The following is a 144179-nucleotide window of genomic DNA, read 5'->3' as shown; positions in this document are numbered from 1 at the left end:
CGCTTTTTTGTGTTTATTGATATACCTCGATCTCGCCAAATCTTCTCCAAACGGTTCATTGCTTTACTTATCTACATAACATTAAAATCTTAAACGTTTGACATTTTGAAATAAAATATTTAAGTTTGCCTACTAACACAAACGAAATTTGTATGCTTACTTGGTTCACCGACAGCCACCAACACATCAACATAGGGTTATTGAACATTCGATCGCACTATACAATACTAAACATATCCAATACAGCAATCAATGATTGCCATCTGTGCAAACTAATGCAAATGTAGACTTTATTGTTTGCTAGTAAAACAAATGTATTATTCTCTTGTCTTTATCACTTTCATAACGTTTTTTTTCGATTATAAATAAAAATCAAACGATATAAATCTGTCGCTAGGAGAATTTTTGACGCATCTGTGAATCTTTGAAGCGTTTTTTCTAATTTGACTTTTTTTAAATGAATAAATTATAATAATATAATAAATAAAACATCTGTGTTTTTAAACCACTATTTTTTTATTATATTTTTTTTCCACCAACCGGTTTCAAAGTAAACAAGCTTCTCCGTAAGTCGTAAATCCTATTTTATTCTTATCATGTTCACTGAATACTACGCGTGGACCAAATAAATCAAGTCTTTTTTTCCTTTCAAGGGTGGTAATTTGATATCAATATTTTCGAAGCTTGACAGGAGAAGACTAAAAGAAATATTGTTTATTTGGTTATTAATTTTTTTTTTCTTATTATGAATCGCTTTTTTAATTTCTACGATTTCTAAGTTGTCTAATTTTAATATTTTATTTTCAACATGAATTACTTTTAATTATTGAAGTTATGGTTATTTTCTATTAGATGATTTGCGAATTCAGAAAAATTATTATTATTAAGCATCTTAAGTGTTCTTTTACTCTAATATTAAAGTTTCTTTTAGTTTTTCCAGTGTAGATTGAATCGCAATCATTACAATTTAATTGATATATCCCAGATTTATTATATTTGTGGACTTTGTCTTTGAATTTTTTAACAATGCTCCTATATTATTAGTTGTGTAGAAAGCCGGTTTAATGTTTGATGGTAGGGAGTTTGATAATTGTTTTGAAAAAATGTCATTTATAAAAAGAATCCGCCTCCATTGTTTAGGTGGGTTTGCTTTATTTACTGTGAGAGTAGAATATAAATATGTATTTATAAGTTTATAAGTTTTTTAACAAACAAAGCTGTTTTATTTATTTTATTATAATGAATAACCACAAAGTTAGTGCTTCAAATATAAACTTTATATTAGAATAAATAATTATTTATTCATTTAAAGAAAACAACAGCCATAACAGCAAAAAATACATTATAAACAGTTTTTTTCTAGTTTTTTTTTTTATTTATTTAAATTTTGTGAACAAAAAAAACAAAATTTAGGCCAATTACAGTGTAGTTTTCTGTGTATCTCAATACAGTGCCAAAAAAAATCAAAAAACCATTCTTGTGTTGGGTCACTCCGGATCACTCCACTTATAAAAATATATATTAAAATCATAACGAACTTAATATATAATACATAAATAAAAATTAAAATTAACACGGTCGATGGAAAAACCATAGATTAGTTTTTTTTAAACAAGATAAAATAAAAATATATATAATGTAAAAGTACGTAGATAAAAAAATTATACAACATTATTTAAATACAGTTAGGTCAAATTATAACTTTACTATTATTTGCAATGGGGAGCTTCAGTGTTTTTTTAAATTTTATTTCTTAATAGGCCATCAAATAAATACAAGTTTTAAATATATATTTACGGATCGTATAATCAGCGCTATGATTTTTGATACTTTTGTGATTTTAAAATTACTCCTCCTATGACGTCCCAAGTTCTCTACCTTAAATTGTCCAGGTTGGTGGGTTGTCTTCCCGGTAACCGGAAATGTATCACAACACTCTGTTATTAGTCAATATCGGAGAACTAGTGACGTCATTTAAAGTATCAATATGTTTCTTTTTTAGGTGATGCCGTGTGTGTTGAATTGTTCCGACGTTTCGACTACCATTGCACGAGCCATCTTCAGGGTAAACTGTGTCACACTGTGGAACAAATCCAACACACACGGTATCAACCAAAAAAGAAACATATTGATAACAGTGACCGTGAAAACCTTCGCATCTATTCGTTCAAAGTAGATTTTTATCAAAATCATTTTTAATATATTTTTTATGCATTTTCGAGAATTTCCGCGTTACAATTAAATGCTTTCATTTTTACCGCTCGCAAGGTAATATTTTTTATATCCAATTTCCCGTTGCATTGAACTTCCTCATTAAGGCTCTAGTATTTTATTTGCAGTTGTTTAAAGTGAGAAAGAGGTTCGAGCCGTCAGTAGGGTCGCAGTGAGTCACATCTTGCTGGAGGGTGTGATTCTATCGAATGCTGCGAATGCCCAGTTGCATTCTACCGGCAACACTACTGACTAGTCCAACTCGTTAGCGTCCATGTCGTGAACCCTGGAAAATGGGATCACACTCATAACGGTGTGATCACAACAGGTAACAAGAGAATAAAAGGCGAGTTTCTGGCGCCTCCAAACCAGAACCAGCTAGCCGAGGGAAGGAAACCCTGGGAGGAAAATCCACTAGAAAAACAACGGGAAACCACTCTGGTCATCTTTTCTCAGATGGCGAGTACATCTAATAAGCAGTTGTCCTGACTGAAGAATATGGGAGTAGCGCAGGACCAAAATGCTTTCGCTGTAGTGATCGCCAACGTCGAGGGGACCTGACAAGGCACCGCAAGAAGAAGAGTGAGAAAATATATATCAAGATAATAATATCAAGATAATGATTATCTAGTTGGATTTTAAATTTTAATGTGTGGTAAATAATCAAGCCTTCTAAGGGTATCAAAACCTAATTAATATAGACAGGCGTCGTGGCGCAGTTGGTTAGATAGCTGACTGTAAAACTGGCGTCACGTGCCCGATTCCCGCTAAATGCAAGAAAAAAATCCATGAATTTATTTTTTCTCAATTGGTCTGGGTGTTGCGGCATCCATTTTAAAGCCTCTCATAATTTCACAGAAATTATTATTGAGAATAATATTCCGGCGCCCTCCAACACACCCGTCAGAACAGCTGTTCCAATACATGAAGGTGCTGGATATGAGACAACTGTACCTAAAAAAAGCACTTACTCACTTCTGTTCGAAAAATAAGGAGAGGTCTCAGCAAAATGTCCGTACGAGGTTTTTCCAGAGCATGAATTATGTCATACTCAAAACCCGTCCGACTTTTGCTCAGAGACATCTCTTATTTATCGCACCGAGAGTGTTCAATATTTTGGAAGAGCGTATTAAGCTCTCAAGGACAAAAACTTTTTTCAAGAAAGTAGTTAAGGACTGGATTTTCCTTTCCTTAGTGGGAGGGATTTGAGTAGGAAACTCCTTGATGATTTTCCGAATGTTTGAGTTTACCGTTTACCATATTGATGTGCCATCTATGTTTCTGATCCTATATTTGTGGTGATATACTCATGTGTCTGTGACAGCTTATTGCTAGTCCCATCTTAACACAAGACTTTTAGCCCCATGGAGTTGGAAACGGCGTGATGGTTTGTTGTTGTTACTCCGCGTGTGACGTCTCAAATTCTCTTCCATTTCTTCTCGGTGAGTTCTGCTGATTGATCAGTTGACTTACCGCAAACCGGAAATCTATCACATCTCTCTTATCGTTGGTTGATTCGGAAGAACTAGTGATATCATTCAGAATAGTTCGTTATAATTTTATTTGATTTTTTTTAACATACATTTTTAAGAAATTTCGCCATATAATTTAATGCTCTAATTTTTACCGCGCATAAAAATACATTTTTCATATCCAATTTCCCGTATTGCTGAAATTCCTCATTCTCTTTTGAAGTTAAAACTGTTTTTAGTCTGCTCTGAAAAAAACAATTTTGAGATTTACAAATTTTACAAGTATTGATATAATTATTTTGCATTTAGTTAACTAATCCAATGCCCTATTCACGACTGGGTTCAGAAGGAGAAATGAGTAAATACTCGATCCAAAATTATGATCACGTTTACCTAGCTGTGTCAATATCAAACAATGTATTTAGCCTAGATATTTGAAACACTATTCTTATTACAAAACATGATAGGTACTCCACATATTTTTGGTTGATGACTTTGAGGTGCCCTTTAAGAGGACGCTCAGATACCTCGGGGTATATCTCGACGGCAAGCTGCGGTTCACTGACCACGTTCGGCTTCGAGCAGAGCCGCCACTGTCGGCGAACAGCTAGCTAGAATGATGCCAAACATAGGAGGGCCTAAATCTTCAAGAAGAAGGCTCCACAGCGAAGTTGTTCACTCATCTCTCTTGTATGGCACCCCAATGTGGGCGGATGCAATGAGGGTGGAGATAACGCGGCTCATGATGGCTGGAGTGGAGCGTTGGATGGCACTGAGGGTATCCATGGGATACCGGACTGTGTCTGAGGATGCGGCACTCATCGTGGCAGGAATGATCCCCGTGGACCTACTAACCGCCAAAAGGCTGGCCACGTACGCGGGCATGGAGAAGGCGACTGCACGTGCTCAAACGATGACTCTCTGGCAGGAGCGGTGGGACTCGGCGGTGAAGGGAAGGTGGACGCAGAGGCTGATAGGCAACCTCAACGAGTGGACGAAGAGAGACCATGGATGCCTCTGCTACCACCCGACCCAGCTGCTGACGGGACACGGATGTTTCGGAGCCTACCTGAAAAGGATAGGCAAGGAAGAAGCATCCGCATGCCACCACTGTGACTCTGGCGACGACTCGGCAGAGCGCACAATTTTTTAGTGCACCTCCTGAGAATCACTCAAGAGGGAGCTAGAAGAGCCCCTCCCCGGAAGAGATGGTCCCCTCCATGCTCCAAAACGTGTCTTTCTGGCACAGCTAAGAGAAGTATGCGAGAACGCTAATGCTCGCAAAAGAGGAGGCCGAGCGAGAAAGAAGACGCCTCCGCCCTCGCCTTTTCGATGCGTGCCCAACTGAAACCCATCGTTCATGACTTAGGTGAGGCGCATTAGGCGGTCTGAATAGGCGCATGTTTTAATAGCTTTAAAGCTACATGTGTTAGATAGGCGGAAAGGGCGGGTGGACAGTTGTGCCCGCAACGAATGAGGCGAGGAGATTCCTCGCAGACCGGCAACCCAGTGAAAAATATTCACTCTATAGATCCGGTGGGTATGCTACTACGAGAGGGAGGAGTTTTTAGCCAGTATAAATCTGACACTACCTGGACAGCACGGGCTGTCAGGTGTCTTTGAAGATTTTCTCCTCCTTAAAAAAAAAAAGGTTAGGTTAGGTGTTCGCCCAAGAATTATTATACTGATCGTTCTGAATAACTTGTAAATCAAATTCGTATTTTTAAGTCGACGCGCCGTTTTCAGAATTTATTTTCGCCCTCAGTCTTTCGCCCACTTGGTATTTAAGTGCGCGATAATTAGTATTTTTGACACCCTTGGTTTGAATTGATATTCGATCATTTAAATACTACCCACTTTACTAATACTACAAATTTGTCTCCAGTGTAATTGTTCAAGTGGTGAGGTAAGTCATTGTAGTGTTCAAGTCCATTGTATAGTATTTTTGACGGTCGAACATAATATTATATATTTTATTTGAGAATTACCCTCATTGCCGTGTTCGGATTTCAACTTATAGCTCCAAGAGTGTTCAACGTCTTGGATGAGCATATTAAGTTCTCCAAAACAACGTCTATTTTTAAGATGAAGATCCAAGGGTAGATTTTATCGATGGGTAGAGACCACTGTACAAGATTGCTTCGAGAATAAATATACAGGGTGTTCTTTAAACCCTATCACATCCGAAACCACGATGATCAGTATGGGCAAGAAGACATATTAGCATATTTAAAAAAATTGATAAAACTCTGTATTGTGTGCATGAAATAAAATAAATTTAATTTAATTTTTTTAATTTCCCCTTAAATACATTTAAAATAAAAGATCTTAACGTTAGTCGATTTTCGAACCCGTGTTTGCCTACAAACCCTTGTTTGCTCGAAAACTGAGTTTGATAAAAGAAAAATACAGCATGTTTAACATCTGACAGCTGCGACCTGTTACGTTAAGATTTCTATCCAAACAGTATTGATTGCTAAATAATATTTGCAGCCAATACATTAATCATTATTGATAAAACATTATCTGTGATATTATGTCAACGCAGCAAATGGGATATTAATGTGTGGAAAACAAGAATAATGTTTGCTTCTTGGTTATCACGATGCAAATACGATCATTGGTTCGTCTCCAGGTCGTCATTATTTTTTTTTGCAATCAATTTAAAAATTGTAATATTGTCGACTAAACCAAATAGTAAAATAAGTATTTATCAGTTAGTTAATTATACCTTGATAAAGAAGCTTGTGTAGCTTTGAAACCGGTCAGTAGAAAAAAAAATAGTAGTTAAAAACTAGAGTGGTTGTTTTTTATTTATTATTTATTTTATGGAAACATACAGTCAACAATGATTGAGTTACGTATTGAAAATAAGGTAGAAAGACAGACAAGTAAAGTTTCAAAATAATAATAATACAACCATTGAGGAGATGACTCTCCATACAAATCCGAGATAAAAAGTCGTCCCCGAAGGAAAGGGAATAACCAACGGAGGGAGCAAGTGTCGTCACGTCATATTACGTCGGCTTTGATAAGCAAAAAAAGTAGTACAGTAAAAAGCACGGACCGTTAACATCGGTCTACTTTAAGTTCTATTCAGTATGTCGCTCCCTTCCGCGTACGCGTCACCTTTGTTTATCGTTTAACTATACGAACTGGGCAGGACAGAGACAGTAGATAGCTCACGACTAATAAATACTGATAACATATTAATAAAACGTTTTTTAACATTAAAATATCTATTTTAAACAAGTATGAAAATAACAACATTACTTACCGGTGAAAGGTTCTACCATCACTTTTTCTATATTTTCTTGATCGATTTGTGCAGTATCTTAGCGTACCTACGTATAAAGGCATTTTAGTAATTGCGAGGAGACAAAAGTTCAAAAGTAGCCGGAGAATGCTCGCAACAGACTAAAATCCGCTCTATCAAATATATGCCCATTGCCCGCAAGTTGAGGGACCATTTTATTTCGAACGATCATGTTTAAAAATAAAAATAATAATCAAAGTTTATTAACAAAAATAACAATTACCTTATCTACTACATACACACTTAGGTAATACATTTCTCTGGATCATGTCTAGTCTGCCTAACTAGGTACAACCTGTTTTTAGGCAAACATTTGTATGCAAAAAATAATCAATAACATTACTACCTACTCGTTAATTTACTATACAGTCATACAATATTAATTTATTATTTAGGAATGTAAATTTTTCGATTTTTTTGACCTAATCCCAGCAACCAATTTTGTACAAATCTAATTAATTGAATCCGGGTCATGGTTTTGCAATCTTTGGGTAACATATTGAATATTTTGGGGCCCAGAAACCTGAAATTTCTTTGCCCGAATTCAGAGTTTGTGATAGACCCCAAGACCCATCCTCTAGTTTGACTTCTGGTAGTGTGGGAGTGTTCCTTTTGGGATTTGATGGAATAATTTACTTTCACAAATATTATTATTCTAAAAATATTTAATTGCCTTATATCTAAGATCTCAAAGATGTAACTCTTGTTATTTACCTCAATGCATACAACAATGTTTTTAGTATGTCCAAACGTTCTTAGACTGGATGGATTTACTTCCTAGGGAGTTATTAAGATCAATTTTTTTTCAACAGAGAGAGACTTTTATTTAATGCGTATATTTATGATATTCAAATATGTTTAAAAAATGCCAAAAATTAGGTGTAGAGATAATTGTGCAAAATTACAAAAAGACTGGTTGCATTATCAAATTACTGTATTGAAAACAAACTTCATATCAATGTTTCAAAATATATTTTACTCAAAATAAAAATAAAATTAAAAATGACTTTATGGTAAATGAAAATACAATTAGAGAAGCAAACGAAATACGTGACTTAGGAATTATTTTGGACTTAAAATTAAATTACAATAGTCATATAGAAACAATAATTAACAAGGCATACGAAATGACTGGATTTATCATGCGGCTGTGTAAATCTTTTAAAAACTTAGGTACATACGGACGCCCCCATCTTGAATGGTCTATCACTGCTATCTGGTCCCCTGTTTATAAATTGAATATTAATAGAATCGAGAGTGTTCAAATAAAATCCTGAAACAAGTAGAATACAAATTTCATTTACATTTTACAAATTATACAGCTTCTTTAAAATTTCATAACCATGATTCATTAGCACACAAAAGAGATATTTTCGATCAGATCCTGCTTTACAGAATTGTAAATAAATTTGATTCCCCAGAACTAATTCATCTACTTGCTTACCGTGTCCCCTCCAGACCAGCTAGACTGTCTGATATTTTCTATATTCGTAATATTAAAACTAATCATAGGAACCATTCTACCATCCCCCGTTATACATTTAACAAGAATTTTAATAGTCTAGATATATTTAACACTCCATATAATAGGTACAGAAAAGAACTGATATGCTTGATTCAGAATAACAGGTATGGACTTTTTGTCTCTTTTCTTGCTCTAATCATTAAATCAAATGCAATTTTCTACTCCTACTTTCCTTGAATCATCCTTCACCACTTCCTTATCATTTCTTTCCTTCCCACTATCTCCTGTTTTGTCTATATTTCTTGGTATTTTTATTATTTCTATAGTTTAAACCGTCGCGTGTCGTCGCTTTATTGTAGTATAATTTAGCGAATACATATGATTGGATGACAGGCCCTACTATGCATACATTTTTTATGGTTTTTATTTACATTCATTTAACCTGTACATCTTTTTGTATTTGAAATAAATAAAATAAATTATAGGCATTTACAGAGCCCTGTTACCTGTCAACATTCACCCATTATTCTACCTATATTTAAACATTTACATTTCCTCAACTCTTCCATCTGTTGACTTGTAAAAGAGCTGAAACCTTCATTAAAGAGGGTGAGATTCATCCGATTGAACTATTTCACCAACTAGGCAACGCCTGAAAACACTTTTTCAATTTTTATACTTCTTCTCATATAACAACGTTTTGAGTATGTTTAAATATTTGTAGGCAGGCTGGATTTACTCCCTAGAGAGTTATTAAGATCTAAAGACTAAAGATCTAAGCCATAGACAAAATAGTGAATACACAGTGTTTAAAGTGGCCACTTAAACCACGTAATGACAGGTCATGAGCCCTGTAAATGCCTAAACTTCCATATTCTGTTCCGTTTATACATATTAAATTATGGTACATTCTCAATTTTGTGCGTTAAATTATGGTACAAATTGTATGAAAATTAAAAAGTAATTTCAAGCGTTCCCAACTTCCAGGACGAGTAGTATTTTGAGTACCCACCTATGTTACAATCTTTGTAGACAAGGACTCGATTCCATCACCTTAAGGAGCTTATATTTTTGAGAAGACGATTTAGAAAAATTTCCATTTTGTGGGTTTATAATGTGTCATCGGCAGGCTTTAGTGAACACTTTACACACTGTGTAATATTCATCACTCTGCCTACGTTTAATCATCCGTATTTCTTAAAATCGTTATAAGACTGATTATGCCTAGTTAAAATTGACAAAATCGACGTTTCGCTGTCCCGTTTTCCGCATCCCAAAACTGGAGCGATTTAGTCGTTTTTTTTTTAGAGTAATAAGATTTAAATTTTCGGTGTCGGTCCTAGTTGCGTTTTTTAAAAATGAGGAAGTTCGGTGACTTTTTTATATTTTTTATTTGTTAATAGACTATTAAACTAAGCTTAAATTGTTTTATTACTATTTTTATATTTCTTATTATCAGCGCTATGATTTTTTAAAGTTTTGTATTTCTAAAATAACTCCGCGTGTGACGTTAGAGATTCTTCTCTGTTAGTTCTTCCGATTGGATCGTTTACGGTAATCAAACCGGATATTCTTCACAGCTCTCATATCATTGGTTGGTTCATATGAACCAGTGACGTTGTTCAAAGTAGTGCGTTTTTATCAAATATTTTTTTCGTTCATTTTCGAGAAACTTTTCCATACAATTTAATGATCTAATTTTTACTGCGAGCAAGAAAACATTTTTGTATTCAATTTCCCGTAGGGCTGAAGTTCCTCGTTGTTATATTTGTTTACCCTGCGTTCGAAGACAGCAAATATAACTGGGTGCCTTTAAGGGTTTTTGGATGGTCCTAGTTTCCATAATAAATTATTTATACAAAAAAGAAAACAATTGAGAAACGCTAATGATAAATATTTCTATAGTGTTTACAAAAATCACTGTTCCAGTGCCATAATCTAGGGAGAAAATACGAGATTACGCATGTATGAAGAAAATTCAGACCGCGTTTCCTCTATTAAAATGATCAAGATACGCTGCGGTTTGTGTTGTAGTAGAATGCAGTGCCCTATGCTCCATTCAATGCTGAAAGTTAATGACATGATGATGATATATGCTGTTTACGTATCTATGTAACGTAATTCACTTCTATGTAAACGCTATATGGACGAGAAAATTCATTTAAAAATTAATAATAAAAAATCGTATTCTAAATTTGTTCCCACGCATTTTACCGCGATATTTCTAATTAACTCTTACGAGAATAGAAGCAGTCACGTCTCGCATCATGTCAGTAAAGTTATAGCAGGGTGGCCAGACACTCGAAGTAAAAAATGGTGGTGATAGATCACCCTGTAAATAAAGGTTTTTTTTGTTGTTTTTTAATTATTTTTTTTTGTTTTTTACAATATACATAAAAGGTAAAACAGAGTATTCAAAAAATAAAGGATAATTACATAGCAATAGTAAACAAAAAATCCCATAAAGGCATGGCCTGTTCGTGGGTATACAAGAAATGTTCATGAATTAATTAATCATATTCCGTAAAATGTTTACCGTTTTCGAGATAATTAATTATTACTGTTTTTTCCCTTGATTTCGCTAAAGCTATCTAAAATTACATTTTAGTGGATTATTTATCCATATGTGTATATATATAAAGTATTAAATACCTGATCATGATGATGCGGTCATAATTGACGATTCAGTCACGGGTCTTCAGGCCACTGTAGATAGCCTAAATTGCATGCATGAGTTTGAAAATCAATATTGCAAAAACCCACGTACTGCGTAACACTTTATGCCTTGATGCCCAAAATCCCCTGAATCTGTCAAACCAAATCATCGAAAAGATCGAGAGTTTCAAACTAAAACCAAACCAAAAATTTAGAATGCTTTTGTTCTTCGCAACCGAGCTTAAGGGGTCCTCTAGAGAATTGTTACTCTGAGGTCAGTAAAATAACTTTTTTTTATTTTCCCAGCATTACAGCAAAGAAATAGTGTTAGTTCCAAATTGAGACCGCGCCCATACGTCCTAGGGAAAAAAACAATAAAAATTTCAAACAAACAAACCATCTCGCCGTTTCCCCTTACGGATAGGCAAAGAGAATAGAACGCCATACAAACCTGGCTTCCTTTGCATTCAGCCATCTTCTTATGCATGTACCACGATTATTCCAGCATTTAACATGTCCATCTTCAAATATTTGTTAGATTTGGTCGTGCTTTGTCTTTATTATCCATTAACCTTCGCCTCGTAGATCTTTTAAGCCGTTCTTTTACTGTCCATTCGCTCTACATGTCCAAACCAAAGCTGAACTCTTTTCTTGATTTTGTCAAAAATGATTATAGCCCTACGTATTTTTTTATGCTTTGTTAAGTTAATTTAAGAACTAGTATAAACTTTGAATATCATCACAATTTTATATAAAAAACCTCGAGAAGATATTCTTTCGATTTAATTTTTAATAGTTCAAGACATTCTATTTTTTTATTTCTTCAGAAAACTAACTTATTAAACAGCTTCAATCCCTTGAACAATTAGTTTTGAGACTCTGTTTCTCTCCTCATTGGTTTTTTTTTATCCCTAGTTTAGTATGTATACCATTGTTGGTTTAATTTAATTACATTTTTTATATGTTCAAACCAATGCTGCACTCTTTTCCTGATTTTGTCGATAATGGTAGTCTCAGCCTTACATAATGCACGGATCTTGACATTTGTGCACCTGTTGTTAACGAAAAGCGGACTGTATAATGTAAAACGAATATCACTCAATTTTGTACGCAGTTGGAGTATTTAAATCAAGGAAAGGAGCACATGAATGGACCTACTTTTGATGCAATGAGGATGTTTTCAATATTGGCGCACTAGATTATAAAGTTTACTATGAATTCTTGAACAATTTAAGCAACCAATTTTCACAACGATGCGCAACGATTCCAAGAATTCTTTGGCAAAATTTTGTTCAAAATGTTCCAAATCGAAATCTTCTAGTTTTGTATATCCTCTATCTTGATGAAAGGTGGTATCAAGGTAGGATGGGAATGAAAGGTAATCGGCCAGTAATAATTTCGTTAATTTCTGTTTTATATTAAACACCTATCATAAATTGTTTTACGACACATTCACCTGTAACACCATCATTGTTTTTTCAATTCCACACTTCACTCCCGTACAAAAGAGTCGGCACTAGAACTCCACGTTCTGCGACACATATTTGTTTGCCAAAGTAGATTTAAGTGCACCGCTCACCCTGTTCCTGGCACTCACCCCATTTCAATATCTGTCTCAGTATTGGGTGTTCTATCACCACATTTTTCCCCCTCGAGTGTCTGGCCATCCTGTATATCAGATTGTTTTTAATTTCGCATTTCACCTGTCTTTCGTATCTTCCCGTCCTCGGCCGTTCATTCACTCCGAATCTTATCCAACGTGCTTCTTCCACTTCTCCTACCATTGTCTAGCGGCTTCAGGGCCAACGCGAAGATTAAAGTGATGATAAAATGGCAACTTTGAAGACCTTGCTGACATTTGATTTATTGAATGTTTACTTTTAGAAATCGCATCCTTCTATTTGTTTTGACAGTATTTTAAATGGATGCATTGTTTTTAAGAATAATCTTTTGAATTAACCTTCGAAAACTTTTTTTTTTAAATGAGGAAGTTTACTGGTTTTTTAATTATTTGTTTGTTAATAGACTTGTAAACTAAACCAAAAAAAAATTGAAAATTTTTACTATCAGCGCTATGATTTTTTTGAATTTTGTGATTTTGAAATTTTGAGAGTTCTCTTACTTTTCTTTTTGATGCGTTCCTCGGATTCGTCAGTTGACTTACCGTAAGCCGGAAATCTATCACAACTCTCTTGTCTAGTGGCTAGTGATGTCATGCAAAGTAAATTGTTTTTATTAAAATCTTTTTTTTTTATCATTTTCAAGAAACTTTGCCGCATAATTTATTGCTCTAATTTTTACCGCGCGTAAGAATACATTTTTTATATCCAATATCCCGTTGCATTGAACATCCTCATTAAAGTTCTATTATTTTATTTGTAGTTGTTTAGTGATAATATATGTATCGAGATAATATCTTATAAATAATTAAGGGTTTATGTATGGATCTAGCTCCCATAAAAAACAATGTATCAAAAAAACAAAATGACTTGCCAATGGTAGATATCTTTATTGTTTATAAAAAAAACATGGCTCTAGCGCCATAATCCACTACCCCCCATAATTAATAAATTAAAATAGTGCTACTAAAAGTGAACTTACGTTTATTGATAAATACATAATATAAAATAAAATAAAATATCAAATACCTACATTCTAATAACAAACAAAATGATAAATCAAACCTCTCATACATGCATTTGTCTAATATTAATGCAAAAAGAAGAATTAAGCTGAAATGTTGCGTCTCATAAGACGAAACAATGCCGAACAAAATTGACACCAAGACGTTGGAACAATAGGCATCATCTCTCTGTAACTACACATGTGCATCTACATTCTTCCAGGAATTATCAAACCAGTATGCCAGTATGCCACGTGGTGGCGGTATCTACATACAATCTACAAAAGCTGCTCTTCGGATATCGATTTATATTTTGTTAACCATAAAGTTATAACGACGCTTTATTTATTTAGTTTTTTATTGCCTACTTCTTAGCATGAACACTTGACAAATTTACTACTGTGCTCTATGTTTTTGTTTATTTTTTTGATTTGACATTTGATTGAACATTTGTTGATATCATTTTGAATTGCTAGAATTCCACTCGTCGTTTGTAGCTGCACGACGTGTTGTAATCTTACACATTTAAAAAAATAAAAAAACTTCTAAAATAAGAAATCAAACACTGATTTGAGTCTACTGAACACTTTATTTTATTTTTACGAATATAAAAACAAAAAATTCGTGACAATTGTTTCGCCTTGTTAGGGCATTTTCAAATGAATGTGAAGATTAGATGGATTAAATGTCCTTATATAGTTGTATAATTCAAGGTATTTAAGTAAAAAATATAAATAATCTTATGAACTACAGCATGTGCATCAATCACAATCGCGGAGAAAACCAATAGTTAAGGGCAAGGCTAAGTGTTTAATAGGTAATGGGGAATTTAGATATTTATATTTGAATTTCGGAAAAAAGTATTTATAGACATACATAAATGTATTGTAAGATAATTAATGAAGCTTTATAGTTTTATATATTTAGATAACTGGTGTAAAAATTATATCAATAATATTGTAATAGGTTGGTGTTCTTTTTAATTTTAGTACATGATTGAAATATTAAGAAGAAATTAATAAAAACATGAATTTATTTTTATACAATATTAATATTGTTATATTTTAGCGATCTGTTCTGTATAAAACAGAAACAGGTAAGCAGTTAGTATTGGTACTAAGATTAGTGTTATTGTGAGAAAAGTTGGCAGGTGAGAGAGGTCTCTTGCAAAAAATAGTTCCAATGCCACTGTAAGGAAAATAGTGGGTTATTCATATAGCATTCCCTGTAGAAGGAATCCATATTTATATTTTGTTTAAAAATGAAATACAATACAAACGTTTCAAAGTATTGTGAATGTAGTTTGAAATTCACTACGCATTATTATGATTTTAGTTGCATAATATATATAGCGCCGTTTTTGTGAAAATCAACTTGAAGGGCGCTGTACAATAAATAAATATCCCAGGGCTGGTATTCCAAACGCTCTCGCGGCCGTATTAGCTCGTGCAAAATACACGAGAAAAACTGTTTTCTCGTGCCGCGAGAGTGGTTCGGAATAGCAAGCATCCCAGGGCCCCGATTTCAATGGGAAGTTAACAGAGTTATCTTTCAACAAATTTTTGTAGACAAGGACTGGATTCAACTCCCGGGGAGCTGTTTACATTAACATATTACAACATAGATGAATAACATTTTAGAGAAGGTAATTTAGAAGTCTAAGCGTCTACAGGGCTTATGACCTGTCATTGGCTGGTTTAAGTGGCCTTTTCACACACTGTGTAACATGTGTAACGTAGATGCCTAGACTTTTATATTACCTTCTCTAAATTGTTCTTTATCTCTGTTGTAATATGTAAATATTAACAGTTCTTCAAGGAGTTGAATCCAGTCCTAGTCTACAAAAATTTTGGCAAACTCAAAATATTGTTGATAAATCCACTTGGTCCATGAAGAAGTATTAGCAATGGAAAAAAAAAAGTTTTTCAGGCGTTGCCTAGTATGTAGGTGAAATAATTCAATTAGATGAATCTCTCATAAATAAAGGTTTCAGCTCTTTAACTTCACAAACATCAACAGATGAAAGAATTAAAGTAATATAGATTTTCAAATATGGGCAGAATGGTGAATGTTACACAGTGTGTAAAGTGGCCACTTAAACCAGCCAATGACAGGTCATTAGCTCTGTAGATGCCTAGACTTCTATATTACCTTCTCTAAAATGTTATTCGTGTCTGTTGTAATATGTTAGTGTTATCTTTGACTGTCCATAAAGAAAAACACGGTGCCTTACCGAAAGAGATAAAAAAAGACTAGAGGCCTTTGAAATGTGGTGCTACAGAAAAATATTAGGAATTTTCTGGAGAGACCACATCACTAATGACCAGATTCTCAGCAGAATCGAAGAAGGGAAGCACCTCATCAAAACCATCCCAGAGAGGCGAGCCGGATGGATCGGCCACATCATACGCCATGAGGGTCTCCTGCATGACATCATAGTGGGAATGGCTGAGGGGATAAATTACAGAGGGCGCCCCCGATGGGAGTATTTAAACTGCGCCTCATATACCGAGTTGAAAAGGGCTGCAGAGAATAGGGACCAATGGAGGACGAGATGCAGGACTTTGCTGCAGACCAATCCCCAGGATTGAAACTGCTAAGAAAAAAGAAAAACCGATATTTTTGTGTACGATTATGAGTATATTTGCATGAACATTTAAAGTATCTTTGTCGGTAACCTATAATTAAACATGTTTTGAAGAAGAAAATTTATGCGTTTTCTGCTTTTCATGCAAAAACTTAATTTTACTTTGTAATTAAAATTGAAGATAAATGTTAAATTCCTTTTGTAATCGGGGCCCAGGACGTCTTGCAGCCACAAATAAAATGTTATTTATCTCTGTTGTAGTTATGTCATCATTCCTCTATCCGCACTTCGATCGAGGCGCATTTCGATCATCTATAACAGAAGGTAAGGTGATCAGTCCTACGCTTCAGTTTCCAATACAGGAACGAAAAAAAACAATATTTTATTTCCACGCTGCTATAGATCAGACCCAGGACCTCAGGGATGTGACTGACCGTTGTTCTTTTCGGAAAAAAACACAATGTACAAAAATTTAAATAAATATAATCTAATCAAGTCAATCTAATTTTATCAAGATAGATTACGTAGATACCTTTACATTTTATTTTTTTCAACATTTTATTTTCCGTTTTTTATCCCAGTGGAGAGTAAGTTATCCTAAAGAATAGTTTCAAAAAAGGAAAATAATTATTGTGAAGCATCTCATAAGTAAGACAAGACAAATTGAAGACCTTGGCGGAAAAACAACAAATGTCACATACATAAAATTTTACAAAAACTTCTCATTTTCTAATGACACATGATTTTCTTTGCTGTTGATATTGTAAAATGTAGGCAATACAATGAAAACACAAAAAAACGTTCCATTTTTGTCAATATCTCTTTTCAAATTTAAAATACATAAGAAAAAAATTATTGTGACATTTGTTGTTTTTCCAAAAATTAGGCACATTTGTTGTTTTTCCACCAAAGTGGTGGATAAAAAATGCACTAATCTTGTTAAAAAATGAGGAAAATGCTTAATTTATCTAAACATTGATTTGTATTACATGTATGTTTCCTAAATAAAAGAAAATAAAAATAAAATAAAATAAAAATGGACGATAAAAATTTATTAAAGGAACAAAATTATTAAAAAAGGAAAAGCGACAAAAGAAAAATTTTATTACGAAAGATTTAAAAACTAATCGCTAACACCTTCACTGTCCACTTCAATGTTGTCTGGCATATCATTATCACTTATTAAATTTTCATAAAATATTTTATTTTCAGTATTTTGTAAATATTTGGTCAATTTTATCGAATCATTTTTTTTGGCGGCCTTCTTAGGTACCAAGCCAGTGTATGCTGGCTTTAGTGTTATTTGTCGGGGATTTTTTTTTTCGGACTAAAAATGAGTCCCATTGACCCATTAAGTTTTACTTGGCAAGAACTTCGCCCACTCTATCTTTGTCTATTTTGTATTTTCTGATTTTTTTTAACTCAAAGTTTTTTCCAAACGACGGCTTCAAGAATTGTTTCAAGGAATCTTTCATATTATAAAAATCCGATGATTCTGGCTTGACTAATATGCTATGAGTCAATCCTTTTACTTTGCAAATCTTATTTTTTTCTTTTTTACACTTATTAACAACCCTCTTTTTAGGTTTTTGAAATACTTGCACACTCAAAACATCCATTTTAAATAAAATAATTCAGCTTTAGTACAAAATGGCTTTAAATTGAACGTTCACTTTCAAACTGCACACTAAAAATGACAGTTAGAAAGAAAAATACTGTTTTTTAAACAAATCCTGAAAGACATATGTTGTTTTCCACAAACACGATATTTTTATCCAGTGATTTAGTGAATATTGGTTGTTTTGACCTCATTTATAAACTAGTATCGTAAAGAGGGTGGGCACTAGATAATATTAAGGCAATAAAACAATTTGATAGAATTTTGGACATTTATTGTTTTTCTGACAAGGTCTTCAATTATAGTGGTCAAATTATCAGCGCATTTGCCTTAGATGGAAATAATTATTAATCATTTCATTATTTCCGTTTTTATTATTATTATATTCCTTTTATCATGTTTTTTTTCCGGTATACATCGGCAATTTTTTATAAAGAAACGAAACAGTTATCCAACATGGCATATCCTGAAACATGACGTCACCAGTGCAAATTCAATACTATTTATATTTGCTTTCGTTTAATACGTCACAAATCTGTATTTGTTTATATTATTTGATGTGACAACATGTGATTTATATCCGTCCGCTAACCTTATGCTAAAGGCTAAACCTTTCTTTGACAGCGAATAGATGACGTCACAGAGACGTAGACGAATGATCGATTGTTGAATATAACGACGTAAGATAATAAAATTAAATAAACATACAATGCCTGTAGAACACCTATATCTTCTACGTGCGCGAATCGAGCACCTCACTTGTTTACATATCAGGAGATAATTATGATACAGTAATAAATAAGATTACTTATTATGATTCGGGAAATATTTCAAAATGGTTAAAAGTTAATAAATTAAAATAAAATATAGCAAAAACAATATAATATATGAATAATAATATAATGATAATAATAATCATGATTTATTAACAAATATAACAATTACTTGTACTACTACATACACACTTAGGTAATAGATTTCTCTGGATCATATCAAGTCTGTCTAACTAGGTACAACTTGTTTTAAGGTAGACATTTTTTTTGCAAAAAAACAATACATTACTACCTACTAGTTTATTTACTATACAGTTATACAATATTAATTTATACCATTTATTATTTAAGAATGTTTTAGATTAAATTTTCCGATTTTTCTCGACCTAAACCCAGTTACCATTTTTTTTACAAGTTTATTCAATTAAATCCGGGTCACGGTTTTGCAATATTTGGGTAGCAAATTGAATCTCCTTTTTGTTCTGCAAGTTCTAGGACCAACTATCACATGCACTCGCCTATCCCTAGGCTCCATAGATATGGCAATCAGTATAAGGACAAGGCAGATATATTTGGTTCTGGACTTGATAGTTATAAAACGAGTCTGATTTCTTTTTTTCTCTCGCAATATTATTCTTAAACTTTTCTTTATATTTAAAATGTTTATCTTTTTTTTTTGTTTTCATATTTATGTATTTATTTCGTTAATATTTTTGGTTGCTTTTGTGTGTGCAATTTTATAATTTTTTGTTACGTATTTATATTTGTATTTTTTGTCATATTTATGTTCATATATGTTAAAGGCAATTTACGCCGTTTATGTAAAAAATAAATAAATAAAAATAAATAAATATTTTGGGGCCCAGAAACCTGAAATTTCGTTACCCGAATTCAGAGTTTGTGGTAGACCCCATGACTCATCCTCTAGTTTGACATCTGGTAGTGTGGAAGTGTTCCTCTTGGGATTTGGTAGAATAATTTGCTTTCACAAACATTATTTTTAACAACTCATTATTTTGCCTAACCTTTTTAGTTTATTTACAATTCCACATATTCTTTTTAGTTTTTTATTGGCTTTTTCACCTCCCAACTGGGTGTTTTAGCTAGTGTCGAGTTTCGAATTATACTTAGTTAAATATTTACACATGTTTTAGTGCAATTCCACCTATAAATTTATTTGTCACCAAAAGACACGCATTAAATGGTATATTTTTTTTAAATGACAGTGTTTTAAAACATGTTGAGTATTTCATTAATTCATTCCATGTCCGCTCCCTAGTTGGAGCATATGGTAACCACAAAGAGACTCCATGCATCTTTATCAGCTGCCAACTCCTTTGCGTCCTCCCAAGTCAGGTTCTTGTCCCGAAGTTCTGATATAAACTGCTAACGAACAGTCAGCAGTGGACGTCCAGGACGTCGAGAGCCTGTTGCCTTGTAAAGTGGGCAAGCGTGGTTAAGGCTATCAGGAGGCATCCGCAGTACATAGCCAAGCCAACCGTATCGCTTCCGCTTGATGACAGTTGTCACCGGTGTTTGCTGCATCAAACCACCGCACGGCCAAGATTCTTCTGAGACACCTATTCTCAAAACTCGGTATTTTGCATTGAAAGGTGGTTTTCAAATGTGGTGAATGGTTATAAAACCGTTAATATAATTATTATATGAAACAGTAACTTTGTGATTATCTTGTTATATTAATCCGACACGTTCACGTCGAGCGAATCGCTATTGTCATAAGGTCCGTTGTCACAATTATGCAGCTTCAGAGCGCATAGATGGTTGAAATTCTTAACCCTATTTATGAATTTTAAGTTTGAAATTATTCGATAGTTTTTGAAATTTATTTTAAGGAACGTCTTGCAGCTACAAAGCGCACTGACGAATGGCATTCTGGAATCCTAACAATGATTTATAGAAAAAATATACAATGAGCAGAGTAGTAAGTTAGTCGAGTGTTCGTCATAAAAAGTAAACAAATGAAGAAGTATGAATGTTCAAACATAGGCAAAATAGTGAATGTTACACAGTGTGTAAAGTGGCTTCTTAAACCAGCCAACGACCGGTCGTAATCTCTATAAATGCCTAGACTTCCATATTCCTTTCACTAAAATTTTCTCCGTCTCTGTTGTAATTTTTTAATTCAGATTTATTAAAAACTTTTTTCGCACATCTTCGATAAACTTCGCCGCACAATCATTGAGGGTATTCAAAGCGAACTTAGAAATCTCCATGGAAGGCGTAACTGAGATATTTGCAAAAAACTTTGAAAAAATAATGGTGAGATTTCTAATTATGCTTCACCAGCTCAATGGAGAATGCTAAGTTTGCAGTGTCAAGTAGTATGATAAAAATCTGTTTTTGCAAGATTTAGAGACGGTTTTGAATTACGCCATTATTTAAGTAGGCCGGTTTTTATGCATAGTTTATTTTTGCATCAATAACTAATTTTCCGTTTTGGTGGAGATTTCTAAGTTTGCTACTATTACCCTCAATTAAATGCTCTAATTTTTACCACGCGTAAGAAAACACTCATTGCAAATCTTTTGAAAGAAATAAAGCCGGACGTGTGACTGTGTAAGTACATAAAATAAACGTCGGCGGCCGACTAGTGTGTGCGTTGGGCCTCAGTATTTTAAGATTATTCGAACCAAGATTAAAAAGTGATATTCCATTTTTCAACAAATAAAATGAGAAGCACAATTAGTTCAGTAAGACTCAATTAAATTTACAAATGACTGTATGCCAACATGACGTTCTAAACATTTTGCCTACTGCCTACCGCTCGAAAAAAATGCATTATAAATGATGTAGTAATAACAATAAATAAAATAAAGAGGTGAATTTTGTTTTTATGTTGGATCTTTGCCAAGGGTCTTTATTTTGCAAATGAATTCTCATAACAATATTGTGAGACACTTTTTTTCTAAATGACATATTATGTATTTTGCTACCGTGTTGATAAATTGATTACGCGCCAGATTTTAAAAAATATTTTCTCATAATATAAAGTAGGTAAACCTATATTTTTTGTATTATTTACTTAGCCAATGTCATGAGAAATTGTCATCAGTCATCACACAATCTTCGACCTTCCTCTTTAAGTGTTTATTACACTTAAAACATCCATTGGTGTGATATTTTTCATTAAATTATATTTATTACTAGCGGACCCGTCAGACGCTGTCCGCCCGAACGTTGGATTCCCTGCTATTAGCTTGGAAAGGGACTTTTAATTGATAAGCAGGTACCTAACTACTTGTTTGTGATTAAATTCAAAAACTAAAAATTGTTGTCATTAAAAAAATATTATAAATATTAAAAAACTAAAAATTGTTGACATTAAAAAAATATTGAATTTAAGTAGGTACTTGTTTATGGTTTAATTCCAAAACATAAAATAAATATTTTTTCAAATATAGCATTCTTTTTGCAAACGTCAAACTCCGGCCGTCTCACCAACAAAGTGGTGTACTTATGTAGGAATACGATTTTTAAAAATGTATTGAATTTAATATTATTTTAGTTTTACCAAAAATCTAATAAAAAGAAATAAATGGGTAGAAATTATGAGGAATTTAAGGAAAGAATCTGATTGAGATCCACAAAAAACAAATGCTGTTTGTAAACATTCAAAAACAACCTTTTTTTATACACTAAAAAACAACATCTTTCCATTGTTTTGCAAATGCATTCTCGGTATTTTTTATTTGTGTACATTTATTATTTCTTTTTAAATCTGAAATTAGGGCACACATAAACATGTACCTGATTTTTATAATTCAACTCATTTCTATCAAACTTATATGTTATTCTTATTTATTATGTAGGTGCATATAATATGTATTTGTATGTTCGTTTTGAATCAACGTTCGCGTATTGTCAAACGTTGTTTTATGGTTGACATTATATCGTATTTACAGCATTTTGTGGTTACCTATCGTATTGTATGGGACTCGTCACATATTATTCGTTCAGTGTGTATCAGTTAAATTTTAAAATTAAATGCTTTTTTTTTCAGAATACAGTTTTGAAATTTACAATACTTTAAAATAATACAATTTATAACATTTCTTGATTTAAATATTAACAAGAAGGTTTCAAACCTTATACCGAGCTTTTTTTGTACCATTTTTAATATAATTACAAGTTTTAAACTATTTTTTTTATACTTACGCACCCACACACACGCACCCTCTCCCTCATTAATTCCCACACGCACATGTACCTTCTCCCTTATTCGTTCACGCATATACACATTCACTTACACATGAATACAAACGTCACACACATACAATTACGTAAACTCTTTTCTTATATATTATGTGTCATTAGATTTACAGTGGATTTTTTAATTGGCTCTAGTATTTTTAATATTTTTCTACTTATTTTGTTTATTTAATAGCTGTAAAAATCCGAAATAAAATAAAATAAATATTCTTATGTGTGTTCTAATAAAAATACTGTTTATACGTGTATCTAATTTATAAATAATTTTATATCTTTATATATATAATTCTTCTGTACGTGTGATGTCACTGAACTCCTAAACGGCTTGACCGATTTACGTGTGGTTTTCAGCGAAATGTAGATCTTTGCGCTGCGCGTGTTCGTAGATATTAAAATTTTCAATCGAATCTTTAAAAAAAGGTTGAAGCATAAACGTTTCTTTCATCGACCTACCAGGTTGCATTCGACGAGAATGCATGTAGGTCCAGAAAAATGGAAGGATTTTTTTTTTTGTGTTTAAAAAAGTTTGTTTTTGAATGTTTAGAAACATTCACTTTTTATGGATCCCAATCAGATTAAACTAATTGCTCATCTCAACTCAACACAGAACTTTTAGTCCCATGAAGTTGGGACTTATGTCTCTTGACTTATGACTTAGGTAAATAAATAAATCGTATATTTTTTTCATAAAATATTAATTTAACTTTTTTTCTGTGCCAGTTTTTGTTTGGCATGAATTTTTTTGTCTGCATTTTGCATTTAAAATGAATCAGATATACATTTAGTGAAAAAAATTACATAAAACTTTATACTTTCAGCATCTCGTTTTTTGGACCTGTTTTACTAATCTTCTTCTTCTTATGGTTCCTCTCCCCGATGGAGGTTGGAAATCATCATTGCGATTCTTACTTTATTGGCAGCTGGCCTGAACAAGGACTGAGTGCTGCAATGGAACCAGTCGCGCAAGTTCTTAAGCCAAGAGATGCGCCTTCTACCTGCACTGCGTCTCCCTTCAATCCTTCCCTGTAGAATGACTTGTAAATTTTTATATTTTTCGCCTCTCATCACATGCCCAAAGTACTCAAGTTTTCTTTTCTTTATGGTCTTCAGTACCTCTTTATCTTTTTTCATCCGTCGGAAATCATTATCGTTTCGTACTCTATCCACCCAGGAGATTTTTAATATCCTCCTGTAGCACCACATTTCAAAGGCTTCGATCTTTTTTTAAGTGTTTTGGGTGAGTGTCCACGTTTCGACGCCGTAAAAAAGTACTGAGAAGACGTAACATCGAGTAATGCGCATTCGGAGGTCTAAATTAAGTTTTACAATAAACTGAAATATTATATCCTAAGGGGGTTAAATTCCAGTACTAATCTACAAAAAGTTGAACATATTCAAGATAGTGTCTACAATGTACACATTGTGTCACGGAGTTATACATGATGTGAGTACATAGATATCATCAATAGTTAGCGTTTATGATAGTAATAATATTATGACTTATCATATCTTATCGATTTTCATTGAAATGCCCTTACATTATTATCGAGGCTCAATTTTCGCATTAAATTAATACCTAATATAACTACACAAATAATATTTGTTGATTTCCCATCATGTTTTGAACTTAAACTAGGACACAATTCTCACGGTCGGTAAAATAAACGATATGTTAGATATATTTTTTTAAAACAAAGCATTGTTTATAATTAAAATAAAAACATTTTGGTTTTAATATGATAGGCGATATATAAGAATTTTGACGAATGTGCATTTGAACAATGTCTTTCTCTCACTCTCTCACAGATGCCTCCCAGATGCAGTGCGAAAAAGACAACAGCACGACGCCGACGGTGTTCGGACCAACTCTTAACTGAATCTAGATCTACTTATCCGTCTTTCCCATTTCCTAGCGCACTCCACGTAACAATAATTCTACGAGTGAGTGCCGGAAACAGCATGAAATTTTGAGTACTAATCTAACATCAAACAAGTGAAGTGCATCCAATAAATCATTTAACACGCGAACTGTGCCAGCGTCTCACGACCGCCAGCTGCAGCAGTCAGGTTCCATCACACGTCACGGCTCATCATCAGAAGGTTAGTGGAGTTGCGCAACCTTCCCTCCTCAATAATACATTACACTGTTTAAATTTTCCTCCTCCTAGGTATTCTTTACACCTCGTCCACTCCTCAACTCCCTTATTCCCATATTTTTACGTCCCTTGAATAAAATTAAAAAGCCAGACCACCGCACACCAAAAATTCTTCCAGGACACGTCTGGTTCCTAAAAGTCAAGGCGTGTACCTACGTGTACCTACCTACCTACCTAAATTCAACAGAATTCAGAAATAAACGATAAATCTACGGACTGTGCAGGTAGGTAACTAAAAATACAAATGTCGTTTATTAAATTACCTTCCCTCCGGCCTCCGACGTCATTGCTATTCGCAATTTCATCATATGTCATTTTGTCAAGCGAAAATCGTAAATATCTGCATACGAAAAACAGATACGAAACGCGATTCAAGTCATAAATAAAACAAACTCGTCTAACTAAAAACAGATCCGCAGACTCTGAAGACTGGCGAACGAAAAACTTAGACAGCGCGCTTGACAGAATAGTTCGATTTCGTAATTTGGTCCCAAGCCATTTGTGATTTTTGTTTGACATTTTGGGCTCTGGAGTCTGTCTGGAGAAGTACACGATTGTCCAATAATACTCTATTGTCGTATCTGATAGCGTCCACCCTGAGAACACGCGGCGACCACGCGATTCCTGACTCCCGAATTAGCAACATAGCAGCCATGAATCTCCTTATCTAGTGTTTACTCGGGTATTTCATGCCTACAAAGTTTACTCGCTAAACAATTCTCGTTTCGGCCAGTTGCCGACATTAGTTACCAGTTATCATTAGGGGGGCTGTTTGCACCGTCATTAGCGGCGCCACATAAACCAGAGGAATCACGTGCCTTCTTAATACCTGTGTCCACTGGACTTTATGGCTGCTTAAATAACACTCACATTCAGAAGTTGAACTAACGTTTCGTCTCTGTTGACATTAAAATTTTACATTCATCGTTTTATAGTGCTAAAGTTCTGCGAGGTTGTAAATTGACTTCCACGCATGATTGTCTTACTTCTTTGCGATTAGCCCAAGAGGATGCTATTCTGAATCTTCCCGCTGGGGTAGTGGTTAATTTGTGGATTTTTATTTTTTTTATGCGACTACACTTTGCTTCATGTATGGCCACACTGATGATTAAACGTCAAATGACGTAAAATAAACAATTTTATAATTGAAATTTCATAGTTCGACGTTATAAACCGTTTAAAAACCGGAAAAAACTAATACGCTTTGGTCAATTCAACCTAATTAAGTGTTTTGGGTAATGGCTTAAGGTCGCAATAATGTTCTAAATGAAAATCGTCATGTTTATATTTATTTGACGTTTAATCATCGGTGTGCACATAAGTAGGTAGGTACATTAAATTATCAAGACAATACTGACAAAGGCCTAACACAGATCCTAACATGACCCTATCTAACTCACAAAATCCTCACTACAATCACCCAGGTACAATCCTGTGCAAAGACCCTAACCACCCTAATAAACTCTCAGACCTTAGAGCAGATGAAGCGGGTTCTAGAGCACAGTCAGAACGCTGTCATTTTGAGTTAGTCTTCTTTTTTAGTTTTGTACGTTGCCACTTCCCTTCGATGGAGGGACAACAACACAGACAGACGTGAATGGGAACTCAACTTAAATAGAGAATATAATATCGCGGGGTAATTACTACAAGCAGGTCACTTCAAGTTCAGCATTTTTTAGTTATCAACTAAAAACACATATTTGTATCGTCCTCCATGAATGCTACAAATCGACAAGTCGTTAACTTTTGTGAACTTTTACATTCCGTCACAAATAAAGGTATTATACATAGAATTAAGAATAGTCCAGAAACCGCATACGGACATCAAACAGAAGGCGACTAAACTACTCTTAAAGGAGTAGCTTTACGTTTTGACCCATTACTTTCTTTGTAGACGTTACTCAGTACGCAACTCCCGATTTGAATTCAACTATACCGTGTCGTGTCATTTCAAAGTGTAGAAATACTGCTGGGATCTTAAAGAAACAGGATGGGATCACATTTCATGTGTAAGTAGCAAATTCATGTGCAAGTAGCAAATGCATTATTTAAATTGTTTTATTATTTTTCCGTCTGTCAGATTGTCAAAGAAAACAAAATGGACATTTTGTAAGTGTTGCCAGGGTACCGCGAAACCGTCCAATTTTGCCCTGGATGGATATTTTGCCCAAAAAGTCTAATCTATGATCAACCTTTAAAAAAATATATTTCCATTTGATTTTGGTAAATTTGGTACATTAAGGACGAAAGTAGATTTATGACACTAACTTCCCTCAGAAGCTTTAATCACTAACTTTACTCAGTGGCTTGTCAGAACCTGTCAAAGTGCGCGTGTAATTTTTTGCGAGCCAATTACGACTCTGTTTTTTTAATATACTGCTCGACATCAAAGACAAAGGTAAGTTTTTCGTGTTGCATAATATAGACAAAGATTTTCAGATTATTTCCTGTTTATATTATGTGCTGTTAGTAGCTTAAATTAAGAATTATGACGATGGGCAAATTAAAAGGCATAAGTTAAGCCGCGTGGTTGTCAATTTTGCCCAAACGAAAAAATGTATAAGGGTTGTCACTTTCTTATTTAAACAATTAGTTTAAATTAAATTAAAACTATTATGAAGGTTTTGCACACATTAGGTATTTTAGATTTTCAAAAGTATTATCATTATTGTGGATAACTTAATTGAATTGTTCTTTGCCTTTCTTAATTCATTTGATAATGTGTTTTTATTTTTCTTATATTACTTTTTAATAGTTTCTGAAGCATTTTTAATTTCTAAGCATGGTATACAATTTGCTTCTATTTTTGATCATTTCCATTATATCTGGAGTTAACCAGTTATTATCCACCCTCAAATTATATTTTTTCACTTTCGTAGCCATGTACTTAAATTCCGAAATAATTTCTATTAATTTTAAAAATTGATGTCGTCTGATTTTAACCTTTTTAGTTGTTCATTAACTATATTCCTGAAACAGTTTTTATTTCTCACAACATAAGTATTTTTACCATTTCGAAAAATGTGTGTAAAAATGGTCATTTTGGTAATTAAGACTAGGGTCATTAGTATGTGTGGGTACTTAAATAAAACATTTCTATAAATAAAAAAGATTTATTAAATTTTCATAAGTTACCAACCAGATTTTGAAAAATAATGTAATAAAAATATGCTCAAACGACAATTTTGCCCTTGAATTAATAATTCAATAAAGTAGTTCTTAGACAAGAATGTCATATGAGCTACAGTTCAACAAATAATGGTTGCGGGCAAACATGGAGGTATATGTAGGTAATTTTGCCCGCCATCAAAATTTTGAATTGCTTGAAATCGCATTTAAATATGACTGAATTTACAATTGTAACCCAATTCAGTGATTATCAAGGTCATTCTTCCTAATTAAAAAGTAAAGCACAACTTACATTTTTTGGGAGAAAATTAACATAATTGCAAAAAAGTGGGCAAAATTGGACGGTTTCGCGGTAGTCAATTTTTTACGCTACTTTGTTCACTATCCGACATTATTTTTCGCGATATGGCAACATTACGCGGCGACTTCACGCATGCGCGCGGCGAAAGTCGGGGTTTTTTAACACAGTCCGATGTATTCAAATATGCTTCTACGCTCCTTCTGGACTATTCTTAATTCTATGGTATTAATGAATAACTTAGAAAATATTGAAATCCAAAAAAAAAATATTCAGACAAAACTTTAATTAATAATGTTATATTCCAAAATACTTCACCCCTGCATCCTGTCACTAACTTCCTTCCATTTTTTTTGTACATGCATTCTCGTCGAATGCAACCCTGGTAGTTAGATGAAAAAATATTTATGCGTCTAACTTTTTTTTACAGATTCAATTGAAAAATGTTATATCTACAAACACGCGCAGGGCAAAGATCAACATTTCACTTAAAACTGCACGTAAATTGGTTAAGCCGTTTAGGAGAAGTTCACACGTATAGAAGGATTATGTATATAAAGATATATATGTAATTATTTCTACAAATAACGAATAAAAACATGTATTTTCATTTTTCCAATCTATTCAACACTAACAAGGTTCATATGATTATAAATATTCCGAATATAAGTGTACCTGATTTAGAGTACTTTGAATATGTAGCGAGTGAAAACCCCTGATTAAGTTATACTCGTTTACTGTAATAATTGACTAGCAGCTCTAGCTACTTACTCTAAGAGAGACTATCGTGAAATATGATATGTGGGTATGTAGATACTGTAGTTATGTTATTGACGTCAATAAATATACCTATACCTCATAAACAGTAATAACTCGACCATAAATATTACATAATTGAGGCTATTTTAAGGCTTTAAGATGTGTCTGATAAACCACTTATAACTGCTGTCTGTGGAAAGGTATGACCAAACATACAAACATTCGACCAGCCTCATGCAATCCATTAAGGTAATGGATCTCAAATTTATTTTCCACCAGATTCAGAAGTTGTGAATTGGAGAACGAAACAAGAACTGCGTCTAATTTTTCCTCTCAACACTGTAATTGTTTATAGACCAGTGTACGTCAGAGCCTGTTGTTCTGTTACATTTTGTGTGTTTAATATTAAATCTGTGTATAAATTCTATTAGTATTGTGACCAAAATAGAATATGCGGGTAATTTTGTGTCCATTATTTTCTAAATTTCTGTTTATTGATACACCTGACAGACACGCGTCACCAGATTAACATCTCATTGCCCGCTTCAGGTACAGGTCTCTCTACCTCTCTTGATAATATCCTTTAGTGACATACTAATGTCATGTGATTCTATAGTTAGATAGACCAAAGTAATGCAACCTAATGTGTCTAATTTTCTATGCTCAAATTTAAAAAGATAACACAGATCACATATTATGTGCATGATTCTGTAATGTTACATAATATTACACAGTAATATGCGTCTTGCCTTGACTCCTGAGGAATTTTTAACCCACTTATCATCAGAGATTACAAGAAGTCAAACCTGACTTTTGATTCATTTTTTTTAATGCTAAGCTTTAAGAATAATTTTGATAAGAGCATTAGTTCCATCTCTGTTGCAATCAATCTCTTTTTATGTTCCTAACAGTGTCACCAGAAGTTAAAGATTTTTTTAAAAATCAAATCTTCTTGAGGACGTTCTTTCTTAAAACACGACATTCGCTAGAAATGTAATTTTACAGTTATTTTTTTAAATTACAACTTAACCTGAAGGTGATCTGATTGTGAGTTTATAATTTTCTTTTATATTTCATTAGCACCTAATATAAATTATTGAAATTAGGGATAAAATACAATTTTTTTTAAAACATGATATTTTTTCAAGCAAGTTTTTAGCGTGTTTTGGTGAGTTTCTTTTTTTCAGGTAATCAATGCGTCTCAATACTGGCTTTAAATTCAAAATAAACAAAACGCCATGTGGGGGGAATATCATATTTTGAAAAAACGGTACTCAATTCTTTCCACAACTTGGGAGTTCTTTGGGATAGATCTACCAACATTTTGTAGATATTTTCGCTATAAATACAGTGCGAGATGTAGGAGGATTTGTGTGCTTTATGTAAAATATGTTCTTTGAATACAGACCTCTTCTTCCTCTTGGTCGTTGCTGTTTGCGACGGTGGGCTGCCCTAGGATGATGATGTCCAGCTGTCTCATCTTTTCGGCGACCTTCCGTTAATCTCCTGCTTCTAGGGTTTTCAGTCTTTGCCATTTTTGCGAGTCACGTATCTTCCATGCGGTCCACACGGTCCCTCCAGAAGCGCCTTCTGCTTCTTCTCCACCTCATTATGTCTTTAACACCACAGACAAGCCATATCGTCTCATTCCTGATTTAATCTCTAAGAGTTCTGCCTGCCACTCTGAGAAGGATTTTTGTCTTGTTTGTATCGGCTCTCACTTCAGAATATAGACTGTATACCGTTATTTTAGTCCATTACCATTTTAATAGCTGAACATTTGTCTCACACATGGTAGTTTCAGATTTGATTCTCAGTGAGATCAAAATAAACTATGTCAGTATTAACAGAAATCAACATTTAAAAAAAAATGACATTCTTATGATTTACCCATATATTTCAATTTTAAGGCCATTTTCAACGAGTCGAAACTGACTAGACTTGAAAATGGTAACCAAATTGTAGCAGAGGGAGATTTGTAAGTTCTGATTCTCTGGCCACTCATTATAGTTAAACACATCTACATAATATCCAATCCCAGAAAACATGTCTTATCCAACCGAGTCCTAGAAATATAAATACATTTCTACTTATCTTGTTATTTTGTTTATTTTATTTTAAAATGTCAGCAAAATTTGTATATCTTATATTCTAAATACATTTTTTGTCTAACAATGTAAAATAATTCACTTCAAAACTCAGTAATTAAGCCTAAGTAAATATATTCTGAACAAGTCATGATATACATTTATTTTTGGCTTTCTAAGCAAAACCAAATGGAGTCAGAACTGTAATTGAAATATAACGATGTATGTATTACGTGGGTGTTTGTACAAGAACGTATGTGAGTGTGAGACTTCGTGTATAAAATGACTCTCGATGTCAGGCAGTGGCATAGTTATAAAAACTTCGTGCTGAACACATGCCATAAAGAGAAACTCACTCATTTAATATTATCGCTTGATAGTATAAAAAGTTTTAACATATCTTACTATACCGTGTTACACGTGAATCCAAGTTTACTATTTGGTCCGTTGCCAATTGCCAAGTGTTTGTTTTGATCTGTTGTTGAGCATTTTCAATCATTAACTTCAAGATGCCTATTCAGTTAGTTTCCTTCCACAGCCAGGAACGATTCTCAACTATCCCCGAAGAAGATGAAGAAGAAGACATGCTAAGATTCGGCACGCAGGAGAAGAGTGGAGATCTGGTCATGATTGGTTCTGACAGCAGCCAGTGCCGCGTACAGTTGGAAGTTTACCGCACCCGCGCAGAACACTTTGCTGTCGTGTACCCCCAAGCGGAGATTTGCCAACCGCTGGGAGTATTGAACTTGAAGAACACTTCCTGCCACCGTCTACAATCCGGTGCCCGCTTCGGAATACAGCTGCGACGGAACGGATTTGACAGACTGGCTAATGTGACATTCCTATGTGAATCTCCTCGCGATGTCCCTGACTGGATTGTCGCTTTGTCGCCTCCCCCAGTATCATTTCTTCGTCAGTACTCTCTCCCAACACTAGAGGAGGATGAAGAGTATTGAAATTCATTCAACTCTCACTGATGATACTAATTTCGACGGAGTCGTCTAAAATTCCCAGAAGGATCGAGGCGAGCAAACTAGAAGAAACACGCATTTACTGATTTCAAAGCATTTCTAAAACTACTCCAAGCTAATGCTTTAAATTTGAAGAAATAATCATTTATGGTGCATATTATGTTTATTTAGTCAGAGAATAACAAAATCAGATAATTATTCAGATTTTTGGTGTAAAGTTATCCATTAAAAACATTTGTAAGCAATAAATAAATAATATATATTAACATTGTTACAGGGTTTAGTTATTAAAATATATAGAATATAATGAAAATTCTCTATTTATTATTAATTTAAGTTTTACATAGGTATATTAATAAATCATTTTTTAGTCAAAAATTTTATAATTTATTTATTTTTTTATTTGATTTAATAGCATAATTATACATTTTTACAATTTAAAAAAATTTCACTTGTTATATTTTTACTAAAACTAAAATCCCACCAAGCCACTTTTTGTAGCTTGTTGGTGAAGATTATATTTATACTGACTTAATAATATTATTTACATTTATAAAAACAATGAATAACATATAAAAATTAACAGCCGGAAAGATCAGAATAAACATGTTTATACAAATAATAATATATAAATTTATTTTTTAAATACAAGAAAATACATGAAAAAATAAAATATTTACACCTAAGCTACTATTCATATATAAACTCTTGATCGAGTAGCCACTCTCTTATTTTGCTCTTGTTACAATGTGAGTTAAATTTAAGTTCTTTTGGTAATAAATTAAAAATTCTATAAAATTTAAAACACAGTTAAGATGATTTCATTTAACCGTTCTGTAATAATGATTAAAAAGAGAAATAGATATATCTTAGATCAAAGTGAGGAGAAATAAAGTATATGATATTTAAATATAAAAAGAAGGAACACGGTCTTTATTTTTAAAATCATTACAACAAAATAGTAAATAAAATATCAAATGGAGTTTTAGTAGTACCCATGTACATACTTAAAAGAACTAAAATTTTCAGTTATTCTTATTTAAATGATTTTGATAGGAATATCAATAAAATTCCTTAGTTACGTTTTACTTTCTTTTATTTAATCATCAAGAGCTTTTACCAGAGTAGGCATCTTGGATGAAGGACTGGTAAATTGTTTAGACCGTTAAAAAAATACTCACCTGATGTTTTTATCTCCCAAAAACCATGAAATAAAAAAAATAGTATGAAAGTTGGAAATGTTGTGGACAATTTACCAGTCCTGAAGATGCCTTCTTTGGCGAAAACTTTTATCGGTCGAATAAAACAAAGTAAAACTAAACCATGGAATTTTCATTTATAATTTTACCAAAATCTTTAACTTTCATCACAAAACTTAAAATAATTTTAAAGAAATATCTACAAAACATAAATTTTATTCTTTTCTCAAAATTGTAGTGTGTAAATCTGTGGCTTGGATCAAGGGTCAATGTCGTAAATTGTAATATTACAGGTGAGTAATTATTTATCTATTTTGTGGCGTTATAATGAACAAATATCAATAATAAAACATTAGAATACATGTATGTGTGTAGTTAAATAAACATTTTTTTAAATTGATATTGAGCCTCTATAAAATGGTGGCAAGAAAAAAATGGAATCTGACATTGGCAAAATTTTTAGGTGATGCCCACAAATGGTCTATGAGACTATTTTAAAAATAAATCCATTTTATGATTATAATCTAGTTCAATGCTAAAATAATTTGTATTTCAAAGGTGATAAGAATCACAAAAACACAATATGAACAGAAGAATACAGAATCCATTATCTATATTTACATTTGTTCATTGGTGCTCTGCGTAAATAGTACCTGTAAAAATAGATATTCAAATCCCGTATGGGAGATTCGCTATTAAGATTATTTGTTACTTTAGTGCACTTATACATTCAGAGTAATAATTCGCTACCCGCTTATAGAGATGCCTTTTTGCTCTATTGAACGGAAACAAAAGCGTTTTTAACTTTTGGTTTGGTTTTTGGTTTAACAATAAATGTGTAACAGACGATTTCAGTGTGCGCTTGCAATTCTCGACCTGAATACCTACGGCCCGTTCTATTACTGTAAACTGTAACCGACATTGTGATTGATAACCATAAAATTATTTTTATCCATATGGGCGACTCTATAAGCGGGTGATGTAAGTTTTTTCTAACTATGATGCATAAGCATTACATTGAACTTATACATCATAGTTAGAAAAAAAATCTTACTCATCAACAAGTAAATCATGTTTTAAATTTTTTCATTGGAGATTGCATTTTCCTAGTTTTTGTACAAATTTTATATCTGTAAAACTTCTTTATTCATAAATTTATGCATATTATATATGTAAGCATTGATGTTTAGTAGCCAAAATATCTTAACCAACTAATTCAACCACAAACTCTTTTCAGTGTTTCAATAGCTACCTATCTAAAAATGCAATAACATCATAAAGTTGTCACTTTTATAATCCTGTGATTATTATTCAAATAAAAAATAAATGTTCCATGGCAAAAATTACAAAAATATTACCAGCCCTTTCAAAACTCTATTAAATGTCTATAAAAATAAATAAGTATAAAAATAAACATAATAAGTATTTCGTATGTACTAAAGGAGTTATTAGATTTTTTTAAATATTCTTTTTTATACTTTAGGAACTATTTAACACTCATTTTTAAGGAACATTGTATCTCAAACTGATAATTCAACAAAATTTGTGAAACATCTTAGAGTACTTGTATATGTTTATTCAATCAAATTAATGAAATGTATTTAAAACATATGTTAAATATAATTTAAAAGGACGCCAGAATTTGTACAAAAACAAACAAATGAGCCAGCTGTCAAACTAAAAAACGAACATTCAAATATGAACACTGTGTAATGCTGACGACAGGAGTGGATAGGAGCAGATGTGGATTTAAAAAAAAAAAGAAATAAGTTTTTATGGAATTTGAATATATTACAAACAAACATTCTATTACATTCTTTGAAATGGGGACCACTGCTATACAAGCTTCTGACAACACCTGTGAAGATCTATTGTAACAAGCCTCCAGGCCTGGCCACTGTGTGAAGAGCGAGAGTTCTCATTTTGCTAAATCTCTCCCTCCAAGCCCAGATCCATAAATATCGGGCTATTAGGTAGGGAACGTGCTGTTAAACATCCTCGGGTTTAACTAGTGGTCCCCCGAAGATGCAACTTCTTTTATGACATAAAGCATCACATTCACGCAGAATGTGTATAGGTATTTCCTCATCTGCACTGCAGAACCCTACATCTAGTAGTCTCATAAAGGTTCATCAGTCTAGCAATTAAATCTGCAATTTAAGGGGCTTTAGTGATAACCTTCACTTGATTTCGTTCAAGTTTGACTAGGTCGGAAGCAAACCTTTGCGAGTAGCCCCTTCGTTCCTTCGTGTAGTGCTGACCAGGTACCTTTTGCCAGAGTATTATGCTCCGCTCCGAGCCAATGACCGAAATTCATTAAGAGGAGCACATTCGGGCAACCCACAGTAGGGTTTAGGGCTTATTGGGGCTGTCTCAGCTTCCATCCTTGTGCCAATTCGGCAGTTGCCTCGTTACCGTCGATGTTATTAAAGGAGCGAATAGAAGTGGATATGGAAAAAAAAAAACAAATGAAACAAGTTTTTACGGAATTCGAATATATTTTATAATATGGATTATACAAACATACATAGGGTACATGCACTTGTATATGATTTCATTATTCAAAATAACAATATTATGTTCTCCATCGAAGTGACTAAATATTCCGGAAATATTCTGCATATTCCCAACGCTAATTTACTTAAGACTAAACTTTTTACAAATTTAAAGTCAAGATTTAATATAAATAACATACTTATGTACATACATTTTCTACACTTACTCAAAAATACGTTGAAAGTATTATAGAAAATAAATTACCCTGGTACAGGAGCACAATTGTACTAAATACAAACAAGAGGATTATATTCAAAATGGCAGATGGATTAATACAGAAATCCCTTAACATAAAATAAATACACCTAGCAAAGAATTACATTAGTACAGAACGCGACAACCTTTTTTCTAAGCATTACCTACGCTCGAACTATGAGGATTATTATACTTGCTAAAGGGCAAACAAAATGCTACTACTTTGGATTGAAACAAGTAAACTGATCCATTTTTACTTTATTAGGAAATTTCAAAATTAAGAAGTCATTTTTATCGATTAATTATTCAGACGACTTTACAATATTTCGAGCAAATTGGTACATAAATATACCATCAGAAATACGGTCTACATTTCCTTTTATTTTGTCACGAGTAGTAAACATACAAAGTATTTCCAGAAAGTATGTTCCGTTTGTATTTCTTGCTACTGCACCACTGTGATCGCGGTTTCGCGCATGCATGGTTCTTAAGGAGTTGACGCCGTTATGAGTCAGCTGATTGCTGTGTATGCTTCGTGGTGCTTGTTTGAAATACCACATAAATTTGGAAATCCCGCCGCTTATGAGAAGGTCCGAATTAGTTTCCTCGATACGAAGAACATCAAACCAGTCCACATTCATCGACAGATCTGTGAGGTGTACGGAGAACATGTGATAAGTGATTCAATGGTAAGATGGGTGGACAGTTCAATGACGGTCGAGATAATGTGCACGACGACGAATGAAGTGGGCGTCCATCTTTGTTTAGTGATAAACTGGTTCATGCAGTTGAAGAAAAAAGAAAACCGAAAGTTTAGTTTTGCTACACTCTGTGGAATTTTCCTTGAATTGGAATGCAGAGTGACCTCCGTTTACGCCGGGGAGCCTGATTGAAGAACCAGCAATATACGTACTAAAACAAACACCAAACTTCATGTTTACTCTCTAGCCGAATGAAGAGTTATTATTATATTTAATACAAAGAGCAATGGATCAGTTTGTGTTAATAATGCCATAAACAAAACTAATAATAGTTAATATTTTAACTAACAGTTCTTTATAAAAGTACATTTAGCTATTAACAGAAAAGATATGGAAATGGGTAGTTTAATAATAACGCATAACCTGTCCATTTTATATACAATTATCGATAAATAATACAATATATATATTGCACAGTAAAATGCTGCTAAAATTTACACAGTTCAGAAATGCATTGTAAATAATACATATTGTAATACTAAAAATCAAACATAACATGATTTGTTATCTTTTATTTTTTCACAAAGTTAAACTTCGAGTTAAAGTTAGAAAAGAGATTAGGATATTAATTTAATTATTTGTGTAATGAATGGTTGATTTTAAAAGTCAAAATAACTTTACAACCTTGGCTCTATCAGTACACACATTTTTTTAAACATTATTAACATTTAATCGCTCAATATTTTCAGCTAAATGTTGAATTGAATAACACAAATTTTCTATCAAAATATTCAATGATGTTTCAAGTCTGCTTTTGGGTTTAAAATTAATTGGAGTTTGTAAAAGCAACTAGGTCACATTTAGATGGGAGGTTTTTTAAGGCATTGAACAATAAATGAGTGTAGATTTGAGTTAAGTCATTTTGTGCATTTTTTTGTTTATACTTTATATGTATCTGTAGGTAATTTCAACAAGAAAACTTTTGTTAACCATACTAAACTTGTTTTAATTGAAGAATTACTCCAAATTCTATAACTTACACCACTAATATTGATTAAGACCTTGTTATTGAAGAGAGCAATTGACTACATATAAATTTTTTAAAAATCAAAAAGTTTTATTTATATTTGTCAGTAAAAGACTCAATTTCAAAACATGTATTACACTAATCAATCTCGTTTGATAGATCTTTTAGAAATGTTTTAAAATTTGCAATATCACCCTAAAACTCATCGCTACAAACATAAAAAGGTAAGGGACAGTAAAAATTATTGCATATTAAATACATACAAAGTGGGTTTTTAACTAGGTTTTTTTGCTTTTAAATGCCAATGGGGAAGTTTAGTGGTTTTTAAAAAAAAATATTTCTATGCATCAGCTCTACGATTTTTATATTTTTGTAGTTTTGAAATTACTTGAACACTGAACTTCCTCATTTTTCAATCATTGGTAATATGTATTTTATTAAACATTTTTCATTAAAAAAATATTATTACTATTGATTCTAATTTTAAACTATTACTTATGATTTACAAAGACAACTGTGAGTCAGTATCCCATTCTATTATTCTGAAATGTCAAAATAAATATTCAGGTGAGTCACAAACTTGCTACAACTCGTAGGTTTATTACAACCGTCTCGCCGTTTCCCTGTAGGAAGTAGACGGAGGATATAATGCTACACCACTCTGTCTTTACATACAGACCCCGCTTCCTCTACATTCATCTTTCTTTATCGTCTCTTTTGTAACTCAGCGACTCATTTATTATGCTATCAATAAAAAACTTGATAAAAAATATTTATTCATAAAAAAATGGCAGTGTTTTCTTAACACCTGAAAATTTTAGACAAGATATTACAGGTACAACTCAAGTTTTTCAAGTCAGTCGGTATAAAGATTGAATCAAAACCAGATTGACTGATTAAAGGTTATATTTGTTTTTCCATAAATACGTGTTCTTGTAAGAAGTGGAAGATTTTGATTAAAATTACGAATATCCTTTTAATCCCACGGGGATGATCATTTACCTCAATAAGGGTTTGCAAAGATCCGTAAAACAATCAAAGCTTACATTTTTTTATTTGTAATATTAGTTTATTTGAGAATTTCGAGGATATTCAATGACATTTTGAAAACTCATTTCACCAAAACTCAATAGGTATTATTAACTGAGATAAAAAGTCATGTAAACTAATATTTTTTGCCAGAAAATAGCTTGGTATTTTTCACACAATCTATGCAAAATAGGATGTGATGAAGTCTTAAAGATTGTGTGGTGCAATATTGCATATTTTTAGATAACATTATTTTTGGGCCTTCTTCATTGAATCGTTAAATTACATATTCAAAAATGAATATCGTCATCTTGAGGCCACAATCAGGGGATAAGGTTAATGAAACCTTTATGAATTTTTTTTACAGGATGTACGCATAAAACTTCATGGAAAAAAGTGTTATAAAACAAATATTATGCACTATCGAGACGACAAAATGTAATGTCAATTTTAATCACTGAATTTGCGACTCAAAATCACTAGTAGTAGAACAACTTAAATTGATAGACCTTAAGAAAAGGAACAAGCTAATTTCAATGACTCATTTTAGCTAGTTCCACACATCACAGCCCTAATTGTTCTACCCTCCCAGTGTAGAGAGAATCGTCCTACTTCGAGTGGTTCAAGTTGAGCGTGTTTACACCAATACTGTTTACTCTTAAACTTATTCATTAAACTACACAAGAATTTTGTCAATTTTACTAAATTTTTGGTCAGAAATTTTTAACCTAACAAGTCCAGAATTTGGTTCCAAAAATTGCATTGCCAAAATGTCCTTCTTACACTTACAATGTTAATTAGCTAATCATTACACATACACGTACATAGATAATTATATATCACTACTATATACAAAGGATTTCCTACACAAAACGGTGATTCGCTAACAGACATTTGACCATTGAAATACAATAGTCCAGAACATTTTCATTATTATATATGTACATCGCCTTAATATTTGTAAAGAGTTAGATAAATAATTGAATATGAAACATAAATAAATGTTTAATATTCGAGAGAGAAAATAACTGTGGTTAAAAAACAACGTAGAAAAATGGAAGAGAGCCAGTTATGTATTTGTGATGGCTCCAGAAATTTCAAAAACTTTCTTGTTTTCACAAAATTATGCTATGAGAAATCAACAAATCCCACTTTTATTTTTGCAGCTACATCTTTACATCTTTACGCATAGTTCGCACGAGGACAGGACAACACTGTTTTTTACCAGCTCCGGACCTTTTGTCCTAGGGTGAACAGAAATTTCGAGGACAGGACGATAGACCAAGACTTTGTCCTAGATATAGACGGGGAGGCTTTTTCCGCAGGCTTATCCCCACCACCGCGCGCTTCGTTGTGATCCATTTTTGCAAAATTCTACATTCGAACTACAGTTGAATTGTTATATTGTCCCACCGTCTTATCCTCCGCGGTCGAGGCTTTTTACGGAGCTGGAGCAGGGCAGTATTGTCCTGTCTATTGTATTGTCGTCATGTAAACTTTGCTTTAAAAAGAAAAACTGATTTAGTATGAATTGTCAAATAAACACAGGCATTTCTGACAACCAATGAGTTGAATTTCATCATTGAGATTTTTTTATATATTGCATATCTTTGTGATACACTTTAAATACGTCAGTGAAATATAATTATATATTTTCAATTTTTTAAATTTGATAACTAGATATTTTTCTGTATGCTGAAAATGTACAAATCTGATATTTTAACAAGTAAATTTCTTAAGTTTTCATTGTACTTCCTAAATTTATTTATTTCCTTATTACAGATTGATTATTAGCCATGGTAACCCAATTATTGATAAATAATATAATGTGACGTTTGGCAAGTTGTGTGTATGACACACGGCATAATAACCTAAAAATAATATATTTGTTAGTTTTAATTAGTGCTCCTAAATGACATTAATAACTAGCGAATCCAGAAATTATTTGCAATTACTGCACTGTTTATTACAGGGTGTGTTCTTTGGAAGCCCAAAGCGGCCCAATACAATTTGAACCATTTTTTAAAATCACATTTAAAGTACATAAATGGATTTTCTCCGATCTTAGGGATTATTTCCATTATAAAACAAACGCAGTAATTACAGGAGTAAGTATATTTGTTTCCTTGTTAAAAAAATGTCATGTTATAAGGAAAATATATGTTAATGATTTTATTTTTTCAATGGAAGAAATGAATTGCTGTTTCGTAGCTTAAATTAGAAGCAAACATTATATTTTATGTTTTGAATGTAATTAATAAGTGTAAATTTTTAAAAATGTAATGAATTCAATTGATTAGTCTTTTTTAATGTCAATGACACATTACAGAAAAGGATTTTATAAAATCACAGCTACTATGAACACGCCTATGTGAAGGATATTTTTTGTGCCTTATCTGGTACAAATTTTAACTATTCCACTGTACATTTTTTTTTCTCAATGTAACCGTACTTCATATGCTCAACATAATCAAATACCAGTAGACTAATAGTACAAGTTTTGAATTAATAAATGTATCTAATTCTATCGAAATATAATATAATATGTACATGGAAAAAGAGACAAAGAACATTATTATGCATAAATTGTGTAATAAACTCACATAATTTACAAATATAATTTATCGTGTAAAGGGGATTTCTCCAAACATTTATGTGATGCATCGTAAAGAGATGATACACGAAAAATACATTTTTTTTTTTTTCATTTTAAATTGCTTAGTAATACTTTCGCAGCGGTCGTTATTTTGACAACTGCAAAAATTAGTCTCGAGACCAGATTCATAAATCACATTATTCTGTGCCTGAAAAGCTCACAATATGCAAGACCGACCAGCAGAGGGCGCTGTCAAAAACCTGATAAGAGCACAAGAGAGATTGCTCTCTTTTCCACGACGACAGCCTCCGAACTAATATGAGACATTTTGTCACCTTGACGAAATGTCAAGTATTTTTGCCATATAGAGTTTTGTTTTTGTGAAGTTATGAGGTGCGGAGTGAGGAGGGGTTGAAATTTGATCATTTGTATTTCCATTTCTAAAACTTGACGGGAGTGGACTATAGGAAATATAGAATAAAATAGTTTATTGAATATAGAGTATTTTTTTTTTTTGTTATTACTTATATATCACTTTTTGAATTTCCGATATTTCTAATTTTGACTTATTGCCTCCATATGTTTAGATTTTATATTTTTTAGTGGTCAGTATTAAAATTATAAAATAGGATAATATTAATTACTAAATTATACCTAAATAACGCAAAAAGAGCAATATCTCTTGTGTTCTTTCGGCAGCGCCCTCTGTTGGCCGGTCTTGCATATTGTGGGATGTTCAGGCACAATTCTAAAATGTTTTAAATATAATTCTAGTCTAGTTCTAATCTAGTTGATGGTAGAACATTTCTGAAATTATTTTATCTGAAGATGACTGATTTAACTGTTACTTTACCATTACAATAATACACATTATTTATAAAATTAGCCTTGGTCTAATGAGGAAGTTTAATACTACCCAAAATTATGTTTTTAAATAACAATATTGTACCTGAGGAATATAGCCTCCTAAAGATGACTTTCACAGCAAGTACAAAATTGTAAATGTTGAAGAAATGTTCTTGAAAATATTTTCTATCTGCACAATTAACGGCGTAATTCTTACAAAATAATAATGGTCTTAAAAGCAAAACGGACAATGTCGTACTTTTTTTTTATACTCAAATTCAAGAAATAACAGTGGCACAATGATCAAAATTCCATTTTTATTTCTGAAAACAGATGGCACAAGTGAATGAACTTTAAGTTATGCCTTTGTTTTTGCGAATGAATGTTAGTTTATTACTGCTCTCCTGTATATACAAGACTTAGGAGTTGTGCCACTGTTATTAAATAATCGCAAAAAAATAATAAAAGAAATTGAATATTGAACACGTTCTAATACATATAACTTAACTTCCTCATTTTATTAAATCGTTAAGACGTATTTACATTCGGCGAGAGTTTGCTCAATTTTGTGTTTCAAACATAAAAAATGCAACCCTACTCTTACCTAGCATTCTTAGGAAATATAGTGGTAGTATAGATAAATAATTAAATTAAATAGTCAAATTCTCTCAATAATACTATGACGTACGTAAATGCAATATTTGAGTAGATTTGACCTATGTTTAACACGTTCACAGACACTTTTTTTCTCATAGGATTAACTCATATGGACACATACAACTTTCTTAATTTTAAAAAAATAATTCACTTCCGATTGGACCGTGGTTGTGTTGAATGAAGCTAATTGAAATATGACAATAATAAATTTAACTGTGACTTTAAAAATAATAGTAGATATACATAAAACTATGTATTGTAAAAAATATGAAGATAAAATGCAATGATTATGGCAGTAAATCCTATATGGATTAAGCCCTTTTCATTAAATCAGAAAACTTAATTTAAAAAAATTGATCAGAATCTGAACAAGAAAGCAAATTTTCCAAATATTTTCTTGCTTTATTATACCATACAAATTGTCTATTTGGAAATTAGTCTGTGGGGATGTGCAATATGTAATAAATACAGGTTCTGAATCTGAAAATGAAGGAATACTCGAATCAGAAATTGAATTGATTCTTATGAGAAATAGTGTAATGAATAGCCTCAGAGTAATAAGGCACCACAGCTGTAGAGACGGCATTTCGCTCTATTGCACAAAACAAAAGCGTTGCACATTTTTGGTTTAACAACAAACTTGTAATGGACGATTTCGGTTTGAGCTTGCAATAGGGTATTATCACTCGGGAGGAATATCGGATTTAACCTACATACTCTACAAAAAAGATTTTTCAAAGATTCTCCTAGTGTTTATATTAGCCCTTATAATGAATATTTGAATTCATTATTTTCATTTAGAATATAAGGTCTTTCGAAAACGATAGTTTTTTATGTTGGTAATAAATTTTATCACAGAAGTTCACGAGTAATGCATTCATTTTAATGTTGGTAATGCCACAGGCCACAGATAGAAATATAAGGAGAGTTGTCTACGCATATTATCTTAATCCCCCCCCTTACCCACTCCAGTTCCAGGCGCTGACAGATGAAAGTGAAAACGGATTAAATCTTACATCTCGAATTTCTTTTATTATTTTATGGTTTTCAACCTCTTCTAAATATTAATTTATCATGAAAATTATAAATCACAACTCGTAGCGTTTGATAAGTGACAGGATGCCGTAAATGTAAACAAACAACACATAGAAAAGGAAAGCTATCTACAATACTCTATAAAATCCATAGACATTGATGAAAAAAAATCCTATGACATCACAAAACATCCGAAGACGTCACACTTAATGATGTCATGAATTGTTTGTTTTTGGCACCATTCAAATTGCTAGAATTTAATCCTTTATATCTCCCTTATTTCTTAACAGATTTTTATAAGAATAGTACCGATCGGCTTGTGATTTTTTAGATTAATTTATTAGCTAATAAAAAAAAAATTAGTCCCGAAAGTTAAAAAATTTTATCCCGTAGTTTTGGTGTAAACTAAAGCTAGCTTCGTGATTGATAATCCTATAATGATTTTTTTCCATATGGGGGGCTCTACAGCTGCGGCGCCCTATTACTCCAAAGTAATAGTGGACTTTTTTGTGTTTTCACATACCATTTATATGCACAAAGTGAATCAAAGAATTGTACCAAAATTAAGACTTGTTATAAATAAAGCATTCACAAATTTGTGTATTACACGACACAATATTTTCTTGGTCGACGTAAGACGGGGCCACACGAGAGCCGTTTGTCATCTATCAACGATCGATTGATAAAAATCGAATAACTAAGCAGATCGATTTGGTGTAGTAAGAACTGTGGATCGATGTCGGTTAGTCTCATTTTTCTATTGATCGTTGATATCAATCGACGTCGGTCTAGTGAATGTGGTAAACACTCCAATATAGAACAAGTTTAGGAAACAAAAAGTAATGCACTGCCAGTATTTTAAATCAGGAGCCGCCCGAGATTAATATTGACATTTTCAATTTCTTAAAACAGTGAAGCATTTTCATGTTAATTTCAAGCGGTTTCCTCCCTTCCCGGCTAGTTGCTGGCCTCGACAAAAGAGGCGGGGAATAGGCCCGTGCGGCCCGTGCGCTCCAGCGTGCCCTTGTACCAGCCGTCGCCCCACTTGCGGTGCACCAGCACCACATCGTCCACGCGCAGCTCCAGCTCGTACTCCGAGTTGGGAGGGTACGGGGTCACGCAGCGGAAGCGTTCGCGGCCCGCGTCCAGCGACTGCGACTTGCGGTGGCCGCCCCCCGTCCACACCACCTCACCGCCCCTGTAGCCGATACAACAGATATGACAACACTAACAAATGAATTCAATAAAAATTTAAGCGGTATATCCATAAAGCAAGTTCCGTTTGTATTTCTTGCCATCGCACGGAATCGCATAGGAATGTTTGGAAAGTTTTTTATTGGGCCAAAATTGGGACTGACCAATATTTATTATTTTGATAGTGTTATGCAAAAATAAGTCAAGCCACAAAATAGAAAAAAAAAAAAGAATTAATGGATTAGAGGGTTATGTATATGAAAAAAAAAGTACAATGGGTTAAGAAAATGTAATATTCATTTACTAAAATACTTTGTTTAATTATTTTATATTTTTCAAATCATTTTCCAAAATGTTGCATTTTACCAATTATAGTCCTTCAGGGACAAGAGGCAATTTAAATTTGAAAAAATGTATTTTTTTATAGTCTATTACTCTTGAATTAGAATGCGAAGTTGTGTAGATTGTTTTAAGTATACAAATAACAAGATATATTGTTTATCAAGCATGTTTTTTCCGATATAATTTGTACCGTGCATTTTAATTACACTCTATTAATTATTATTATGATGAACACAAAATATTAAATAAAAAAGACGCTTATTCAAATATAAATACTCTTTAAATATATAACATTTTCTTAAGTACCTAATTGTTTTTTTTCACTCTAATCCAAAAGAGATTTTTGAAAACATTTAATATAACAATATATAACACCGAGATTTTTAAAATCAGTATTCTGTACATTAAAAATGTTTTTGTGTAAGTTTTGTGAAAGCGACATCACTACATAATCGACCTTTTCATGATTTGATTAAATGAAAATACCTACATATTTATAAACCAGAGTTTTTAATCCATAACTTAATACTCGTACATATTATTATTTTTACTATTAAGAATCGCAGCAAAATTCAGACGAACACAGAAGCATCCTGTGAATATTGTATTACCATATCATTAGCAACTAATAAAGCAATAGTTGTCTATGTCGCGCTCATAAGCGCGTCTAAGCGCGAGAGAGACAGAGATTCTTTTCATAATGCGTATGCCATGCGATGTCATACCATGGGCTTATTCACGGATACTACACAATGCGTATGTGTAAGTATAGCGCACGCGCCAGCTTTAAAAAATCCACCGGTACGTGACTACGAAAAACTAATCCACTTCCATCATATTTCCATCCATTCCAATCCATCAGTAAATAATTAATCATATTTTTTGTAAAATGGGCGTTGATGCGATACAACGCATTTTTGCATAACACCACCCATTTTAAAGGTGTGGAAAATACAAATTATAACAGACTATAGTATTTCCAAGCGTTTATTTAACTTTTGACACATGGGCGCCTATAAAGTTCCGTAATTATTGACAGGCAACCATAGACCGAAAAATGCAATACTTCATGTTTTTTTCATTACGATAGTGAAGCGACATGTTCTTTTGCTCCGATATTTATCGATATCGATGTTTATTGAGCCTACTTATGCAATGAGGATTATACAAGTTGATTTTTTCATGAAAAAATATAAAATGTGAATTAAATTAAAACCAGAAATTAAAAAAAAAAAAAAACTATCGAAAGCCACAGTATTTTATTCACTTAATAATGAATACGACTAATTTACATGAAATATAAATGTCTAACTGATTCAATATTGTGAAAATATCAAATATTTATCAAAAACTACTTATCGATTTCTGAATACGCAATTGTGATGCACGCCTTAGCGGTCAAAGCTCTACGCAACTCTGGAAAGAGGAGCCAACGCTATCTAGTATTATTTGTCAAAGTACAACAAGATACAAAAAAAACTCACCCCGTTTCAGATGCCCGATTGACTCTGACCAATAATATTGGTCTGTAATGCTGATAGTCGATCCACTACACTATCACATTAAATTTCTGTGTGCATTTCCAAAGAAAACGGCAGTGAAAAATATTGATACTTTCTTGTAGGCTTACAAAAGATGACTTTAAATTAATTTTATTAAGAAAAATCGTCGGATTCTTCCCCATATGAACTGGAATCATCACTTGAATCCTCAGTAACATTAATTGTAAATTCTCCCGTATTAACAATGTCAAACGCAATATCACGATCCCAATCAGAAAATATCTTCTTCTTTGTGCTTTCGACGACATTCGCCCAGTTTTCAGGCGTCACATTAGCACACGCATTTTTAAGAAGATCTATCATTTTCTTAGCGGTAAAAGGAGGAGTTGTGTTGTTTCTAGCGGCGTGTCCTTTGACTTGTGCCCAGATAAGCTCAATAGCATTGTATTGACAGTGGTATGGGGGAATTCTGAGAACGATATGGCCATGTTCTGCTGCCATTTCATCGATCACGTACCGTTTTGGCTGTTTTTTTTTCTTCAGTATATTCAGTAACTCTATTTTTCGTAAGGACTCGTCCACATCCTCCCCATTGTCACGTAGCCAGTTTATGATAACAGCTTTTCTATTGGCCTGCGTTGGCATTTTATGAATTTGACGAGAGTGATAGGGTGCATTATCAATAAATATTATCGATGGCTCTTCGAGTGATGTCAGCATTTCTCTGAACCACTTTTCATACACGTCCGCATTCATCTCCTCATGATAATCTCCTGTTTTCTGGGATTTGAATGCTAATAGAGCGTCTGGCATAAATCCTTTTTCTGCTCCCGCATGGCAAATGATGAGGCGTTCTCCTTTCCCCATTGGCACTGCAGAAGTGGAGGCAGCAGTGTCGTCAGTCCAATTTTTTGACAGCGTATGATTCGCATTGAGCCAAGTTTCGTCTGTGAAAACCACATTCGACCAGTTTTCTATTTTCTTCGCTTGTCTTAAAAATTGACATCGAGACAAAGCAATATCATGGCGCTCCATCAATATTTTTCTTTTGTCACATTTTTTATATAGAAACCCAATCTGTTTTAACACCTTTGCCAAAGAAGATTTTTGACCACGAAACAAGCCACTATTTTTCAGAGATTCTACTAGTTTTTTTAATGTCGGAATCTCTTTTCTAAAGTAATAGTCGTATATATGACGGCGAATAGCATCAGCGTCAAAACTGTCAACTGCAGTCACTTTACGGGGCTGACGTTTTTTCTTAGGCGTAGATAGCGTGTTCTGTTCCATGCCGCTTCTGCCGTAGCTTTCTTTGGTTATTTTTGCCACTGTTGGAGCACTTATTCCCAATGCTGCTGCAACACGGTCTCTAACTTGCGTCACTGGTATAAGAGGTCCGCCATTACGACATTCCTTTTCAAAATATTCACGAAGGCGCAGCACAAGCTCTCTCGATTCTCCTTTAAGCACCATACCTTTCGGCATTATTTTGTAAGTATAAAGCTCACGGGAATAAAAACAATCAATACGGAGGAATATAAATACTCAACTCGACGTATAAAAAATGTGAATGAACTCTCAGCGAAAGGAAATGTAGTTACTATATAGCACGGGCGTCTTGTTGCAAGTGATGGCAAATTAACGCCGCCACTGCGTCATTGGCGACGGATTTTGTCTATGGCCAAAACTAATTTGACAGTTTGTCAGAATATATTGAACTTTAATGGCGCCGTGGTCGCTGTCATTTATTATTGTCGCCGACAAACTGACAGTGTCGCGACACAAAATTTCTCAATTTACATTACGACAATAAAATAGTCCGATGCATATTTGGGTTTTCTGTAGCTCCTGCACCCAATGACAAACTCCAATTAAGGAGTTTATCGAGACTGTATTTAAGGTTTCTTTTGTAAAGAAATGATGTATTTTTTGCAATATTTTTTATTGAATGAAGACTTAAAAAAAAAAAAGTTTTACTACAGCGCTTTCGTAATATAAACTCTGCTTTAAACGTCTGGGTATGTTTATAAGCTACAAAATGTTGAGATTAAAACTTTTTCCTAAATAAAGTCGATTTTTATGAGAAATCGATTCGGTAACGCATTAGGACATCCCTAATCGATACATAATCGAGCTGTCAAAAGTTAAATAAATGGTTGGATAGAGTATAAGTGAACACAATACCCTCATTTTATGATAGGGAAGTTTACATATAAATCAGTGACAAAATATTTTAAGATCTATACATACATAAATATTGCATTTTCGTTTCTGCACGAAGAAATAACTATTTTGAAAATCATTTTTATGCTACTTATATTATACTCCATTGTGCCTGAAAATATTTCAAATATGAAGTTTTATCAAGAAATATCTACAAAAAACACAAAAATTATAAAATGATTATTTCAAACATGCTCGCCATGTCGTGCATTCATTACCTGTCCACCATGGTGAGGGCCGCGATGCTGGGGCGGGGGCGGGCGCGGGGCCCCGCCCCCAGCGTGTGGCGGCCGGGGCCCTGGGCCCGGGGGCCGCGGCTGGGCCCCAGCGTGCCCCCCGGGGGACCGGCCCCCTGCAGCAGCTGGCTGGGGCAGGAGCCGGACCTGCGCACACACCGCACCGGTACACACACAACCGCAAGGCAACACGTGTTATGACAAAATGCAAGGCATATATTATATATAATGCATATATCGATCGCCCAGTTATCTAATCAAATGTAATTTTTTTACTATTTTTTTTGATAGTGAATAATCTTCGTTACGATTTTTTAAAGTATTTTGTTGTCATATTATATTTTTTTATAAAATTAAGGCACAATAAATAGTAAACAAATTAATTTTCTGAAATCCCGAATTGAATTTTAGACTATTAACAAATAATGTTTATTTTAGAAAATGCACGAGGAACGACAGAAAGTGTTATTGTATTTTACCATGTTAGTTTTTGTTCTCGCCACTACGTGACACAATTTTCTTCCACACTGCTAAGTTGTCATCCTGCAAGTACTGCACATGCAGATTATTATTAGTTTTAATAGAGAGCCGGTGTTGCCGCTGGTGGTGAATAGTGAAAGTTATGTGTGTGGCGCCAATATTAAAATATTAGCAACAAGGAAATCTATCCACGTATGCACTATTACTATTTTTTTAAAGTGGGCGCTGAAGGCCTTCAGGGGTCGGTAGAAGGCATAGAAAAAATTGGCGGGCGATGACTAATTTAAAAAGTCGAAAAAATTATGTTTTCCTGATATTTCAAACTAAAACTAATTTTGGTCTTATTCGTACCCTGTTTTAGATTTATTTATCATGGCAATTTAGCCAAAAATTGGCTGCAAGTTTTAATTTTTATTTTTAAGTAAATTTGAGCCTGATATGGACAAACTCGTGAAAGCGCATCATATTCATGCTTCACATTAGATAAGCTTTAAAATGCTTTGTTTTAATATTTTATTTTTTTTTAATATGTGATTTAATTGCTCTTATTGAAAAGGCTCTTTTAAAATGTAAGTTTGAACTCAGAAATAGGATATGGCACGTTTAGAAATAATAATTGCAATAGCTGTTTTTAAGTTGCGCGATGGTGTGTTTTAAAAATTTGTGGGCCAGTAGAAAATTTTTCATTCTCAAAGTGGGCAAAATACATTTGAGAACCTATGAACTTGACGATCGATATGTACATGCAAGCCCAAACGTTCAATAATTTAGTATAAACCGACCTCTTTTGAACTTGTCTTGAACATCCACGTGCCAGTTCCAAAATTCAAAGGCGTTAGTAAAAATGGTTAATTTTATCAAGACAACTGCTCACTATATATAATTCATTTTCGCAGTTTGTCAATTTTGATTGTGCAAGTAATAATAATTATAGTATGTATATATTAGTCAAAAACCAAAAACATTTCAATTAGGGGTGCATCCGATACCGATGTTTCTGGTGTGTTGGAATCGGCAATATTTATATGGCTTGGATCAGAGGGGGGCCAATGTCGTAAATTGTAATATTACAGGAGAAGATTTTTTTTAGCAATTTTGTGGCATTATAATGAACTGTTTGATGTGTTTGAAACGAATATAAAAAAACATTACCACATTACCACATTACGTATGTGTATATAAAATAGAGTAAAACCCCTAAATTACGTTTTTCAGGAGACCGAAAAAAAAATGTAAATATAAATGCAAAAAAAAATGGGTCAGCAAATATTTTATTATTAAAATGTTTTGAAGGGATGTTTATAACTTTTTCTTATTGCAACTTTTTTGAATATCATAATTTATAAATAATAAATGTCTGTTAAACACAATAAACCATCTTTAAAATTACAACTAAAACATGAAAATAAATGTTCATAAAACACAATAAAAATAAACAGATGATTTCTAAGTGTTGTCTATTGATTTGACTTGCCAACAAGTTGGTATAATGATTAAATATTAACTTCCGACTCTTGAACTGTCAAAAACACAAAAATGGCGGCAATAAATATCCAAAAAACACAATAAACTGTCTTTAAAATTACAAATTTCTCTGACAAAAATGTTGGCATAATGATAGAGATTAACTTCAGACTCCTCAGCTATCGTTTTTAGTGCAGATTGCAAACTTCTCTGATGTTAACTGCGGGAAAAAAAACGTAAAACTGGGTTTTAAATATACTAAAAAATTCAAAATCCAATGGGACTTTGAAAATTATGCATAAATGTGAGAAAACACAAATTGCAGGGATGCAATTTGGGGTTTCACCGTTTAAATTTATTTTTAAAAATATCTATGTATCTACATACATATTTTTTTTAATTGACATCGACCCTCTACAAAATGTTGAAAGGAAAAAAAATTGATCTGACATTGGCCCTTTTAGATCCAAGCCACAGATTTATCGGCCGATACACTGGATATGTTTTGAATTCCGCGCTTTAGAAAACCCGTGTGAACACACAGTGGTACTATTGTTTATCTTTTTAGTCAATTAAATTTACGTAAGTTTTAAATTCACTATCCGATTGGTAATGATATGGCTGATGCTTTTCTATAAATATCGGTATCGTGTCGATGCATCCCAAATTACAATACACATTCCCAGGTATCCGAGGAAGTGATGGTTGCAAGTTAGTAGGTATTATAAGCATTTCACAATGAGTATAGATGTGGGTAAATTTTTATGAAAATAGAAAACAAGTGCATAAAGACACACATAGCGTTCTTTTGCTGTGTGAAGCAGACATCATACCGTATACAGAGTTACGGTGTCACACATTTGAATACCACACTCATACACTCCAAAGTATTGAACACGTTAAAGCAAGCGGTACAGAATTATAATATCAAACATTTGAATACCACTCGCACACTTCACTCGATACGTAAAAGTAGGCGACATAGAGTTGCAGTGTCACACACACAATTCCAAGTACCCGATACATAAGAGCAAGCGACGGAGAGAAAGTGTCTTTACCTTATGTGCACGGGATGGGGCGGCGTGTCTTGGAAGGTGGGATTGTCAGCACCCCCGCTGGTGGGTGGGGGGCTCTTGCTCCTCTTCATGGCAGCCAGGCGCTTCATCAGGCTCATGCTGGAGGGGGCCTTCTCGGCTCGGCTTTTCTCTTTGTCTTTCTCCTTTGACTGTAACCAAAAATACTTACTTACTTTCAGATACTTGTGATATTTCTCTGGGGTGTTGAAATATTAGGCTGTTCTAAAAAACCACAGTCACTATGATGATTAAGCTCGAGGAATCGAAATGTAGCGCTACCGAAGAATGCTAAAAATATCCTGGTTATATTAGAAATGAGACGGTTCTTAATATCATAAAAGGAGCTTTTAAATATGGTTAAATGTCGCAAGATGGAGTACCTCGGACATATAATTAGAAACTCAAAGTACAAGGTTCTACAAATATAATAGAGGAAAAAGTTGAAGGAAAACGATGGCTAGGTAGGAAAAAGCTATCCTGACAAAGGAACAAACACAACTAAACCGGGCTTAGCATGGGGGAATTGTTCCACCCAGTAAATAATTGCGACCGATACAGACAGGCTATTGGTTTAATTTGTAGCACATGAAGGAGTCAACACCTAAACACGGACATGACACCAAAAGAAGATAAAACCACCAAGTTCATCTGATAAAAAAAGCCATTTAAATTTACAAGGACTAGATAACGTAAATAGAGATGATGGAATGTGCCATAAAACGTCATGGCACCCGGCATTCAACATAAATAAACTGACATAACACAAACCTACCAACTACTGTACGGTATAAATTCCTCGTACTATTACAAAACACCAACCAAACTACATTGAAATTACATCAACCCAGATAATGAACACTTTAACGCTGTCTGAAATGTTGGCAAGAAAAACAATACACCCCACAGCAACCCAAACAACATTACATGAAAGATGTTTTTAATTTTAATTAGTCTCAGGGTTGTGGCTATTTTAATATGATTGTCAAAGCAAAAAGTTGTATAGTATAAAATACCTTTTCAGCAGACTTAGTGGCAGTAGCTGGAGATATGGGGGATTGAGCGGCCTTGGGGGTTCCAGTGGAGCGAGAGACAGGCGCTGAACAGTCTAAAAATATTGTGTTATTGGAATAAAATTTGTTAGTTCAGTACAAATATATTTTCATTAGTGGTTGGACATGTTCTGATAATTTCGATATTGAATTCACACAAGTATGTAAGTGAACAGATTTTTTTTGTTGTTTTATTTTATGTTTTATTTTATTTTTCAGGTTTCATCTAAAAAGGAAAGCGGTAATGAAAGCGAAGAAGTGGATATTGAACATTTCTAAAACAATTATTTTTTATTATTGATATTTAAAGTATTAACTTTGTTGTCAAACACTCATTATTTTTACAAACAATTATTTTTTAATTATTTTTTCTCCATTTGGAGTTCGGCATCAGAGGATGAAACTGATCTACTACTTCAACATATTTCAAGACAGTGAGTCTTCCCTTAGGAAAGCACTTTCTAACTTATAAAAGAATAAATAAAACAACTTTGTTTTTAACCACTAATTTTTGTCAAGGTTGTTACTAAGTAAACCTTAACAAAGAAGCTTGTTTGCTTTAAAACCGGTCGGTGAAAAATAAAAATTAGTGGTTAAAAACAAAGTTGTTTTATTTATTTTATTATAATGAATAACCACAAAGTTAGTGCTTCAAATATAAACTTTATATAATTTTTCTTTTTACACTTTGTTATATCATTATACTAACATAACTATCTATTATCATTTGTGATATATTATTGTATTTAGAATGAATTGGGTTTTTTTTTCTGTAATGTTCTAAATAACTGAATAAAATAAAAATGAAATGAAAATAAACAAACATTATTCTTAATAAAATATGCAGTGACGGCAAAATTTGACGAGTAGGTATTTGAACATTGTTTTTCTGACACTCTTTCGCAGATGCCTCCCCGATACTGTGTGAAAAAGATAACTATACATCGGACTGATTATGCCTAACTAAAATTGTTAAAGTTTAGACTTACTAAGTATGGGGCTGGCGGATCTCGGAGGCAGATCGGGTGGTGCTCCGCCCTCTCTCGATGGCCCCGCTATGCTGGGACTGCCGGGGCCTACCTGGAAACGAAAAGCGGACTCTATTAGAACTCTCTCTCTCTCTGCGGATATCATAATCAGTCGTCTGAACACATCCTGTGGTCTTGTCCCTTTCCCTCTCTCTGTAATTACCGAAATGGAGCTTCTCGCTACTATCCGTGGCCCTGTTATAGGTCCTGTCGGATATACAGATCTGGTGGCTTCCAAAAAGAATTTCAAGAATTTAAAAAAGTTTTATTATCATTTCGGCAAATTGATCATGTCCGATTAATTTAATCCCAGTCAGTAAAGAATTCACTTCCCCCTTTTCTCAATCCAATGAAGCACATATTATGTACTTCTGGATTACTTTCTTTCGGCACAAAGAAAGTAATCCAGAAGTAATAAAGAGAGCTCCTTCAGCAGCTTTTCTCGTTCGGCAACGAGCTAATTTCTTGTGCATGTTGGCACTGCCAAGGAGACATGTCCTCAGATGCGGTGTGCGGTATGTGGTGGGCAAGCTGTCTCTCTCTCTGGTTTCAAACATATAAAATGAATTGGTTTGCAGCAAAGCTCTGCATCTCATCTGCCACTCTGGTCTGTCCTGTGAGGCCCTCTTTGGCTCTTCATATGACCTGCAGCTCATATATATACTTATATTTTTTTGGTATTCTCAGCGAGGGTGCCCTCTATAGTTTGCCCCCTCAGACATCTCCTTTGTTACCTCATGGAGGAACCCTCGTAATGCACTGTGTCCAATCCATCTAACAGCCTTTTGGAGATGGTCTCAAGCGGGTTCTATCCTCCTTCAATTCTCTACTAGGAGCCTCGTCATAACTAATGAAATACAAGTGTTTTCAACATGCTAAAAAAGATGTTATACCATGGTAGATTAAAAGCACTCAAGACTGATATCATTGAAAGAATGACGGAAGAGAGAGATCTTCATAGAGACGGATGTACAAGATCTTGAATGGTCACTATAATTGCCTTCGGCGAGATTCATAAATTCATTCCAAACACCTATTTGCAGGGTCATTACTAGAAGCTCTGCCGTTCCTAATAAGGAAGTTCAGTGGTTCTTGTTATATTTTATTATTTTTTAACAGACTATCAAACTAAGCCAAATTTAAAAAAACATATTTTTATGTATCGTATTATCAGCGGTATGATTTTAGAAAGTTTTGTAATTTTGAAATTACTCAGTGTGTGACGTCACAAGTTCTCTTCGGTGATTTCTATTCATTGGTGAATTGGCTTCCCGTAAACTGGAAATCTATCACAAAACACTATCATTGGTTGTGTATACAGCAATAAATTTTTACAATTACAAACAGTTCTTACAGCCCGTGTGACGAGTGATATGTGATGTTTTTTTCTCACTTTTTATTAAAACTATTGTGTTATTATATATAATATCCCTTCATACCAGCACTTTTGCTGATTGGGAATATTTCGTACAAATAAAATATGTCATGTAATGTAATATGTAAAGTTTAAAAATCCTTGTTTTTGTCATAAATAAATAAATCTAAATCTAAAATCTTGGTTGATTAGGAAGATGATTTCATTCAAAGTAGTTCGTTTTTATTATATATTATTTTTTCATACATCTTCAAGAAATTTCGTCGTACAATTTAATGCTCTAATTTTTAGTGCACGTCAGAAAATATTTTTTTTATCTAATTTCCCGTAACACTGAACATCCCCATTCCATCTCAACCCTAAGAAAAACTTTGTTAAACACTTGTTAGTCCGATTTTTTCCGACACCTCTCTAGCACGAAGAAAGAGGGTAACAGTGTACGAAAGGCTTACCTTGTGCTCCGCAGTAGAGGGGGTCGGGTGACGGGCCGGAGTCACATAGTTCCCGGGGAACACTCCGCACTTGTTGGTCCGGTTGGAGCAGCCCTTGTACCAGCCGTCCTGGCACCTCTCTAGCACCATGTAAAGACCTAGAAAGGTAACACACGTTAAAAACATCTTATTTATGAACATGGTTTTGATCCCCATTAACCTTACGATCTGATTAAGAATACAGTTCTGTGTGTGTTCAGTTTAGTGGGGTTCAAACTGTCAGTAGGGTCGCAGTGCGTCACATCTTGCTGGAGGATGTGATTCTATAAAATGCTAAAAACGCCTAGTTGCATTCCACCGGCAACACTACTGACTAGTCTAACTCGTTAGCGTCCACGTCGTGAACCCCGGGCAATGAGATCACACTCATAACGGTGTGATCGCAGCAGACAACGAGAGGATAAAAGGCGAGTTTTTGGCGCCTCAAAACCAAAACTAACTAGCTAAGGGAAGGTAACCCCGACAGAAAATCCAACAGAGAAGGCAACGGGAAACCACTCTGGTCATCTTTTCCCAAGAATCACTACGGCGAGTACAACAATAAGCAGTCGTCCTGGCTGCGAAATATAAAATTAGCGCAGGACAGATACATATGCTTTTGCTGTAGTGATCGCCAACGTCGGGGGGACCCGGCAAGGTACTAGAAGAAGTGTGAAATAGAACCAGAATCCTGGATGAGTGCTTACGGCTATTCTTCTCCTAAGTCCTCAATAAGAAAATCAAGTGGAGATAAGTCCGCCTCGTAGTGAAGTGGTTGATATATTCGGCTATCACGCTTGAAGTCCAGGGTTCGGTTCCTGGGAAGGTCGACATGAAATATTGATTAAAAAGGTGGTTCTACACAGCAACATTTCATGTTCCTGGACTGGCACCTTAAGCATAGGGCCGATCACCTTACCTTCATGTATCAAATGATCTGTGTACAGTGCATTAGCACGGGTATGATGAACCTTACATTTGGAATGATTTTTGTCACATTGGTTCAAAACTTCAATATTTTTTTCTGTTTAAATAGAACTTCAATGGTTACCTCCTTTGCGAAGCTCCAGCTCGTCAGTTTTCTGGGGCTTGTAGGGGTAAAGGGCGACATAGGCGGCGGGGAGGGGGCGCTCTGCACTCCTCGCTCTTCGCTTGTCTCGCTCTCTCCGCCTCCCACTCTCGCCCTCCTGGCTCACCACTACGGGCCGGTTTATTTCCGCTGATAGCCTGGAAAATTCCACATGTTAATATACAAACATTCCATGCGCAAACCCCTGCATGTGCTATACACAAAAAAAATGGTTTTTGGTCAATAGACATGTGATGGACGATTTTGTTGCTGTGGTTGCTATTCTTAACCTGAGTACCTACGGCACATTGTTTTATTTATTTACAGACGTATTAAGTCCATTTAACAATGGTAAATACCGTCGTTGCGCTGGCAATATCTGTTAAGTGACATTTTATTTATTTATTTGACGGACTTATGCAGTCCATTAGAACGATGGTAAATACAATTTCTTATAATAAATACAGGCACTAATAAAATAAAATACAACTAAATAAAATTAAAGCTAGGACAAAAAAAAATTAAAAATTACTACCTCAAGACAAGATCCTGTCTATCTTAGTGATTTTTTAAATCTATAAAGACTTACACCAAAAAAGTCCAGATCTTGAATTTTGAATTTTTTTTAAGGAGATAATTTAATCTTTTGATGATAGATTTTATTTTTAAATATATTTTTTGACAAAATGACAAAAAGGAAAAATACATAATTTTATTTTGACAAAATATTTAACTATATTTTGTTGAAACAAAATTATGAAATCTTAATGAGAAGTTAAAAATACTTTTTAAAAAATAAATCACTTCATAATCATAGATATTGCCGGCGCAATGACGATACATTTCTTTATAATATATACAGGTAAACTTGAAATAAAATACAACTAAAAAAAATTAACGCTGGGACAAAGTTCAATTTTAAATTAAGTTTTTACTGCAAGCTGTAGCTAAAATCGTAATTGAAAATCCAAGAGTGGTTTTTGTCCGAATGAGCGGCAAATGCCCTATAAGCGGTAGAGCATTATTGCTCTGAGGGAAAATCTAAGCATACAATACTTTTTTCTTATTCGTCTACCATGCTAAAGATTCTGAGTTCGATTCCTGACAAGGTAAACATGAAATATTGATTTAAGAGGGTGATTTATCAAAATATTTTATACTGTTGCCTGAAATGTATGACCGGTTGTCTTGCCTTCATATCTTTTACAAATAATACGCTGTGATCGACGCTGGGTTGGGGGAAATGAGGCTGATGAATTAATCAATTGATTGAAGATAGAAATAGTGACGTACCATCAGAGTAATAACGCTCGTGCCACGGCTTATACAGGATTATCAAACATGAAATTAGCTACAATTTTCAGCAAAACAATGGTCAGTACACACAGGTTGAGAATTGCCAAATCTATATTAATTTGCATTGCAATAATTTTAAATATACCCATGCATTTATTTTCTTAAAAGTAAGTATTATAAATTTATAATTTCGGGATTATTCCTATTCATAGTTTTATAACTCCCCTATACATATTTTGCATAAATTTTATTTATAGTATTTTTCATATGAAAATTTTCGTAGGGTTATTTTAATTTATATTTTTGCAATTCATTGTAATATTTTACTATCTTAAAATACAATAATCATTAAAGAAAACCTCAAGTAATGGCAAAATAAACTTGTATAGCTTTGAAACCTGTCGGTAGAAAGAATAAAAAATAAGTGGTTAAAAACAAAGTTGTTTTATTTATTTTATATTTTGTTTAAATTTTAATTCAAATTGTCAATTTTTTATTAAGAAAATTTCCACATTATTTGTGAACAATGCCAAGCACAGCGACAAAATAATAATGGCCGCCAGCAGAGTGAAGTAGTTGCTAATAAAAAAATTGCGACACTTTTGTTCTATGAGCAAAATGTCATCTCTACAAGTGGTAGCACGTACATTTTCACTCCGAGGACATACCTGTTCAGCGCAGTGTTCAAAATGACGCCCTGGGTGGTCGTCAGACTGTGTCTCTTCTCCCGGGGATGGGGCGCCTGGCATGAGGACATGAGGGTGTAACCGCTAGAGGAGTACGGGGGGCCTTGAGCCACCAGCTGCCGCCCCGAAACGTTGGGGACGAGAGAAGCCTCGCTCGTCTGGCTGCCCAATGCTACTGGGGTCTGAAACCATTTATAAATATGTTTAGATTTAGATTTTCATTTAATTTTATTAGGGAATAAAAAACCTTGTGCCGCACTATGACAAGTGCCTACGAAATGGTAGGACTTATGTAGAAATATTGTTTAAGATCTGAAGATATTTTTTTAATGTTTTTTTTAACCTGTCAAACAGAACATACTTTCTTATCTAGGTATATCTTACCTCGTATGACTATAATACGTTCGGAGTGTGATTTGTACGAACCTTTTGGTGAGTGACGGGCGGCTGGATCAGGGGAGCATGTTCGGGCTGGGAGGGGCGCAGCGCTACGCTGCAATAGGGGCGTGCCGGGGAGGCAGGGCTACCTGGGGTGGAGCCGCTGGAAGAGGCCGAAACGGAGCTGGGCGAACCAGAACTGTCGGGCGTGGAGCTGGAGGAAGAGTCGGCTACCGCCTGGCGGTACGAGTTATGAATCTGGGAAAATAAGTCCAATCGTTTATTCGATTTTTTAAATTTCTCCTTTTTCCACATCGGCTCCTAAGTGGAGCATGTGGACATCACCAAACGCCTCCAGGAGGCACTGTCACTAGCCAGCACTCTCGCCTCCTCCCACGTCAATCGCATCTCTTAGTTGATCTTCCAGGACGGCAGAAGCCCATGGGTGTGAACGGATTAAGGCTTAGTTAGGTTAAGTTTTTACTTATAATTTTCAAAAACTTCTTAGGGTTACATAAATATATTAAAAGGTCAAGTCATGTGGTTAAATACTTTTTAAGATTGATTTTAAATTTGTCTCCAATATAACTTTTCCTAACTTCCAATATAAGTATTCAGGCAAGTCTTGAAAGTAATTGTATTCAAGTCCATTGTATAGCATTTTGACTGTCCTGCATTCGTCTTTGCTTTTTTAACATGGTAGTGTTGTCACCTGGTATTATATTCAAGAATGTGAGCATTTTTGGTCAATGTTATGTCATCATCTTGTATGTTTCCCAATGTAATTTTATGTACAGCTTTTATGGTCTCAATTTGATTTTTTGTACAGTTCACTCGTAGGGGTCATTGTATGTATATTAGTTAGATTATTTTATTTTATTTTTTTGTCTTTGTATCCTTGTTTACGTCCTTTTTATTGAGAAAACAATACGGAAAATGGAGAAAATTACCTGTTCGGTCCTGTGAGTAGCTGTCGGATCGGTAGGAGTACTTTGTAAACTGGAAAAGAAACAAGATGGCATTATTTTATTAGAATAAACAACAGCTATTAATTAAAATAAATATAAGAGGTCCATTTACAGTTTTCTGCATAGAGAATATAACTCACTTGACAGACAGTTTCATAAGTGCCCGAGCGGGGGCATTCATCTCTACAAAGGCGATGGGGAAAATGCCGATTCTCTCCTGCAAGCGTCCTTCGGCCCAGTTTTCGTCCACTCGTCGTATGACGCTGATCATCGCACCTAATCACACAATATTTTGTACAGGTTTTGCTACAAGATCACAGGCATAAATATTTTTATAACACTGTATTTCAACAGTGACAGTAGAATCACATTTGCAATAAGTAAAGAGAAAATGGCCAATTTGATATTTTATGTAGATGTGTCTATCATTTAAAATGCCTTAAAAGCGTCGACATTAAGTATTCATATGAAACAATTGAGTAGATATACCTTACACACTTTTAGAGTGAAAATCCGGCGTAAAAGATATTTCTACCCTTCGTGCTGATAATAACAATCATTTTTATTCTGGCTTGAATACGATATTTGTCCAAGAATTAAACACCTTTATTAATTTTTGACACCACAGACATTATTTCTCAAAAGATGGCTCCACTAGCGTGTAACGCAGACTTCTCTCTCGAGTTGCTTCCGTGTTCTTACGTCCATTTAAGATGGAGACTCCGCTGTGGAATTGCAAGGAGGATTTAGTCATTCCTGCTCTGGCCCAATCAGGTGCCAAATGATTTCCAACTTCCCCACCTGAAGCCACATTTGGCCGGAAAATGTTTTGGAACCGCTTTTGAGGATGGCAGTCCTGGATTTTTACGACAAGAGAATCAAAGACTTAGTACCATGGCACACCAAGTGCATCTATCGTAATTGGGACTATGTCAAAAATAGTGGAGTTATGTGCCAATGTCATTTCCTTTTTGATATATTTTTTTTATATGTTTTTAAAAATAATAAATAATAGGTCTTTAATAAATAATTGAACCACCATTGTACTTTTCTTTACACCATACTATTTCTTTGATATAAAAATTCTTAAAATGTTATGTATTTAATTAAATACTGTATGTATTTGTAATGTATTTAATTAGACACATTTACATCTAAACAACTAGTAAATTTATATTATTATTGGGATATCTATTTTTAATCTTAGAATGATTCATTTTAAATACTATTAGAATTTTGAAAGGTACAATATCCAGTCTTAATAATTTATTTAATTGTTATACATAATACATTACAATATATATAATTACCTTTTTGAAAAGCCAAGCATCCTTCTTCATCCGGTGGAGCCATGTGGAAGTCATACAAAGCTTTGCACTGAGGACTGCCATTAAATGGTAATGGTACAACGACCTGAAATGCATTAACAATTTGTGAAGACACATCAAAACACATGCTTATTTTTACAATAAGCATAATACATAGAAAACAAAATTTGTATTTGAAGCCATAAATTTGTGATATTCCATGTTAAATCATATAACTATGTATTTGGATTGTGAAAACAAATTTTAGTGATTTTAGACAAATATTCATTTTTTAAATTGGTTAAGGCACCCATCCTAACAAGGATGATTTTTGCTACATAGTGTGCTTTAAATGTTTTTAAAAAATAAAATAAAAATGCAAATACATTTTTACATAACTAACCCATTGCATCACAAAGCCAGTGAATCGCCGGCCAAGGTCAATTTGTCACTGACACACAAAGCCGGCGATTCGCCGGTTTGTCTTTGAAGTGATTTTTTTTTTGCATTAAAACTGAATGACAATAACTTTATTCATAAAAATGACATAAATAAGTATAGTTCGGTTACTGATTTCATAATAAAATAAAATAATCACAATTTATTTCACATTATTTATTACAAAATATTGATTTAGTTTTAATATTAGTGTAGTAAAAAAATGTGTCTAAATTAAATAGTGTGTTGTATGAACAAATTGTATCATCTTCTATTAGTGGTGCAATGGGTTAATATGATACATGTTTTTTTTTCTATTATAATCTACTTTTACATTTATTTACTTATATTAAAGACTAGCTCTTGTGCTTGGAGAGTGGCTTTTACATGAATATAATTAAAGTATTTTTTAATAAAATAAAGTAGTAATAATGCATTATAAAATTATGTAAGTTTGAATAAATAAAAAAAAAATTGAAAGGAATAAACTTACCTTGGCAAATGAAATAGGAAAGACTCCTTGCTTTGAACCACTCTCTCCAAAGTACCAGTAAGCATCAATACGACTCTGCAATATGATGAGATCTCCCGTTTTGAAGGACAAATCCCTAAAAAAAAATGTTTCTGAATATCCCAGTTTGTTATTTTTTTATTTACATTTTTTTGTTTGCATTTTTTTGTTTATATTTTAGTATATTTTTTATTGCATATATCACTATATTTATTCAAACAAAAAATCCCACATGTGCATAGCCTGTGAATGAAACTAAATACATTTATCAAATCAATTATTATTTAAATAAAATAATGTTTTTCCCTGCATATTGTGGCCAAGCTGGACAAGATAACTACGTGACTAAACCACAACAAGTTGTGAGCAGGTAGAGATTATTTTTAATTTACTTCGCAAAAACATGTGGCTTTTGTTAGTTTATTTATTTTTGTTTGATACTGTTCGGTTTATATACTTTGAGAGAGTAAAATTAATTTTCTTTGAAATAGAAAGTAATACCGAATGCAAGCGGTCCATGAGTCCTTCAAAGTGTTGCGATCTTCACTTTATACAAAGAGGTGTCCTTCACACTAGCTGTGATTTTCATAGATTATAAGACCATAAAGCTACGGTTTCCTAGGACAGAGGTGCCATTATTATGAGTAGGTATATTTGGAAGATAATGGGTCATTGAAAGTTGAAAACGAAAGAAAAAGAAAATTAATTTGTTATTTTAATCACACTTGCACTAAACATACAAAAATTAAAACACAAATTATCAAGTCCTACTGAACTGCATAAAATGCAGTTCGTCAACAGGTGGTTATAGTTAAATTCTAATATATATACATATAAACATATTACAACAGAGATGAAGAACATTTAAGAGAAGGTAATATAGAAGTCTAGGCATCTACAGGGCTTATAACCTGTCAATGGCTGGTTTAAGTGGCCACTTTACACACTGTGTAACATTCACCATTCTGTCCATATTTGAACATCGATATTCCTTCAATTCTTCCATCTGTTGATGTTTGTGAAGTTAAAGAGCTGAAACCTTTATTTATGCGCGTGAGATTCATCTAATTGAATTATTTCACCTACATACTAGGCAACGCCTGAAAATGTTATTTTTCAATTATATTTGAACATCTTCAATTCTATATTTACATAATGTTATCTCTAAAATTTTTATAACATATGAAAACTCTAATTACTATGGAAAAAAAAAATGTATTCCCATGTGCATTTAAAATATGTTACACGTAGAAAAATATAAATTTGTGCAAATAAAAAAAAACAAAAAAAAATCAACATAAAAAACCACGTTCTAAAAGCCAGATTTTCCCCGTACATTGCATACTCATTTTCAGAGACAAAAATTTTCACCGCTACATGAGAAAAAACACATTTTAAAACTGTTTGTACCAGCAAAACTGTTTGTGATGGCCATCCTGCAAATGACGGCACTGCTCTATTGGGAAACCAAAGCCCAATTATGGAAAAGGCATATTCATCAAACATTTATAATTCACACATAACAAAATATGTAGGCAACAAGAATCCCCTAAAATGCGCAACACTCAACTAACTCAACTCGCAAACCATTTACTAATCGGTAAACCCCCAAACACTCCTACCACATTCCAGAATATAAGACAGAAAGACGTTTAAAACATATGCAAACTAACCAGATGCCGTGGAACACTTATTTGAAAATATCACCAGATCAATTTGTTTGTAAATAAAATATATTAAATGTTAGTAGAAAAATGAATAAATCAAATGACAAAACTTACCCTGGATGCTTGGAATTGAATTCGTAAAGTGCCCGCGCATGAGGTAGAGCACCAACTTGAATCGGTTGAGAGACTGGCTGGTTTGAAACTGGCTGCTGCGAAGGCGCCTGGTTCGAGGAGTTTTGGTGTGAAGGAGTTTGGTGTGAGGGGTTTTGATGTGACGGAGTCTGATGTGAGGGATTCTGGTGTGACGGAGTCTGGTGTGAGGGATTCTGGTGTGAGGGAATCAGGTGTGGGGGATTCTGGTGTGAGGGATTCTGGGGTGAAGGATTTAGATGTGATTGAGTCTGGTGTGAGGGGTTTTGGTGTGCCAAATTCTGGTGCGATTGAATCTGGAGTGAGAGGTTCTGGTGGGATTGAGTCTGGTGAAGGGGCATCTGGTGTGAGGCAGGATGATGAATTTGGTGATTGTTGGTCTGGAGAAGAGGAGTATTCTGTGGCACCGAAGTTTGGATTAATGGGGCAGGGTTGTGGTGTGAGGGGGTCTGGTGTGAGGGTGTGTGGTGTAAGGGTGTCTGGTGTGATGGGGTGTGATGTGAGGGAGTCTGGTGTGAAGGGGTGTGGTGTGAGGGGGTCTGGTGCGACGGGGTGTGATGCAAGGGGGTCTGGTGTGGGGGATTGGGACGGAAGCGCATACCCTCGAGAATGCGCATGAGCAGCACATTGGGAGGCAGATCCTCCAAGCGAACTTCCACCAGAACTCGGCACTCGGGACATCGCAACTCTTTATGGGACTGTACTATCTCCTGCAACACAAATGTTACAATAAATAAAACAATATATTTTATTAGTATAGAAGAAAAAAAATAATGTTTGAGTGACATGTGAAATATGTACATTTAATTTTCAACGCTGCAGAGTCCTCTTTAGAACAGATTTTCCCAGTGAGGACTTTAAAATTAATTTTGTATTTAAAAAAATCATATTGTATAATAATAAAAAATATATATTAAAAAGAAACACCGTCGAATTGACATTATCAGGTAATTCCCATAAAATGAGATTCTTCAATAACTAACGTCACATAATCAACATCGGCGCCGTTTCCGCAGGGGTATGCAGAGAAGATAGGATGCCAAACAACTGTGAATTTGCATACAGACCTCGCTTTCTCTACATCCATCTTGGAACAGGCTGAGCACGTTAGATAAAGACTAACCTAACCAAAGGACACCCCATATTTACGTTTAAATGCCCTTGTGTTGTATTATAGATTCCCTGGTAATTAATGTGTGTATATTTTGATTTATTTATAGCTATAGCCTAAGCCACAACAGTTATACGAAGAAACATGTACAAGAAACTGAACAAAAAGAACATAAAACTATGTAGCAAAGACAAACAAGAGCAATAAAATAATGCTATACAATATATTTATAAACACCATCAACATATAAGATTTTGAGCTAACCCATGCCAATACATCTTAATCCCACACTGGTTTAGTGGCGAAGAGATCTACGAAAAGCCGGAAGATCTATCCCAAAGAATCCCAAGTCGTGTGACGAATTGACTAATCTACACATTCTGAACATTGAGGCATAAAAACAAAAGTTGATCTTGGAAGATTTAATAAATAGCAGATTTTGACTTCTGGTGAAACGGTTAGGAACATGAAAAGAAATCGATTGCAACAGAGATGGGGCATCACTAATAGCATTAATTATTTTGAAAATGCATGTAAGGTCCATCTCAATTCTACGTTTCCCCAATGAAAACTGAATGAGAGATTCAAATAAATACTTAATTGTTATAATAACCTTGGTACTCGGAGGGATCAATTTTCTAACGCTATTGATTATGGATTTCACATTGTAAATGCTAATTATTCCATCACAATCGGACACCATACAAGGGACACATGGAGACACATTAGGAAGTGGAGGGGGAAATGATTAGCATTACTCATATTGTGTTATTCACAGAACTAGTTAAATATGAATGGACTGATAATAATCACATCATACTGTGTATATACATACGTAACTCCGAATCAAGGTTTGGATTTTTTACATATTCTCATTTCAACGGGAAAATTTTGCAAAAAATTGTTTTGTTTATTTATCACTGTGAAATTTTAATAAGAATAGAAGAGAAGATTTTTGAGAGGAGAATTTATTTATTTTTTTATTTCATGTCTACCTCATGCTCTAATTGTCAGCGCATTTGTCTACCATACAAGAGGTTGACAATGACGCTTAATGATGGCTGTCACCGGAGCTGCTACGTCCGTTGTCTTATTTCCACATTACTAACAAAGTCATACCAACGCACACTAGTAGCAAGCGGTGACTTTTTTTATAGGTAAGCTATAATTTTTTTTTATAATTTGTACCCGTATGGACATAACATACATATAAGTAAAAAAGTATATACACGGCTTCTTTTTCTATGGTTTCGTGTGAAAACCACTTCATCTCTCCGTTTCAACTGATAGAAGACGGAATACCTACTTATTTTTCATGAAAATAATTATTACTAATAATCCACCTATTGAACTTAAACAACAATCAATAACTTCGCAAAATATGTAGATACATATATTCTCCATTATTTTAATCGTCATTCATTCATTATTCCCTTTCCGTATAGGGCACTGCATTGGTACACTAATCTCAGTGTATCTTGATAATTTTATTTTTGTTACATGAAGGTAAGAAGATCAGTGTTACGCTTCAGGTATCAGTCCAGGGGCTATGAAATATTCTAGTGTGAAAACACCCTTTTTAATAAATATTTCATATCAACCATGTCGGGAATTGAACCTGAGACCTTATGAGTAGTAGGCAAACGCGCTGACCATTACACCATGAGGTCATTATTTTAATACAGTACATATATGCAAAAGTTAAAAAAAATAAAATATATTTAAAAACAAATTTAATAAAATAATTATTTTCATAATCCTTTTTTTGTAGCACTGATATTTTAACTGATAAACCACTGTATATTTTATACTGAAAATATTTACTTATTAAAATAAATTAAAAACATTATTGTAAGACGTCACTCCCCATTACGTGGACAAAAATAGTTTTTTCTTTTCTTAATATATTTTTTTCTGAATAAACTAAAAAAAAATTACATTCATTAGCCATATTCGCAATAATATTGCAACAAAAATGTTGCACCTACATGTGACTGTCACCGTCCGCTTCGTTTCCTTCTAAAAATGAACAATGCTAAAAATTGACACGACACCAAGCGGAGCTCCACTACGACGGGCGGATGAAAGAACTGGTGTCATATGTCAACAGTAATACTATCAAAGGAAAATGGTCCTTAGGAAATAATGTTTGAAACGCTATTCTCCGAAATGCTAGAGAAGCTTCAAATAATATCTGTAATCTGCACACTTACTCGAGGAGGAAAAAACACCGACTTGGTTTTGAGATGTTAAAATACAGTATACATTTTGTATGGAGAAATAAGCTGAAGTAATGGGCCAGTTTCTTTCTTCCACTGGGAACAGGCTATGCGTTAGGTGCGTTTATAGATTTTAATTAAATTTTTTTTGAGGAAGATATAACAGATGATGTTAATTTAATTAATACATTTTTTTAAATTTATTTTCCCGTAATTTAAACTACTATAAAACATTATTATTGATAGTAAGCTGAACATAATAATTATTTTTTTATTTAATATAATATAAAGTTAACACATGTTAACAAAAAGAAAGACATGATAAAGCAAAAGTACAGAAACAAAAAACTAAACGAAATACCACACCAAAAAAGAAGCAACGTCTTGTGCTTGCTGTAGACTATTATATAGACGATTTACCCCTGACCCACACCCAGTATTCTCAAAAATCAATAGATTCTGATTCGTAGAAGAGAAAAGGTATGCAGGCATTGATTAGGCGACATTTAGTTTTCACCGAATAAACGTCTGATCTCCAGATAGCTTTTGAATGCGGCGCCTGCTAATCCTATTCAAATTCAACAAAACCACGTAGAACCAAGTGGTGTAAAAATTTTAATATTTAGGTAAATCAGAAGTGATGCAAATATTTATCTCTTTAAAAAAGGGGGGGTGGAAATACTAAGGAAGATATTGAAAGGAGGGTGAGTGCCGGGAACAGGGTGAATGGTGCACAAGAATCAACTTTGGCAATTATAGCGAATGGACGGTGAAAGAACGGCTAAAAAGATTTACAATGCGAATGTTGATAGACGCAGAAAACAAAAAAAAACGAGAAAAACATGGCATGACCAAATCCAACAAATACTTGAAGATGGACATGTCAAAAATCAGAATAATCGGCGCATGTGGATAAGAAGATGTATGAATGTAGAGAAAGCGAGGTTTAAATAGGTGCGAAGGTTTTCACGGTCACTGTTATCAATTTGTTTATTTTTTGGGTGATACAGTGTCGGTTGGATTTATTCCGACGTTTCGGTTACCATTGCAGGAGCCATCTTCAGTCAGTTTACCCTGAAGATGGCTCCTGCAATGGTAGCCGAAACGTGGGAACAAATCCAACAGACATGGTATCACCTAAAAAAGAAACAAGTTGAAAACGAGGTTTGTATGCAAAGACAAACGTTAGCATTCTTTCCTCTCTGCCTACTCCTAAAGAAAACGGCGTAACAGTTTGATTCTTATTTTGTTTGTTAAAAAAAAATTACTTAAAAATGGGCATGTCAAAAGATGAAATAATTGGTAAATTAATGTATTAGGATATTCATGAACGTAGAGGAAGCAAGATCTGTATTTAAAGAGAGTGGTGTTTTATTATCCTTTCTGCCTGTCTTTATGGAGAAACTGTCTGGTGGTCTACTGTTGAGCTTTGCTAACATGGTGCAACAACATATTTATTGTCCGATTCATGCAAAAAAATGCATCTGACATTTTTCCAATAAGGACGACACGAATAATTTACAAAAATGTATTTTTTCGGTGCAAAATTTGGCGGTTTTGATTAATAGAGAGGAATACAAACCTTCAGGCACTTGATGCAGAATGTGTGTTGGCACGGTAATACTCTAGAGGAAGTGTCTAGCCTTTCTAGGCACACAGAACACTCCAAGAGATCGTCCAACAACCCTTCATCCATAGTCACCACCTACAACACAAGATAAGATCATCTTTTGTTGCTCTGCAATAACTTAAATCACCGATAAAACATTGCAACCGGCTGCATCGGAAGATGCAACAATCTTTTTCACATATAACGTAAACAATTGCGCAAATTTCAGGAACTACTACGCTTAAAATAATTCACAGGTGCGATACAATTCAACCGCCGAAAGAACGAAAGCGACCCGAACTTTTTGACACTTACGGACAAAAATATAAGTCGGAAAGGTTAGGCTACTGCTTTGGCGAGTTTTATACTTACAGTGTTTGCTGTATCGAATTCACGAATGAAATTTGGTAGAAAATATACGCATTCTTCGAATCATCGTAACACCATGATCAAATTAAGCCCAAATTGCTCAATAAATGCCCGGAAACGGCGAAGACATCTCGCGTGGTGGAGCACTGTCACATTTCACAATGGGTTCACACAGCCGTCCTGTTATCGCGGATTAACACTGCAGCGAATAATTATTACGATTTTTTCACGATCTACAGAGTTAACTACTTAATTACAAAACAAATAAACAGGAGGAGGCATTACAAATTGCGATCATGCCAATCCCACAAGATCCGACAAGATCCTCTCGGATCATTTCGTACTTTTCCGGATAATTACTTTTGTCCGCTAGGGGCGCTGGCAACAGCGCCGGTGCATCTGTTAAAAACACTTGACCAACTGTGTTGTGTTTTCTCTTTCGCTTGGAGTTGAAAAGAGACAGATATAGGGACGTGTATCAATGAAACACCTGAATAAAAATAGGTTTCAAGAAAGCAGTGCCGGCTCAAGGCGTGGGGCAATTAGCGTATAGGTGTGCCGAACGTATAGTTATATATTAATTTTATTTTATCAAATAACATTTATAAAATCTAAATCTATAAAGTGGGTCATGATTAAACATACTTAATTAATGTTTGCATAATATCTTTAGAATATAATATCAAATACAGTATGTTTATTTTAGTTTTAATCTGTACTTTTTTATAATATAATTTATTTAATTATTGTAATCATCATTACAAATTATTTTTAGAATATTTCATTTTGTTATAGTTGTATATTATGAACTTTTAGGAAAGTGTAAAGGAACTAATTTTTTTGATTGGTATTTTAATTATCCTTTCTTTTTTAATATCTTAGGTATAGTTTTTCTTTAAGGACTTTTTTAAATTCGTAATATTGGTGGTAAAATAAAATTTATAACAAAGTTAAAATAAATAAGTGTTTCGTTTATAATTGAGTGGCCTAGAGCCAAAGGTGCCTATCCAACATTTATTTAGTTTTGAGATAATCAAGGGTAAAGTAATATGAACATTTATAAAGTTATATGAATAGTTTCGTCATGAGATCGCGTATTGCAACCTAAAAAATAGCGTCATTTGTTTTATTGGGTGGTTGGAAAAAATTGCCATTTGGCAATAAGCCTGCTAATGTACAGAAAGTCAAGTAAATAAATTTAAAAAAATGTATGCTCAATCAATATTTTGCATTTTTCGTTTTGCACCACAACAGGCCAGGGGTGATATTCCAAATGCTCGCGGCCGTAGAAAACACTTTTATCTCGTATATTTACTTACAAAATACACGAGATAAAAGTGTTGTTTACGGCCACGAGAGCGGTTCAGAATAGCACCGCATTAGGCCCAATTATAGTGGTGAATTATTACAGCACAGAACACCCAAGCTTAAGAAAAATCCATTTTCAATTTTTGTGTTTTCACCGGGAATCAAACTCGGAACCTTCCGTATGTGAGTCAAGCATCTTAGCCATTACACCACAGAGGCCGCTATATTATGAATAGATTATTTACTGCAACAATCAAAGAAGTTGTGAAGCTGTCTGGTAATATTATTAAAACAATCCGATAAGGGTATTTAATGCCACGCAAAATTGAATTTAAAATAATTACATACGAGGGAAACTGAACTAATAATGTTTGTAATTTTATAAAAAAAACTTTAACCGTCTTTAAAGTACTCTACATTGGAGTAAATAACTTGTCGAATCTTCTATTCCATCGTTGGAAATATTTTTTTAATTCATCTTCTGCGCCTCCATCATTTCTTTCTTCACATCAGTAACATCGGCAAAACACTGATTAAAAGTGTAAATTTTATGATATAAGTGTATACGTAACATACCTATACCTAGTTTACACCTGCTGAAAGTCGGCATACCTACTGATGATAGTCACCGCATGCGCCTGCAAACAACAATCTAAAATACATAGATACACTCTCTGCATCCAAGAGAGTGAATCAACTTGTTTGACATAATCTCTGAGTGAATAATTTTACTGAGTGACACAATATTTTGTGAACTCTAATGAGGTCATTGATTTTTACAAAAAAAAAAATTGTTTTATCGAGCGATTGAAATTTGTTTTTAAATTGTTTTAGCTCAGCCTATCTTTTGTCTGCCTCGTGGTAATAATCCAAGAGGTCTCAGGTTCAATTCCCAGTTGATATAAAATATTTGTCTGTCATCGGCTGGTTAACACACTGCGTAACATTTACCATTCTGCCTATGTTTAAACTTCTTTCTTCTTTTTCTATGTTTAGATCTGATATATTTTATATTTTCACATATTTTAGTTTAGAATAAAGCGTAACACAATGCTATAAAATAAAAAAAAAACATTTTTCACCATTTGTTCAAAATACATTTACAAATTGACAACATTTAAACACTAACTTAATGTTTTTTTAAACAATTTATTATTATAATAATTTTAAGCAAGTAGCTTAAAGCTGATATGCTATTTCAATGAATTTAGAAAATATTTTTTAATTTTAGAGAGAGGAACTATATTACACGCCCAACCTATTTGAAGACACGTAAATGATTAAGCTTTTTTTTAGAGAATTTGACTCAATTCTTTATATTATTTATTTTTATTTACCTGTCCGTGATTTTGAAAATCATCTTTTTTTTGCGCCACAACAGACCAGGAGGCCCGATTAAAATGGCGACTTACAACACAAAACACCCGGGGATGCTATATCTGGCTCTTCCCTAAAATACTTTTAGTGGGTTGTTATATTTGCTAACTTTGAAACTAAAAATGTTGTAAAGCTTAAAAAATAACATATGTAGTCGCGATTGTACAACAGATGTACGAAAAATGCAACATTGACTTTCTTTAATATTTGATCTTGAAAAGGCTTTATATTCCAGGTTTGAAAAAAATTTAATATATATAACTAACGCAAATATCAAAGGATATACTTTTGTACTTATCGAGTTGCGACGTAAAGCGTAAATTTTTTGTTAAGTCGCTCTCATGTAATGTTGAAGAAAATCACATGCGTCATTGTTCTACGATCATGACGATATGTAACTGCATTTTTAACTTGTTTTCTCAAATTTTGTGATTTATTTATTTATTTTATTACCATAAATGGCAAACCTGCCTTTTACAAAAAATTATAATACTAACATATTTGGCTTAAAATTATTATTTTTTAAAAACAAATTTCGTTTTACCTTAGATTTATAAAAAAAATTAAACCTAAAAATTATACAAGATTTATAATTAAAAAAATAACCTAATAATTATACAACATGTTCAGTAAAAAGTTTAAACAATTCAAGAATAAATGTAAAAAAACAAATTGAATAATAAATTTTTTTAAAGTAATATAACAAGAAAATCATAAGAACTGTTTCATACATGGGCAAAGTGAACAAAAAATTGTATATATTATGAAATGCATGAATAAATAAATATAATTACCATTCACCGTCTTTGAAAAAGTTCAAAAGGTTTATTCTATAGGAACAATACCCTACACTTAATATATCAGATAACTGGGAATAACTATTGCCGAGTTCATGAAGTCTGTTTAATACGGCATTACAAGTATACACTGTCCGTGAATTGTTGCTACAAAACGGTGGAACCTGTCTAGTCATTCTTCCAGGCACCCTGAAGCTGATGAGAGATAATCTAGAGGGTTTTATCAGTATGCCGACAATATGTGATATAATAAGATAAGATACATAACTAAATACCTAAAGAAATAAGATTGTGAAGTATGTACATATATATGGTTGATATACATACAATATAAATAAAATAAAACAATGTTGACTACATACGTCTTTTATTTTTCATAAAAAATTATATATAATTTTGTGAAAGAATTGTTTAAAATACATACATAGGTACACTGGAGAGTATTTCAAGTATAACATCATTTAGATAGTATTAAAAAATAATTTAATTTCTTCGGAGTTAATTAAATTAGGTACACATTACACATTTTGGAAATAAAACCATAATATACAACAGAAATGTCACGTAACTATTCAAATGAACAATTTATGTCTACGCCACGCTTTGAAGGTCTATTTTATACATTTCTTTGGAATAATTCTGCCTGTACGGCGCCGTACTGTTGCAGATACAACTTATTGCTTTATACTATCCGACTGTCAGGGGCGTGCACTCCATATAGGCATTAGCAGTGCCCACTGCATACCTCGCGCTTTTCCATCCAATTACACCGAGTACAAATCAAGTGTATGTTGATAAAAATATGTATTTCTATGAAATAAATATTTTTCCTAAGAATTTTATTTAAGAAATCTATGACTTCTTAAATAATCCAATAGACAGCGAGTAAGGTCGGCAGAGGCACTGCTTAAATGTCTATATTTATTATTTTTTAACATTCATAGGGCTTTTACATACACATGATATAATACATAGGAAAATACAGTATAAATAAATAAATTCATATTATCCTTGTTATAATTCATATTGTGTATTCTCTTTTTCTCTCTTTTTCGTTCTCCTTTTATCTAAAACTTGTAATGTTTAAGAACGTTGTATAAATCTTGATGATTAGGTACTAACCTCAAAATCGGTCGACAGCTCAAAAATAAGTGGTTTATAAAAAATTATAAACAAGAAGATGTAAACAAATACAAGAAATAGATTTGAAACTGGTGGATAAAAAATGAATATATTTATATACAACATAAAAAGTTTAAAGAGCCGTTAATTATTATTAATTTCTGCCGACAGGAAGAATACACATTCCTTTTTTAAACTTACAAGGTATATGTTAAAAACATTGATCAGTCGTATCGGTGAATCGGCATTAATTAGACAATGATCGGTCACGGAGAGTGGTACCTATAATACTAAGGGTGAGTCGACCAGGCACTCGCATATTTGCAACAATCGAACATTGATGTTCACATTCAACACAATCCCGGTTATGCCTGGAATAGCTGTCAAAATTATCTCATTTAGAAAATGACGGCTAGAGCCGCCAGTCCAAAAGACATTGATAGTGAAAACTCGGCTATAGCCTACATGAAACTAAGTAATTATACGGTAAGAGATATTGTGTTATACGTTAAATAGAAATAGCAAGTCACCCAATTCACATCTGCTTTATTTGTTTGTATATTTAAACAATCAATGAAGTATGTATAATTTAAGTATTCAACCGGTATTAAATTTATAGTAGGAAATTCAAAAAAGGCTAAAATTTGTGATCAACTTATTCAATGTTCTTAACGTGAACCATGTAATCAATTTTCTTTATTTTAATGGACTCAATATCTTTTATCATCTACAGCAAAATCCCAAACTTCTCCCCATTCATGCTCAATCCAAATTTTTAATCAAACAAGATACCGAGGTCTGGCATATCTACAACTTTTTCCAAGAATTATGAAATAAGTTGCACCTAAAAACTTTGGGGAGCAAATAATTTTTTGTGCACCAATAACTAAGTAAGTTATGTATTCACATTTGATTCGAGAGTTTCACAAATGATGTGTGTTATTTCTTTGTAGACTTTTATATCGACAGCAAAAAGCAAAACTTTGACATTTGGAAAATACTATGTAATATAAAAACAAAATGGGCCCAAAATGACTGCCTTGTGGAAGACCACGAGAGGTGTCAAATTTAGCATTTTTGTTGTTTAGATACGATGACTTATTGGATAGGTAGGCTCGAAACCAATCGAGAACAACTCCACAAAAAAACAGATTGAAAATAATTTTTTTTTTGCTTTCACTTTGGTTAAATTTGTAGTGGTTTTGTTGAGTTTAATTTAGCGGTAAATTACTTAGGGTATTTATTTTTAAGTTGATATACGGAGTGCACACCCCTGCTGACGGTCATGTTCTATATACACAAGGAAATTAATCTCTCCACTAGATTCGTAACCCGCTCAGTTTCTTAGTTACAATTGATGTCCCATAATACATTTTGCAGGTACACTTGATTATGCTTCTATGATATACCACATACCAACTTTCGTAATATTTACAGACACCTAACACATACACTAGCGATGTGAACATTTCACTGTATCGCCATTGTCCATTCTGCTGTATGAACTATTCGCGCACTGTTTAGGAATAGTGCGTTAGTTCGTGTGCGGCGCAGGCTGGTGAATGTCCGCTACAGTCCTCTGTGAACAGAAAACAACATTTAATAAACTAGCAGATCCGAACCATTTTGAGGCCCAATAAAGAAGTCGGGTCCATGAAAAATTTCTAAAATACATTAATTTTTTACTTAATATTCCCGCAGCTTTATTAATTATAATAAATTATTATGCTTGTCAAATCTTTTTAAATCAACTAATTTATTGACTGTCCTGATTTACTGGAGTTGGTGTGGAGCTGGAGTAATCCAGTACTGGGTGACATACCCGCCATAGATCTCCTTTTTATTTCGCAAGTTCTAGCACCATCACATGCCTATTCCCAGACTACATAGATAGATAATGAGATGAATTTATTTATATTTGGTTTTGGACTTGCTAATTATAAATCGAGTTTAATCAATTTTTTTTAATTACTTGCTTATCAAATACCCCTAAAAAATTTTAGTTTAAAAAACATATCAGCTATTGTATTTTTTTTCTTTAAATTACTGAACACACCTATTTTTTAGCAATTCTTATTAAATCACGATGTAAAGTAAGTCAATGAGATGGTTGATATTGCTTAGTTCCGACAATTTGTTAAATATTTGGTGCAGTTTTAGCCAATGTACATCATACGAGTAGATCGTGCTCTAAGTCCAATCGGGTCCTTGTTTTTGTATTCATTGTCACCATTGCTGAAAATCTACTTTCACACCTGTAAGTTGTGGCGAGTGGGATCAGTATTTTTAGAGCTTTTTCGGATAATAATGGATACTAACCATTAATCTTTCGCCGATTGATGGCTAGTAAAATAATGTTGATAGCTGTGTGTTTTGGAAATCTATTTTCAGTGTTTTGTCTTTGCGAAGTCCAAGGAATTGTCTTAAATTTCTGTATCTGGAAATATTCCTTCATCCACTGAAACAGTTTTTAGCACCCGGGTATTAACTTGGCGATTTTGTTAATAATCTTATTTTGTAACAGAATGATGGTCCAATCTTTAAACTATTTAAAAAAATAAATGAATAAAAAGAAATGCGTATTATTAATATACAAAGCATTAACTTTGTGGTCAAACATTTAATAAAAATAAATACTTTTATTCTTACGATTTACCTAAATACTTAATTTTTTCAATTATTTTCAACATCTTGTAAATATAACTCACTATACGAAATAATCAAGCAGTGGTAGAGCAGTGTCAGAACTTCGGACCTCTGATTCGTGAGTCCGAAACACTGGCCAAGGGACCACAACCCTACTCAATAATACCTATTTACCGAGTTGGCGTTTATTTTGGAGAAATCCATATTATAATATTAATATTTAAATCAAACACTGATTTGGACACTTATTAGGACATTTTCAAATAAATGTAATATAATAAAATTACTAGACTCAAATCAGCATTTGGTTTAAATATTAAGATTATTATGAAGTACACTAAAACAGCCCCTTGCTCTTACCTTCAGTGGGTGATGTTATGCCGGTTCGCTCCCCTTGACGGAGGCTGGCTCCGCCAGTGGGAGCAGGCACACCAGAAGAACTGTCATATTATCACAGCCCAGCCCCCCCATGGCGCAATCGGGGGCCAGACACAGGTGCATGAGCCTCTCGCACACCTCGCTGGGCTCCGCTCCCTCTTTAAGCTGCTTTCCACAAAAGTCTACCACATCCTGCAATGACAATTGAAATTATTAGCCGCCCCAGAGTAATAGTAATCATCAATAATATCATGATAGTTATTATCAAATTTTAATTCAGGAGATGTAACACTGCCAATTATTTAGTTCAAATTTGGGGATTGTCTTTAAAGTGTTGAGATCGGGGATTTTTTTGTGCATAAATTTTGCCATATTCTAGCACTTTTTCACTCAGTTAGGCAGGAGACACTTAGACTCATATAAGAGTCACCCGCGCACAGGGCAAGTACACATGGTGACTCAGTGGGTTTTAAATATGTTATATGATTGAGGGTTATAAATATGGTTACAAATATGTTTTAATACCTTGTTTTTTTTTTTAATTCACTAATATTAAAATAACTTGTATTTTATTGAATAAAGACTCTATTATATTTTGTATTTATATTATAATTATTGTGACTGGATTTCTAAAATTTTTTAATTCCAAAAAAAAACATTTTAGGCTTAAATTTTGATGCCAAGACATGTAGAAAAATTGCAAATGTTTCGGCTACCATTGCACGAGCCATCTTCAGGGTAAAGTATGTGTTGTGTAATACCTACTTGCGAATGAACCTACTGTCGACTGCAACACGGTACAAACTACTAGTACATAAACATATCATCATTTTCTACACAACATACTGCAAGGTTAGTCGAAACGTCGAAACAAATTCAACCTTCACGGGATCACCCAAAAAAGACAATACATACCTACTGTTAAGTGATCGTGAAAATCTACGCACCTGGGCATGTTTACAAAGGAGAATAATTTGTTTTCCAATTCATTTATTATATATTTCTTTTACACATTATAGCCACATGTTTTTATTTTTATCTGAACTTTTTGTTGATATTTGAATCAATAAATTCATTCTAGCTGATAAGCAATACTAACAGAAATTGATATAGAGTAAAGAAACATTTATCAACTAAACTTACATAACAATTCATAAATCGAGATTTTTCATCTTTACACCATTTTCAGATATGTATTAACATGTTTGTCAAATAGAATGAATTGACTTGCAGTATGACAAACACAGGGGATACGTCCCACGCAGTACTGTGTAAAGTTTACTAAAAAAGAACAACAATGGATAGGTTTACTCGTATTAAAATGAATTCCGGATTTAAAAAAAAAAGTATTTTTTTATTATTTATTTTTATTACGTATTTTATTATATCAGTAGAGTCGATTTTCTGTTTTGGATATACAAGATTAAATATATTTTTATACCTTCATAAAATTAATGGGTAGAGATTCATTTTGTGCACTTCAAATATCTATGATAAGTATTACTTCAATAAAAAAATACGATTTGAAAATTTCTTTCTCCATTTTTTAAACCAAAACATGCAATTGTACGTTTTTGTATGGTGCGGTGCGTTTCAATGTTAAATATGCCTCTGTTGTTAGTGTGTTAGTGCCTGTAGGTGAACTAAGTAAACATACAAATTTTGTCCGTGTTAGTAGGCAAATAGCAAAGTTAAAGATAAAATGGACTGTACACTGGAAACACTTTTAAAGAATTCTCTAATGTTAAAGTCTGATAAATAATTATTTTTTCATACTCTCATTCTTATTGTTCCTGTTAAAATCCTCAATCCTTGAATGATTCAAAATGGCATCCGGTTCTGCTTTTTTTTTACGTTTAGTATTGTGTTTTTTTTATCAAATTATATTGTAAAAAAGTTTTCAAGTACGAAAAAGCATAAAGTCAAAATTACTAGTTATTAGATATTTGAGGTTAAAAGTTTGATAGACGTTAACAATTAATTTAATAATTAAATGGTATCAGGCCAATTATAATAAATGCTACATTGATTCGACAACTACAATAAAAAAAGTTTTTATAAAAAAAAAAAACATTTCTTCTACATTTTTTTTCCAAATAATAAGAATATTAACAAATTACAAACAGGGATGGAGAATACCTTAAAGTAGGGAATATGGAAGTCATAGGCAAAATGGTGAATGTTACACAGTGTGTAAAGTGGCCACTTAAATCAGCCAATGACAGGTCATAAGCCCTGTAAATGCCTAGACTTCCATATTCCCTACTTTAAGGTATTCTCCATCCCTGTTTGTAATTTGTTAATCTTAATGACTTAAAAACTGGCAGTGCACAACGGAGTTTTAGTCCCAACACTTATGTATGGAAGTGAAACATGGAACTGGCAGAGGAAGGATGAAAGCCGAGTGAACGCGGTTGAAATGCGATCTCTTAGACGAATGTGTGGGAAATCAATGTATGACAGGGTTACGAATGATGAAATCAGGCGAGAGTGTAAATCTGAGACAAGTATAATTGATAAGATTAAGAAAGGGTCTCTGAGATGGTTTGGTCACGTAGAACGAATGGACGACGAGAGAATGGTAAAACAAGTATATATGGCAAAAATGAACGGCAACGTTAGATGAGGACGACCAAGGAAGACGTGGCATGATCAGATAAACCAAAATCTTAAGTCTGGTCATGTCAAAAGCAGACAGAACCGAAGGGCATGTATGACAAGATGTATGAATGTGGAAGAGGCTAGGAGTGTATGCCAGGATAGACGTGTGTGGCGGTCCATTCTCTCTGCCTACCCCTACGGTAAATGGCGTGATGGTAGTAGTAGTAGTAGTAGTTAATGACTCCCGGGGGGGTAAAATCCAGTCTTTTGTCTTCAAATATTTAGACAAACTCAAATATTGTAATAAGAATATTGTTATGCATTTTCTCTGAGGCATAATACCATAGTAAGGTACGATGCTAGTCACATGTTTTATTTTGTTTTATTATTTTTTATATTATAATATATTGCTTTATCAAATGTCGGGTTTGTAATAAATCAGAGTTTTACATAAGTATTTCACTACTCATTTTACCCACGAAATATATAGTATTACTGCTACGCACTATTAAATTAATGTTCCAAAAATAAAACTCTTTTTGCACGGTGTTATTTCGAGACCGTGCAAAACGGGAGTCCGGTGTAATATCTTAAATTAAAATATTGGATAAATCTCACCTGACTGGAGAGGACGTCCCAGATCCCATCACAAGCGATAACAAAGAAGTCCCAATCTTCTGTTATGTTATGGACCACCACATCAGGAAAGGCTTTATGACAAAAAAAGACATTGCAATATATTCAGAAATATATTAAATTAAACACTTTAAGAAATCACATTAATTTATTTTGAAGCACTACTTTAGTTAGGGAAAGACCAGATTTGTACATCTACAGGAGTGGTATTGTGAACGATTTCCCAATTGTAAAGAATGCTTTTTAAGCGCGTATTTAGTACATAAATCTTGTTTGAGGACTGTTCAATGTATGAATATATAATATTAATTATTGAATCGGCATTAACGTTGTAAAATAACATTTTTAAGTATGGGCTTGAATAAGTTCTTGCTTTTTCCTGACAGAAGTGTTATTTAGCTTTTTACATCGGACAATACTACAGATGACTTCATCGTGAAACTCCACCACTATGCTTGAAATGACAGTATATTTTATTCCGCCGAAGTGTAAACAACATATTTTTTCATGGTGTTAAACATGTTGAATTTCATGCCAAAAAAAAATTATTTGTGGGGAATTTTACTGCATTACTTATTTTTAAATCTTCAGCTAAAGTACATAGAATTCTTGTGGAGACTTACGGTGACCATACTTTGTTGAAACATCATCATCATCTCTGCTCTGCACAATGAGATGTTAGATGTAGCGTATTATGAGCACTTCAAACGCAACAAAACCATCATGGGAGATCGCTATCGACTACAATTGATGCGTTTGAGCCAAGCATTGACGGAAAACGTGTGCTGCCATATGATTTAGCAACATGTTCCGTTAGAAATAAAATTATGTTTCTATAGCAAAAGCAGTTTTGATATTTGATCTTGAAAATAAAAAAAACCTGCATATTTGACTTTAAAACAATCTCACTTTGAACGAATAAGTAACCTAATGATTTACAACACAAAACAAGCAAATAGAGGACCTCATCAAGTAGTAAAACTTATTTACTTTAGTATACATAACAAAATAAATTTCACAATATATTATTTTCGGGTTATTGTAATTAGACACACATGCATCAGCTTTAAATCAATAGTGTACTATTATTTTTCATAGTTAATACTCATTTTGATATTTCAACACAATGGAATGGTATCCTGCTCCAATTATATCACACATCTGTGACTCACAGTCGTCTGATTTTGTGAATCATTATTATTCTTCTTCTTCTTTTGCTGCTCCTACCGGAGGCTGGCGAAGATCATTCTGAATTCATCACGATCCTGGGCCAGTCTAATCAGCGCCGCTGCATCCGGCACACCAAACCACTGTCTAAGATTTCTGAGCCATGATGCTCATCTTCTCCCATACCCCGCCTGCCCTCTATCTTTCCTTCCACAGTAAGGTAAAGAGCATACTTCTCATTGCAAAATGTGACAAAAGTATGCTGCTATTCTTATTTGACGGTGGTCAGCAACTCCCTCTCTTTATTTGTGAATTATAAAATAGGTAATATTTTTTTGGTTTTGCTAGTTCAAACAGAAGGTGACTAAACTACTCATAAATGAGTGGGTTTACGTTTAGACCCATTTGTTTCTTTGTAGACGTCGCTCAGTACGCAACTCCTGATTTGAATTCAACTATACCGTGTTGTGTGCTTTTAAAGTGTAGAAATACTGCTAGGATCTTAAAGAAACAGGATGCAATCACATTTCATATGTAATTAGCAAATGAATGTGTATGTAACGAATGCATTACTTAAAAATTGAATTATTTTTCCATCCGTCGATTGTCGAAGAAACAAAATGAACATTTCGTTAGTGTTGCCAGGGTAGTAAATTTTTTTACCCTACTTTGCTCATCTAATGAGAGAACTAATGAAAATTGGATCTCGGATTAAACAACTCTAACGTGGACATTTGACCGACATTATCTTTAAAACATCAAATATTATTTAACATTTAACATGATATAAAAATATCCATTTTATGTAAAATAAAATTTGTTTTATATTTAAAGTTTAAACTTCATTAATTCAATTACTCTTATTAAATGCCCCTTTACTTATCTACTCTGTTGTGTCAATCAATATTTCCGTACGACAATATAATTTCAGAGAAATTAACAGATTGCTTTTTTTTACCTTACGTTTGTGTTATAATTATATTTTTTCGCATCGTGCAACATTACGCGGCGGCATCACGAATGCGCGGGGCGAAAGTAAGGCATAGTGGGGGAATTATTGGACACAGTCCGATGTATTCAAATATGATTCTACGCTCCTTCTGGACTATTCTTAATTCTATGGATATAACTATCAATGTGTAAAAAATGAATTCCAAGACTAGTAGGTAATTTTTATGGTTCAACTGGGCCTTAACAACATCATCATCATCATCATGAAACCCTAATCCACACATGATGGTGCATAGGACGCTGCATTGGAAAAGTACATGCAGAGTATCTCAATCGTGTGTTACAGGAAGATCGGTCTTACGCTCCAAAGAATCGAACCCAGGATCTCGAACACGGCAGGCGAACACGCCAACCACTACCCTACGAGACGGACTTTTCTGCACTCAATTATCCTTTTTTAGAATTTTTACATGAGAGAAGACAGCCAGGTTCTAATTCACACGCAGTCAATTATGGCTCTCTCCGGCCACTGTCATTTTTGAGATTCTTAGTAATACGACTGCTTCTGTTGTTTTACGTAATAATATTCAGTTTAAACATAGCCATCTCCTGTATTTCTGCTAAGAAAACAGTTAGAAACTCGTTTATTATATTCTCCATTTATTATTAAACTATGTACTTACCTTTTATAAATTTTTAAAAAAATAATCTTTTAAATGCAATGTAACCCGCAGACAAGCCTCGGTTTTGAAGGAATGAAAATGCTATTATGTATGTTATTTTATTTGTTAAAATAAACACTTTTTTTGAAAAAAATTAAAAATATGGTTATATTGATTGCTTAAAGACAAAAAGAGGATTTAGTCAGTTTCACTTAAAATAAATATAGTCACGTTTGTTTTTTAGCGTCGCAATTGTAAATAAAAAGGAAAAGTTATTGGTTATGATATGTTCTTAAGACTGTAGGCGCGCTGAAATAATTCTAACAATATGTTAATTTATTTGTGAGTTTAGAGAAATACTTTGAGCTGGATGCACGTCGGTATGAATTGGATATAGGACTGTGCAAATACATAAAATAACTCACCAGTTACAATCTGTTCCTGCGGTGGGAGGTGTGCATTGGCTTTGAATCCGAAATCGCCGAGAGCACGAGACAGGGCAAGGTTCCCGTTGACACGGTTAAATTCCACGTGGCCGCCGCCCGCTACGATGCGGCGCAACTCGCGCTCGTCGTTGGGCTTGTGGTCGGCCGACAGCGGCAGCGCGCGGCCGCGCACGCTGGCCACAGCGCGCGAGTCGCCCACGTTGGCACAGTAAAGCACGCGCTCGCGCACCAGCACCGCCACGGCCGTGCTGCCGGCCAGCTCGCGGCGCAGGCCCTCGTCCGCCTGCATGGCGGCGTCCAACTCCAGGAAGCCCTGGCGCAGCGCTTCGGCGATGTCGCCCAGCCGGTACTCGGCACGCCGGGCCACGTACTTGTGCAGGTGCTTGCCCGCGTACTGCGCCACCGTGGCCCCTAACCGCAAAATGGATTTTATTATTTATTGAATATGTAAACAGATACATTTTAAACAAAGTTAATATTTGAAGCACTAACTTCGTGATTTACCATATTAAATACTGCTATGTACACTGGTACCTCTTTTTACACGAGGGATAAGCAAATGAAAACTTGATGTAATCATAAAAAAATCTTTATAAATAGGAATTATTTAATAAATTTGTAAATCAGTAACGCCTCACTTTTTTGGAACAATTTTTTCATTACTTACAATTCCTACCTAATTCAATCGTATGATGTAAAATTCATTAAAAAATATACCAACATTTTATTTCTGGAACTGAAATTAATGCCACAGTGCACTTATGCACCACCTAATGGTATAATAACATTTTTTGTTCATTGTTATGTACCTAGAGATTATTTTGAATAAATTAGCTTGGGAGAAACCCAACTTAACAATAATAGATAACAACAATATTTTGAGTTTGTCCAAATTTTTGTAGACAAGGACTGGATTCAACTCCGTGGGGAGCTGTTTATATTAACATATCACAACAGAGATGAAGAACATTTAAGAGAAGGTAATATAGAAGTCCAGGCATCTACAGGGCTTATGACCTGTCAATGGCTGGTTTAAGTGGCCACTTTACACACTGTGTAACATATAAAGGTTAAACATATAAAGGTTAACAAATAAAGGTTTCAGCTCTTTAACTTCACACACATCAACAGATGAAAGAATTGAAGGAATATAGATGTTAAAATATAGGCAGAATGGTGAATGTTACACAGTGTGTAAAGTGGCCACTTAAACCAGCAATTGACAGGTCAAAAGCCCTGTAGATGCCTGGACTTCTATATTACCTTCTCTTAAATGTTCTTCATCTCTGTTGTAATATGTTAATTAATAGATAAGGCTAGAGAAAACCAGATTCAACCTAAACCCACGGAAGCAGCAATAGGATGTTTGATGATTGTAATAAGCTGCCACCATAGATTTATTTATTTATTTATGGACTTATTTAGTCCATTTTACAATGGTAAATACATTTCTTTATAATATATACAGGTACAATATCTTGACGTATCTTCACTTAATCCTCTTAATGTCAATGGTACTAATATTCAATACAGGAAAACAAATTTAAGTTAGGACAAAAAATTAAACAATAATTACTATCTCTAGACAAGATCTGGTCTTAGTGATTGTTTAGTCTAGAAAGACTTACACCAAAAAAGTCCAGCTCGAGTTAACAATGCGACACAATGGGGACATTGGTGCATGCAAGTAATAGTTTGTGTTGTGCTGATCAAGGAACAGCACATTTTTATTTCGCAACCGGCAGATCGGAACATTGAATGCCACTTGTTCCAGTAATGATGGTACATCAATTAAGCCATTTAGTAATCATCATCAGTGGCGCTACAGCCCGTTGTGGGCCCTGGCCTCCAGAATTTGTCTCCATTCGTCCCTGCACCCCGCGGCTCTTCTCCAGTTCGTCAGGCCAATCGCTCTTATGTCACTTTCCACATTATCCAGCCATCTTAATTTTGGTCTGCCTCTGCTTCGTCTGCCTTCCGGAGTGGTAAAAATAATATTTTTTCGGGTGCGGTTATCATTCATTCTGTGCACATGGCCCAACCATTGTAATCATCTTATTTTGATGAATTGTGCAATGTTGGGTTCGCCATACAGTGCCTCTAATTCATGATTAAACCGTCTTCTCCACACTCCGTTTTGGTTGACAGCACCAGCACCAAGCCATTTAGTAAATTAAACATTAATATGGATTTAATGTTATTTCTATGATTTAAAACTCTCGCTCGCTCCTCGCGCTGCAGCCCTCTCGCCCGATGTTGCCCTCTCGCCCGATGTTGCCCTCTCGCCCGATGTTGCCCTCTCGCCTGATGTTGCCCTCTCTGCCCACACACTGCTCTACTCACGACGCTCCGCCCTTGTCATTTGTCTTTCTATGCATGTTTAGTATAGCTAATTATATCAACGTCATACGAAGAAATATACATCATTCAAAAATGACGCGTGCGTCTTGTGTGAGCGCTGGATGCATACTGCGACCACACGATTATGTGGCCAGCCACTCGCGCTCATATTGCGGTCCTTTGACTCGCGCTCAAAAACCGACAAAATAGGGAGCGGTGGGCACGACGAGGAGCATGACGAGTAATGTTGCCACACTACGTCTCCGCCTCCTTTTCTCGCTACTTCCCATGCCACTCGCCGAGTGTGTGGCAGGCCCATTAGAGTTAGATGGATATTTGAGGAATGAACGAACTTACGAAAAGAAATTGTGACAGAATAAGCCTACAGCTTTAAGCTGCTCACTTAAAATTAAAATAATTCGATATTACGTTTACTGTATCTATTTTCTGTGGAAAAAAATTTACTGACAATACCATGAAGCGGTATGTAATCCTGCTAAGGCTGTCTCTCATCCTATTTTCTGTATCTGCCATATAAAAACTCACCTCCGTGGCCGTCGTACACCGCGAAGAAGGCCGCCTCCGGGTCATCAGGCAGCGACAAGATGTGAGTGTGGGAGTCTTCCATGGACACTCGCCAGCCCTGCATGCAGGAGGCGCCCACCTTAAACTGCGCATCTTCACACACGGACGACTGCTTGGCCGTCACCGGCTCCGACAGAGTCTGCCCCATCTATCTAGACACACCAACACACGGATCTACAATCTAGAGTATCGTCAGTTTCCCTTCAAAATTACTACGCAAGAATCCAACTACTTACCAGTAACGGTGGAAATCTTCGACAAAACGGACCTCTCTAGGCTCGTAAAATAAAACGGTTCCAAGTTACTTGTACGGCATAAAAAGGAAAACAGTTAAGGCGCGAGGAAATATCGATAATACAACCATATCTTTATTCACGCGACATTTGACACATTGTTGATAAGTACGTACATTACATTACAATAAACTAAATGACCAATAGAGAATGAGCATGAGCAAAATGGCCAATTCGACCAATAGAATCATATTTAAAATTTAACTGTTCTCTGTTCGCTCGGTAAAAGTAGGTAGGTACCATAAAATTCACAAAGTTTTTTAAATAAATATATTTTTACCAATATTCTTTATTTTTTATGAACTATGCGAATCTCTAAAAATTTTTTTTTAAAGTAACCCCTCCTTTTTCTTTTGCCTAACCTTTTTATTTAATTTACAATTCCACGTATTCTTTTTAGTTTTTTTTTAGCTTTTTCACCTCCCAACTGGGTGTTTTAGCTAGTGTCAAGTTTCGAATTATATTTAGTTAAATATTTACACATGTTTTAGTCCAATTTCACCTATCAATTTATTTGTCACCAAAAGACACGCATTAAATCGTACATTTTTTTTTAATGACAGTGTTTCAAAACATGTTGAGTATTTCATTCATTCATTCCATGTCCGCTCCCTAGTTGGAGCATATGGTAACCACAAAGAGCCTCCATGAATCTCTATCAGCTGCCAACTCCTTTGCGTCCTTCCAAGTCCGGTTCTTCTCCCGAAGTTCTGACATAAACTGCTAACAAACAGTCAGCAGTGAACGTCCAGGACGTCGAGAACCTGATGCCTTGTAAAATAGGCAAGCGTGGTTAAGGCTCTCAGGAGGCATTCACAGTATATGGCCTAGCAAACTGTATCGCCTCCGCTTGATGACAGTCGTCAACGGAGTTTGTTGCGTCCGTTCTCTTATTACTTCATTCCTCACATAGCCAAACCATGTTACATGTTGAGTATAAGTAACGAATAATATTTATGCTAGCAAAAACTATTGAAAAGTTATTCTGTTATATGTTTTTTTACTGGAAAACGTTTGAAGAACTTTATTTCTTAAAACAGAGATTAATGTCATTGTGAGTGTAATATTATTAACTATTGTTTTTTTTTTCTATATTTTTTTATTTGGTACCTGTATTCAAAAGTTTTAAATATACGTTTATTCTAATCCCTACTACCATTGGAAAACATATTTAATAAGTGCGTATGAAAGTCGAACAGAGCTTATGGCTTTTATAACTTTTGACCCACCTGTCATTGGTAAGTTAAGTAGGTAGTTACTTTACATGGTTTTTAAAATTCAACATCCTGTCTATTTTCGAACACGTAAATTATTTTTTGTATACTAAAATTTTAATTGTAATATGTATTTGGTGTTGTAAATGATGTTTTTTGCATTTTTAAATACGTTTGCTTCTATACTACCTGCTGACAAGCCTCAAAATAGAGGCTTAGCGGGTTATTCCTTTAAAAAAAAAAAAACTTGCACGCTATTAATGCCTGTTTAATATTCTCTTCATAAATAAACTTGATTAGTCTGCAGTTATTTGAAATTAAATTTCATAAATAAACTTGATTAGTCTGCAGTTGTTTGAAATTAAATTTCATAGATAAAATTAAATAATATTTTGTGAAACAAATAAACGTTTTATAATATTTTTATGGATTTAGGTATCACGGCATAGTTGACGAAAGGGTTAAGATGACCATAAACCACAAATCTCATAGATAAAATTTATGCAAAGCCAGCGCCATATTGAATATATTTTATTTCGGTTAATTCGCCCGTCTGTCGTCTGCTCGTACGCGTTTATTGAAAGTTCTTCGTTGTCGCCTGCGTCTATTTCTTGTGAAGTTTCCACCTATCCCGTTTATTGGAAAAATAAGATATATTTAGCATGTGGGCGTTATGATGGTGAATATAAATATAATGAAATTTGTTATATGTGTTTCGCCACAAGTCTGCGACGCGACGTCGAGGCGTCGCCATTTTGATAGAGCAATCACATCGCAATCTGTTAACTATTAAATATTTTTAATTTATAGAAATTATTTAAAATATATTTGGAATGTTTCGCGTCAGTGATTTGTATTCGATCGCGCGGTAGATGTTTTTTTTTTATTTCTGCCCATTGGTTATTAAGTGAGTTTGCGTGGCCGACTTGCAGTGATAATGATTTTTTGTTCATTTGTTGCAGATGGTAAAGTGGCAGATAACTCGTAGGAATAACATCGTCGTTTACATTTGATTCTTCGTTTTCAAATGGCTTTCGAGAGCGCGAAGAAGCCGGAGGCGAAGATGTCGGCCGTGGTAGGCGACGAGTACTCTTCAAGCCTGGCAGACTTGACGGTGAATAGCAAGCCCCTGATCAACATGCTCACCATCTTGGCCGACGAGAGCATAGAACACGCCGCCGTCATTGTACAGTCCGTGGAGAAACATCTGGACAAGGTGAATCTCTTGTTATATTATAATATCGGTGTTGAGTCACCTCGCCAGTACTGGACTTCATCATGCCCTTAGTATTGTTGGAATTGTAACAAAACTGAGTTCAAATTGTGTCTTCCATTCGAGTGCTTAATGGCAAACACTATCTACAAAAGTTTAACTCGAGGATGCGGTATAAAATATTGAGTTTGTCCTAATTTTTGTAGAAAATACTGGACACCTTGAGAGTTTAGAATGATCGATATATAATAAGCCCTGAAAATGCCGAGACGTCCCTTTTAAAATATGTATAATATACAGTCGAACTTGGTTATTACGGGGAAGACGGGACCGACTGAATTTGCTCGTTATAACCGTTATTCGTTATACCAGAAAAAGATTTGTAAAAAAATGCAATCGCCATTGAACATTAATATGTAATTCATATGGATAACTTCAAAAAACTGTTGAGGAAAATTATAATATATGCATTCAAACATACCCATCACATGAAAATATAAAGTACAACACATAACACTGAAAGTTGTAATCCAAAGAAAAATACACAATTGGAATTTATTTACACATTTTTTTTATCAATTCCTTTTTGTCATAAAATTTTAAAATTTTTCATGTCAGATATTATTTTAAATGCAGATAAATAAACATTCATATTTTTCCACAATGTAGATACTATGGGTGAAAGATAGCGAAAACTTTTTTTAAACTTCCACATTTTTCGCGCTACGTTCTATTTCACTAATAATAATAGCCAATTTTTCACAAATTTCGAGCCACTTACTCTTGTTACTAAACAAGTTTATAATTCAAAGGTTATTTTTTAACAAATCTGATCTAGAACTCCCTCACTCCTAAGGCTTATTATGCATTGGCCATTTAACATTATAAAATTTGAAAACTATTGTAAAAACCCCGAAAAAAGAAACTCATTTATAAACTACAAAAAAAGTTGTAAATTGTAATGAGGTGCCGAGCTGGTACTTACTGAATTCACAAAGCTTGGATTTTTACAAGCAATTTCGACCATATGTCTGATACTTTTTCAATGTCGGTGAAAAAAACAGTTGGGTAGACACTTGCATTGTAATAAACATAATTCGATCCCTTTATGTTAGTCACCCGTTTGTATTTTATTACTTGGGTTCTTATTTTGAAAACTGAAGATTTTTTTACTGTTAATATTTTTGTTCGGTATATCAGAGAAGTAAGCTCGTTGTAAAAGTGAATAAATGTATGGAGAAAACCATGAACTAAAATGCTAAGTGTCTGCACGTTACATCGGAGATCTCGCTATTTCCGTGATCGTTATAACCAAGTTCGGCTGTATTTACAATTTATTATAAATTGTACATTTATTTTGATGTTATGGTGCCAAAAACATTACGCATTAATTAAATTCCTAGAATTCTTAATGAGGTGCTATAATTATTAAATGTGATTTTTCTGAAGCCGGGTGTTCATTCACCACTGTAATTATGGTGCAAAATATAAAAACGGTGGTCTTATTGGTGTAAAGGCTAAGACTCACCGCATGCACTGGATTTTCAGGTTCGATTCCCGATGAAATCACTACAATTCTATTACATCCCTTTTAAAACCTAGGTATTTTTGAGAAAATTGGGCTTGGCAAAAGGTAACTGTTAGTTAAAAGTTCTTTGTAGATATCGCTGTTTGGCATTAAGTATGTAAATGGATCCTTACTGTAGAGTAACCAATTGAAACGGGTTATTACGTAAGTTGAAAAAGTGGAGAAATATTTTATTCATTGCTCGGTGTAGGAATCACTGATACAAAAATAATATTCGCTATTTACAAATTTGCTGTTTCTGAGATATGTTCTTTGGAAATGTTTATATTTTTACCATCAATATCATTTCCGTGTAAAAAAAAAATATTTTGCACAGTAGAACAACAATTAGTACAGTTGATATTCCTTTGTTACAGGTAGATTTATAATTTTTATATCTAAAAAAATGTAAACTGGATTTTATTGAATAAAACACCTAAACTGAATAAATAAAATGATGTCTTGAATTACACACAGAGTTATTCTTTCTATTTGAAAATGAAAAAATGGGTCTTTACTCGAAACCTTAACTAACCATATAACAATATGCTATATTTTGAAAGGGATCATGCCTTTCTTTGCCATGTATCTTTCACATTATTTTGTCGATAATACTGATTTTGTACATCTTGTAAAAATAAAAACGTCCGCATAATTTTAAATAATAACTTTTGATTGACAAACCTCATTAATGCCTACAAACATCCATAGTGACTTCAATATCGCTACATACCATTAACCTATTACAATGTTACATTAACACATTGAACATTAGTGTTTTATTTTTTGGTAAGTCAGCAAATCGTTTAAAAAAAAGTGTATAGTAATTTTTAACTGTTATCCTTGGTAAAATATTTGATTTTGTGCTCTGCATTAAAAAAAATCAATTTGTAGTTTTGAAAGTTCCGGAGTTAACATGTGGAATAAAAAAGATTTTAGTTATTTTGTAAATAACTGACCAATTCCCCGCTAAGGCCCAATTGTTTGATTGTAATAGTTAAAAATGGACAAAGTGGGTTGTTTCATCTATAGTAACTAATAGTAATAATAGATAGTAAAACTCTAACCATTAGTTAAAAATTCAACCTGCCAATTTTGGCTAGTAATATAGTAGAATAATTAAGATGGCGGTTTTTTTTATGTTTACCGGTTGCCTTTATTTGCTCATGTCACTTTTATTTATGAATAAGCAATAGATAGCGCTTATTACGATCAATATAAACCGGAGAGTTCTTCCGATGATGACATTTTTTACTTATTGTCAAGAAAACTAAAACTTTGTTGAAAAGGATTCGTCTTTATTTTTCCACCAAATTTTGTGGCAGTCAAATCTTGTCTTCTTTTTAAAAATAATTAGGTTAAAGTTTAAACATAGAATATAATAAATATTATATAATATTTCGCTCAAATTTCCTAACTTGTTGAATTGACAGTATTTTTTTGTATTTTAATTTTTGTTATCATTCTTGTTTCGAAATAAGATATTAAAATATTGTTATTGTTCCTTGGTTTTTATTATATTAAATTGTCAAATTTTATTATTAACATGAGATTCTGTTTCTGATTCAAATCCCACAGTGTAACCATGCGTAAAAAATTAATAAAACATAACTATTTTTTTTTACTTTAGTGGTTACACTTTACTATAGTAGAAACGATTGTGCAACAATGCATTGATACTAGAACGATAGTAAAACCGAAATCTTTGGTAAATTAAACTATAGTAAAACTCTACTTTTACTAACAATCAAACAACCGAGCCTAAGTTCAGCCCTTTTCTGATAAATATACACATTCACAATTTCAATGCCCCCCCTTCTCTCCCATATAATGTGTTTTTAGTTCTAAATAATATTTTATCTATTATGTTTGTTGAAATCTGGCAAATCTAAAACATAACAGCTAACATGTTTTATTGTTTATGAATATAATTTTCTATAGCTTTTTATTATTAGTTGTTTTTAAAAATCAAGAATAGCTGTACAACACAAAGTTTAGTTGCTGGAATTAATTCAGCAATACTATATTGTGTATAATACAGAATTCTAATAAGTTGGTGAATGAAAATAGATATTATTGATTACCTTGGCCCTATGCCTGAATCTGCATTTGGCACTAATTTTTTAAAACTATAACACCTTCACTGTCAGCCTAAAATATTTAAATCTAAAAAAAATTGAATATTGGCTCGAAAATGAAGCACTAAAAATATTTTTTTTATTTTTGTGGAAAAATTATAACTCCAATTGGCGGAGCCGGCAGTGAACCTGTTAAGGAAAAAAAAGATATAAATAAATACAGCAATATTAATGGAAAACATTTGACTTTAAGTATTAAAAAAAAAAATAGTTGGTAGTTTGTTTGGAAATATCGAAATATACAACCCTAAATTATTTACATACACTGTGGACTTAATTGCAATCAATAAAAATAATAATGCATAAGTGACAACAATGTTTATTGTACACCGGCTTTGGGGTGATTTTCACAAAAATGGCGCTGTATAAATTATCCGGAGTAAATCAATAAAAACAGTAAAATATGCTTCATAAAGCCACGTAAATCAAATCCAGAGAATTATGGGGATATTTTCAATGACAGATTTTCAGAATGATTTTTGCTTTATATTCTTTGTGGTACATGAAAAATGTAACAAAAACATAAAAAAATATCAGTAATTAGTAGACATATTATGACTTTTAGCAATTGAAATTATTCAGCAAAATATTGTGTTAAGAAAAGGCAATGAAAAGAAGTGACCTCTGACAAAATTTAGATAAGTGCATGGGAGGTAAATGTATGAAATTATGCGATCACATATTGTAGTTGTCACCCCAGCTGAATTTAGGTGCTATATTCGAATATTTGTAACAAACTAGGTTATCTAGTGAAGGAGGCCGAATGTCCTACGACCTTTTAATGCATTTAAAAATAAATTGGACCTATATAAAAATTGAAAATTCATATATAGGTATATTTGCTAATAGCAACCTGCCCTTCACCCTTTTACATATTTTAATTTATAATAATGTTCTCTCACTGGGATGACCTATGCCGAGGGAAACATTTTACACCTCTTTTGATACCTTAAAAAAATAATAAATTTTAATCCAAAAAACCTACATCGATCTCTACCTATTTGGCTAGTAATAATATAATTTTTTATAGAGTATATTTTTATGTACTGATGTCTAGTAATGCGAATTCTTCTCATAACATTTTCCAAATTTCAATCAAATTTATGTGTGTTTAGCACCACACTATTTGGAATTTTGTTCTTTTCCTGTTAAATGGAAGAACTCATTTTGGAAAACCATTGTCCTATTAAATATAATTTCTTCACATAAACTAGAATGTTGTAGTAAATGCATTGAAGTATTTCATATTGGTTTGTGTTTTACAAGTGCGTTCCTTGCAGTCATGGTGTATGACGTTGGTTATTATTATGGACTGACGTAAATAAATCAAAGGTTTAGAATAAATGGCTATAGTATTAGACCTTAATGAGACCCACAATTCACAAGTTGGTAAAAATAGTAAGAAGGCACTAAGAAGACGGATTCCTGCTGCGACCATGAAAAGGAAAATTTAGAGAGATAATCTCAGAAGACTTGTGTAGAAGACCAACAACTGAATAGAAACTATTTTCAATGAAGAGAGCCTTTATAAACCAATTTCTAAAACAAACCTTAACTGAAAAGATTGTACTAAAATGTATAATTGAAAACGGTGCTCTAAAATGGCGTGACTAACTAACAAACGATAAATGGTGTGTGACAGTTACAGTTAATAAAAAAAATTGAACTAGTGAATTAAATCGTAGTGATCGTAGAATGATGGATGTGCAAAAAATGCAACGTTGACTTTTATATTTGATCTTTGAAAGGCTTTATTTTCCAGGTTTTAAATAAATAAATATATATATCTAACCCAAGTATTAAAGGATATATGTAAGTTTACCGTAACTAAATGTTGCGCCAATTGAATGAAATAATTTCATAAATACTTAACTATATTTCAGAACAGTACACTGAAAATCAATAATGCATGGTTTTTTTTTATTAGAGATCCTTGATAAAATTGACGTATTTATAATTAGGGTGTTTTGCCAATTGGAGTATTTGACAATGTTTACGAGTTTTAGGATTGGATTAAATATATCAATTTATTTTAAACCTAATGGAAAATTTCATTCATTTGTCAATTCACAATTATTCCAAAACGACTACTTATATCAAAATTTCATTAGTGACTCTATTTTATTTTATTAATAATTTTATTAATTTTATTTTATGTTTTATTTTTATTAATAACATACATTTATATACATACCCTATAATGGTCCATTGTTTTTTTTAAATGCTATTATCTGTTCTAACCAAATGATGTTACGAGACAAATAACGTGTGATCCATAAAATCAATTTCAATCTAATTTAATTGTATTTGTTGATAATAATTTAGTTTAAAGACATGTACTGCCATGCATAAGTTTTTATTTTTTATTATTACCTTTTTCATAATTTGTGATTAATTCATTCATTCATCAAAATAATTTGCCATCAAAATATTCAAACTGCGATTTTTGTATTGCATAAGAAAATAAAAACAAAATATTTGAAAAGTGGTAATGCTGGCCAAAAGATCTTATGGCCAAAGTTACTAATTAACTGGGAATATTGGGAACTTTATCAATAAACAGAAAATACATAAAGAAAATTTATAAAATACAAGTCCCATTGATTTTAATTTTGTGGAATGCATCAGACCTCGAGTGCAAAACTGTAGTATGTGCAAATAGTGTTTTTTTAGAGATATGTGCGTTTGAAGATTTCACATTGCTTGTAAAACTTTTATTTTTTAAAATTATTTTTGCATTTTAACCATAAAATGAGTAATTTTCACTTTTTTTTAGTTTTACACTCGCAGTGCGACATGTATTATTTAGGTACATAATATCGACAGTGCAAAGGCAAAAGTTCCTAAGAGACATGTAACAGCTTTACGGAAGAGCCAATCAAAGTTTTTTGTTTTTTTTTCATTCATTTATTTACATGTTGCTTAAGAACTTTTGCCTTTCCACCCTTGATGTAAAGTAGATTGAACATTTCGTTGTGATCATAGAACGGCGAATGTGCAAAAAATGCGACATTGACTTTCTTTTATATTTGATCTTGGAAAGCTTATAGAAAGGCTTTATATTCCAGGTTTAAAAAAAAAATATCCTATACCAGGGGCGAATCGTCAATATAAGTGATTATGCACAGCTTACCATTATATTTGACTATCCATAATAATGTTTTACGTTTACTTTATGTACAGTTCAACTAACAAATAATTATTATTTCTTATAAATCATTGCCACTGATTGTTTTTTTCTCCAAAAATAAATAAAAATATGAAAAAACGCGCCCAGCGCCAGTAGTGAGCCAAAAATCTAGCCGATTATTCCTACTTATTTCTTCATACAAATAAGTATACTATATTTTGAACATCTTAAACCCAGTCGGGATTTTGTCCTCCTAGAGTGTGCTTACAGATCACATAAATTATTTGAAGATTCTCGATTTGGAAAAGAGTATTTTGTACATTATTTCATAAGGGGTATTTTACTCTGAGATGATACAGTTGACATATGACCATCATTACTATTATGCAGTCATATCGCAGGACATTCAGTGCTCGGTGTGGCTGTTTTTGGCATTATTCATTTGAAGAACGAATCGGCCGGTTGACATTTAAATTGTTATAGGAATAATTATAATTACCGAATTCATTGTGCTATTTTTTATAAACTTTTATATAGTAATGGATAATATAGCTACATAATATTATCACAAAGTTAATAATAATCGTCATTATAGTTGATTTCATGGATGAGAGATGTTGTTGTGTCACACAGAACCACAGAAAAATAGCAATTTATAATATATATTATTTATATTATGTACCATGTAGGTACAAATTTATGATATTTTTTTATAGCTTGTTAACAAAATCACCGTTCGCCACTAATATATAACTAACCTAAGTATCAAAATACATACTTTTGTATTTATCAAGTTGTGACAGTGTCAAAAAATTTTTTTTACCCCTCATGAAGAAAATCACATGCGTCATTGTTCTACGATCATGAAGATTTAGTCCACAATGCTCATATTCCGAATTCCGATAGTGGTTTTCATTTTTACACATTTACGTAGAATATAATTTCAGTCGTCTCCGGTCAAGAGTCTCTTAGTGGTCATTAGTAAGGTTCTAACGATACAATTGGCTTTTGGATCCAGTACTGGGAAGATATGGAGGATAATTTGCTACCGCATACTGCTTGTACAATTTTCTATTGGATGCAGCGCTGTAATGTTATCATTCCATAAGATAATTCCTAATAAAGAATTTTTCAGAAAACTGCAGTACTTATTTTCTTTAATCGAATTAAATCTGATACAGCAAACATGCCTTGTTTATTTTACCTGTGTAACGCCATTCATGGCCACCCCCTGCCTCCCGAGTTCGCCGACTGCGACACTCCCTTCGCTCGAGAAGGAGTGATTTCCGACTAGCATTCTGCTATCCTACTCGATTCCGAGTATAGGCGAAGTGGCAGTCCCAGTCGGTGAAGCCGGGAAATGTTGACTTATGAGTTACTATGAAATAACACGAGACAATCCCGCAACCTCGCCGCGACAGTATGGCACATGGTTTCCCACGCTTCCCGTCCATTTTGAATCCGCAAACTTTCCAAATCAACACAAAAGAAGGCTCGGAGATATGACCCACCTTAACATACCCGACAACTCGAAACAGCGAAATAACATAAGATAATGTAAGGGGGCTGCAATACGAATCCGTAAAGGTGACTCCATTATACACGAGTTTCTTTCCTCTTCCCACTCCTTCCCACCGGCCCATCCTCGGTGTTAATGTACCGCATACAGTGGGAGTGTTGTGTAAGCGGGGAACACCTCCCGGCAGTAGGGGGAGGGGTTGACCAGGAAGTGAAGTGGCCCTTGTTGTGCGTAGGTGCAGCCCGAGATTAAGCTGCCCGTATTATATTTGGTGGATTCCATTATAAAGAATGTGGGTGGAGCGTACACGCAGCTGTTCTCGCAGATCATCGTCAACATGTTCTGCAAAGTCTTCAAACAGGTAACTATATTCTCTTTTCATCAATACCATTAACACTTTTGCAGTATGTCTTATCATGTGTATACATTTGAGTTCGGTTATCACCTGGTTTAAGTGTGTGTTCTGAGCATTAGCGGACATTCTGCTAGCAATCCACTTCTGCGTACATAAGTACTCTTCCCATTTTCTTTTCTCCTTTTTCATAGAGTCCTGATTATCAGAAGATTAAGATTACAGAAGAACGTAACAGTTTATTTATTAAGCACTGCGGGATCAAAAGAAGTCGTTATTTTGTTTTTTTTTTTAAATTAATACTTCAAGTAATTTAACTACACATTTATTTAGTGATTTAACCATGTAAAAGCTATCATGTGTTAAGATTATTATTTCTCATCTGTAGAATGTTTGAATCATTTGATTCGGAATGGTGAATAATCGAGCATCTGATAATTGGGATTCAGCTATATTTATTCTCTTTAATATCAAATTATGTATCAAACTATACTTGAAAAAATTACTATGTTGAGTAAGTAACGTATTTTTCATAATGCAGAAATTGTAAGTAGTTATTTTTAATAAAACATCTCCACGAAATTCTTTTTGTTTCTAAGCCAGCAGCATTTTATTTAATGAGGTTTTTTAAATTTATCTCCTTAAATGTGCTATCATTTCTCTTGTGTTCTGTCTTTAACATTTATGTTTTGAATGCACTTGACGAATGGATTACGTCGTTGTTATTCTTCACTGTGCTTCAAATCTCACGTGTGGTTTGTTAAGTTTTAAATTCTAACATACAAACTTTGAAATTGATTAAAATATAAATGTCAATCTTTACATATTAAAAAAAGTAACCCTTATGCTACACAGTGAGGTCACTCAAAAATTTACTGTTTATTTGTTTTGATACTAAATTTTTTTGTAAACTTTAACTTTTTAGGAAAGTAACATTAGAAATCGCTTGGGTTCTTTTTTTAGAGGAAAAACACCGCAGACAAAATTTATAGCGGTTGCTGGTGTTTCTGGCTGTAAAGGCCGCTTTCTGTAATCCGATAAAAAAATGTCTTTATTACGTTTATTGGCTTAACTTCAATGAGGAAGTTCAGTGGTTTGGGAAATTTTATATAAAAATGTTTTTGTAAAAATTAGAGCATTTTTTTTAAACTGTATGGTGAAGTTTCTTAATAACGTACAAAAAATTAGTAAAACGGTTATAGTAAAAATTTTGAATTTTGAACCGGTTTAAATAGACAGTTTAAACGCTTTGAGCTGTTGAGCTACAGCTCAAATTTCTAATATGCGGCTCTCCGCTGTACATTGTGAGTTTTGTTCGAATCGTACGTGTACGTAACACTTTACAGAAAATTAAATATCAGGTCAGCTAATTCAGCGTGTTAGTGGTGATTCAGTGAACCACACATTTGTGCAAAAATACATTATGAATACATCTAAATTTTGGTTAAAAATATGATATGAATGCCACTGAATTTTAAACAGCTACAATATACACTTTTTACATTTGAGTTATTTATCTGGGAAAAATTTCACTTTTCATTTCAGACATAATTTTTCTTCCGGCCATTATGAATTAAAGTTTTTTGAAATATAGGATATCGGCCTGTATAAACTGTAAATCACCATTCTCCAGAAGCTGTCACGGCGCGCGACTAAAATCACTAGTAAATCCGATTTTAGCTGAGCGCTGCTAACTGTATTGTTCGACTCACTGGCATAGCCATTCCGCGCCTGAGTTTGCAGCTTGAGTCTGAGATCTGCGAGCCGGTTCAAAACTCCAGCTCAAGTACTTGAGCTGTAAGCTGACCTGCAGCTTAAAAAATAATCTTGAGTTATCCATGCCTAGTAAGGTTTAACTTTTTATTGTCGGAAACAAAAACAATCTGTCGTTCCTACCAACTAATCCAATCATGTCAAGCAATGTCGTTGAATGCCTGCAAGTCAGCGGTTTATACAATAAACCCATGTTTTCTTTGCTCCTTGTAAGTTATGTTTCAACATTCAGATGTGTGTCTTAACCACTCATCGACCAGAACTGGAGATATCGCGGCTGGTATAATTTTGAAGTTTCTTTGGGGATTCAAAAAATTACAAGGCTTTGAAAAATCATAACGATGATTCATTATTCAATTTTTTAGTTTGTTATTTTTAGGGGCCACTCGACCATTGATTAAAAACATATGTGCCTAATATGTAATTAAAGAATTAGTGTGATGAAAGAAGGCACTTTAAAACAAACAAATTCTTAATACAAAACACGCTGATTACAACACTTGTTACCATTGATTGTTGTTCTGATCTATGAAAAAATAAGGCAAAATCCTTGATTTATGGCCAACCCGCATGTACTATTGTGGTCCGTTCAGAAACTGAACAGAAACCCGAAGGGCCAGAAGAGAGCATTTTCCCCCGATCCGGCCCGCAGGCCTCACATTGCTGATGGCTGACTAAGTTAGATAGTTTATTAACTTTTTTTTTAAACCACTGAACTTCCTCGTTTATATTTACAATCTGAACTTATAACTGAGGGTATAAGGTGGGTACATGTTCAGGGTAGTAGAGCGAGACGTAAGTAACAAAGCTTGTTTATACGGCACAGGTGGATGAAAAAACACGTTCTCAGATGTTTAAACTGAGGGAAACCTGGCACGATGTGTTCCCGGCCATGAAGCTGTACCAGCTGGACGTCAAGGTGAACTTGGTGGACCCCGCTTGGCCCATCCAGGCTCGTCCTCCGCAGACCAATATCCACGTCAACCCCAACTTCCTGGGCAGGACGGCTCCCGAGGACGAGGAGATGCGCGCCGCCGTGGCGCGGAAAGAGCAAGAACTGCTCCAACTCCAGAAGAAGAAGATAGAGATGGAGCTGGAGAAGACTCGCATGCAGCTCCTCGAGCAGCGCAAGGTGCTGGATCGCACGGCCAACGTACCTGCGGCCAGCGTACTGCCCAAACCCAGACCCACCCCTGTGAGTACCCACAATATTTCAAATCATCAGCGTCGCATCATCAAAAATCTACAAAATAATTTTTGTGACCCTAAATTTGACTTTTTACTGAAATTGAATATATGAGGACTATTGTATCAAAGCGGGACAATACCCATTTTCATAATTCGCCTGTATTATGGCAATGCGCTGTATCTGTAGATACAGCATTTTGGCTTAATAACACCTAATCAATTCCATTAGTCGAGTTACATCATTGGAACTTACTTTTATTTTTTTTTTATTGTGGGATGTTTTAATGAATTTTATTACAAAACACATTTTCCCAATTTCTTTGTATTTTTAATTATATTTTAAATGAAGAGTCAACCTAACTTATGACTAAATTTTGAAGAATTCCTGCAATTAGTTTTGCGAGGAATATAACAAAATACCTAAATAACTTTTAAGTCATTTTTCAAGATTTCCTGTTTTGCATATACAAGAAAACAGCATTAAATATATTTTTATATCTTCATAAAATAAATGTGTAAAGATTAATTTTGTGCACTTCAATATCTAAGATAATTATCATTTAAATAATAAAACCCAATTTGAAAATATCTGTCCGTTTTTTAAACCGTAACGCGAAATTGACCGTTTTGAAACCCATAGAACTACAAGTATTCGTTTTTAAAAGGTTTTAAAAAGGTCAAGATTCAGAAAACAGTGTTAAAGAAGGGTTTATGTTCTGTGTATAGGAAATACATTTTCATTTTATACTTTTACTACATAGTAACACTCTCTAAACTCCAAAAATGACAAAGAAACTCACTTCGGTGGTTGATTTTGAACTGTCAAAAAATTACAAAATAACGGCTGCCATTTTATGGCCCATAATGTATGGAATTTCCAATTTTGATATGGTGAGTAAATGTTTATTATATGGTATAAGTTACATGCCTAAATTTCTACTCCAAATGGCCGTTTTTGATACGTATCTTTAGTTTTTTGTAAAGAAAATAATTTTTCTATCATAACCAATCAAAAAACCCGTTATGAAAAAATAGCTATTGTTTTGATACTAGGGTCCTCTAGGGTGTTTTTTTATAAAAATCACACCTGAGAAAGTATTTTTTATGGATTGGTGGTGTTGCTCGTCAATCGGTGACACATTTGAATAATTTACCTATTAGCATTTTTGCTCTGGAAGAACATCTTCTGAGTAGTAAGTACAGATATTATATATATAGAGACTTTGACTATATAATATGGCTCCATTATTTTTTTAAATAAGAGAGATATATAAAGTCTTGTATTCTATGTAGAATTATGTGACATCATAGCTACAAAAGTTAGTAATATAATAATAAAATATAATGTATTTGTGGCTGTCTTAGAACAGGATTACTAACCCTCGTATGAAGTCAAAGTAACTTCTATGTATAATAATATAAATGCTCGTCTAGAGTAAAAGAACTCGAGCTTAATAATTACAAAATGATTTATTATTTTCCTTTTTAAACATATTAGCAGTAATATAAGACAAGTATTTTTTCCAAGCAGGTGGCTGTGCCTCCGCGAATAGCGCCCGTGGGCCCCGCACTCATCAGCTCTGCGCGGCGCCGCGACCCGCGCCTGTCCCGTCAGCCCCCCTCGTCCGCACCCTCATCCGCAGCCCCCGCGAGAGATCCCCGCCTCTCGCGCAAGGGAGCCCCGTCCCCCACCAAGGCCGCTCCGGCTCCGAAGAAGCCGTCCCCGCCACCCATCGTACCCCCGCCGCCGTTGCGCATAGACAAACTTCCGCCCATACCAAAGTTGAAAGAACGGCCTTCTTCCCCTACTAAAAGGAAGAAGGAATCACCGCGCTCCAGCCGTAAGCGTACGAAGAAATCTAAGGAAAATCCTGTCTCTGCATCACCTCCCGTTTCAACACCTAGCGTCGTACCTCCCCCTTCATCCACTCCTAGTAAATCCAGCTCGCCCACTAAACCTAAAGCCTCCTTCAAAGAACTGAAGGGTCGCAGTAAGGATCGGAATTACATGAGACGAAACCGGGAACACTCGCCGAGTCCTCCCACTGTTCCTATTATTCCTGTTCCTACTCCCCCCGCTGCTGTCAAATCCCCTGCACCAGGTACTATTGAAATTATTATTTACTTTTAATCATAAAATTAATAAGCAGAGTGAGTGTGGCTTTAATCGGGGTATGGCTGCAAGGGAATGCAAATCTAGAATGGGCACAATTAAGATACAGATGCATCGCTATATTTTGATCATGTGCTTTTCACATTCTGTTGTTCGGGCATCTCAACATGTTTGTGGACACTTTTCTCAGGGATCCACTCAAATAGACACACCATAACTTTAATTTAAAAAATAGTTCACTTCCGATCGGACCGTAGTTGATATAAAGAAAATCTTATCTGACTAACATACCGCGACACTTTTTGCTGATTGTTTTTTTATAGGGACACAATCTCCTACAGTGTAAATAACTTAACTTAAGTCAAGACACAGCAAAATATACACACGCGATTTGCTGGAAGGATAAATTACTTTGGTCCGACCACTCACTCTAAGCTAGCTTACTTGATTTGCTAATCTGCTTTCCTTTCATTATTTTATTTGGTTATTATATATCTTGATATTTTTTTCATTATTTATTTTTGTATTATTTGATTAAGTACTCACTGTTATTTGGCATATTATTTATTACTTTAATTTCTTGCTCTATAAACCATATCTCAATAGGGAAATATTACATAGTACGAATACCGATAAAAATATATGAAATGGATTTAGAATAATTAATTGTATTTTCAAAATCAATATGGATATTGTGGAGAAATGTTTTCATACATAAATGTAAAAAAGAAATTCAATAAAAATGTGTTAGTAGAAAAACGCGACGTGTTTGGCCTGGTTATGTGACATCAAGATCCATGAAATTGTTCTACACAAATTTCAATGCCAGGAACAAATAAACATGAATCGTGACGTATTAGGGCCGTGGCCAATGGAATTACCGTTTTTGCGGGAATTCCAAATTTAAAAGTATTTTTGATGCTACTAATAATTAGCAAAAAATTATTGTTTTTACTGGACAGTATTTCATAGACCTTTATTATTTTAAAAATGTAAAAAAAAAACATTATATTTCCCTGTTATCATTTCAATTATGTTTTTGTGTATTTGATTTGTATGTTTGGCAAATTTAAATATATTTTTTAATAATTGAATCAAAACCTTTAAATATTTTACGTCAAATGTTTGTATAATCGAACGTCGAGGCAAAATGTGTTAAAGAGGTTTTTTTCAATTTATATATTTTTGCAATCATGAAATATAAGGTTTGTGTGATATCAGCACCAGTTGTAACATCTAACGGCGGTTCATTGGGTGATGTGGATCTTCGCACTCTGCCCCCTGAGGTGCCCCCTCCCGTAGCGGAGCCCCCGACTCCCCCGGCACGCAAGCGATCTCCCTCCGATGCTAGTCAACATGAACCTCCCAAGAAGAGCAAATCTGAGAAGTTGGATGCGTAAGTTTAACCCTTTGAAATTTGTTTTTTTACACTCGCAGTTTAAGATCGCTCTGAATTAAATTCATAGCTGTCTTAATTTAGCTTATTTTTATTTCGGGCGGGTTGTTCTCGCCAATGGAATTTTTCTTTTGTCTTAAAATAGTACAAACATAAAATATGAATGTCCTAATATTAACTTATATCTTATTACAGTAAAATCCCTGTTTTACTGTTTTTAAGGGAGCAGCGAAAAAAAGTGTTTAACTGAAGAAAACGCCAAAGTGAGGATATGAAAAACTGCCATAATTGGGCATTATTTATATTTACCTATGATTTCATTAAAATTACTATGTATTTTTTCAATCAATATCACAATGTGTTTTTTTTATTTCATTAAAAAAAAACCAGTTTAAATAATTTTACGTAGGTACTTAACCTTTAAAACACCAAAATAAAAGTTTTAATTTGCATAAAATGCATACAATGATTTTTTCCCTTAATATTGGGAAATTTTGTTTACATGGGATCAATTTTTTTAGTATGGCACCACAAAATTTCAACTGTCATTTACATCGCGACAAAACTGTTTCATACTTTTGTGATAACTGTTTAAATAATCTTCATTCCAAATTATGTTTATATCTTCAAATAATATTTCTGTTGCCAAATTTTTTAACTTTCTGCATTGTAATTTATTGATGTAAAGACTTTATTCTTCCTAAATATCAACCACATGTCACAATTTAGTAAACTGTCAAAATTAGACACTTTAACAAAATGGTCAATGAACCTACTTTGAATTTACTTTGAGACAACAATTTACACACTTTTCTATTTACCTTGATTTTATTCACCATTTTGGGCAAACGCAAAAGCACGCGGCTTGGCGTATTGAATGAGTTTAGAAAAATTTTCAACGCAAAACCGGAGTTGTGAAAAACGTAAAAAACGTTAATTGAGGGAATATTTGAATGAGAATGTATGGAAAAAAATGGGATCTGAACATTTCGGCGTAAAAGCGAGAAAACGTAAAATTGAGGAACGTTAAAACGAGGTTTTACTGTATTATTAAACTATATATTAACTATCAATATTTCTAAACTAAATACACTTGAAACATACATTTTATTGCGATACTAAGGTGGTAACGAAAAAGATTTCAGAGAACCAAAAATTTTCAATTCAATTTCAAGGAGTTATATAAAATTTTTAATGTGAATTTTCAAATGTATGTGGTATATATCTGTTACCTTATAGATTGTTTGGTGCTGAGGATGTGGACCTCCGTACCCTAGGGGGGATCGGTACAGAAGGTGGGGAGGAGGGCAATGGCTGGGCTAGTGTGAAGGAACTGCCCAGTCCCGTAGGAGCGGAGCATCTCGCCAGTGTTCGCGCCAAGCTCGCCGAAGCCACCCGCAGTTGTGACCCTCTGGGACGTCCGCGTCTCTTCAGCGGTAACTACCATTTTTATGATATTCGTTCTGCTTCACTATTTGTCCCTTCCTTATTGATGTATGTTAATTATAATTATTTCTCTCAGATGACACCAAAAGTCGCAAAAAATCACGCAACTCTGAGGATACCGACATGAGACAAAAAGCCGCAGTAGAATTAGACGGTAACAGCTTAGACGGAAATATAAAAATTATCATGACTCAGGCCGAAGAGCAGCTTAAAACTGGCAATATAGATAAGGAACAATACAACGTCCTGCTCATGCAAGTATTGGAACTCAACGAGAGACAAAAACTGCGGGAAGCCATGCGAAAGGAGTCGCTGGAAGCTTCCAAAAGGCGCCTTCAAATGTTACAACAGGAGGAGTCGCAATCCTCCTCGGACGGCGGACGTAGTCCCTCCCCTGCCCCGCCGCCCGTGCACGGGGATATAGACGAGCGTCTGCCGCCGCGCCCCCCTCTGCTGGCGCTCCCAGACTTAGATATGCGGCTGCGAGGGCCCGAGCGCTACCCCATGCGGCCCGCGGCCGGCCCTCGCGGCTTTCGCGGCGGCTGGCGCGGTCGGCCGGAGTGGGGAGGCCCCCGCGGCTTCCGTCCCCGCGGGCCCCCCCCGCCCGCTTGGAGGACCACCATCCCCAACCCCGCCCCCGCGCCCGTCCAGCAGCCTGCACCCCCGGCCGCGACTGTTGCCGGGAACCGCCTAGGACCCAGTCCCTTGGCGCCTTACATCACAGACGGTCGCCTATCACCCCCTTCCTTGGGCGCCAGATCCGCCCGTGACCCGCTTCCCCCCGTACCGCAGGAAGTGCTGGATTACATAGCCAGAGACACCATGAAGACGATAGCGATCGACGGAGTGGCGAGAGATATCCGTTTTTATGGTACAACTGCCGTGGTGATGCTGGACTGGGAGGATCCTCGAGAAATATCTTTTCAACCGGGGCAGCGAAGATTGTGGCTCGATGAAGAATCCTTCCTACTTGACTTTAACGAGGACTTTACCTCTGTGAATATCGGCGGTGAACTCCACCGTATCCGTTTCGGAGCTCCGACCCGCGAATTGTTCATAGACGACTTTTGGTTCGAGTGTTTCTTCGGTGGACCTCCGGTTCCCATACTGCTCGGAGGGAAAGTTCGCCTGTTGAAGCTAGAAGGTCCGGCCCCCCAGGTCAGTATCGGTGCAGAAAGGCGGACTGATTTAGTGGCAGGTACCATCAAGCTAATCGTGGATGCCACCACCATACTGCCCCTGTTTCTGGATGCTAAACCCCAAGTATTCTTTATTGGGAGCGTTCCGCACACTCTGCGCTTTGTCGATTCCTTACAGACGATTCTCATCAATGAATGCCCATTTAAAGTGGAGTTTGGTGGTCTTCCCAAGCCCATATATGTGCTCAAAAGAAAGCACTTTATTCGCATCTCAGTGTTGCCCAACGGGATCAAGGCGGGCGAGGCTTATATCGCAAACATGGAGGGCGTGCAACCGACCGCACCGCCACCTGCGCCGGTGCCGGAGCCCGCCCTCTCCCCCGCCGCCGCCGACCCGGCTCCCGCGATCCCCCCTGCCGTCGCCCCCGCCCCCGCCCTGGACATGTTGGCCAGCATCATGCCCTCGGGTCCCCACGCCCTCTCCGGCCTGGGCAGCTACAGCATCGCCCCGCCCGACCTGAGCGTGCCCCCGCCGGCCACTAACATAAATGTGGGCGATCTGTTCGCCAAGCTGGTGGCTTCCGGTATTTTGGGCTCCGCCGGCGCCGCTGTTCCGCTGGCCCCCCCCAGCAAGAGTGCCCCCGTGCCCTTCCCGCCCTTCTCTGCGGGAACACCCCAGGATAAAAGCTCAGGACGACCGCCCCCCGCTCTCGTGATGCCAGTAAATCTCCTCAAGCCTGAGACTCTCAAAGTGTGAGTTTTTATATATTTTTAAATAAATAAAATAGACGTTTATTCCCAAATATATTTTTATCGAGTTGTATTGCTTTAATCTTTGCACTTTACAATAGGTATACATTAGTTACAAATACAAAATACACTATTACATAAACACAAAGGTGTGACCTGTGTTTTCAATAAAGGCTACAGGGTGAATACTATAAATATTAAATAAGTGCTTACATCTGTACCTTAAAGTCGCATTTTTTGCAATATTGAGTTATGAGTGTCATTTTATTCATATATTCAGATTCTATTTGTGCTAAAAACATTGGAGTCCTGTATACCACTACTGAAATAGCTTGTTCTAAAACACCAGTAGTGCAGTAATAATACTCATGCTTTCAACAAAATACAACGGTTTGCTGGTATTATTTGCTAGTAGTGGATACCGAATAAATTCCACAATTTTTATAACAAACTACCTCTGACGCGAAGGGGTTTTGCACAAGATTAAGTCTTATTGTCATAATCAACCATACTTAACCATTATGTCGTTTCTTTTGCTGTTAATTTCATTATTTTACTTAGCTTTTTTTCACATACTGTTAGCAATCAATTACTATTTTATTGCCAATAATATACCTGTTATTTTCATAAATAATAAATGTTTTCAATTAATGGCACGTAATTTAATGTTAAGCCTAAAGAAAGTTTAAAAAAATTTGTACATTGTTTTTCATTCGATATTCTACATTACTTTTTATACTCAAGTCCGAGGAGGAAAAAGGGTGCGGTCCGGGCGGTTAAAACAAAAAACATTGAAGTCCCATAGTAATTAATAGTTCATATTTTAAATGTTCATATCAAAAACACAGCAATCAATTGTGTTTTTACATCGGGAGATACATCTGAAAAAGTTTTAAAACTTCAAACCGCTCTCCTGAACAATTTACCAAATGTGACTTCCAACATTTCAGCTAAGGTACAGATATTAGAACACAATTTTTTTGTCAAATAAAGATGAGAAAATTATACTAAAATTATATGCTATTCATTAAGAAAATAAGTTATTTCAAAAATAAAACTATTTGTGCAGGAGGCAAGCGGGCCTGGTGAGCGCGCTGCACGCGGGCATGCAGTGCGGCAGCTGCGGGGCACGCTTCCCCCCCGAGCACACGGTGCGATACTCGCAGCATCTGGACTGGCACTTCCGGCAGAACCGCGCCGACCGCGACTCGCAGCGCCGCCCGCACTCGCGGCCCTGGCACTACGACGTGCCCGACTGGCTGCGCTCGGAGGAGATCGAGGATCCGGAGGAGCGCGAGAAGAGCTGGTTCGAGCGGCAACGCGAGGAGCAGGAGCCAGCGCCGCCCGCCGGGGCTGAGGGGGCGGAGGCGCCGCCGGAGGAGGGTGCGGCCGCACCGCCGCCCTCGGCGCCGCCGCACCAGATGCGCTGCCCGCACTGCGGCGACCGCTTTCACCAGTTCTACAACCAGGAGTCGGAGGAGTGGCAGCTGCGCCGCGCCGTGGCCTACCTGGGGGACAACTACCATCCGCAGTGTTTGCAAGAATACAAGGTCACTACATCCACAATCATTTTGTTTTTTATTAAATGTTCGTGAACAATTGTTATCGACTAGTAAATTCGGCATTGTCGGCCACGAGGTGTAATGGTCAGCGCATTTGCCTGCCATGCAAGAGGTCTCGAGTTCGATTCCCGACATGGTTGATATGAAATATTTTTTACAAATAAATATATTTTACTCTATGTTTCAATAACTTTCAGTAACAATTCAATAACAATTGCAGTGAAAGCACTCCCTTCCACATACCCGAAAACTGTTTTAAAGACCAAGGGGTCTATCAGTTTCACTTGTATTAAAAATCTTTTATTTCCAATAATATTTCAAATATCTGCCTTCTCATAACATACAAAATGATAAATCAAACCGCTCATACACGCGTTTGTGTAATATTCATGTAAAAAAGTAAATTGAACAGGAATGTTGCGTCTCATAAAATGAAATAATACGGACCAAAATGGACACCAAGTCGTTAAAACAATAGGCATAATCCCCCAGTCTACACACGTGCGTTTCCAGAAATTCTCCAGCAGCCAGTGGACCACATGGTGACGGTATCTACCTACTGTCTACAAAAGATTCTCTTCAGACATCTATCTCCCTTTCCATGGAGTTGATACAGTGCTTTATTTATTTAGTTTTTTATTGCTTACTTCTTAGCATGAACACTTGACAAACTTACTACTATGCTCTATTTTTTGTAAATTTATTGATATCATTCTAACTTTGCTAGAATTCCACTCGTCCATACGCTTTGTAGCTGCTCGATGATTGGTTATCTAGCTTTCATTTATCAACTTACCAAAATACCAAAATTCTGTAAATGGGGTCTAGAATTCCAATCGTCTATGCGCTTAGTAGCTGCAAGACGTGTTGTAATCTTACTCCTTTTTAGTATCATTAATACACTAAATTTATTTGTCAATTTTTAAAATGTGTAAATGGGGGCTAAATTTCTAACTGTCTATGTGCTCTGTAGCTGCAAGACGTCCTGTAATCTAGCTCCTATCTGTTATAATTTTTTATTGATCTTAATTGAAAACGAGGAACTAGAATCCCAACCGTCCATGCGCTCTGTAGCTGCAAGACGTACTGGAATATTTATTAATTGTACAGCGCCCTTGAGGTGATTTTCACTAAAATGACGCTATATAAATTATCCAATTAAATATGTATATAATTGAGTAGATTTATTTTCAATTTTGAAACTGCGATTTTATTTTAATTTAACTCTCCTGATTTTACTGAGAGTTTGGCCTATTGTACGAAAGGGTTATGTCGGAATTGTCATTCTCCCTTTTGACCCCTTTTGTCGGATATTGTCATTCTCCCTCATGACCACATTTCAATTACACAAACAGTATTAAAAACTGCTTCTTTATTTGTTTCATCTAATTTCTGCAGGCTGCTCAGGAAGAGAAGGAAGCCGCCGCAAGTGCCAGCACTACCCAAGAAGAGCCCTCAGCGCTCGAGGAACCGGAAGTGGAGCCGGAGGAGGAACCTTCGCTGCTGGAGGAGGAAATAGTCGCCGAAGAAGAAGATGACGAGGACGAGGTCCAGCTGGTGGAGGAAGACGACGATGTGGTCATCAAGTCAGAGCCCGTGGTGCAGATCGTGGTGGAGGACGCTGACACGGACGAGGAGACAGAGCGTGAACGCGCGGCTCGAGACGCACGGCCTCACCCACCCGACTTCTCCAACGTGAAGATCAAACAGGAGCCTATGGATCCGGGTGAGTTAACTTCTATATTGCATCATTTTCTCATCCAAAATCTAGTTATTTTACTAAGTGCAGGAAGGTATATGGGAACATCGACCGTAAGTCAGTAACAACCGGTCATACATAATATGTAGGTTTCTGGTTTTCATTATTTTTTTATAACACATGATTTTTTTACCTGGGTATTTTCCTAACCAGTCACCTTTTAACAACTCTGTTGTATTCTTTAACTGGTAAAGCAGCACATAGCATTCTTTTGGCAAATTTGAATAGTTATTGTATCTGCCAAAGAATTACTCAAAAAGACATCCAGTTTAGCAAGTTTTTTCGCATTTAATAACGTTTTTTAAAGAAATTATATCGTTAGAAATTATTTAAGTAGATAGATCCATGAAAGATTATTTTGGCATTCATAACATCTCTTTTAAATCTTTGTGTTATTTATTTGATTTATTAATATAAACAGTCAATAGTTGTAATGTAATAATAATTATTATGTGATTTAAAAACTCAGACATACATTTTTTTCCAATCTTCATTAAATGCATATATCCTTCATGTGCTTGGTGCATATGGCAGTATTAATATTTTAACTTATTTAGGGTATTATCAGCAGTACCAATGATATAGACATCAACGAAAATAATTCGTTTTGTCTTTAACTTTAATAAGGGCCGGTTTTATAAACAATTTACAAAACTTCTGTAAGCGATCATCGGTAAGATTCTAAAGGACTGTCGAATTCCAGTCTCTATCTCTGTTTTTTTATGATATTGATTTTTATATTAGGCATCCTAACCAATGTTTACGCCATTATTTATTATCAGCGTACAAATAAATAAAACCAACAGGATCTATTACCATGTAAAACTAAAATCACCTCCCTTTAAAGTATCACAATCCGGTTTAATATGTAAAGTATGAAAATGTATAAGGATGCTGGTAGGTTTGTATTATTTCTCTTGTTGTTTGTTTACGTCACACTATGTGATGTAAAACTGATAATTAAACTAAATCCTGAAATAATCTTATTTAACAAATTAATTGAGCAGAAAACAATGTGCCAAAACAACTCTCAGCGTCAAATATGGCATCGATACTAAAGGTCAAACCGCACTACGGCGTCGCTGCACTTCACCGGCGCTGTGCGAGAAAATTTGCCTCAGTGTGCTGCTCTAGTACAGTTTGACCTCGAAGAAGACTGATCGTAACACATTTAACCAGCCAAAATGGGATAGTAAACAACCATTTAACCATTATTTATATCATTTTTACTGATAATGCTAGGAAGGCTTATAAAATTCTATAATTATTGTCCAGTATACCAAGTATCTGTTAAAAAGGGTGTCAAGTTTACTTACGGACGTTTATAAAACCGGCCCTAACAAAAAGTCTATTTTATTAAATGATAATAAATATTTCCTATGTTTCTAGAGGTTTTATTTTAAAGTAACATTTTGAAAATATTTTTCATCTTATTAGGTGTACAACTTTGCTTCCACCGTTTCCCTGTAGATGGCTTTAGCGGTAAGGTAGTGGCCGAAATAAATAGATCATACACATCATGCAATATAAACTCATAGAAACATTAGCTGTTTTATGTCTGCATCTTAAAGTTATTCTCGATTGAAAATGACAGTTTACGAGCCGAATTCGCATCATTTGCGGGGGGTTTTAATTTTCCGCTTCAATATGAAGGAATCTGCGGCTGAGGCTCATCAAATGCTCCTAAAAACTTATGGCGAGGCTGCTATTGGTGAAAAAGCATGTCGTGAGTGGTTTTGGCGCTTCAAGAACGGTGATTTTCACATTGAACATAGCCATAACAATGGACTAGAGAATATTTTCAAAGATGCGCAATTGGAGGCGTTACTTAATGAAGACTTGTGTCAAAGACAAGAAGAATTGGCATGATCATTGGGAGTGACTCAACGAGCAATTTCAAAATGCCTCAAAACAATGGGAATGATTTAGAAGCAAGGAAATTGGGTGCCTTACGTGTTGAAACCGAGAGATGTTGAACGGCGTTTGTTTGCTTGTGAACAGTTGCTTAAGAGGCAAAGAGGGAAGTAATTTCTGCATGACTGGGGATGAAAAATGGGTCCATTACAATAACCCCCAAGCCCAGAAAATCACAGGGATATGCTTCTACGTCGACGGCAAAACTGAACATTAACGGCTCTAAGGTTATGCTCTATATTTGGTGGGACCAGCTCGGCGTAGTGTATGAGCTGTTAAAACCAATAGAAACGATCACAGATGATCGTTATCGAACGCAATTAATGCGTTTGAGTTGAGCATTAAAAAACAAATGGCCGCAATACAAGAGAAACAATTAAGTGATTTTGAGCATAACAATTTTCGACTCCATGTTGCGAAAGTGGTCAAGACATACTTGGAAATGTTTAAATGCGAAGTCATACCCCACCTGCCGTATTCTCCAGACGTAGCTCCCTCCGACTATCACTTGTTTCGATCAATGGCACACAGCCTGGCTAACCAGCACTTACGGTCTTATGAAGAAGTAAAAAATTAGATTAGATTCGTGGATCGACTTTCGTTTTTTCGACGCGGGTTTCGTACGCTGCCCGAAAGTAGTAGCCAGCGATGGACAATACATCGTATCATAAATATATAACTAGTTTTTAATCTCAAATTTCGGATAAAAAACGGCGGAAGCAAAGCTGTACACCAAATAAAATACTTAAATTTTACAACCTTCAATAAATTTTAACAAAATCCATTGCCAAAATGTTAATAATTCTTAATGTTTACTTACATTCTCATGTAAGACTGAATTTATAGTATGTTGAAATTTGTATAATATTCTGGTATGTGATAATGCCCCATTTAAGCATTCCACTGTAGCAACTGTAGAAATCCTATTATGTAGTCATCACATTCTACTTCATTACACATACGTTTTGTATCATTAATATATTGTAATACAGTTTAACTTGGTTTAAGTGCTAAAAAAATATCACATATGAAGTTATTTTTTCTTCCTTTATTTATCGGGTATCATTATGTACATAAATACTTATTTTTTTTTATAGAAAAAGGAATTATTTGCATTCTTATGATTTGCCCTAATATTTCGATTTTGGGGCCATTTTCAATGAGTTGTAAATAACTCACTATTAGAAAATGGGAATCAAGTTGGGGTTCGAACTTCGAACCTCTGATCCGTGAGTCCACAACACTAGTCACGGGACCACAACCTGATTCGAATATGTATACTTTATATCGCGTTGATTAACTCCCCGAACTTCTCTGGCCTTTATTCTAAACTGGGTTATAAACACCCGTGAAAGTAAAAATCTGTAGATTCTTAATTGTATCAAAAAAAATACAATTGTTCAAAATTTCATAGATAAAACCATTTCCATTTTGTAATTTTATTCTATAAAGAAATGTTTGGAAAAAAAAATCAGTAGAATTTCAGTCGAAATTGGTAGGGTTGGCAACGCTGTAAAAACAATCTGCCAAAATAGATGAGAAAACAAAAGAAGGCACCACCTTTGTTTAAATAGCAATACTAAAAATATAACACTGTGGAATAATTGTAAAACAGAGTAACCTACAATTTTATTAAAAAATAATGAAAAAAAACATAAGTGCAAAAAATATTTTTTCATTGCAATATAGAGATACAGACTGATCTCAAGATTACAATTTAAATCTAGTGTTTACGCAATGAAGAGTAATGATATAGTAATTGCTCACATTTATTTACACTAAAATCTGTTAATCATTATTTAAAAACTCGACACCCTAAAACGTATCCTCTTCTACACATTCGAGTTCAGATTCGTGTCATGGGTATCACCATTTTTTTTATATGGGAGTTGCATTCTTTTTTACCTTGCTTGTAATATTAATACAAGGTTTATATTTCAAAAAGAGGATTTTTCTGTTATTATATTACATTATTTTAGCTAAACTGTTGGAATCAGGAAGCATATTCTTATGTGGCCAATCAGGTACTTCTCAGCATTTGCTTATGTGGAGAGGAAACCACTTAAAACTCTTCAGGAGAAGCCGGCCTGTTGACAGCTGTCAACCGGCCTTCCGTTCCACTAGAAGAGTGTTCGGCATTTCGTTCCCTACTTTGGTTTATTTTACCAATTGCCTGCACTATATTGATCATGTATGATGCTACCTCTCGTGTGAGTTATTTATTACCTAAGGGTATCACCATTATGAAGTCATAAATATTTCCATACAGGGTTCCATTTTCATTTTTTTTTTTCTACATGTTGGCGACAATTTCTTCAGTTTTGGTGATTATCTTAGCCAGTTCCTTGATATTGTTTCCACTTCCCGTGTTTCTTTGAGCAACTTTTCATTTTGCTAAAACCCATATTCATTCTAAGGAATTTAGGGCACAGTGATACTGCGTTCTCCTAGTAACTCATCTATTTTGCATATGGACTCTGGCTTATGTTGTTTAACCAACATTAACAAAGGTTTCTTTAATGAAAGACCACCCATTTTCTGAAATTGTGGCCGTTCATTTCAGATTTTCTTCTTTTTCGTTATTTCCACTAAAAATCGTGAGCGCATTAGGAACGAAACCCTTTTCGCTTGCACTATAATCCATCTTATCTTTTAAAATGTCATTCTGTACTCCGCTGATTGCCAATGTTTTTGAAGTTTGTGTGAAGAATGTAAACGTACATTTTTTAAAAAGTAAACAATATCTTTTCCTCGGAGCAATAACACGCTGCCGCTATGGAGCCAAAATAAGGACAATTAGGACAAAAATCATTCTAGGATTACCAATCACGATGTTAGTTTTTGTTCTATGTAATAGAGCAAAATGGCATCTGTATAGCTGTAGCATGTTATTACTCCGATTTTTTCTGAGCTCTTCAGGTAACATTCTATTATCCACAATAACTTTCAAGCAGGTACGCTTCTCTATTTGCTACAATATTTGTTGTTATACAAGAACTTCAGTTTTTCTTGTATTTTTTTACATCTGCGAGCTGACATAAAATACGCTAAACATGGCCTTCCGGAAACTGGAAATCTATGACAATACATAATTGGCTATTCTAAACAGCTGCTTACCAGAACCTATGACATTTTAAAGTAGTTTATTTTTATCAAAGCATATTTATATGAATTTTTTCATATACTTTTGAGAAACTTCGCCCTACAATCAAATACTCTAATTTTGACCGCATGTAAGGAAACATTTTTATACACAATTTCTCGTAGCATTGAACTTCTCTCGTTTCTAAGAAATGGGAATTGTCACTTGGAGCATACTGCACCACACTTTCGGCATTCTTTCAGTTTTTTGTACTCAATGTCTGTTTTATATTTTTATCTATTTTGATATTTGAAACCTAAAATAACCTTACACATTTGTATTTTAGAAATTTCATAAAAATTACATCGGTAATACTAAAGTCTCCTGAACAATAGTATTTTGTGCAGTTTAAGAGTGTGTAATTAATATAAATCTATGGCCCATTATTGTCCAAAAAAATAAATGATTGTAATATGGAAAAAAAAACTTCAAAACAACCATATTAGACTGTATTACGCACCCTATGTGGATTATAATTTTTTTAACATATGTTCTTGTGAATGGCACAGCACATACACACAATGGAAACGTTTCGCTTTAATCATAATAAATATATCATTAAAAAAAAAAACTAGTTTTATTTTACCCATTTCATAGCAAAATACGTGTGTAATTTTTAAGTTGATTGCCACACTCCATAGCATGTATCTGTTACCGCTTCCACTAAATTAGTGCTGCAGGCTTACCATTTTTTTTCTTTTTTCATTAGAATTTAAAGATGTTTTCAAAATTAATCACTCACGGTTAGTAAAAAACCAATTGGTTTTATCTTGCAATGTGTAATATTGCTATTCACCAATGTTCAGAATCACTACCTACTTCAAGGGGACAAAGGTTGGAGGTTTACTGATGTGTATTGATAAAGTTGGTTTGAATTTTATATTCTATAATTGAAATATTTCAATAAAATTTACTTTTACCTTCATCGGCCGCATTGTAATTGCTTCATGTAAACCTAATTAAAATGGAACCTTTGTGTTCACTATATCGACTAACATTTCTTCAAACCGATTCCTAAATTTAATAAAACTAAAAAATTACATGCACACATTTTTCTAATATTGTTGTGAGACCGCAAAAGACCAAATTGCGAAACAGTGAAAGAAATTAAATTTGTTCTCCAGTCTGCCATTTTGTTCAAGAAAATGCTACATTCACAATAAATTGTAATAAGTTTTGAATGAAACAAACAGTACTACAGCTGTGTGCCACTACATACAAAATTTTGTCGTGCAGTGCAGCAACGCCAAACTGCATTTTGATCTTTAAATCACCACTATGCTAATGGATATATAAAAAAAGTATTTTCTCTTCTGTACTAGAGCACGATACAAAACTACTATTTTAAAAACTAAAACAGGGTTCCAAACAATGGTGGGAATTTTCTGTTAACAAGTTAATTACAATTTTTTTGTATTCAGCTAAGTATTTCTCCTTTCCCCAGGCAGTGGGTAATTTTTTTAAAATCCAAACATAATCCAGTAGGTGTAAAAAATATTGTTGGGTCAGTAGTAAAAAAAATGTTCAAATATTACCAATTCACATTCATCACACTTTCAGGGCTCCGATTACAATAGGAAGTTAAAACAGAGTTATCTTTAATTGTCTGTAAAGTGAAATCGAAATCTATGTACAAAAATGTGTATATTTGTTTAAAAATCTAAAATGTCTTCATTGACAACCCCTAATTGAACATGTTTAGAAAATAAATTATATGCATATTCTATTTTTCATACAGAAAACTTAATTTTACTTTAGAGATAAAATCAAGAGAAATTTAAACGTAAAACCATCGTAATACGGGCCCTGGTTTGTAATTTCATTTGTATATTGTGAAGGACTCAGGTTTAATTTTATATTTAGTCTGACAAAATTAGATGTTCAGATAAATTAAATTAAAAATATCTTGCATTTTCTGTCAAATTATATAGTAGGCTCAACGGCAGCCATGGTTTTTGTTTACACTGATTGAAAATGTTGTAAACGAACATCTTAACATCAGCACTAAAATAAAAACAGATTGATCCTATACAACTTATTTGTAGTGATGAAGTGTTGTAAAAATATTATGGCTCCCTAGGGAGTGGAATCCAACCTTGTTTACAAACATTTAGACACACTCAAAATATTGTTGGAAAACTGTTCGCCTTGGAGGTATTTCTACAAATGTTGCAATAATTATTAAATCCTCAGAGTAATAAGGCGCCACAGTTGTGGAGACGGCATTTCAGTCTATTGCGTAGAATATAAGCATGGCAAAGTTTTGGTTTGGTTTTTGGAATAACAACAGACATGTAACGGGCTGTATTGTGTTGCGCTGGCGATTCTCGACCTCAGTACCTACAGCCCTTACGATGTTTGGCCGTGTGGGCGGCTCTACAGAGGTAGCGCCTTATTACTCTCAAGATTAAACCTTAGTGACAAAGGATAATGAAATAACAGTTACAAAGGTGGTTATACCATTTTGATATGTGCCTGAGGTCTTTATACTTGTTTACAACTCTCAGTGGTGGATGCGAAATATGTAAATGTTATACAATCCTTTAAGAGTTCACATCAAAATTTCATTTGCATACTTCAACTTGCGGTACAACTAGCGGCTCTTGGGAAGCACTATGGCAAACCTAATCAATGTAAAAACAACGTTCTTAGATCGCTAAACACATTTTTGTATGTAAGCAAGCATTTAGATGTATTTCCATTTGACTTAATTTTTATATAAATTAAACTATTCTTAAGTTTCCGTGACTGCCAAACCTAAAAAAAAGGGGGGGGATCTCATGTCATTTGAATATCAGCATTTCTATTGCACAAACCATTTTTTTTTATGTACCATTGGGAAGAATTAACTATAAATACCTACAATAATTCTATTTTAGAACCACAAAAATTCCAGCCATCGTTTTTTCAATAACAAACTTTTCCACATGCATATTTTACTGAAGTTGCATTTTTAAATTAGCAGCTCGTTATGTTGATACCTTATTAGCAATGATATGTATTTTTTTAAAGATTTTAATAAAATAAATCTAATTCATATTCAAAGTTATTGAGATAACACATTAAGGCAAAGTCTTGTGGTGATTTGTTCCAAATATCAACAACCCCATCACCCGGGAAATTCTTATGTGGGTTTAAATATAATTTTCTGCAATTGTGGCCTTGGAAATGGGAGTAAAGATCTCGGCAGTTGTAGTGTTGATAAACTTATGTCTCATTATATCACCTTTTTAAAATGTTGTCAGGTTTTATGTATCATGTACGAGTTGTTCTCCTCCACAGATGACGAGCCCATAATTACTGCGGAGGAGGTGATGACCGCCACTGCGGACACAACACACGCAGCCGTGGTCAGCTCTATAGATGGCAATGTGCAACTGGAGCCTGCACACTTCCTGTCACCCCCGGGAAGCACCCCTCGCATACGAATCAACATCACTAGCGCCGCGGTAGTCGCCTCTGCGGAGCCGCCACCTCCGGGTGAGGAGGAGACGGAGCCCTGCGCGCCTCCTCCCGCGCCCCCCTCCCCGCCGCCCATCCCTGCTGCCATCAAGCCAGCCCTGCTAGAGACCCACCTGCGGACATGTCCCCCGGAGCAACGGGGCCAAGAACTCTCTGCCTTATGCTCCATCATGTGATGCGTCGCCATTCGACACTTATCTATAAGCCCTGTTTATGTTTAATAAATCATCTATTATTTAATAATAGTATTCATTACAGTTTTTTTTCCTATCTTTTCCCGTTCCCCAGTGAAACACAAATCGACAAATAGTTTAATAAAATAAAAACGGTTATAAAGAGTAAAGACAATTTTCTAGATGGAATGGAAGCTCAATGTCACGCGAGGAGTCGCAGGAGACCGCCTGAGCTGGAAGATAAATTAGATGGGACTAAACTTATTTAATTTTTTTGGCTCATTCAGAAAAAATCGAGAATTTTAAATAAAAATTCTATAAAGACATGCACGAGTAGCTAAATATCAAATAGCCATACGTCCACTCAACAGCTTAAAAAAAATTCCATGTTTGTAAAAAAAAACACAATCTACTCACACAATTATTGTGTGAATAAGCATTTAAAATGTATATATTTTTAATAATTTTTCTTAATTGAATATTTTTATCATTTGGGACTTAAGGAAGTTTGATATTTATATACTAATTACTAAAATCATGTTTTGTAAAAATTCTTTGTTTAGGTTCATAAAAAAATAAAAATAGATTGTAGATAATAGAGAAGACAGGGAGGAATGAAGGAGAAGAATGGATGTAATTGCTGCCAGCCAATCCCAGGATTGAGACCAGAGAAGAAGAATAGACACTACTTGACAATGTATCTTTCAAGTACAGTACATATTGAGTAGTATGAGCACGGAGAGTAAATCTGCTTCTTACATAGAAATTTCTTCCTCAGTCTTCTTTTTGAACATTTTTTGTGTTTTCAGAAATCTAATGAAGATGAGTCACATATGCATTTTGAATTGCATTTCATCGGTAATACTGCAATACCGCATGACCTGTATTATTTACGAAAAAGTTTTTACTGCATAATTCGTTCTAGGGACTAAGAGTCCGTTTGAAATGATATATTTGTTTAATCTAAATGATAATTGTTTTGATACTCCAGTGGTATTATTGGTAGCTTAAAATCGTAAGTAATAAATTATCAGAACAGTTTGTTGGTTCCCCTGTACATTTTATTTTTTGATATGGGTAATAAAAAATTCAATGTGCGGTATTGCAATATCAGTGACGATTTGGCGGTGGGAACTCATGAGTGCAAGTATCACTGTCGTATCAACATATATCATCATCATTCCCCTTTCCTGCAATGTATTAGTGTATATATGCAGCGTATTTTGATGATTCATTACATGAAGGTAAGGTGATCATTCCAATGCTTCAGGTTCTAATCCAGGAACAATTAAATATTTATATATACCCTGCCAGGAATCAGACCCAGGATCTTAAAAATGGTAGGCAAAAGCGCCAACCACTGCATAACGAGGCGGACTTATCTGCACTCGATTTCCTTATTTGGAACTTTTACCCGAGAGCAGCCATCGAGTCGAAAACACTAATTCCGAGTTCTGGTTCTATTTCACACACAAAACTGTATTCTTCATCCACCTGGACAGAATATATCAAACTTTAAAAAATATAAGTGTTCACTCATTAACAGAATGGAGAAAATATGATACCAGACTACCATATCTCGGACGCATTTCATCTGCTGGTCAGGCTACATTTAAAGTTAATATATTACCAATCATTTGATCAGATTAGCTAACCACACTTCAGAGACCCTAGAGTAATTTAGTTGGTGGCGGATTTTTATTTACTACTAACAGTTATGTAATAATTGTCTGCACAATTATTACATAAATTGTTTGAGTGAAATGCTAAAGCGAAAGATATATGTATGATTAAAAATTAGAAATTATGGTAAATGATTATATAATAGGTATGTATGGAATTACTTGGGCACGAAAATAGCAGTTGATGTGATTTGTAATTTCCATCTATTTATTATCCATAGATCAATATATGGACTTGTGAATTATTAGCACTAAACTTCACCAGAGCTAATAATCAGTTCACCAGAGCTATAAAACTTCAGCTCATTTAAGAAAGTACAAGTAACATTGTGAATACATGATAGAATAACAAAATATTTCTAAAGCCATACTCACCATAGTAGCGATAGTGGATTAGCTAGAGTGGACAATTATGCGGCCACCGCGGGAAGGGAATAGTGTCCTTTATGTTGGGAATGGCGCACATCACCTGCAGAAGGCGCTCGAAGCCCAGACCGAACCCCGCGGTGGGGGCGCCACCAAAGGAGCGCAGCTGCAGGTACCAGTCTAGGCCGGAAGGCACCCGAGCAGCCAGCGCCGCGCGCCCCGCCTCGCGCACACTGCCGCCCGCCAGCTCGCCCACCATGGGGGCTAGCAGGTCCACAGCCAGCGCAAGCTCTGGCCGTTCCGGGCAACGCGCCGCGTAGAAGGGCTTTCCCTCGTGGGGCCAGTGCGTCACAAACGTAGGCGCCCCTGTCAGCCCCACCAGCCGCAACTCCTGCTCCTTGCTTAGTTCCGGCGGAGCGCCGCGCTCCCCGAGAAGCTCCAACGCCTCATGCAGCGTCAGCGTAACAAAAGGCACTTCCAGCCACCCGATGGGCCCCTCCGCCCCCCGAAGAAACTCCACATCGGCCGTGCGCTCCTCCAGCACGGCTCTCGTCATGCCCTTCACCAGGCACTCTATCGTGTCCTTCAGAGTATTCAGGTCGTCCACGAACGCCATTTCCGCCTCGAGCATGTAGAACTCGGACAGGTGCAGACGAGACTTGGAGTTCTCGGCGCGGAAAGTCGGCCCGAGGCAGAACACGCGGCCCAGGCCCTGCGCGGCCGCCTCCAGGTGCATCTGCCCCGACACGCTCAGGAAGGTGGGCCGGCCGAAGTAGGCGCAGTGCGGCGGCTGGCCCTCGCGCCCCATGCTGGTCACGGTGGCCGCGCAGTCCGGCTGCACGCGGAACACCTCCCCCCCGCCCTCGCAATCGTTACCCGTGAGCACGGGTGCGTGCACGACCAGGAAGCCGGCGGCCGCGAGGTGCTTGTGGGCGGCGCGCGTGGCCGTGTCGCGCACGCGCAGCAGAGCCGCCGCGGTGGACGTGCGCGCGCGCAGGTGAGGGTGCTGCCGCAGGCTGTCTGCGGGGCACGTGTGGCGCGCCAGCAGCGGCAGGCCGGCGTCGGGGGCGCACCGCGCGCTCACCGTCACGCTCTCAGCGCGCAGCTCGCGCTGGCCGCGCGGAGTGCTGCCGAGGCAGCCCGCCACTTGCACGGCAGCACCCCAGGAAAGTTCCTCGGGAGAGAGCTCTCTCGGAAGGTACACTTGAAGCCTTTCTATGCAGGATCCGTCGCTAACGTCAAAAAAAACATTTTTCTTCTGGATACGAATAGCTTTTACCCATCCCTGTGAACAAATATAAACTAGTATATATCACATAATCGCGGCGCTACAGTGAAGGGTTGAGAAAAACAATCATATAGCAGTCACGAAACCTGAATTGACGCAGTTCCTTCGAGATTTTTCGAGTAGATGTCGGAAATACGGCACATCTTGTGCGATGCTCTGCGTGACGGGTTCGGCCATACGTTCAGCAGTTTATTTAATACTCTTCTGGACAACATATCTGTACATGAAAAGGGATTAACCATTTGAGTCCATTTGAAGTGCAGATTCTTTGTACCTTAAGAATCTACGATCGTTAGAATGAGAACTATGCAAAATAAAAATATATGACTCGGGATAAATAGTATTTTTTACATCTTTATACTTTACACACGAAATCGAATTAGAATTACAAAAAAAAGGCTAGCAAATGGAAGATCATGTACCACAGATTGAGTCGTAGTTGACAAGACCAGTGACAAGTGCCAAAAAACAAGTCAGAGACACAAATGACCATAAATAATAAATTGCCAAATGTTCCCATGTGAGCAGAAACAATAAATTTCTATATTTTATAGAATCTGTGGTTGTCGCTTTCCGCTGTCATCTCCGTCGCAAATTATAGATTATATAGAACGTCGTAACTACATACAATAATGTATAGTAGTATAATATAATATGTAATCTTTAAAGTGGTCTCAGTCAGCTGTCGCCTCTCTGTTATGGTGTCATGTTACATATTTTGTATTTTGCCTGACCCTTGCATTTTGCTTTACATCTTATCTTTGAATTTACAAAATTAAATTATATTTTCTGACTTCTCACAGTAATTTCAGTTACTTCACAGAAATATCGCCAAACTTTGTAATACATTTTTGGAATCAATTACGATTATAAATTAAAAATGGGTTTAGTATTGGAGTATCAATCTTCTGATCTTCGCGAACAAATAACTGGCTGTTCTAGTAAACCTGATTTTGATAAATTGTATAATGAAAAGTGGAAGGAGCTTCATGATATTCCTGGTATTTTCAGATATACTCTCGAAATACAACAGGAAAAGATTTTACCCGGAAAATGTGGATTTCTTCTACAGGTGATAATTCTTATTTAGTCAATTAATTAAATTATGAGCTGTCAGCTGTCGACGTCCTGGATGAATGTATAGAATGTGTAGGCCTTGTGGAGTAGACATCTTGGTAATGTGGATTACAATCTCAGATTTCGTTTTCGTTGAAAAAAATTCCTATCTTCAATTGCTTGCGTTTGTGTTCCAAATCTACACTTAGATATGATGATACGATAAAATTACGCATTCGCGGATACTTTTTCTACATATATAATTTTCTTATTTTAAAAAAAAAAAAAATCACTTCTGATTGGGCCGTAGTTGATGGTTTGAAGTCAATCTTATTTGACTAACATCCTGGGACACTTTTGTTGCTGACAGTTTTTTATAGGGACTCAATGTCTCTTCCTTTTCACTACCAAAGTCTTTTGGAATGACGGCTATACCCGTCATTTCCTAAATGAGAGACACGATTTTGACGGCTATGGCTGGCATAATGGAATCCTCTTTGTAATGTGGATTCCGATCTCAGAGTTTATTTTCGTTAAAAGTTATAAGTTACACGATTTCCTTAAATGGATCTCCCATTATTTGTGTTTGTTAAGTTCATACATGTGTACACTTGGAGGGGTATATGGAAGTGTACCCATTTACGGGGCTCATGATCTATAACGGCCTGGTTTGAGTGATTGCTTAATACACTGTGTCACATTTATCACGATACCCATGTTTCAAACATCCCTACTTACTTAATTACACTTTACTTTTTATAAATCAAATATCTACTGTGTCTATTTTATAAATAAAAATATTGGAATGACTATTTTTAGCTTAATCCAGATAGATCTTCTAAAAGGCGGACACCAGATGAAATACATTCTTTGAAACAGGAGTTTAATCCTTCTAATTTTAATTTCACCAAAATATCTCGGGCGGAATGCATGTTTCAAATAAAGCAAGAAAACAATAAAGGTTATATTCTACTTAAAAAGTTATATAATATTTTTAAAGCTTTATTTGTTCATTTTGCGGAGTAGTGTTGAACTCATTTCACTAGTATTATTGAGGTCTCAAATTCTACTCCCAGGTGAATCAATTGCAAGGCTTAGAGTGCAATCTTAGCTTTATTACCGACAATCGAGATAACTTTACAAACAGGACATCACACCACTATCTGTCTACTCAGATTTTTACTCCTCTACATTCACGCCTCTTCTAACGCATGCACAAAGATACATTCCACTTTGGACGTGTCCATTTTCGATGTTATCCGCATTTGGTGTACCATTGGAGTGCCCTATGCGCCAACGAGTGTGGATAGTAGGGGTGCGATGATGATAATGAGCTTTGGTGAATTAAGTAAGATTAATATATCAATCGAAGCTAAACTGGCAGTGCACAACGGAGTTTTAGTCCCAGCACTTATGTATAGAGGTGAAACGTGGAACTGGGAGGAAGAATAAAGCGGAGTGAATACGGTAGAAAAGTAATCTTTTAGACGAATGTGTGGAAAATCAAAGACAGGCATAATTAATAAGATTGAAAAGAATCGCTTTGGTTTGGTCATCTAGAATGAATGGATGATGAAAGAATGGTAAAATAGATATATATATATATGTATATGGCAAATAAATAGCGTAGGACAAGGATGACATGGCATGATGAGATAAAACAAAATCTCAAGTCTGGTCATGTCAAAAGCAGACACAACTGAAGAGCATGCATGACAAGATTATGAATTTGGAAGAAACTAGGATTGTGTGTTAGGATAGATGTGTGTGGCGGTCCATCCTCCATACCTACCTTCCCCTATGGAGAAATGGCATGATGGCAGTAGTAGCAAGTTAGTTGAATATTATGTGAGATTTTTTGCATGCACCTCAAACAAATTGCAATTTACTTTGTTTGAGAAAAAACACCCTAATAACATTATATAATATAAGTTTATTTAACCATAGCGTTGATAATAATTATTAATAATTTTTGATGTTACAGATAGCTCGAGGGATATGTTGATAGTGAATTCCAGTCCGATATGTTCAGGTCATAGTTTACTGTGTCCAAACCTTGAAGATTGTCTTCCGCAGGTGATCACTTTGAGAAGTTTGATTCTTGCAACACATATCATGTTCCTAAGTTCAAATAGGTAATAATATTTTATTAGTTTATTGAAAATAAAAGATCTGTACTCACTATACTCCTGAAATCACTCAAATATTATTTCATTTAAATGTCTTATATTGTCACGGCTGTTCGAGTCGCATTACAGTGTCCATCATCAGAAAGGGGCATGAAAGCGGTAAAGATATATTTAATTAAAAATGAGGTTTAATAAAACATAAATAAAGTCAGGTATTCGATTTTTGAAAAGAAAATGTTTTTTAGTATAAGCAAAACTGATAGAATGACCCTCGGTCTTTAAAATGGTTTTTGGGTATGTGGAGGGAGTGCTTTTACTGTCCATCATCAGTGTATGGCAGTCTAGGTGTTATGGATAGGGCACATGACTTGTCATTGGGGTTAAGAAATTTCTTAGTAAATTTAGTCCCTTTGAGGGCTAAATTTATTACCCATTTGACTTTAACAATTTTAATATACTCAAAATATTAATTGTGTAAATAACAAATAATGAAGATACTCTGAAACTGGTGTACTAATAATAATAATGATTTTTATTCCAGTAAAATGGCTAATAGTGCAGAGCCAATTCTACCATATAGAAAAACAAAAAATCTTTTTTTTTCAATAAAAAGGAAATATTTGCGTTCTTATTAAATATGTAAACCCAAATATTTCGATTTTGGGGCAATTTTCAACGCGAGTCTCTCAATATTAGAAAATGGGAATCAAGTTTGGGTAGAGTGGGGTTCGAACCTCGGACCTCAGATCCCGAGTCCGCAACACTAGCCACGGGACCACAGCCCGATTCTAATTTTAATTTTCATGAAATAACTAACATGTATATATCAACTTATAAGGAAAGAAAAAAAATTAATGAGTTTTTAATTAAATAAGATAAAATAAAATAAATTTAAATATTGCGCCTAATGCTTTTACCATAAGCTGTTGGAAAAAAGAAATACATGACCGCTGTTTATTAAGTACTTGAATACTTATATGTTCTTACATTACTGTAACATAGAAAATGTCATTATTTTTAGAAACCTGAGGATTGGTTTTAACAGTTTATGCGCAATGGCTTCTGTTAATCACTTGCATTATCATTTGATCGTTTTGGATTATAGACTTCCCACAGAGAAACTTGTGAGTATTGCTTTTAATTTAAAGCAGTGTAATCTGAAATTTTCAATGTCGGCCTCGCGGTGTGGTGGTCATTCCCGACATGGTTGACATGAAATATTTATTTAAAAAGTGGTTTTTACACCAGAGTTTTTCATAGTCCTGGGACTGGCACGAAAAATGATCAAGATAAACTGTGATTGGTGTACCAATGCATTGCCCTATGCACTATGATTTAAAATGTAATGTTGATATTTGTAATAAGTGCTACAAAATAAGTTCAGGGGAAAGCTATAAATATTTGGGTATATACATAGATTATAGACTAAAATGGGAAAAACATATAGCTAAACTAACAGATAAATTCGGGGGTTAAGGGTCATAAGGGCGAAACTACAAAAACACAGTTTTGAGATAAATGATAAAACAGTTTTCAAAAAATAATACTGTCTTTTAAGGGTAACAAATAAAGAAAATGAAAAATACAGTTAATAGAGCATAAAATGTTTTAGAGACAAAAATATGAAACTACGCTTTCGTCTATATGACCGTAACTTGCGCTTACATTAGTAAATTAACAAAATGATGTAAAAGGTGTTTTATTCTTCTGACTTTAAACAAAACGCTTCATTTGTAGTTTCACACAAATTTATCTAGGTAACTACTTATCGGATGAGTTTCATCTTTTTGTCACTAACAGGATATTTTGTTTGGATATCAGATTAGTACTTAACACAAAACAGCATTTTTTGTAGTTTCGCCCTTATGACCCTAAGCCCCCGAATTCAGATATTTATCTTATGTTTTCCAAAGACTGAAAAATATCTTAACCAAAGAAAAATTAAAAATAGTATATTACGCTTTAATTCAGTCTTCCTTAACATATGGTATAATAGTGTGGGGAGGAGTCTTGGATGCGCATAGTCGCTCAATAGAAATTACACAGAAAAATATAATTAAAATAATTTATAAAAAACATATACTATTTCCTAGTAATAAATTATACGTAGAGAATGGACTCCTTAGTTTTAGAAAATTATAAATATTTCAGTGCATAAAATACGTTTACTTGAATTGTATAGTAATAATTTAAATCGTATTAGTAATAGATTCGATAGTGTACTGTCAGTTCCAGGATGCAGAACTAAGTTTGCACAGAGGCACTCCTCACATGTTGGTCCAAGATCCTTCAATTTTCTAACCAAGGAACTACAAAACATCAAATCCCTGGTACATTTTAAAGTAGGTTTGAGGTCTTAGATCAGCATGGAAGGAACAGATAGACACATTCTTTAAAAAATTCATTAAAATTAAAAATAAATGCATTCTGCAAATAAATCATGTTTTCGTAAAATCAGCATATGTTAATTTAGTTTTTTTTTTCATTTTTTTTTTCATGTTCATGTCATACCATATATATATGCTATTAACTTTTTAATAATTAAAAAAGGAATGGCCCACGCTCAGACGCTGAAATCTTTGTGGGCATTTTTTCCAATTCATGTTATAGCTTAATTTTAAGATGTATTTTTCTAAAGCGTATTTATTTTTGTAATTATATCTCTTTGTAAATAATATGTGTATGGAAAAAAAATAAAAAAAGGGAATGATGATGATGATGAGGAATCTGGAATTTCAATTACTCTTATAGTCGCATTTTCCAAAATAATACCATTTAAAAACAAAATAATTTTTAATTTTTATATTTGTTTTACAAAATTAGGAGAAAAAAAATATGATCATTTCAGTACTGTTCAAAAGAAACATGTCCTCATTATTACAATAAAACACTGTAAAAAAGCTCTGTTTCAATTCAGAAGCTGGTAGGTCCATGTGGACACTGTGGTGGATCGCTGTGGACGTACCTGCGTTTGATATTTATCAACTCGTATGTTTCTTGCCAAACATGTATTTTTTTGTCTTTATGTACACTGGCGGAACCGAGTGGAAATTTCTTCCAACAAACCAATAAAATAGAAGGAGGTGTTTATTTTTTAATTCCAATACATATGTGAAAAAAAAACCAAAATAAAATTGATACTAGCTACTAGCAATATGTGTATATTTTAAGTTGCATTCATATTTCCACTAAAGTGTCCAAGAGGAGAGAAAATATAGTTCTGTGTGTAAAACAGAATCAGAATCCTGGACAAGTGTTTTCGACTCGATGGCGATGGCTATGGCTTCGCTCTGGTAAAAATCCTAAAAAAGGAAATCAAATGGAGATATGTTCACCTCATCTTGTAGTAGTTGACAGCTTTCACTTACCACGCTTTAAGATGATGACATATAATGCAGGTGTGATGATGATGGCATATTTCTGTTTCCAGAAATGCTCTCACTTACGCGGACCACTTTACATGACCGACAGTGATTACTCTGCCCGAGGATTCTGTTTCCAAATAACGACAAAGACTCAAATCGACGACATTTGTTCCCAAGTCTTCAAATTGACATCTTATTTACTAGATAATAATATTGCTCATAATGTATATATGATGGTTGGAGACTCTTTGGATGGGTCCGATGATGAAGTTTTGAGGATATTTGTCTGGGCCCGAGAATCTTCTGTCGGAATCAAAGATTTGTCCGGAATAAGCCTCGCTATTTGTGAATTTTCTGGACATTTTCCTGTCAGAAGTAAGTGGTTTTATACATTCATATCTTATTTTGAACTACCATATCGTCGGTGATACTGCAGTGACGCGTAACTATCAATAGATTTTTTTGGCACCTAAAAAGAACCCATCCCATTTAGGGGAACCTAAAAAGCGTTCTGTAAATATATCGGTAGTCAGATGGCAGATGGGACCATCTGTAATTTTTTCTGTTTTTTAGTTTTCAAAAGTTTTTGTAAATATTTCAGTACACGTAAAAATAAAAATTGCATCATTTCGAACATAATTTATTATTGAAAAGCAACACTAAAATATTTTAGTTTGTGGATTGAAGTCTTGAAATTGAATCGTGTTTCAGCTCAAAGTATCAGAAAAAACTATCATTATTTAGAGTAAAAAAAGCAATAAATCAAAACTAATGGCTCTTAGTCCCTTTAACGAATTTATTGCGGTAAACCATTTTTGTTAAAAAAACAGGTTACACGGTATTGCAGTATCACCGACGACGTATATTATTTTTCTCTATAACTGTTTAAAAAAACAAAATATTAAACACTACTATTTTATATTTAAATTTATTTCAACAGAGAGGGAAAACATTTTTGAGAAGGGAATATGGAAATCTAGGCATTTACAGGGCTTATGACCTGTCATTGGCTGGTTTAAGTGGCCACTTTACACACTGTGTAACATTCACCATTCTGCCCATGTTTGAACATCCACATTTCCTCAACATTTTAAATATGAACAACTCCCTAGGAAGGAAATCCAGCCAGTCTGCGAGCATTTGTACATAATCAAACATTGTTGAATTACTACCTGGTAAAAGAAGAAGTATAAAAATTGGAAAATTGTTTTCAGGCATTGCCTAGTAGGTGATTTGGTTCAGCCGGATGAATCTCACCTACGTGATAAAGGTTTCAGCTCTTTTACTTCACAAAAGTCAACAAATGGAAGAGTTAAGGAAATGTGGATGTTCAAACATGTGCAGAATGGAGAATGTTACACAGTGTGTAAAATAGTCACTTAAACCAGCCAATGACAGGTCATAAGCCCTGTAAATGCCTAGACTTCCATATTCCCTTCTCAAAAATGTTTTCCCTCTCTGTTGAAATAAATTTAAATATGAACAACTCCCTTGGGAGGAAATCCAGCCAGTCTGCAAGCATTTGGACATAATCAAACATTGTTGAACTACTATTTTATTTTACATTTATAATTTTATTTGTTTTCTGTGATTCTGATTTTGCCTTTTCTATAAATATCGTAAATCCAATTTTTATATTTTTAGTTATGGGATTTGTATGAAAATTATTTTTTATCATTGGGTATTAAAAATCAGTTTTATGTGTATTTGTGATTCTCTCATCAAGTATAAAAGCCTGACTCTTATTTTGATATAATGATTTGTGTATTAGACAGATTAATGTACGCATTTTAATTAAAAAATTACCCAAATAACAAATTTTACAAATTACCATTTCTCCAAAATGCTGTGATTTTGTATAAACGGGTTTAAAAATTCCTGCCAAAACTTCTGATCTGTGTTCTAATGCAATAAAATTATTGATTTTTTTTTACAGGCATCAAGGAATTTAACCAAATAACAGACGATTTTATAACTGAGATTCTCAGAGATAGTACGCACCGAGTTTTTAATAATATACTTAAAAATATTATAGCTTTGTACAATTAAATTAAAGCTATTTATATTCAAATGTCTATTATTCTTAGAAATTTCCCAAAACCAGTTCATTTTCTTGCATGTTCTTAAATATTATATTTAATTACCTCATACTCTCTACCGTTTATTTTATATATCTAAGCCTACCATAGCTAAGTAAAGAATTGCAAAAAGAGTTATAGCTTAAAAATGTTTTTTAGATGGGTTTGTTTATTAATATATAATGTTTACCATTTAAGTCACCATCAATCAATTCTGAAAATTAAGTTTGGCAGTGTTACACTAAGCATTTATGATTTCATTATTAGTTAATCACAATTTTAAACTTGCATAATATACATTCCAATTATTTATTGTGAAATTACTTCCATAAATTCTAAACAACTTTTAGGTGACTACTTTGTAATAATATGGGGGAATTGAGGTTGTCATTCTTCTTGAGGTTATTTGTTGGTGGTAATTATAGTAAATAATGCACTATTTTCAGATTAAACAAGTTTTTAAGTAGTTAATAAACAGATAAAACATCATGGTACAGTGTTAATTAATTAAACCATTTTTAAATTAAAGTAATTGAATAATGCTAAATTTTCATAGTCCCTGCCGGTACCTGAAGCGTAAGACTGATCAACTTACCTTTGTATAACAAAAATGATCAAGGTACGCTGTGATTGGTGTAGCAATGTAGTACAGATGATGAAATTTTCAGAGGATGTTTTTTATACCACTGTACATAAAATATGTATTTTTTCTTGTAATGTTATTAAATAAATAATTTTTAAATAAAAGGTAGAAAAATAGATCTTTAAAATAAATTTATAAAATATCACTTTTACAAAATAAATAAATATTTATCGTAATATTATGTGTGTGGTGGACCCTGAGGTCAACTATTTGATAATATTCTCAGAATGTATAAAGAGTTGATATAATCTTATTATCATAACATAAAATTGCGGTATAAAAATATGAGGTAGTATTTTTATTATGGCACTTAATTTGAAATAACGTATTTCAATTTGTTTTCACTGAAATATTCTAATTTCCCTTCCACTATCTTAATGTAAATAAAATGTAGCATTAATTTCATCATTTCTACCTTTCACTTCAAAATTCAGCATCGGAATAGACCAAAGAAATTTGGAATATGTGTTGTGTGTCTTCATCAGTGTCAATAGTCTATCGTACACGAGAGTAGGAGCATCTATTCCCCACAAGAAATCCAAGTGATTGAATTCTTCCATAGGAACTTTATAGTACTCGATAGGATTCTGTAACTGTTTATATAGTGCTTGAGAATCTTCAAAGCTGCTCAACAAATCATTAGCCGCCCATAACAGAGCAATAGGTAACGTTATTTTTTCAACGGGATATTCTGGAGGAGTGTTCTGACCGTAAATCTGCATATTTTTATCAGAACCATAGTCATATTGCCTGAATTTTCCACTGTCTCTGATTTCTTGAGCAAAATGTATGACAGTCTTAGTAGAAGTCCCGGCGGGTGTATGGCTCAATATGACGGGGAAATTTTGCTTATTGAACTGTTTTGGATCGAAGCCAGCCACTAGAAATAGTAAATTACGGCAAATGTCTTCGCTGTAGCGGTTTATCTCGCATCCGATATTAGCGAGCCACTTGAATATGACACTTTGGGGAATGAACTCATCAGCACCGAGGTACATTGTTATCCATTGTATGTTATCTGCAAAGGGAGCCAAGTACTTTATCGGAGACCGAACGTTAGTCATGTAGGCTATTGGCGCCATCGCAAATGCCGCTTTCACTTTTGCGTTGTACTCTAAACGAGTTGATAGCAATGCGAATAGTGTTGTCGTCCCCATTGAATGCCCTATATACAGCAAATCGTTTGTTTTCTTGATACTGTTGATGTAATCGATCTTTGCGGGTAGATCATACATAGCGCTTTCGTGCCATGTGAAGTTCCAAAACATCGGGTCCTTTACAGTAATTGAAATATGCGAGCGAGAATATGTGTTGCCCCGAAAGTTCCCCATCCAAACATCGTAGCCAGCTTCTGCTAAAATATAGGCTAGACCTTTCTCAGCTCCACCGGTAACGAAATTAGACGAGCTTCCTAATATCCCGTGTTGCAGTAACACAGCCTGATGACCGAAGGTACCATCGGGTGCTTCCTTCGCATGTGGAATGCGATGCATTGTCAGTAAATATCCATCTTCAGTTTTCACCGTGTGTGATTCAGCCGGATAACCATTTTTAGCAATTAATTGTACAGTATCCAAATACACATCAGGATTTGGTTTGTTTTGTATCGCTTGCTCATCGTTTAAAAGATTAATAACCGTAGCATTTTCTATTTCTGTCTCTGCATTATTCTTGTTTGTGAAATAATCTAATGTCTTAGAAATTCGGTCTTTCGTTCCTTGAAATAAACCTCCTATACTTTTCTGGACATTGTCTTTCTGTCTTTTTGCTGCGTCTACATAATTTGTAAATGTGTTTTCTATAAACTCTGTTTTCTTTATGATTTGATTTCCGAATTCTTCTGTGGTATTGCTCAAAACATCCTTCAAATATTTTGGTTGCCATATTTGATATGTATTGCAGGTTACATTATTTATCAGGTACAAAATTCCTAGAATTGTCAATTTACAATGTAATTTCATTTTTGTAATGAATACCCTTTAACACTTTCACTGTACGAAGCCCCGCAAGCTCTCTGAGCAAACTGTGAACTGAAACTGACCCTAACAACTTAGACGACATCAATATATTGGCATATTTATGTATATAATGAAGTCATATTTGCATGTACTTGTGTGACTCATTGCTTACAATATTTTTCTTATAAGATAACAATTAGACGACTTTGATTACCATGTTTGGAATTTAACATCTTGGAATAGTTAATTATATAATTAAGAAATAAACAAAATATTATTGGGTACTTACCCTTTTCAATGAAAAATGCCAGGTTGTGCAATGTCAATGTAAATATTCTATATTTAATAGGTATACAAGATATAATTTAAATTTAACAATTTTAAATCATTTATGGTTAAAAAAACAACTACAATCACAATTTAAAATTCATGTTGCATTAATAATTCATCCTTTATTGAATTTTATTAAGATTGTGTTTATATTAAACATAATTTAGAGTTTTCTACCTATCTTTTGTTTCCATCTCAACCCTACTAGATTCTTCATATCTTTCCTATAATAATTTGATGCCAAATATAGCCTTCAAGAAAAGTATTTATATGAATAATGTGGAGACAAGCAAGATAATTTGCTGGTGCATTCATATAGTAAGGAATGAGTCTGCACTGCGGTACTATTTGAATATACAAGACGCAAGATGATGCAAATTCAATAAAATTTCTTGATGTTATTTATATAAATCAAGTTGTGGTCACGTGGCTAGATCAGAGGTCCGAGGTTCGATCCCACTTTACCACAACTTGGTTCCTATTTTGTAGTGGTGAGTTATTTACAGCTCATTGAAAATGTCCACCAAAATTTAAATATTTGGGTAAAGATAAGAACACAAATATTTATTTTTCCAAAATTAAAAAAAATATGCTATTAACTCTTGTTGTAACATCCAGAAAACAAGGCTCTAATTTTTTTTAAATAGTGAAGTCGCATTTTGCTATAATATGCCTAAAGATTATTATTTTTAATAATGTAAAATAAACAGTTTATATGTATGTTAAATGTTCATTTTTATATGTGTACCTGTATTTCAAATATCTTGTCTTTTGTTTAATATAACACTTAATTTCAGCACCATGTTTGCTGAGGGATTTTTCAGCGCGGTCTTTTAAGAGTTTAAGAATATTTTTCAAAAGTGCACACATTAAATAAATGAATATTTGCATAATTTTCTCTATAAATTGAAATGATGAGAGCTATTCATACAACAATTATAAAATTGCCATCTCTTGACCAACAATTATAAACGCAGTGATTCACACACGGACCATTAATAATTGTGTGATTTTTATCACATAAATTGTATGAGGAATGATGCATCATTCATTAGTATTGGAGGGGAGTCAAAAGTGAATAAAATAATTTGTGATGAAATTGTTATTATTTTTAATTGTTATTATTAATAATATTGCTGTTCGTGATGAAATGGTTAGTGGTTTGGCCGGATACCGGATATCCAGCTCCTAGTCCAATAAAACAATAAAAACACCCCGGTATCCGGCCAGATAGTAGCTCAATATTCGGCCGGATACCAGATAGTTACCGGATATTAGTTTCATCTCTAGTTTGCATTACGTAAAGTAATGCAGACTACAATTACTGTCAAATGAATAAATATATTTTTAACAGTTATTATGTACAGCATTAAACTATAAACTAACTAACTAACTAATCATCACGCCATTTCCCCAGAGGGGTAGGCAGAGAGGATAGAACGCCACACAACTCTGTCCTGGCACACTTCCTTTGCTTCCTTCACATTCATACATCTTCTCATGCACGCACGTCGATTATTTAACACGCATTAAACTATAATATATAAATATTGGTATACTTAAAAATCGTTTGGGCTATTTGATACTATCTAGGATTAATGTAAGAATTTATTTTTAGCCTAAGACAGTACACTCTTTGTATAGTGAAGATTAAAATAAATTATTTTCTATAGGTAATAAATTTCAGAAAATTTTCATAAATTAAAATGTGTACCTATTTTAAAAACCTTTTAACAAAGTCTTCGTATAATATATTTATTTATTTTTAAAACACAAGCATGTACATAAATTTACAAAATTGTTTGCTATCATGTTATGGTGAGAATAAGTCAAACATAGGATGGGGTATGGTATAGCAAAATATTTGTACGGATCTATCGGTTCCCATATGAGCAATGCCTGTTCTAAGGAACCGATATGTTGCGATAAATAATCAATTCCTATTTGTGAAAATCAAAATTAATATAGATGATATTATAATTAATATCACATCAATACCACTGTCGACATGTATTTGGCTTTTAAGGAAAAATATTCCGTATATTTAATTAATTTTTAAAAAGATATCAAAAACATAACAGAAAACGCAAATGGATAAACAAGAAAATGGAGTAATGTTAAAATGTTATGTAATATTTATTTTTTATTGAATCGGCATTAACTTCGTAATACTTCACTACGAATTATTATAAAAATAAAAACTTTGTTTATTCTATTAAAAAAACACAGCAATATAAAAAAGTTTTAATTTTTATAATTATTGTTATATAATATTTTATTATTAGAGATATTGATATGAATATTTGAACTGTTTACTTTCCTATGTATCCTTTAGATGCTTTATCAATATTTTTGCTGTCAAAGCTGAATTGATTCATGCATGACTGTTGACTGACCTACTATATTACATGTATACTGGAATCATACTCATTATCTACTTGTTTCATCATTGAATCAGTTGTTATTATGCTACAAACAGTCAAAACATTCCAGTAAGTTACAAACCATAAACTTGGTTATTCACTGCAAACAATCAAAATGTGGACTTTATCAAGTGCAATTTTCATAATGAACTATTTACTGTGTGTAAATTCTAAATTGGTTGAATCCTCAAATTCTACCAGTGTGAACATGAACAATAACAGCATAGAAGAAAAGGGCAAAAAAATTGTCAGTGAAATTGGAGATGTTGAGACTAATTTTTATTTAAAATCAGACTATATTCCGGATGCATATTTAGATACAATTCAGCTAATAGCCAAGAATGGGTATCCTGCTGAATCTCATACTGTTAAAACAGAAGACGGTTATTTGCTTTCGGTGCATCGTATTCCTCGTGCGAGAAATAACAAAAGGGAAGTGCGTCAGGCTGTTCTCCTTCAACATGGACTCTTGGGAAGTTCTTCTAACTTTGTGACCAGCGGAGCTGAAAAAGGTCTCGCGTATATTTTAGTCGAAGCCGGCTACGACGTGTGGATGGGGAATTTCCGAGGCAACACTTATTCTCGTGCTCATATAGAATTATCTGTTAAAGATAGCGCTTTCTGGAACTTCACGTGGCACGAATGCGCCGTTTATGATCTACCAGCTATGATAGACTACATTAACGATTATAAAGAGTCTGAAAATTTGCTTTACGTGGGACACTCCATGGGTACTACAACCTTATTTGCGTTACTTTCGACTCGTTTAGAATACAACACTAAAATTAAGGCAGCTTTTACACTGGCACCGGTAGCTTATACAACTGCAATACGAAGTCCCATTCGCCTGCTCGCCCCTTTCGCTAATGACATACAATGGATCGCTGAATATTTAGGAGCTAATGATTTTTTCCCCCAAAACATCATCTTCAAATGGTTAGGTAACGAAGTTTGCGAATTAAATCATTATAGTAAAGAAGTGTGTTTAAACATAATGTTTCTTATTGCGGGATATGACGAGAAGGAATTCAACCAAAACTTTTTCAAAGTGATTTTGAGCCACACCCCAGCTGGGACTTCTACCAAAACTGTTATACATTTTGCTCAAGAAATAAGGGATCATGGGAAATTCCAAAGATTTGACTATGGATCTGCAAGTAACGCGAAAATATACGGGCAGAACACTCCCCCGGAATATCCTCTCACTAACATAACACTACCTATCGCCTTGTTTTGCGGAGACAACGACTGGTTGGCGGGAATGGCCGATACAAAGAAGCTCTACAGGCAACTTCAAAACCCAATTGAATATTACGAAGTTCCGATGAAAGATTTTAATCATTTGGATTTCATGTGGGCAACCGACGCACCTACATTAGTGTATAATAAATTAATAGAATTGATGAGAGAGTATAAAATATAGGTTTATATAATTGAAATCAAGGTGAACAAATCTATACTTTTATAACCAGTGTTAAAGGGTGATTCTAAATACCAAAATTATAATTTTCTCGGCTTTCTAAGAAAACCACATGATTTTTTTTGTTGTAAGCAAGCATTGTATTTCATAATATATAAACCTTGATTGATGAAAACAATTGGCCGTTTAGTTTCTAATCCAGTTTATAGGTACAAAGTAATAAATACATTAATTAATAGTATGTCATTATTATCAATCCAGTAAATCAGTGTTTTTCAACCTTTTTGAATACGCGACCCCCTTGCGGGTATAAAAAATATCTTGAAAGATCTCACTCTTGCGGCCGCAACCCCTTACAGTTGAAAAACACTGCAGTAAAGAATCAAACCGGAAGCCTCGCAAATGCAAGTATGCAATTAGTATGTAAAAAGCATGCTGTATAAGTATTTATAATATAAATAAGTGTGTGCATATATCAATTGGAGATTTGTTTTTAAACATTTTCATTAATTGCAATCACTTGTCTTTCCAAGAATATGTCTTTATTGGGATATCCAAGAATTTGTCTTTATTGGGACAATTTTTATTATTATCGGTATGTTTTCCAATTTATATTTTTGTTTAATTTCTTAATTACTCATTTTATATATTATAATGTGTATTTGTGGTTCAATTTTTATTATTATCGGTATGTTTTATAATTTATAATAATTGTGTCTCATTTATTTACTATTAATGGCATATTTTCTAATCTATTTTTATGATTCAATTTTTATTATTATTACTTGCATGTTTTCTAATTTAAATTTATATTGATTTTTTATAATGTTATTATTATTCTTTGAATTTATTAAGCATCATTTAATGAAATTAAAAATAAAAAAAACACATGAATAAAATAAGGTCCTTCCTAAACACAGGAATTTCCTAGCTAGTCGGGACCTGAAACAAATAAACTCTGTACATTTTAAAACTGTGAAATACTAAATAAATAAATAAATAAATATTTATTTATCATGATAAAATGTTTACATTGTTGAGGAGTGGATGAGGTTGTTTATAGATACGAGTACGAATGTATGAGGGCAGATACATTCCACTTCGAAGGCTTCATGTTGCGCTAGGAAACTCGGTTAGAAGCTTGTGACATCTACATAATATGTGGGTAGGGTCAAATATTGGGAACAAAATATGTGGATTTGTATTGAAACAGATGTAATGTAATTAAAATATTGCTGATTGGTAACGAGCTGTACTGAAGCTAGACTGGCAGTGCACAATAGAGTTTAAATCAGCACTTCTGTTTGAAAGTGAAATTTTTTTCATATGAATTGTGTAGAAAATTAGCATGCGATAGGGTTACAAATGTAGAAATCTGAAAGGAATGTAAATCTGGGACTGATAACAATAGAAAATATAAGGAAGTATGATGTGTAAAACAATTACATATGGCAAAAGAGAACAATATTGCAAGACGTAGACTGCCATGAAAGACTTTGCATGATCAGATTAATCGAAACCTCTAGATATCATCAGCAACATCGTAGAAAACACTCACACATCTGTTTATGATACAATTATAGTTTTTATTGATTTTTCTTTTAAAAAAAACACAAAATTGTGGAGTTGCTAAAAGTTTATTTTCAAAATCTTAGAAATTAAATAATTATTTACAGGAGTTTATAAATAAATTTGAATCACAAGTCTTCAATAACAGTCAAACCATTATATACTACACCATTCTTCAAATGACCAAATAAAGCCAAATCTTTGTTTCCAAAATAACTGTATAATCAAATATTAAATATGTGACAGAACAAATATTCAAACAATACTCGATAGAACGAAAATTAACATCAAATCACAGAAGTCTGACCGATTTACACCAAAACCAAATATACCTAAAATTATATCAAATAAAGCTAGTCGGTTGTATAGTGGGAAGTTTAATGATAAGCCAAAGTATTAAAAAATATTTATTTTGTATTATTTTGATGCCACTTCCATTAAAGGATATTTCCTTTAAAATAACTGTCGGAATTTGGTATTTATAGTGACATCTGATGACGGTATTTGTAGTGGAATGAATTTGCAATATTTTGTTTGAAATAACTAAATGCAAACTAGTTACCAAGTTTGAGAAGCGACAAAAACCGAAGGGAATAAAATGTTCAACCGTTTCTGGTGCATTTTAATATCTTCATGCTGATCGAATTTGACTGACAAACATTGCATATTTTAACAGTCAATAATGTTGCATTTTTTTATTCATTTATTATTTATGGGCTTATTCAATCCATTTAGTTACAAAAACATTTAAATTAGCAAGAAAATGACAATTGATGATTATATAAAACATGTGTTTTAAACATGTTTGATCTTAGTTCATTTCATTATTTTTTTAGTACATTTAAGAGAAGTTTTGCAATATAAATAAATATTCTTATACTTTTCATGTCCACGTAAACATTTTAAAAATACACTTTTGGGTAGCAATAAACTTCCCCGTTTAAAACAACTATTTAAATTTAGAATAGTTAATCATTCCATTCTGAATCTAAATAAATAAATTACTATAACATAGCGAGAAAGACATGACATGTTTAAATTCAACAAATTCATTAAATACACATTTCAAAATTAAATAATTGACTTGAATTAAGTATAAAGAAAGAGCGGTATAGAATTATATCCTCTCTGTATATGTTTGTCCCCTACATGAGATAGATAGTTAATTGATAAATAAATAATAAATAATGATCGACTTAATTAATAAATGGCTGCTTCATTTTAAAGTTGAAATAAATTTTACTAATTTGTGTGTTGTGTTGTAGTGTTAGTGCATCGAACCCAGAACGCATGAGGTTCTGGGTTCGATTCCCAACAAGGTAGAGAGATAGTTTTTTCATACAATATTTCAATCTCTGGACTGGCATCTGGAGCGTATAACTACTCATCTTCCCCTCGTGTAACAAATAATTGTGGTACATTGCAATTGGTAAAAAAAAACAATATCCTATGCATCATTAGGTGGCGATTAGGTATGTGATGAGGATGATGATGAAGAAAAGTGGATGCCAATGTAATTTAGCATTTTTAAATGATTGTTTCTGGAGAATCAAAATATTTTGTTTTCATTTTTAAACATTGAAAAATCTCTCAATCTTACTTTGAATCAAAATAAGTATGAGGTCAAATTAAGTATTCAAAGCAAACACTATTTTTATAAGTAATTTAGTGAAAACTGACTCGATAATAAACACACTACTATTTTTGTCAGTTGGCATAGAATAAAATCACAATTTAAACCATTCTTGCGCTATGATTTAAATCAATCATTAAGTTAAAACTCGATACAGTACAAAATATTTGATTTAAAGTTAAATTTTACCACATGATTTACTATAAACTGTAAACAAAAATTTAATTCCATATCTCGTCTTGGCCAAAAGGGATTTAAAAAAATGTATAGATATAAAAACTAATAGCTTTGATCAGGTATATTATGTTATAACTGTCAAGGATACAAGCAAGGGAGTCATAAAGCCGGCGTTTTATTAGTACCAGTAGATCAATCACAGATGTGCATCAACATCGATTAAAAGTCCTTAAGAAACTTGATCGATCACGATGGAAGCGAACCGTGATAATAAACTCGCGCATGCGCATTGGAAAGGTTAGTCTATTGTGGTCACGTAGCCAAACATCAAAAGTTGACGCGAGTCGAGTTTCAGTTTGTCCTTTTGTCGTTTGTTTCGCACTTTGCAAAGTTTTCTTTCCTTGAACTGTAGCAATATTGAAAAATATAATAATCACCGATCGATAATTTAAGCCTATGTTCCATTGGAATCGGTAAAACGATAAATAATCGCCGTGAGAAACTTTTATTTGTTGATTATTACCGACAGTAGGGCCCATTGTGATTCAACTACTTATTTGTGTACAGACACGTTCAAGTAATTATTTAAATATATAGTAACGTGCGGTTAGAAGTTCTAGAATTCAGAGTACCTTTTTTTGTTATTAAAGAAAGCTTCCAAAGGAATATAAATTGTATTTTGGAGCGTATTATACCACGGATACTAGCATACTTTATTCTGATAAGAATTCTTAATGAACTTTGATTACCAACAATCAACTTGAGTGACATTCATTTAGAAGTATGTTGTCTATGCAACCGTACTATGTCATAAGCTACAAATTCTACAGGAGACTGAAAAAACCGCTTTCTAATGTCTTTTTTTAAATTGAAAATGCCCCATAATGTTAGTGAATTAATAAGAATGAAACATATTTCATTATAGACATACATTAAACAATTGTGTGGCTTATGACATTCGGCTTCATTAAAATCTAGAATGGACTACATAGAAATTATTAAACGAGAAATTGTGAAAGTTTTTCCATTTTAATATTGAAACACCAACTAGAAAGATTATTTCAGTTATTTAAATGAGTTTAGCTACTAAGAATTAGATGTTTGCCGTGCAGCCGAAGGATAACATTGAAATATTAAAGTACAAGAACGATCGCCTGACAAGTCTATTTAGGATTGAGCTGACTCCCAATTTTACAAAATGTCAGTTCCGTAAATCGATTTTCCTAACCTGGACAGCTTTTTCGGATTTGGTTTATGGTCAAACAGCACTAGATCGGCACTGCACTGCGCGTCGCGGCAACACGAAATATTATTTTAACTGTTTTGGATTTTTTTTTTTTTTTTTACATTTTACATTTTTTTTTTTTTTTTTTACATTTTTTTTTGCACCACAAC

The 144179-nt window shown here is 34.2% G+C and overlaps 5 protein-coding genes and 2 pseudogenes across 12 annotated transcripts; 3 read left to right on the top strand and 4 right to left on the bottom strand.

Moving 5' to 3' along the window:
• Window positions 1-44180: 44180 nt before the first annotated feature.
• LOC148272116 (E3 ubiquitin-protein ligase SH3RF1-like) lies at window positions 44181-70727 on the bottom strand. 2 transcript variants are annotated; one of them, XM_088240507.1, is made up of 16 exons: window positions 70412-70727; window positions 70013-70135; window positions 65065-65810; window positions 63266-63380; window positions 62338-62440; window positions 61168-61303; window positions 61010-61058; window positions 60108-60317; window positions 59664-59863; window positions 57682-57857; window positions 56613-56749; window positions 54747-54837; window positions 53722-53813; window positions 52691-52857; window positions 49671-49835; window positions 44181-45389 (listed from the first exon to the last, which is right to left on the bottom strand). In XM_088240507.1, the coding sequence occupies exons 2-16, from the start codon at window positions 70124-70126 to the stop codon at window positions 45149-45151; spliced, it is 2742 nt and encodes a 913-aa protein (XP_088096633.1). In that variant the 5' UTR covers window positions 70127-70135; window positions 70412-70727; the 3' UTR covers window positions 44181-45148. The 2 variants fall into 2 exon arrangements, with proteins under 2 accessions (XP_088096633.1, XP_088096634.1); XM_088240508.1 differs by lacking the exon at window positions 49671-49835.
• A 4201-nt stretch (window positions 70728-74928) lies between these two features.
• Window positions 74929-87843, bottom strand: LOC148272115 (putative protein phosphatase 2C T23F11.1). Its single transcript, XM_088240519.1, has 6 exons — window positions 87661-87843; window positions 87386-87576; window positions 84479-84910; window positions 81256-81347; window positions 78019-78228; window positions 74929-76591 (listed from the first exon to the last, which is right to left on the bottom strand). Exons 2-5 carry the CDS (start codon window positions 87570-87572, stop codon window positions 78034-78036), a joined length of 906 nt encoding a protein of 301 aa, XP_088096645.1. The 5' UTR covers window positions 87573-87576; window positions 87661-87843; the 3' UTR covers window positions 74929-76591; window positions 78019-78033.
• Window positions 87844-89465: 1622 nt separating this feature from the next.
• On the top strand, window positions 89466-120734 carry LOC148272114 (uncharacterized). 2 transcript variants are annotated; one of them, XM_088240510.1, is made up of 11 exons: window positions 89466-89610; window positions 89894-90147; window positions 98734-98859; window positions 101450-101818; window positions 103343-103913; window positions 105146-105320; window positions 106560-106756; window positions 106843-108658; window positions 109725-110205; window positions 111616-111943; window positions 120315-120734. In XM_088240510.1, exons 2-11 carry the CDS (start codon window positions 89959-89961, stop codon window positions 120668-120670), a joined length of 4608 nt encoding a protein of 1535 aa, XP_088096636.1. In that variant the 5' UTR covers window positions 89466-89610; window positions 89894-89958; the 3' UTR covers window positions 120671-120734. The 2 variants fall into 2 exon arrangements, with proteins under 2 accessions (XP_088096636.1, XP_088096635.1); XM_088240509.1 differs by having other exon boundaries at window positions 103340-103913.
• AsnRS-m (asparagine--tRNA ligase, mitochondrial) lies at window positions 113549-124483 on the bottom strand. Its single transcript, XM_088240511.1, has 4 exons — window positions 124426-124483; window positions 124090-124220; window positions 122725-124000; window positions 113549-120900 (listed from the first exon to the last, which is right to left on the bottom strand). Exons 2-3 carry the CDS (start codon window positions 124216-124218, stop codon window positions 122747-122749), a joined length of 1383 nt encoding a protein of 460 aa, XP_088096637.1. The 5' UTR covers window positions 124219-124220; window positions 124426-124483; the 3' UTR covers window positions 113549-120900; window positions 122725-122746.
• A 96-nt stretch (window positions 124484-124579) lies between these two features.
• On the top strand, window positions 124580-132624 carry LOC148272112 (GDP-D-glucose phosphorylase 1). 5 transcript variants are annotated; one of them, XM_088240515.1, is made up of 7 exons: window positions 124660-124711; window positions 125015-125075; window positions 125879-126020; window positions 127044-127194; window positions 128210-128312; window positions 130619-130928; window positions 132490-132624. In XM_088240515.1, exons 3-7 carry the CDS (start codon window positions 125990-125992, stop codon window positions 132600-132602), a joined length of 708 nt encoding a protein of 235 aa, XP_088096641.1. In that variant the 5' UTR covers window positions 124660-124711; window positions 125015-125075; window positions 125879-125989; the 3' UTR covers window positions 132603-132624. The 5 variants fall into 5 exon arrangements, with proteins under 5 accessions (XP_088096638.1, XP_088096644.1, XP_088096641.1 ...); XM_088240512.1 differs by having other exon boundaries at window positions 124580-125075; XM_088240516.1 differs by lacking the exons at window positions 124660-124711; window positions 125879-126020 and having other exon boundaries at window positions 124921-125075.
• A 763-nt stretch (window positions 132625-133387) lies between these two features.
• On the bottom strand, window positions 133388-135328 carry LOC148272111 (lipase 3 pseudogene; annotated as a pseudogene).
• Window positions 135329-137978: 2650 nt separating this feature from the next.
• Window positions 137979-139643, top strand: LOC148272110 (lipase 3 pseudogene; annotated as a pseudogene). Its single transcript, XR_015824926.1, has one exon. The product of XR_015824926.1 is annotated as a lipase 3 pseudogene (transcript).
• The last annotated feature ends 4536 nt before the right edge of the window (window positions 139644-144179 follow it).

The sequence above is a fragment of the Micrasema longulum genome, unplaced genomic scaffold (assembly GCF_059751315.1).
Source record: "Micrasema longulum isolate JH-2025_06_02 unplaced genomic scaffold, ASM5975131v1 h1tg002472l, whole genome shotgun sequence".
NCBI classification, from domain to species: Eukaryota; Metazoa; Arthropoda; class Insecta; order Trichoptera; family Brachycentridae; genus Micrasema; species Micrasema longulum.
Note: the sequence above shows the minus strand (reverse complement) of the source record. Positions and strands in the feature narration are given on the sequence as shown.

Bases quoted from the DNA above. Each gene is read 5' to 3' on its own strand.
- LOC148272112 (XM_088240512.1), top strand. From the start codon at position 124,884: ATGGGTTTAGTATTGGAGTATCAATCTTCTGATCTTCGCGAACAAATA. The intron at 127,195-128,209 runs GTAATAATATTT...CATTATTTTTAG, and splicing joins ATGTTCCTAAGTTCAAATAG to AAACCTGAGGATTGGTTTTA. The intron at 128,313-130,618 runs GTGAGTATTGCT...TTCTGTTTCCAG, and splicing joins GACTTCCCACAGAGAAACTT to AAATGCTCTCACTTACGCGG.
- AsnRS-m (XM_088240511.1), bottom strand. From the start codon at position 124,218: ATGTTGTCCAGAAGAGTATTAAATAAACTGCTGAACGTATGGCCGAAC. The intron at 124,001-124,089 runs GTTTCGTGACTG...ATTTGTTCACAG, and splicing joins AAGGAACTGCGTCAATTCAG to GGATGGGTAAAAGCTATTCG.
- LOC148272116 (XM_088240507.1), bottom strand. From the start codon at position 70,126: ATGGATGAAGGGTTGTTGGACGATCTCTTGGAGTGTTCTGTGTGCCTA. The intron at 65,811-70,012 runs GTTTGTATTCCT...TTTGTGTTGCAG, and splicing joins TCTGCATCAAGTGCCTGAAG to GAGATAGTACAGTCCCATAA. The intron at 52,858-53,721 runs GTATTTTATACT...TTTTGGTTACAG, and splicing joins CCACTAAGTCTGCTGAAAAG to TCAAAGGAGAAAGACAAAGA.
- LOC148272114 (XM_088240509.1), top strand. From the start codon at position 89,959: ATGGCTTTCGAGAGCGCGAAGAAGCCGGAGGCGAAGATGTCGGCCGTG. The intron at 98,860-101,449 runs GTAACTATATTC...TATACGGCACAG, and splicing joins TCTGCAAAGTCTTCAAACAG to GTGGATGAAAAAACACGTTC. The intron at 111,944-120,314 runs GTGAGTTAACTT...TCTCCTCCACAG, and splicing joins ACAGGAGCCTATGGATCCGG to ATGACGAGCCCATAATTACT.
- LOC148272115 (XM_088240519.1), bottom strand. From the start codon at position 87,572: ATGGGGCAGACTCTGTCGGAGCCGGTGACGGCCAAGCAGTCGTCCGTG. The intron at 84,911-87,385 runs GTGAGTTTTTAT...TTTTGCGGTTAG, and splicing joins GGTGTACGACGGCCACGGAG to GGGCCACGGTGGCGCAGTAC. The intron at 78,229-81,255 runs GTGAGATTTATC...TTGTCATTGCAG, and splicing joins GGGACGTCCTCTCCAGTCAG to GATGTGGTAGACTTTTGTGG.